The 144179-nt window shown below is 43.1% G+C and overlaps 1 protein-coding gene across 1 annotated transcript; it reads left to right on the top strand.

Annotated features, from left to right (window-relative positions):
* The first annotated feature begins 39893 nt into the window (after nucleotides 1-39893).
* On the top strand, nucleotides 39894-120713 carry LOC124777688 (ras guanine nucleotide exchange factor P). Its single transcript, XM_047253169.1, has 9 exons — nucleotides 39894-40008; nucleotides 42797-42976; nucleotides 47722-47848; nucleotides 53431-53533; nucleotides 98972-99265; nucleotides 102577-102696; nucleotides 105158-105296; nucleotides 112219-112511; nucleotides 118994-120713. The coding sequence occupies exons 1-9, from the start codon at nucleotides 39894-39896 to the stop codon at nucleotides 119771-119773; spliced, it is 2151 nt and encodes a 716-aa protein (XP_047109125.1). The 3' UTR covers nucleotides 119774-120713.
* Nucleotides 120714-144179: the final 23466 nt, after the last annotated feature.

Here is a 144179-nt window from a genome sequence, read left to right as displayed (position 1 = left end):
CCGTCGTGAAAGACTCCGGGGACACATAGTATATGCACTGCCAACACTTAGGAATTAATAAAATAATCAGAAATTTTAAGTAAAAGATAATTAATAAAACAGTTTTATTCTAACGTCTGAAACTGATGTAGATGGCACCAGACAATTATGTTGAACAATGCTTATTCAAATACATAATTCAGTTGTAAAACAGCCAGAAAGATAAACTTGTTAAAATGCATAAAAGTTACGTTAACTGCATTACAAGAATGGTAGCAGAATCCCCAAGCTAAATAGTGATCTAAGACACTCGAGAACTAAGTCCACATCGTGATTACAATAACGAAATATTCGCCATTTCAAAATAATTCAGAGTTCAGCATAAATATTTATACATCATCAAATGAGAGACAACGAGTGGGAACTCATACTCTTTTTAGAGTCAACTCCGTAAAGCAAGCGGAGAAAAAGTTCTGAACTGGAGCACAATCAGACTTCGCGAAAGTTAAAGCCCCTTCGAAAGTTAAAGTGTTCTAGCGGCCGTTCACCACGCAGAGTCTATCACCTACATGACCAGTTATCACACATTACCTCAGACACTTCTTCCACATCTCGATGTAAATATGTTCTGACCACTCACTTGAGTGCACCACTCATGAAGTGCCTGACTGCTCTTGATTCGCCACTGTCTCGTTCTCATAGCCTGAAGGCCATCCTCACCAAAAATAAATCGTTCTTGTGTTCTACAGAGATGATGTGACTCAACCTGACCACTTTCCACACTAATACATTATAACAATATTTAATTCGCCACTGTCTCGTCCTCATAGCCTGAAGGCCATCCTCACCAAAAATAAATCGTTCTTGTGTTCTACAGAGATGATGTGACTCAACCTGACCACTTTCCACACTAATACATTATAACAATATTTAATAAAAAGAATGTTATAAACATTCACTCAACCTGATACCATTTACAATAAATATAAATAATAGTTTGCTGACATATACATAAGCCATCATTCTTGTGCATGTGCACTCACATTAAATGACGTTAAAATGTTGTCAAATATTGAATAAACAATTACTTAGGCACGTTTGCCAAAAGTGTCTTTTGGCATTCTCTCCCCTGCTTGATATAAGTGTTTCTTGGTATTCTTTCCCCTGCTTGATGGAAGTTTCTCTTGGACTCTTTTCAATGGTGGTACAGCAAATGAATGCAATTAACCACTTTTAAATTAAAATGTTTTTAGTATCAACTATAATCAACATTTAAATAGAGGTACTGGGAATGGTCATAAAATTTTCGTTAGATAATTGCAGAAGTATGACAAGATATAAGGTATTCCTGCTGCATTCAATTGCTGTGTTATTGTGGAGAATATGATGTTCTGACAGACACTTGCACAACGAAAAAGATTTAAAAAACGTAAAGCATCAATGAATAAAATAGATTCAAAAGTGTAGCTTTCAGGGATGATAGTTATAGCACTCTGCTACCATTCATGATATTGTCCGTTAAAACTGCATGAAGCATTGAAATGTTGTTAATTTCAATGGTTATTGTGAAGATATTCAGTCACTGTAAATTATTAACTTTTGTAGTTTTTAAAATATTGAAGAGACTATTGTTTGGGTGCCCCTCAATTTTCTGAGATCACCGATGTATTCAGATTTGCTTTAATACGGTGCTGTGATTTATTACTGAACTTCTAAAAGTTGTAAGTAGCCCTATTTTGGACTATCTTAAAAGCTGCCATTACTGGCACGTCTTCTGCACTCTGACCTCACAAGCAACTGCTGTCCAAACTACCTGCTTTGGAATTATCCATATCTGGGCACGTGCTGACCGCCTTTGTACCTGAGCTCCCCTGGAGTACCCAAGCGGCCTACTCGTCCTGCTGACTCAGCCATAGTCATGCAAACAAATTCACTTCTCCTCAGTACGAACCCTAGATGGCTAAATATCTCGCCTAAATACGCGTAACATTACGATTTTCAACCAGGCGTTACTCCCAATTACATTTCAGCGACGACGTCAGCTCAAGATTATACCTTGCCAGAGTGTCTGTGACACTATAACGAATTGTTTTTTATGATAGGGTAGGGCATACTATTTAAAACACCTCATAATACTGCCATAGACTCGTGTGCTTGTGCGTGTGCGTGCACATACAAAAAGATAACGTTATATTGTTCACAAACACTATCCGATCTAAAATATTCGAAAACTATGCGACTAACACTGAAAAATGTGCAGAGTGGGGCGACAGCTTCTAAAACGATTTAAGTTTACTTCATTTTACTGCTCCCATTAAAATTTCACGAATTCCGTTACAGTACTACAACAGTAAGCTGTAATTTATTGATCATATCAGTATTCTGACAGGAAGTGTTACATTAAGATGTGGCCATGATAACGCTCTGCCTTCTTAGTCTATGGAACGTAATAACGAGATCAGTCTTCAGCAGCCGAAATTTCAGGCCAGGAGCAAGCATACCTTCAGATCGCTGGCGTAGTGAAAGCGTTACAGTGATTTACAAAATCTTAATATTCGCAGATGTGAATAAAAGACTTCGAGGTGCAGTGAGCACCCATTCAGATATGTTTAGAAATTATCAACCTTGATGAATCAATGGCATCTTAAATCAGGAAAAAGGCCCAGAATAATTTTCTTGTTGTGAAAATGCTGCTATATTCATGGTGTACGAGGAGGAACGGTCAATATTCAAGGGAATGACAGAAACAACCTCTTGAAAGAAAAGACTTCATGTGGACATATGACCTATTCCGAACGGTTACCGAGACAGAACACAGTTTAGGTACACTTTTTTATGGGCTGCTGGCGCCCACGTGTTTCTGTTACCCACCCAATCTCTGTGACGTTTAATTCTAGCTCAACCTACCTCTTGTTTTCAGTCTATTTGCTCGGGATGTCTTTCCCCCATTAAACTATACCGCTGAAAGCGCAGTTGTCCATGGTGTATTGTGAGAGAAGTAATGCTTGGGGACTGAGAGCAGCATGGGTTTAATGTGTCTGCACACGCGCTGGCGAAAATTCGACAAATCTACACTAACGGAGAATATACAGTTATGGTGCCTGTTTATGGCTTCTGCTGCTGTAATGTGTACGTTTGCTTTACTGGTGAATATGTTAAAAATACACATTTTTCAATTGATGCTTTGTAAAAGCGCATGTGATCATGTTTAGTTTAAGCTGCACGTGTGCAAATGCGTAAACCTGACAATATATTGAATAACATAGAAAATAAGTCAAAATGTACGATAAATGTGTTCTGTCTCGGAAACCATTCGGAACAGGGCGTATCTCCGTATGCAGTTTCTTGCTTTAAATGATTGTTTCCGTAGTATCACTGAATACTGACAATTCCTCGTTGGACAACCTGCGCGTAGCGAGTAATGTAAAGAACACACGTTTCTGCTCCCTGAACGTAAATCTTTGTAATGTATTAAGCATTACAGAAGAAGAGAACCACTGCTTTTCCACTGTACTGTTGGCGAGAAATCAATGGAAACAGTATGTATCGTAAAACACGTAATAGTACCTATCCGGAGAGACCTGAAGTGGAATGACAAGTTGAAACAAATTATAGGAAAAGCAAATGCAGGGTAAAAATCACTAGGAGAATCTAAAGGAAACGTTATTCATCCGCTAAAGAAGTGCCATACAAAAGAGGTGTTATATCAGTTCCTGAGTCTGGGACCCTTACCAGTTTGGACTAGCACGAGAGAGAGAGAGAGAGAGAGAGAGAGAGAGAGAGAGAACAGAACAGAAGAGAAGATCCAACGAATGGCCGTACGTTTCGTCACGGGATCGTTTATTCAGCGTAGAAACGTTACGGAAGTGTTAAGACTCCACTGGCATATGCCACTAGAGGGACTGTGCTTCACCGAGGGGTTTGCTGTCGAAATACCGAGAGCCTACTTTCGGGAAGAATCGGGCTCTCACGTACGTCTGGAGAAATGACCACAAAGAGAACATCACCAAAATTAGGGTTCATCCGGAGCTTTACCGTCATTCTTCCCATGTAACTTTCGTGAATGAAACGGGGAATGGGGACAAAAGATAGTTATATGAAAGACACTTTCTGCCGTAAATCGAAAGTTGGCTTCCAGAGTATTGACGTAGATGTAGACGGACAGATCTTAGTACCAGAATTAACAGGCGGGGTTCGCATTTGTGACTCGAGAAATGTCGGATTTCCGATGCCAGACAGCGTTAGCGATGGGTGGGGGTGGGCGCACGTCACGCGGAGGCGGCCACAGTAATCCCGGGCGGCGCCTTAATGAAAACGGGAAATTTTGTTTCTTAAGTCGCATTAACGGAGCCGATTATGCAGCGGTGTCGCGAGCGGCGGCCCGGGTCGGGGTCTGGCGGGGATTGTTTTCGGTTTGCTGGCTTGCTTGAAGTTGGGGGCGCCGTGTATCGGGGAACAATCGCGGCGCACGCCACAATGGCACGGCGGCTGCCGTGGGGGGCGCGGCGCCTCTGCTAATGCCCGCATAATGCTCGCCGCCGCTCGTCTCGTCTTGCGCAGCCGGAGCTCGGCCCTGCCCCCCACGCGCTCGCAGCTTCCCTTAATGCCCCCAGGTGGCACCTAAACTTGCTCGGGCGCCTCGGCAGAGCCATATGCCACCGCAAGTTGACCCCACCACTCGTGGGACGTCACCCGTCAAAGCTGGTATTCGGACTTTTGAGTCTCTGCCTGCTGTCCCGCCGGTTATAGCCCAGTAGGGTAAAGGGTCAGTCATTTCGCCTACCTATTCGGATCTACATCAACATCTACATCGATACTCTGCAAACCATTGTGAAGCGTTTGGCAGAGGGTACTTTGCATTGTACCACTTATTAGGGCTTCTTCAATTCACATATGGAACGCGGGAATAAGGACTCTTTAAATGCCTCTGTGCGCTCTGTTGTCCATCATGTCCACGCGTTCCACACTGGGACGTTAGGTAGCGGACTGTAGTTATATTCCTAGAGTCATAATTTAAAACTGGTTCTCGAAACTTTGTAAGTAAACTTTCTCGGGATAACTTGCGTCTTTATTCACCACTCTTCCCGCACAGTTTCTTCAGCATTTGCGTGGCACTCTCCCATTGGTCATTCACACTCCTCTCCTTTTCACAGCTGCCATATTCACTGTTAGTCCTATTTCGTACAGATGCAACATCCTTGAGCAATATTCTAGCTCAGGTCGCACAAGTGTCTTGTGTGCACTCTGCTTTGCAAACTGTTTCCATTTTCCTAGCGTTCTACCAATGAACCGAAGTCTGCCACTGCTTTGTCTACGACTGAGTCTATGCGATCGTTACATTTTATATTCCTACAAACTATTACATCTATATATATTGATGAGTCGACCGTTTCCAATTGTAACACAGTATTATAGTCTTAAGTACGCAGCTCCTGGGGCTCGCGGTTGCGTTCTCGCTTCCCGAGCACGGGGTCCAGGGTTCGATTCCCGGCGGGGGTCAGGGATTTTCTCCTGCCTCAAGATGACTGGGTATTGTTGTGTCGTCTTCATCACCATTACGGTCGGAGGAAGGCAATGGCAAACCTCTTCCACTAGGACCTTGCCTAGTACGCCTGGCCGGCCGCTGTGGCCGAGCGGTTCTAGGCGTTTCAGTCCGGAAGCGCGCTGCTGCAGCGGTCGCAGGTTCGAATCCTGCGTCGGGCATGGATGTGTGTGATGTCCTTAGGTTAGTTAGGTTTAAATAGTCTAGGGGACTGATGACCTAAGATGTTAAGTCCCATAGTGCTTAGAGCCACCTAGTACGCCGGTGCGGGTCTTCCGCATCGCTCCCCTACGTTCCGTCAAGGAGTATGGGACATCATCATCATCACGTTTTTTCGCTTTGTGAACTTAAAACTTGTACGTTTCTGAACATTCAAGGTAAGTTTCAATCTTCATACCACTTTGATATGTCACCTAGACTCAACTCAACATTTGTGCTTTCTGCAGAAATTTCGAGGGTAATATTGTCTTCAAGGCCATCAATAAAACAACGGTAATAGCAAGGCTCCCGACACACACTCTCCAGGTACGCACTTGAAGTTACTTCTGCATCTGTCGATGACTATCCATGGAAGTTAATATGTTGCGTCGTCTCCGCCACGAAATCCTCACTCCAGTCACAAATTTCGTTTGATACATCAGAGAGGCGTACGTCTTTTGTCCTCTTTCGTAATTTATGATTTCATGCACTGCTGATAGTTTGCTGCTTTTGCTGTCTAGTAGAGCATGTGCTGGTACATGGGAAAAGAATACGATGAAACGATACAGTTTTATTTCTTTCAAGATCAGCAGCCTTTTCCCTTGCCAGACCCTGACTGTCTGCCTGTACGAAATGGATGCCTAGAAGAGTTTTTTTTTTTTTTTTCAAATAAACCAGAGTAGATGAGAGAAATTTCTTTTCCTGAGTGGGTGGGAAAACCAATCTCCCTGTTTCCACTCCACAGATGTCCTGTAACACAGCATGCTGCAAGTCCAGAGCGTTCCCGCTTTTTTCGTGTTAGCTCTTTTGGCAAGCCGAACTATACCACCAAAGATAGGACTTCTCTATCAGATGATAACTATAGTCTTTGAACCATCTGAATGACCCGCAACTCACGTGTAGATACATAACACGAGTATGAAATACATTCTAACCGACTGCTTTGAGCTTCACTCGATTAGCTGATTCTGTGATGTGCTTTTGTCAAGTGCTAAAAGTGCTCGCTCATAAATTACAAGTCTATCTGTCCGCAGTGTCATATCAACCCATGCAGAGCAATGTTCTATGCTATGTATCAAGAGTTTTTATGTTTACATACATATGTGACTAAGACAGAAGTGTTCTTCAAATCACTGGGGAGTATGGAACACATGTTTGGAGTATGCACTTGAAAATGAAACATCGCCTATATCAACTGATCGTGTGAAGCAAATGACTGTGCTCGTAATACAGCTAAGGTGGAATGTGGAACTAGTTTTTTATAAATTTGTGGCCGTGGACCCGATATGAAAAAAGAAACATGTCATCGAGTGGGAAATTTTGTCAGTTCTAAGCATATCCTATCGGAAATTAGGTTATTCTGATTCACAAGTGCCTGGGTTTTCACCGAATTAATGTTCCAACTTTAATTATTTTGAGAAGGTGATATTTTACAGTGTGTAAAAACTGTCTGAAAACAATGATTGCACACACCAGTGGTAATCAGTTTACTATACAACCAAAGTCAGTAGTACACAGGCCATCTTCAGGTGTATTTTGACTTTGTAATTATGTGTGTGACAACCTATAACCATTGCCAACCATCACGTTACTCCTCTCCCTTTAATTATGAACCAGGTGTACATGTAGCACGGCCGGCCGTGGTGGCCGAGCGGTTCTAGGCACTACAGTCCGGAACCGCGCGACCGCTACGGTGGCAAGTTCGAATCCTGCCTTGGGCATGGATGTGTGTGATATCCTTAGGTTAGTTAGGTTTAAGTAGTTCTAAGTTATAGGGGACTGATGACCTCAGCTGTTAAGTCCCATAGTGCTCAGAGCCATTTGAACCATCTGACCATGCAGCATAAAGTATATCTGTCGCGAAGCACATCATAATATAACAGATATATTGCACGCTGTATCTGCTCCTGATTTATAGTGAAATGGAGATGTTTGATTGTGACATGATACTTGATAGTTGTTATGAGTTGTCCCACATCTGATATCGATGTTACAATACACATGAAGGTGGTCACTTTATGACAGAAACTGGTTATGTACTAAACTGATTAATACAACTGTGTGCAAGCATGATTTTTTTCAGTGGTTCTCATTTTTAAATCCACGAGATTTAGAGAGCTTCCTTAGATGAATTTCGTCAGGTGTCGAGTGCAGATTACTACCTTCGAACCTGGTACAAGGAACTACAGCGCGTTGAAATATAGTGTAAAGAAAGATGACAATATTACCAAAGCTGCAAACTTACGTATTGGAAAATCAAAAATTTCGTAGTGAAAATCTGATAGGAATCTAATAGGAATCTGATAGGGTAGTCTTCCTCGAAGAAATAGAATACGAGGTACGACAAAGTGACGTAGCCTCTGATGCTGTGTGGCTTTGCGATGTAATGCAAATTAAAAACGCCGAGGAGGCTCTTGCCCATGTTTAAAGAGAGGAGGATGCAAATCTCCCTGGTGCAGGGAACAAAGCAGAATTCGGCCCGTGGAGAAGAGTTGGTATCAGCTTCAAACTCCGTGAGGAGGCCAGCAGAGGGCTCCGAGATAATGCCTTCTGCGGCGGCCGGGGTGGCGAGTGTACCGGGCCAGGCCGGAGCGGAGCCCGGGCCACGAGAAGTGGCTACGGGCTAAGCCAGGTAACAATAGCGCTAATCCCCCCGGTCCGGTCTTAGCAGCCGGCCGCCGCAGTCTTTAATATTCCAACAATAAGTCGGGTGGCGCCGGGCCCGGGAACAATGAGCAAGGTGTTAACGGCGCCGGAATCTCAGCCGGCGTTAATCTTATTGGCGGGCGGGCGGTCTGCGAGGTCGGCGCTCCGGCGCCCCCACCCGCTGCCTCCCCCACCCCTGCTCTGACCTCGCCGCCTCTCCCCCAACCCCAAAAACTGGTCGCGCCATTGTTAACTCTAGGGATAAGACGCCCGCCGAGGTTGCGCCGTGGCCGGCGTTCTGCGCCGGGGGCGATCCTCATCGTGCTCCTTCCATTCCGCTGGCGCAAAACCCTCTGACCAATACCACGAGCGGAGGAGGAGGAGGAGGAGAAGAAGAAGACAGAGCTGTAGTATATGAATTAAAGAATACGGTGCTAATGCTGCACAGAAAGTACTTGTAGGGGGAGGGGTGGGGTATTACATCCGCAGTTTTAGGTGAGAAAGTTTTACAGCTATGAAGGATGCCGTAGGGAGGGTGCAGTGCACCATACAAACTATAAAAATGGATGTACATATGTATATATATATTCCCAACCCCCGCATAAACCAGTAGACCGATTTCAACTAAACACATACTGTCTGCGAAGAATCAGTGTGGAGACAACAACCACCAACCTACAAAAGGGGGTGGCATGAGGGTGGGGATGAAAAAACAGTGTAGCCCACGACGCGCGAATTCACAGATTTTATTCATCCATTATTTCAGAATGAGAGCCCTAAGTAGCTTGCAACGAACTTTAAACATAATTTCAAACCTTTACGAAACTTTTTCTCGCTGTCGATCCCTCCAAAATGATGAAAGGAAAAAAGTTTATCGCTTACTATATTTTCGTAGACCGGCAATGGAAAGGGAAGCGTTTCTGAAGAAGAAAAGTTTGTTAACATCGAGTATAGATTTAAGTGTCAGGAAATCGTTTCTGAAAGTATTTGTCTGGAGTGTGGCCATGTATGGAAGTGAAACATGGACGATAAATAGTTTAGACAAGAAGACAATAGAAGCTTTCGAAATGTCGTGCTACAGAATGCTGAAGATTAGATGGGTAGATCGCATAAGTAATGAGGAGGTATTGAATAGAATTGGGGAGAAATTTGTGTCACAACTTGACTAGAAGAAGGGATCGGTTGGTAGGACATGTTCTGAGGCATCAAGGGATCACCAATTTAGTAATGGAGGGCAGCGTGGAGGGTAAAAATCGTAGAGGGAGACTAAGAGATGAATACACGAAGCAGATTCAGAACGATGTAGGCTGCAGTAGTTACTGGGAGATGAAGAAGCTTGCACAGGATAGAGTACCATGGAGAGCTGCATCAAACTAGTCTCAGGACTGAAGACCACAACAACAACAGCTTTTCGCTGGTCATACAGTGAAACTGCCACATGAAGCATGACGTTTTAATTTATTACTTCTTTGCTAGCAATACATTTTGCAGATCGTGTCCAAATTTGACGCCGAATGTACGCACAAAAATATATCATTGAACGACACACAGGTCGGGAGATATGGCGTCATTAAGTCTGAGATGCGTGAGAAACTGCCGCATAATGCATGACATTTTAATTTAATACTTCTTTATTTCTAACTTTATTTACAACGCATTTCGCAGACAGTACACAAATACACCACTGGAAGTGACTACAAAATTACACCAAAGTAAAGCACATAATTCAGGGGATATGACAACAGAAATGTTGAGCTGCGTGAAAATGTGGACTGTAATACGCACGCCACCAGCGAGCTTAATAACTTTCCATTCCTCTGGCGCAAAACACTCTGACCAATACCACGAGCGGAGGAGGAGGAGGAGGAGGAGGAGAAGACAGAGCTGTAGTATATATGAATTAACGAATACGGTGCTAATGCTGCACAGAAAGTAATTCTAGGGGGAGGGGTGGGGTATTACACCCGCAATTTTGGGTGAGAGGGTTTAACAGCTACGAAGGATGCCGTAGCGAGGGTGCAATGTACCATACAAATTATAAAAATGGATGTACATATGTATATATATTCCAAATACCCGCATAAACTAGTGGACCGATTTCAACTAAATACACTCCTGGAAATGGAAAAAAGAACACATTGACACCGGTGTGTCAGACCCACCATACTTGCTCCGGACACTGCGAGAGGGCTGTACAAGCAATGATCACACGCACGGCACAGCGGACACACCAGGAACCGCGGTGTTGGCCGTCGAATGGCGCTAGCTGCGCAGCATTTGTGCACCGCCGCCGTCAGTGTCAGCCAGTTTGCCGTGGCATACGGAGCTCCATCGCAGTCTTTAACACTGGTAGCATGCCGCGACAGCGTGGACGTGAACCGTATGTGCAGTTGACGGACTTTGAGCGAGGGCGTATAGTGGGCATGCGGGAGGCCGGGTGGACGTACCGCCGAATTGCTCGACACGTGGGGCGTGAGGTCTCCACAGTACATCGATGTTGTCGCAAGTGGTCGGCGGAAGGTGCACGTGCCCGTCGACCTGGGACCGGACCGCAGCGACGCACGGATGCACGCCAAGACCGTAGGATCCTACGCAGTGCCGTAGGGGACCGCACCGCCACTTCCCAGCAAATTAGGGACACTGTTGCTCCTGGGGTATCGGCGAGGACCATTCGCAACCGTCTCCATGAAGCTGGGCTACGGTCCCGCACACCGTTAGGCCGTCTTCCCCTCACGCCCCAACATCGTGCAGCCCGCCTCCAGTGGTGTCGCGACAGGCGTGAATGGAGGGACGAATGGAGACGTGTCGTCTTCAGCGATGAGAGTCGCTTCTGCCTTGGTGCCAATGATGGTCGTATGCGTGTTTGACGCCGTGCAGGTGAGCGCCACAATCAGGACTGCATACGACCGAGGCACACAGGGCCAACACCCGGCATCATGGTGTGGGGAGCGATCTCCTACACTGGCCGTACACCACTGGTGATCGTCGAGGGGACACTGATTAGTGCACGGTACATCCAAACCGTCATCGAACCCATCGTTCTACCATTCCTAGACCGGCAAGGGAACTTGCTGTTCCAACAGGACAATGCACGTCCGCATGTATCCCGTGCCACCCAACGTGCTCTAGAAGGTGTAAGTCAACTACCCTGGCCAGCAAAATCTCCGGATCTGTCCCCCATTGAGCATGTTTGGGACTGGATGAAGCGTCGTCTCACGCGGTCTGCACGTCCAGCACGAACGCTGGTGCAACTGAGGCGCCAGGTGGAAATGGCATGGCAAGCCGTTCCACAGGACTACATCCAGCATCTCTACGATCGTCTCCATGGGAGAATAGCAGCCTGCATTGCTGCGAAAGGTGGATATACACTGTACTAGTGCCGACATTGTGCATGCTCTGTTGCCTGTGTCTATGTGCCTGTGGTTCTGTCAGTGTCATCATGTGATGTATCTGACCCCAGGAATGTGTCAATAAAGTTTCCCCTTCCTGGGACAATGAATTCACGGTGTTCTTATTTCAATTTCCAGGAATGTACATACTGCCTGGGAAGAATCAGTGTGGAGATAAGAACCACCTATCTATCAAAGGGGATGGGATGAGAGTGGGGGTGAAAAAACAGTGTAGCCCACGACGGTCATGAGCCACGCAACGATTGCCTAGTTTATTCACACATTTTACCCCGTCGCTTTTGTAGTGGGAGGTTCCAAGTGACCATATATTAGTCTTCCTTTCTTCATCTTTAGATCAATTCATACTGTTCCGAGATTATTACCTTTTCGTTGAGTTTATAGAAAACTTCGTGTATTTCCCGATTAGATGTGACATTTGAAAATGTTCATGTTTGTCGTCTTTATACATGCATTTACGTGTGTAAATATTGAATCTGTTTCTATTTTTTTTCTTAATTTGGGAACATTAAAAATTACATGCTGCACTAACTTATTTGTCTAGTATTTTTTAATGCTTACGTCAACGTGGAGAATTTGCCGATATCCTTGTATCAGAATATTTTTACATTTAAATGCTCAGCGTATTTAAATTTTTAAATACTGAAGTATTTGATAATTATGTGGCACTTGCATAACACCCAAAGAATTCATTCTGCCTCTTTTTGCAACACTTCCATCATTTTTTGTATCTCTACCTAGTCGTTTGTCTGCACCTTCGTGTTTCCATCAATGCGTCTGTGATTTATTCTGACATCCGAAAGTAACTCTTAACATAACGATAAATAGTTGCGTTGTCATCTTAAATTAGTCTTCTATAGTAGTTGTTGCTTGCATTGTGCTCTTAATTGGTTTGTAATACATATTGAGACATGAGATTTTTTGGTATATTTGGTCAGCCTGCCATTTACAACATGCTAAAACCGGGAATTTACATTAAAATAATGTTTTCCGCTTACGTCTCTCTTTGTCTCCGGAACATAAAATACGTAGCTGAACAGGTTTTTCCTGATATATATATAATCTCAATCCTTTCCTTGGGCACCCGTGTCCACCGTCTAGCCACCACTCGATGGCCTGACCTTTTATTCCGCCCCCCATGACCTCGCACACACTAGTCACCTCAATTCATGTAGACTACCATCTCTCATATCATCGATTCACCTCCCTTAGTCACGCATCCACCCTCCACAGAATGCCACCCTCATCAGCCCCACACCCTCCCCAATACCGGCCTAATCATGACAGGCTCTCCTTTTCACTTTTTTATCTGTCACTCTCACACTTCTTTCTCTTTCTTCCCACCCCACCTCACCACCTCAAGACTCTGCCACCACCATCAAAAGATGCTGCCAAGAAGAAGAAGCCAGGAAAATGGCCTTTCGTTTTCTCTCAACTTATGCTGTTCCTCCTCCTATCCTTTATCACTTAGTTATAATTCTCGGCTAGCCAATGAGCCATTCGCCTTCCACACACTTCTACTGTCCTGTCTTCTCTCAAATCGTTGGCCGGTCAATTGGGCCATTCGTTTTCCATTTTCTTCCACTATCGCTCTAACTATCCTCTCACCTTTGGAAAAAAAAAAAACCGGCGCAAACGTCAAGCTAACATCCAACCGCCATGACATCCCACACCAATCTTCAAGTAAGAAGGAGAAGCGTCTTAGTTACGCTAGAACTTCGCCAACTGCAGAGGGTACAATCCCTCAGTAATGTGCGTCTGCGTCTCTCTCTCTCTCTCTCTCTCTCTCTCTCTCTCCCTCTCTCTCTCTCTCTCTCTCTCTCTCTGAAAAGACACCAGCGATACGTAAATACACAGATAGCGGTAGTACCACTTGCATAAGGTATAAAAGGGCACTGCATTGGCGGAGCTGTTATTTGCGCTCAGGTGATCATGTGAAAAGGTGTCCAACGTGATTATGGCCGCACGACGAGAATTAACAGACCTTGAACACGAAATGGCAGCTGGATCTAAAAGCATGGGACATTCGGAAATCGTTAGGAAAGTCAATATTCCACGTTCCACAGTGTCACGTGTGTGTCGAGAATACCACATTTCAGGCATTGCCTCTCACAACAGACATCGCAATGGCCGACGGCATTCACTTAACGACAGAGAGCAGCAGCGTTCGCGAAGAGTTGTCAGTGCTAACAGACAAACAACATTGTGTGAAATAATCGAAGAAATCAATGTGGAACGTACGACGAACGTATCAGTGAGGACAGTGCAGCGAAATTTAGCGTAAATGGGCTATGGCAGCAGACGATGGACGCGAGTGCATTTGCCAGCAGCATGATATCGCTTGTAGCACCTGTCTGGGCTCTTGACCATATCAGTTGAACCCTAGACGACTGGAAAACCGTGGCGTAGTCAGATGAGTCCCGATTTCCGTCGGTAGGAGCTGATGGTAGGGTTCGAGTGTGGCGCAGACGCCACAAAGCTATGGACCCAAGTTGTCAGCAATGCAGTGTGCAAGGTACTGTCGGCTACATAATGGTGTGTGCTGTGTTTACGTGGAATGGACTGGATACTCTGGATATTCGACTATTTGAAGATCATTTGCTGTCATTCATGGACGTTGTGTACTCAAACAAGGATGGAAGTTTTGTGGACGACATTGCGTCATGTCAGTGGGACCCTGTTGTTCGGGATTGGTTTGATGAACATTCTGGGCAATTCGAGCAAATGCTTTGGTCACCCATATCGCTCCTCATGATCATCGAACATTTACCGGACATAATCGAGAGGTCAGTTCGTGCACAAAACCCTGCACGGCAACATTTTCACCATTATGGTCGGCTATTTCTGCAGGGGACTTCCAACGACTTGTCGAGTCCATGCCAGGTGGAGATGCTGCAGTACACAGGCAAAAGGATGTCCGACACCATATTAAGGGGTGTCCCATTACTTTTGTCGGCCGTTCGGGATTAGCCGAGCGGTCTGAGGCGCTGCTGTCATGGACTGTGCGGCTGGTCCCGGCGGAGGTTCGAGTCCTCCCTCGGGCATGGGTGTGTGTGATTGTTCTTAGGATAATTTAGGTTAAGTAGCGTATAAGCTTAGGCACTGATAACTTGAGCAGTTAAGCCCCATAAGATTTCACAGACATTTGAACATTTGAGCATCACTTTTGTCACCTTAGTGGACATCCATTGATTCCGTTTAGGAGGAATAATGTTGGTTCAGTTTCTTGGCTCTGAATAAATTTTGGTGACAATGTTTTTCATTTTGCACTGGAGATTAATGGATCAGTCACATCAGACTACACGCAGCTTTTCTTTGACAATTTCGTTTCTTTTGTAGAACTGGTGTACTCAGTCTTACAGATACAGTACTTCAAGAGTGATTTCGGAAGTGCTTTGCTGTGCTACAAATCTATTGTTTCCGTAGAAATTATGGCATGCAGCTATTATGGAGGCGATTAAACAAGTTACGGCGGAAGTAATGTTGACTTCGTTAGGATCACTGAAGGAATGGGATATTGAGCCAAGTGTGGTTCTGCAGGCGCAGTGGCCGCGCCCCGTATAATAAGCACAGATGGCTTGTCGCCAGGCAGGACGGAGGGACCCTCCCCTCGGCCAGAGTCCATTTAAGGGATTACCCGGCGCCTTTCATATAGAATATTATAGACCGCTCGCATTTATCCTCGTATCCCTCGCTAAAGCCGTAAGAAACTCCGGTATCAAGTTCCACCACGGTCAGGGGCTTTTGGTTTCCCTAAAAGTCCATCTAATGTGTGCCGTAAACGCTCGAGACAAATGGAGCAAGGTCGGTGACACGTCAGGGACGTTTACGGGAAGCTGGTTCCATTTCAGCTCTGCCTGCTAGGAACAAGACTATTCCACCATCTGTCGGTCTTGTGGCAAGCCTTCGATACACTTTCGTCTACAGTCTGATTACCTGATAGTTGACACCTCACGCGCTGGAGCTCGTTTCCTGAACGATGGCAACGATATGTACGTGTTTCGTACAAAGCACTAACCAAACACTACTCGATCTTTCCACAGTAGACGCGATTCAGCGTCACATATACACTTATAAATACAGAGATAGGCTTACATTAGATAAGTTTCGCATGCCAATGAAGCCGATTTTTGAAGGCTGCAATTTATCGTTGGTACGGCAAGTGCGAGAATTATTGCACAATCAGCTTAACAACTCATGCATCGAAGCTGCTTACAAGAATAATCTACAGAAGAATGGAAAAGAAAACTGAGAATGCGCTAGGTGACGATCAGTTTGGCTTTAGGAAAAGTAAAGGGACGAGAGAGGTAATTCTGACGTTACGGCTAATAATGGGAGCAAGGCTAAAGAAAAATCAAGACACTTTCATAGGATTTGTCGACCTGGAAAAAGCGTTCGACAATATAAAATGGTGCAAGCTGTTCGAGATTTTGAAAAAAGTAGGGGTAAGCTATAGGGAGAGACGGGTCATACACAATATGTACAACAACCAAGAGGGAATAATAAGAGTGGACGATCAAGAACGAACTGCTCGTATTAAGAAGAGTGTAAGACAAGGCTGTAGCCTTCCGCCCCTACTCTTCAATCTGTACATCGAGGAAGCAATGATGGAAATAAAAGAAAGGTTCAGGAGTGGAATCAATGATTCGCTGATGACATTGCTATCCTGAGTGAAAGTGAAGAAGAATTAAATGATCTGCTGAACGGAATGAACAGTCTAATGAGTACACAGTATGGTTTGAGAGTAAATCGGAGAAAGACGAAGGTAATGAGAAGCAGTAGAAATGAGAACAGCGAGAAACTTAACATCAGGATTGATGGTCACGAAGTCAATGAAGTTAAGGAATTCTGCTACCTAGGCAGTAAAATAACCAATGACGGATGGAGCAAGGAGGACATCAAAAGCAGACTCGCTATGGCAAAAAAGGCATTTCTGGCCAAGAGAAGTCTACTAATATCAAATACCAGCCTTAATTTGAGGAAGAAATTTCTGAGGATGTACGTCTGGAGTACAGCATTGTATGGTAGTGAAACATGGACTGTGGGAAAACCGGAACAGAAGAGAATCGAAGCATTTGAGATGTGGTGTTATAGACGAATGTTGAAAATTAGGTAGACTGATAAGGTAAGGAATGAGGAGATTCTATGCAGAATAGGAGAGGAAAGGAATATGTGGAAAACACTGATAAGGAGAAGGGACAGGATGATAGGACATCTGCTCAGACATGAGGGAATGACTTCCATGGTACTAGAGGGAGCTGTAGAGGGCAGAAACTGTAGAGGAAGACAGAGATTGGAGTACGTCAATCAAATAATTGAGGACGTAGGTTGCAAGTGCTACTTTGAGATGAAGAGGTTAGCACAGGAAAGGAATTCGTGGCGGCCCGCATCAAACCAGTCAGTAGACTGATGACCAAAAAAAAAACTGGGCTATCAGAGTCGTTACTGTAACAAGTTCACGTGTCATAGTGTCGTAAGGCAGTAGAAATTTTGAAATTTGTGGGAAGTTCCTATGGGGTCAAACTGCTGAGGTCATCGGTTCTAGACTTACACACTACTTAATCTAAGTTGAACTAACTTACGCTAAGGACAACACATTCACCCATGCTCGAGGGAGGACTCAAACCTCCGACGGGGGTGGGACGGGGGGGGGGGGGGGGCGTGCGAACCCTCACAAGGCGCCGCAGACCGCGCGGCTACCCCGCGCGGCAGTGCACTGGTTAGCGAATTAACCTGTCTTGTGGAATGACGTAAATTCGAATCTCATGATAAACATTCAAACTTCTTTTATAATTTTCAATTCTAATAAAAAAATTTGCATTATTATTTTTTATTCAGTTAATTAATTTAAATGTATTTAATTCTAATTTCTAGTTATTTGCGGTGTTATTTTCGTTATCGTATCGTCTTTTCAATTTGCTCCTAGTTTTCTTCTTACCTTTTTTTTCGTTTGCAATGTATCGTCTATAATCGCCTGTATCGTCTATGATCTATAGCCAAGTGCCAACCAGGTTGTTGGCAGGTTGTTGTTAACAAAATGCCGTTTTGCATGCTGCACAGGTGGGTATATGTTCCAGAGGCGTTTTGTCTTTTTGACAAGGCATCCTCTGTGTTTGTGTGAGAAAAGTGCACTCTTAAACAGTTTTCCACCTGAGGGAAACTTAAATTACACTCCTGGAAATTGAAATAAGAACACCATGAATTCATTGTCCCAGGAAGGGGAAACTTTATTGACACATTCCTGGGGTCAGATACATCACATGATCACACTGACAGAACCACAGGGACATAGACACAGGCAACAATGTCGGCACTAGTACAGTGTATATCCACCTTTCGCAGCAATGCAGGCTGCTATTCTCCCATGGAGACGATCGTAGAGATGCTGGATGTAGTCCTGTGGAACGGCTTGCCATGCCATTTCCACCTGGCGCCTCAGTTGCACCAGCGTTCGTGCTGGACGTGCAGACCGCGTGAGACGACGCTTCATCCAGTCCCAAACATGCTCAGTGGGGGACAGATCCGGAGATCTTGCTGGCCAGGGTAGTTGACTTACACCTTCTAGAGCACGTTGGGTGGCACGGGATACATGCGGACGTGCATTGTCCTGTTGGAACAGCAAGTTCCCTTGCCGGTCTAGGAATGGTAGAACGATGGGTTCGATGACGGTTTGGATGTACCGTGCACTATTCAGTGTCCCCTCGACGATCACCAGTGGTGTACGGCCAGTGTAGGAGATCGCGCCCCACACCATGATGCCGGGTGTTGGCCCTGTGTGCCTCGGTCGTATGCAGTCCTGATTGTGGCGCTCACCTGCACGGCGCCAAACACGCATACGACCTTCATTGGCACCAAGGCAGAAGCGACTCTCATCGCTGAAGACGACACGTCTCCATTCGTCCCTCCATTCACGCCGTGCGTGTGATCATTGCTTGTACAGCCCTCTCGCAGTGTCCGGAGCAAGTATGGTGGGTCTGACACACCGGTGTCAATGTGTTATTTTTTCTATTTCCCGGAGTGTATTATAAGACGTTTAACTCACACCCACTGGAGATGCTTTATTGGTGAAAGGGGAAACACGCCTGGTTCTGTAAATAAAAATTCATGTGTAGCGTGCAAAAAGGTAGTTTCCTCCTTAACCAGTACAATTTATGTACGTTACAGCTGCTCCTAAAAATGACTACCACAATAAACTTGGTACAAATGTGAATGTCGACGTGTGCCTCGACATACAACACACCCACCACCTTTCCAGAGAGGCAATGTTCTCTCCCATCCCCCATTAACAGCGATTTCAGTTTCAAAATGTGGCTCAAAATGACATTTTTAAAAATGTCGCTACTGTCCACATTGAAACAGCAGTATCCGTTAAGTACAAGGAGTGTGGTCGTTGAGCGTTTCACAGTAACATGTACACACGACTATCTGCGTACCGCGGATTTTGGCAACATTTTTAATCACCATAAATATTTTACACTACACAACGACAGTTTGTATCGCCACTGATGTCGGACTAAGCGCCCAAATACTGATGTGGCAAATAAATATATTCGAAGTGCAGCTCATGGTGTACGTAAAAAAAGTCTTATCAAATACATACAACCTGCGCAGCACGCAACATAGAAGAAACGATTGTTTGTATGTGGGGCAGGACGTGCGTTCGATTTGCGATTGTTCCTCTTTTCTACGCGGTGGGGGAGGGGCAGGGAGAGGAAGGTAGGGTTCGGAAAAATGGACCGGTTAAAATTGATATCGACTTTTTAGTTATGAATAACCGACATTTACGGTATTTGTTTGATCTCGGTTATAACAGATGTTTCTTATTTTCTTTATTTTTGTCTAGTAACCGAGTTAAAAAGAAGCGAAATATCTAGCCACAGCAGCAATGCATAACTTTCCTTTTATAAATAAACCTTCTTTTAAAAAAGAGGGGTGATTTTCATTCGTAAAATTTCCATTTGTTTGAAATATTGCGTTATTGTAGAAAATGGGAAAAGAGATCAGTGTCATTTTAATAACAATACCGACAGAAACGAGCAACAAACACACGGCATAAGAGTTTGTACAGCATTGCTGAGACAATAATATCCATGTTGCCTTCTGTCATGGCTTAAGGTATGCGTGTGTGTGCGATGTGTAAGACTTGCCCCCACCTGACGCATACGGTGGTTTCTCGCTGACGTCGCAAAACATCTGTTGTAGAATGGTACCAACCCTAGTACGCAAATACTTTTACGAGGTGGCGTAGCAATAAAGTACAATGGTTGATTTGCTTTAAAAGATCCTTGATTTGTCTGTCATTTCTGTGAAATAAAAGAGGAAGGAAATTTAGTAACAGTAATCAGTCAAAAACTTTATGATTCATATATTCATATACAATAAAAACAGAAAGTCGTGGATCTGTTGTTTGGTCTACATAATATGCTTTTTCTGCTTGTAGGCCTGGCAAACGAAGTAACACGAAACACGAAAAACAGTGTTCTTCACCCTCAGTGTTTACTCTTTACCTCTGACTATTCATAATGCCCAGGTAGTGGTATGATACGTGATTACACTTGATTATTGAGCAGAGCTGAAAAAATTAGCATCAGTAGGAGGATACTGGTGATTTTTTTTGTAGTATTCAACCATTTGTCACTTGTCGAGAAAAGCAACGAGCAGTGGACGGAATATGTTTTCTCTTATTTGCCTATTTAATTTTGTGCTTCTGCATATCTTGAAAGTGAGAGAGTGAAAATTTTTGAATCTTTGTTTGACTTCTACGTTAATGTGACTAGGGCTTCCCGTCGGGTAGACCGTTCGCCGGGAATCAATCCAGGACCCTTATGACTGACATTCTGTCACGCTGACCACTCAGCTACCGGGGAAAGACGATTTCTACGTTTATTTCACGAAATAACAGTCATAAAAAACAAAAGGTCGATTATTCAGAAACCAGTTACTTTGAGTGGTTTCACCATCCAAGTTACACTGGCACGAAAAAAAACTGAGATAATCGAAAATCGGTTGTTTCAGTGATAATCGCCATCTCAAGAGGGGGGGGGGGGCGGGGAAGCAACTAACAGCGCCTCCCCCGCCCCCCTACCCCCCCCCCCCGCCCTTATTGCTCGCGAGCGCCGTCCATAACTGCTCCAGACAGTGTATCGCTCTTTGCCAATCCTCCTGGCCCCCCTCCCCTCCCCCCCCCCCCCTCCGCCCTTATTGCTCGCGAGCGCCGTCCGTAACTGCTCCAGACAGTGTATCGCTCTTTGCCAATCCTCCTGGCCCTCTAAGTGCTGCCCTGGAATCGCACGTGTTCGTCACCGCAGCCAGCCGCGTTCCCTGCTGCCAGTGGAGGCGCCACGGCCGTGGGGAGATGAGCGACCCGGCTCGGCTCCGCCCGGCACCCCGTCTGAGATAAGCCCCGCCGGGTTTACCGCCGAGCATTCAGCGCGTGACACGCGTGATCCGCCGCGGCCTGATCGCATCTGCGGCGCCGCTCTGTGTCTGCGCGCCCGCCTGCGGCCTCACACACACACACACACACACACACACACACTGCGTGCCGCGGGCTGCTGCCGCGTCTCCACTAGGTACAGTTTTCTCTCGTGGGTCGTCTTCCCCAATGTGGGCTCTTCCCTGCAAGTTTCACTTTTGACGAGCTGAGGATGAACGTTGAAGGACGATCGAAACGCTATCTCTTATGTCATTTTAATTTATACTTCGTCAGCACCTCTTTTGGGGTATCGTGATATGCATTCGTACTTCCGAACACAAAAAACCGTCATCTGTATGGGGGAATGACGACAATCAAAATTTGTGCCGGACAGAGATTCGGATTTCCTGATTTACACGAGCGGTATCCTTAATCGCTTTTACTAGCCGTGTTCGACTCATGACCGCCTTCTTCGATATGTCATCGTTCCTGCCTCACAATCTGTAGTCGTACACATTACGTAATTCCCGTACAAGGGGGGGGGGGGGGTGGCATTATAATTGAGTCGCTGCCTAGTATCGGCTGATAAACGCGATATTGCAAATGCCTGTGTTATCAATGCCCGCATATTCTAAGGAACATTGCACCGTTCTTCTTAAAAACATAGGCACTGCAATATCGTTATTTAAATTTATAACATACTGCTGGCAGCAAGTATCATGAATACCTATAGTCATAATCGGTGAAACAGCTGTGCACCTGGAAAAACCAACTAAAATGAAACAAACCAATGGAAAATCCATGCTAAAAGAATGACGACTATATGAGAAGGATACATTGGTACTCACCACATAGAGAATGTGTTGAGTCGTACACGCACGTCAAAGAACACTGGTTCACCACGAAAAACCTAATAATATCGAACAATACAATGGGATATCCAGGATGGAATAACAACAGTATGTGGGGGGATACATTGATACTCACCACGCAAACAAAGTGTGAACAGTACTGGTCAAGTGAACCTGCTAACACAAAAAAACGTAATAAAATTGAACATTGCAATGGGATATCCAGGATGGAATAACAACAGCATGTGGGGGAGAGGGGTATATTGATACTCACCACTCAAATAAAGTGTGAGCAGTACAATTTAAATGAACCTTAAACACAATCCTGTTAAATGATGAATTATCATACCCATTAAATATATAATCAGACCAGTTACGTCTGCGAGTTTCCTAATTTTTTTTTTTTTTTTTTTCCAAGGAAGGCTCCCCGCTGCTGTTTCTTGTTGCACTCCCGCGATTCTTTTGTTCACTTCCGCTTTCAAAGTTTTTCGATGCCGGAAGATGAATGCTAACGTCACCAAATTACGTGAGGAGGCGTTAAGTGATGCTGCGAACTCTGCTTTCGCTGGTTTTGCTATACTGGCGACTCCCCTTCTTAATTATACGCGAATGTACACTAAACTTGTGGTTGACGCTTTTGGGCGATAAGTTGGCTTAAATCAATCATCTCTTCTGAAAACTACAAATAAGTTCTCAGTTATAGACGAATCCAGGTGGACCAATATTTTCAGTTTACTCACAGTCATCGAATTCTAATACTTGATTCAACCTCCAATTTGTAATTGAAGGGGCGCGATCTTTTATTAAATAGTAGCCACGTTGAACAAGTACGTGTCTATGGCAGCTCTCTCTCCACAAAAGTATTGTTTAGTAGTAAATCATTTTTCACAGAAACTAAGTAAAAAATCACGTCCTTCCATCATTTATAGATCACACATCACCTCTTCTGTGCTCATAAATCGTTCGCAGAATATCACCAACTTTACCAGGTGGGATTGACGGAGGACATCGAAAGGGTGCAAAAAAGGGCAGCTCGTTTTGTATTATCACGTAATAGGGGAGAGAGTGTGGCAGATATGATACGCGAGTTGGGGTGAAAGTCATTAATGCAAAGACGTTTTTCTTCGCGGCGAGATCTGTTTACGAAATTTCAGTCACCAACTTTCTCTTCCGAATGCGAAAATATTTTGTTGAGCCCAACCTACATAGGTAGGAATGATCATCAAAATAAAATAAGAGAAATCAGAGCTCGAACAGAATGGTTTAGGTGTTCGTTTTTCCCGCACGCTGTTCGGGAGTGGAATGGTAGAGAGATAGTATGATTGTGGTTCGATGAACCCTCTGCCAAGCACTTAAATGTGAATTGCAGAGTAATGATGTAGATGTAGAAATCACACGTTGCTCATTCGATCTTTCACACCATTTTCACTAATGGTTAGTCCTTGAGTTTTTCAGATGAAAATGAGGAAGTCGTACATTCAGTATCGAGAAAATCTCACGCTAACCGTTTTGTTCTTCCCACAACTGTTCGATTCCTCTGGTTTTGCACAGTACTTAATCTCTCTAGACCTAGCACACACACAACAGAAAATATATACGTACACAATACATATATACAAATTTTCATATTTTCATGTTTTCAAGTAACACTGATAATTTTAATTAAAGCAGAGGAAAGAAAAATGTAAATAAAGATGTCAGCAAAATGTGTCACATCACCTCTGTTATAAAATTGCCCACGCTTTCAACATTGCTTTGTCTCTGCGCGCTACGCTGACAGTAGAAAAACGTTTTCTTGCCTTGATTCGTGATATAACAACTCAATAACGGCATATATCTCCAATAGCTCATAAAATCTAGATTTGATAATGTCTTCGTTCTTCCCCTTTCTTAGGTTACCCTTTCCACTTTACATACCAGACCTAACATGGTCTATTACCGGTTTGCATTTACTAATCTTTGCGTGCTCTTGCTGTTCTTCTCCCATTACTGAGCCTTCCAACGTGAAGGTAACGATTCATGAACGTCGTACATGGAGTCACGTTCATGACTTCTCATGGTAAAGGCCTTCCGTAGACTTCTCATCTTCCCTTTATTTAGTTCTTTATATTGTACATAATTTGTAACATTCTTCAACAGCACTACCTTTAAACGCTTTCAACACTCTTTTTCCAGACTTCGGACGGTCCACCTTTCGCTGCTCTAGGCGTGTACTTTCAGGGACTTCCTCATCATTTCCATATGACTATTTGATACCAATAGCGTTTTGTTACTGAAGATTTTTTTTTCGCTTGTGCCAACCAGCTTCTGATATCTTGCTTACACCGACCATCTTGTGTAATCTTGTTCACATACAAGAGAATTTTGTCATTACTTCCACTACAGTGCCTTGGCATTATCTCATACCTATTCTATAGTTCCCATGAAGAGGGGTATCTGCGATGTGTAAAGAACTCAAGGCGGAGAAAAGCGTCATTACGTTCAAAATTAAAAAAAAGGAATTCTTTAAGAAATAAGTTTTCGCTTTCCCTACGTAGACTATGATCCAATATCAACAACAAATAAATTACGACTTTCAGACTTCATTCATTAGGACGATTGACCGACCAGTTGGAAACGCGGCTGATGTAACTTTGAAATTTAATATAAATTATCTCCAAATAGCCTCCACAATACTATTTTGTTAGGGCCTAACTAGCTTTGAGAGCTCAGTCATTCTAGAATGTCACAAATGAAACTTAGCTTTTCGACTACTCATCCTTGTGCGCCACTGTAGCGTGAAAAGTCAATTCTAGAAACTACGTATGTCCTAAGTAAATGGAGCAATCGGGTTCCTTTGCAGATATTATTTGAACTATATTTGGGGAGCAAAATAACTGATGATGGTCGAAGTAGAGGAGATATAAAATGTAGACTGGCAATGGCAAGGAAAGCGTTTCTGAAGAAGAGAAATTTGTTAACATCGAGTATAGATTTAAGTGTCAGGAAGTCATTTCATAAAGTATTTGTATGGAGTGTAGCCATGTATAGAAGTGAAACATGGACGATAAATAGTTCGGACAAGAAGAGAATAGAAGCTTTCGAAATGTGGTGCTACAGAAGAATGCTGAAGATTAGATGGGTAGATCACATAACTAATGAGGAGGTGTTGAATAGGATTGGGGAGAAGTTTATGGCACAACTTGACCAAAAGAAGGGATCGGTTGGTAGGACATGTTATGAGGCATCAAGGGATCACAAATTTAGCATTGGAGGGCAGCGTGGAGGGTAAAAATCGTAGAGGGAGACCAAGAGATGAATACATTAAGCAGATTCAGAAGGATGTAGGTTGCAGTAGGTACTGGGAGATGAAGAGACTTGCACAGGATAGAGTAGCATGGAGAGCTGCATCAAACCAGTCTCAGGACTGAAGAACACAACAACAACAATGAATACTTGGTGTCTGTTCTTTCCGCGTGTCCGAAAGAACAGGCACCACGCATTCATATAGTTGGTAAGCCTAGCTGGGAAATGGTTCCACCTTCTTCAGTGCGGATGCACAAATGTGTCATGCCTCCTGCGGGAAACTCTGAGTAGGAAACGGAAGTATAATGAACAGCGACTGCGGGCAGGTGGCGCTCGGTGGGAATGTGGATCGGCCGTGGCCTAGTAAGCAGGAGATCCCGGGTTCGAATCCCGGTCTGATACACAGTTTCACTTGTCACCGCTGATTCCACTTAATACACCACTGCAGCTGACAGCAGTGATACCCTTCAGATAAGTTTACAGATAATTTGTATATAAGGTTCCAAACAACGACAATAACAATAATTATAATGAAAGAACAACTAATTTACAGAACGCACTTGCGAAAATCTGAATGTCAAGAATAGAAGTTTTACTCGAACTTTTTCGGATACTTTACCATTGTAGACTTTAATTGTGAGTTTGAGTTGAAAGTCAGAGGCAAGTTATTTGTCTTGGCGCAACAGATGCCATTCAGCTGCAAAACTTATGCATTTATTACTCCAACAGTAACCTCAGTACACATTTACGTAATTTGAAATGGGATAGAAGTAATCATCCATCGATGTGTGAGTCCTCTCCAGTGATAGTGACAGGTAAGGACTTCATCTTTTACTTCAACAAGTTTATATAAAAATACCAGGCGAATTTCATTCAACATATGGATTTCCATCATGCTAAATTAATCGCAGGGCGGCAAATTGTGTTAACCAGTTCGATACAGAAACAGCTGAAATCCAAGATTCACTTTTTATCTAATTGATCGCTAATTTCGAGTTACCTGAACGAATTTTGAAATTATCCAGACAAACAGAACAGTATTTTCCCAAACAGCATACAAATCATGTCAAGGTCGTACATCTACGTATAACCAAGTTAATTTAAACCGTGAGTAGTGATGGAACAAACATATACGTTTGTTCTATTTCTCTTCATGGTTAAATTTCTCTTCGTTGCACGTGTTTGTATAAACGTGTCATGGCTTATGTGCTATTTCGGATTTGTGAATGGATGATTTGAAAATGGGTTCAGGTAACCCGAAATTAGACATCAGTTAAATAGAAAGTGAATCTTGCAGCTTTGGCTGTTTTTATATGAAACTAGTAAAGTGTGTGTCAAATCAATTAAAGAAGTTGTGCAACATTCAGGTTATCTTAAAAAATGCAATCATTCGACAAGGAAAGAATTTAACGTTCCATTGACACCGTACTCATAAAAAGGCAAACACTAGTTTGTATTGGATTGGCCTGGCATTGGGGAAGGGCGATCCCGTTATTTTCCAAAACTTTAATTCGTCACAATAGCGATACGTCACTTCTTTATTGCAATGCTATCATTTTCCAGAAAACAACGAACCAACCTGAGGCATGTAACAGCAAAGGACGAAGGCTATAATCAGGACCGATCAAAAATAAGCATCAAATAACTACAAAAAATGCTTCACGTAAGGCAAACTTACTAAGCACGACGAATCATAAATATTTATATCGAAATTATCGCTATCTATGTTCTGCATTACAATTATAAAATGTTGGAAAGAACGGGGTCAGTACATTGCAGGTCCGTAGGAGGACAAACTGTAGTGGCATATTAAAAAAAAAAAAGGTAAGAGTCAATCCAAAGACGATCTTCGTGGATAAATCGATACCCGTATAATATGTATCTCAGTTACTCGGCTGAAGAGATTTAGGGAGACCACTGAAAGCTTAAATTTCGGTGCCCGGACATGGATCTGAACCCGGCACAGATTACGAATCCAGCGCACTGTTTCACTCTCTGTAACCCTCCGTCGCAATGCTATGACGAAGCTGCGTTCGTCTTTGCACCGCGGACGGTATCCTTAATGCGACTACTGCATCTGGAGGAGTAAATGTCTCACGGCGCTTATCTCTCAACGAAAACTGCCAAGTACGTCTGTAAGTATGTTGCGGGAATGGAGCACCTCCGAAAGATAGAGGTAACGCCTGTGGGAGGCGCGTTTAAATGTTTTACGACTGCCGTATCTCGCAAACGAGCCGCGAGCGCAAAATAACGCGGTGGCGGCAGCGCCAGCGAGACAGGAATCATCATCAGTGCGTGGTGGCTGCGGGTGGTGGGAGGGAGGGAGAGAGAGGGAGAGAGAGAGAGAGAGAGAGAGAGAGAGAGAGAGAGAGAGAGAGAGAGAAAGAATGAATGAATGACTGCGGGCAAGGCGGAGGACAGCCGAGACCAGATGCTTGATTGGGAACAGCGCCTTATGCCTGGCCACAATAAAAAAAGATCATGATGACCTGATAAACCGTGTTCGCTTAAAACGATAAAAGGACCGGCCTTGGGGACGCCAGCGACGCTGCTACTAATCAGCACGGTGGTTCCCCGCCGCACTGCCCCGCCGGCGCGGTACTTCCCCGCCGGGCCAGGCGGCTTCGATATGATTGCACATTAACTTCTGCGGCGCCTGCGCGCGGAGAGGGGTGGCGGTGCTGCCCACACAGAGATCTCTCTGCACAGCAGCTTTTCAACGATTCCGAATTTAATGGAAAGAGTAAGGAGGAGGGTAGCGACGCGTTAAGGGAGAAGAAGTCGGCGCGGCAATCTGTGACGGGGAGCCGCGGCTCCTCGTTCTTCTTTCCTCTCGCTCTCTTCCCCCCCCCCCCCCCCCCCCGCCATCAACCCAGCGCCACCGCTGCCCCCTTCCGCTCGGCCCGCGCCTGCTTATAAACGATTCTATTTTATTTCTTCATTTCCTCCCAGATGTCAGCGGCGGCGGCGCTTCGCGGCTGTCTCCGTATCAGCCGGCGGCGGTCGTGTGGTGCTGCGCTCGCGTCAAGGCGTCGTTCCACCGCCCGCCCACTCGCTCTCCTCAAGAAACAGCGCCCCGCGCCAGATAAAGGCGGACCCTGACAGCTGTTTACCTGCGACTCAATGCCCGCCGACCGACCTGTCTCGCTCGATACTTACTTTTGCCTTAGCTGTTGGCTGCCGGCGCCGCCGAACGGACCGCCAGTTCCTGCACTTCCACCAGCAGCAGGAGTGAGGAGTAGGTGGAGGGGGAAGGGGGGGGAGGAGTTTGCTCCGGCCCCTGATAGCGGCTGGCGTCCTCTAAAGCAGCAGCAGATCGTTTGTGCTCTGCCGTCTTCTCGGTCGCTCTTCGTTACCGCGGTCTGAAGCAGAGCAGATGTTGCTCGTGGGAACTCGTCGTTGGCGTCACCTTTCACTTCTCCTGACGGGGCTATCTGGACTGGAATGAAATGTATTGACCTACTCCCGAAACTGCCTGACTCACTGACTACAGAGGTCAATACTCCTGCCACAATATTGACGCTGCCATCGGTTAAGAAGTACTGAGAATGACTAAAGCCCCGAGACATGTTTAGCCGATGAATAATACACAATGTAAAATTAAAATCTTCTGAGTTGCTAGGCGGGTCATATTTCCTTGAACAATCGAGGTTGCGACCCCTCTGCTGGGATCTTCTTCAGGATCTTGTGGTGCCCAATGTAGATTGGGCACTCAGTGTAAAGTGGACACTACAAGACCCAAAACCCCAGTAGAGGGGTTGAAACCTCGATTGTGTGGAGAAATATAATCCAGAAGATTTTAATTACAGTGAAAACGGCCACGAAAGCTTTCAGACTGACATAATATAGAAGGTGTTTAAACGTCTTTGCATGAAACATCTATGAGTGAGAAATCACTTCACGGGGAACAAGTTTTGTTAGAGGCAAAGTTTTCGGTGACGCTGCACGGCTTTGAAACATCCTGTAACTTGAGCTTTGACTGATAACTTCTGCAGTCGTATTTAATGCGCTCACTAAAGCTCTGTGCCAGCAATGCGGCAAATATGCCTTACTGTTTGTTGTGTTGCACAATTTTTGTGGTATTTTTAGTTTCGATCTGGCAAGCTCTGTTCAGTACTGTGTAGCTGCCTAAGCAAGTACCCATATTCATAATGGTGTCAAAGTATACTCGCGTCAGAACGCACATTACGACGGAGTCTACTCTGTCATCGGTATGGATTTGAATGTTTCCATAGTTACATACTGGGAGAAACCTGAAATACACCGACAAAAATTTCAGAGGTTGTTCAGGTTTATTTTCTTAGTATTTTGGTATAAAGGACCAGTCGTCTCCGATGGCTCGTTATGGAGTGATAATGTGATTATGATGTTTTAGTTTGTTACTCTAAATTAATTTTTTCTTTGGAAATACTTTTTCAACAGTGAAAAAGCCAACAGTATGCAATCATTCTGTGTATGTTATATCTACAGATACAGAACTACTGTTCAGTGGTTCCCGTCCTTGCGGGAACAGCTTAGCATAGCATCAGTTGCGTCATGTGTGGGTCCGGAGTCTCGACCTAATTTCTGAAAGCTAAAACCATTTTAAATAGTCAGCGTATGTTTTTTTTTATAAATATGAACTTAATTGCATCATGTATAATTACCGGCCAGTTTCGACCTTCTGTCATTTTCAAATGCAATTACGTGAATGAAACAGGTGTCGTATTTAGAAGGTATGAAGCACTACGTTTAACCGAGGCAACTGCATTTGAAAATAGCCACGGACCGAAAGTAACTAGTGATGTAATACGCGATGCAAAAAGGTTCGTTAATACGCTATTTAATAAAGTTCGCATCTACAAGAAAACTGACAGCCTACGGTGGAAATTAAAAATCGTTTCTGCGTAGCATCGTTGTTCCTGTCTTACATTGCATCCAGTGCGGAAAATATCCATGAACTGAATCCGAAATTTTGATGGTGATGTTCGGATTCGCTACGCTGATATCAAGATCTTCCTCTTAGACCGAAACTAGTAATCATCATAAAAATTGGGCAACTGAGACGATTTAAAATAAAGGATAATTTAAACATCGCACAGCAGTTACGGCTGTCTTCCCGAAATGTATGTCGACATAAGAGCTATCCATGATTCCTTGCAAAACGATCTTTATCACTCATAAAATCTGACTGCAGTCATGAAGCCAGTAATGTAGCAGCGACCTCTTTGTTGCAGTGTGATTTTCTAAAGATAAGATGTCCATGTATTCCGGAACAATGTAGACAGAAAACGACTTTATTAGCTGAAATAGAGTGCAAAGTAACTTTTAATACCAACTTCAAACGTAGATATTAGAGGCAGTGAAGTGAAAAGCGAACACCCGCCACAACGGGACCATGGAATGGGTCCATTCGAAAGTAATTAACACATACGTTAGGATATTTATCCCATTGGGAGATAAGGAGATCAATTCCTGTTCCCTAGAACGCGTTCGCCCGCTTGCGGAACCACAACCGCACCCACTCACTCACTTCCTCTTCCGACTGAAACTGACACTCACGCATGTCTTTCTTTAGTTGACAAAGATGTGAAAAACACACAGTGTAAGATCGGGGCTGTACGGAGGATGTGACACTGTTTCCCAGCCAAATCGCCATAGGGTAGCCTTCGTCGGATTGGCAGTGTGGGGTCGTGTATTATCGTGCTACAGGTGGATTCCGTCCGACAGCGTTCCTGATCCTTTTGATTTTATGGCGCATCGCAGTTTCTGCAAAGTGTTTCCACAGCGCTGCGCATTGGTTTTGGTTCCACGTTCGAGGAACAGGACGACCAGAGGGCTCCTGCAGTTGAAGCAGCAGGTCATCGTGATCTTACCGGAACTTGTGTGGGCAGCTTTGGATTTCTTTCGCAGGGGAGTTGTGGGCTGTGTCCACTGTTAGCTTTGCTGTTTGCCTGCAGGCTGTCGTAATGCCGTCGGACGGAATCCTCCTCTTGAACGATAACGCCGAACCCCACAATGCCTGTCGGACGAAGGGAAACACTTCAACATCCTCGGTACAGCCCGGACATTTCACCGCGTGTTACTTACATCATTGACGACCACAAGAAAGACATGCTTGGACGTGGGTTTCATCCGGGCGAGGAATTGAAGAAGAGTGTGCCTTGTCTCCCAATGGGCTAGATGTCTTAACACGTGTGGTCATCGCTGTTTAATGGAACCTTTCCATAGTCCCGTTGTGGCGGGTGTTCGGTTTTCATTTGACTGCTCCTGATATATACAATTTACCTACTCTTCCAAGCAGTTTGTACTTCGGATTTACAGCCGCAACTTTCTATTTGGCCTTTGGAAATTATTATACATCACTTGGGCGGTTTTTCACGACACGTTTTTCGTAAGAGAGATCACAGTGGAAACTGTAGTACTATTGTTTCCTTGCAGCTCCCATTGGCTAGGCTATAAATTTATTCACATAAATGTCATAACAACGGTCACTTTAGGGGAATATAAGCTTTTTGGTAGCTGGCATGTGAAGAAATGTTCACACTATCCTTCATTTGTTCTTCGAACATTTATTCCTCTTTTCGTTGTGAAGTAATTATTCCAAGAAGTCCGAATGTCAGTTGCTACAAGTTACTTTTGTATTTTAGCAATTCACATTAGATAGTGGCACAGTGGTAAATCTCTAGGGTATGCCTGCAGTATCATAAATGCGCACTTCTGTAAAGCAGTACTGGACGCTACACAAATGGAAATGCAGATTGATGTGAACCATTGCGAAAAAGTGACGATTTGTGTAATCGAAGTGAGGGTTTAGTGACGCTTGGTCTGTTTCACTCAAGTTTCCTTTTCTTAGCAGTTTTCCATTTTCATTAAGATGTAAGATACCATTGTGATGTGATGCCAAGGAGTAGGTATGGTAATAGGGAACTAAAGAAAGAAAGAAAGAGAGAGAGAGAGAGAGAGAGAGAGAGAGAGAGAGAGATGACAGTGAGTAAAATCACTGCGTGAAGTTTGACTGTGTTTTAGTAATTTTCTCTTTGCTTAGGGCTGCCTTTGAATGGTCTTCTTATTTTGTGGCAACATCTCCATTAGGCACGTAATACCGCACTATTTGTTGATTGATGGCTGTACAACTCTGCGTCTGAGTCGCCAGTACTGGAGGGGCAAAGGTTAACCCATATTCCTTCTGTCTTTGAACGTCGGATTTCGAAGTCTGAATCAGTGCTGCTGTTTCAAGAAGATCCTAAATTGTCATTATTGACGTAACTACATCCGATCCCTGTCTTCCTATTCGTGAAAAATCCGTACCAGTACAACAGCTCGAACGGAGGTCCTCGGCGCAACAGTCAGAAGTACTGTGCACTACTATGAAAAGACGGACTAAAAAGTTGCGATTATCGAAATGCAGAGTGACTGTATCAAGGATCCAGATTGTTGTTGTTGTTGTTTTTGTGGTCTTCAGTCCTAAGACTGGTTAGATGCAGCTCTCCATGCTACTGTATCCTGTGCAAGCTTCTTCATCTCCCAGTACTTGCTGCAACTTACATTCTACTGAATCTGCTTTGTGTATCCATCTCTTGGTCTCCCTCTACAATCTTTACCCTCCACGCTGCCCTCCAATGCTAAATTTGTAATCCCTTGATGCCCCCGAACATGTCCTACCAACCGGTCCCTTCTTCTTGTCAAGTTGTGCCACAAACTCCTCTTCTCTCCAATTCTATTCAATACATCCTCACTAGTTATGTGATCTACCCATCTAATCTTCAGCATTCTTCTGTAGCACCACATTTCGAAAGCTTCTATTCTCTTCTTGTCTAATCTATTTATCGGGCATGTTTCACTTCCATACATGGCTACACTCCATACAAATACTTTAAGAAACTACTTCCTTACACTTAAATCTACACTCGATGTTAACAAATTTCTCTTCTTCAGAAACGCTTTCCTTGCCATTGCCAGTCTACATTTTATATCCTCTCTACTTCGACCATCATTAGTTATTTTGCTCCCCAAATAGCGAAACTCCTTCACTACTTAAAGTGTCTCATTTCCTAATCTAATTCCCTCAGCAACACCCGACTTAATTCGACTACATTCCATTATCCTCGTCTTGCTTTTGTTGATGTTCATGTTATATCCTTCTCTCAAGACACTGTCCACTCCGTTCAGCTGCTCTTAGAGGTCCTTTGCTGTCTCTGACAGAATTACAATGTCATCGGCGAACCTCAAAGTTTTTATTTCTTCTCCATGTATTTTAATACCTACTCCGAATTTTTCTTTTGTTTCCTTTACTGCTTGCTCAATATACTGATTGATCCAGATTAGGAATGAGAAATACCGGTCGTGATTTAACAGTGTGTTTTGCCCTCGTGCTGTTGATAGTGAACAGTTGCCGATCGGAAAGGAAGATTGGAGTTGTCAGGTGTGGGTGGGCGTGGGCGCCTTTTGTGTTTGACGGGCAGCCAGTAAGGCGGGAGCGCACAGGTAGCGGAGATGCGGAAGTCCGCTGATCCAGGTCGAGCTCCGTGCGCGTAATCTTGTTAAGCTAAGAAGGCTACACATTATACAGCAGGCTTAAGGCCGGCTTAGGCCGCATAGCTTCCTTAAGGCGGCGGTTCGCGCCGGCTTGACCTACAAGGCGCCACCCACACTTGCGTAACGGCTGGCCGAGCTCTGCTCGCGCTTCTCGCAGAGATTTGCCACCGAGAGCCGCATGCTTCCTGTAATCCACTGGTTCTGCAGTACGCTCTCAGCCGTATGAAGTACTCCATCAGTGCTCACTCGCCTGATTTAGTGTCACTTGTGATGCACAGTCACTAGAGTACTCTAGTTCTAGAAGAAGAGGAATTGTTTGGTGAGTAGTGAAATACTCTGTGCTTCTAATTTAAACGTATTTGATAAATTTAGTCTAGGAGCATGTAGCAACACATTTTCGCCCTGATGAAGGTGGAGACTTATCATGGCTAGATGAGATATCCTGTCATTGACAAATCAGTTGTCGGCGACTGGTAGGAAGCTTGGTCAAAGGTTCGTACTAAAATATCCTCTTCCTCCTCGCCTCGTGACCTAGGGCATCTTAACACGGTTCGCACGGCTCCCCCTGTCGGAGGTTCGTGTCCTCCCTTGGGCATGGGTGTGTGAATTGTCCTTAGCGCAAGTTAGTTTAAGTTAGCTTAAGTAGTGTGTAAGCCTAGGGACCGATGACCTTAGGAGTTTGGTCTCATAGAACTTACCACAAATTTCCAAATTTCTTCCTGCTGGTATAGTATTTAATTGTGGACTATGTTCCAGTGAATGGATAGGCTTTAACTAAACAGAAGGCCTTAATTTGACTCTCTAGTGGATACGGAATCTGAGAACAAAATTTCAAAGCATATTAGTATTTGGTAAGATAGCCCGCTACGAATTCCTCTGCTACGCCAACGTCTTCATGTCAGAGCAGCGCTTGCACATTACGTCTTCAGTTATTTGTTGGATGCATTCCAGTTTTGCCCTATAGTTGTAGCCTCTACAGTTCCCTCTACTACCATGAAAGTTATTCATTAATGAATGCCCTACCGTATATGTTCCTTTCTTCGCCATTTCACCGGGAAACTTCCTCATGCATTATCTTAACGTTGTACCTGATTTTGAACATCCTCCTATTCTAACACATCTCAAACTCTTCGATTCTCTACTATACCTGTTTTCTCACTGTCCAACATTCACTACCAGACAATGCTGTGCTCCAAACGTACATTCTCAGAAGAGAGTTCCTACGTTTGGACTATTAAAACGAATATTTTTTCCCTTGTACATATCCTAGTCATGTTCTGACTGTAGCATACATTAAATATCCCGAAACATATAATAAGACAAAAAGGAAAAATACATATTCAAAATGGCTCTGAGCACTATGGGACTTAACATCTGTGGTCATCAGTCCCCTAGAACTTAGAACTACTTAAACCTAACTAACCTAAGGACATCACACACATCCATGCCCGAGGCAGGATTCGAACCTGCGATCGTAGCGGTCGCGCGGCTCCAGGCTGTAGCGCCTAGAACCGCTCGGCCACCACGGCCGGCTAATACATATTCAGTCAATAAGTATATCAGCTGATCAAAGTTCACGAAATCGAAAAAACTCACTCCTGACAGAGCGCGCACTTATAATTACATGACGCCAAATATTACAGAAATAATTTCTATTAATTTAATAAGTAACTCTCTCAACCTATTAACAAACGCAACAATGAAAAGAAATCCGGATACAGCGAGACGCGAAGTCGTTATCCACTGTTACGTAACGTGTTGCCCCTACCAACTACGCTACGCTGAAGTTCTGCAATGAATGAACTCGTATTTTATGTTAAGTCTTCTGAAGGCTTTAATCGCCATATTTTATTAATTGGCATTCCATTACAACAAATCCTACTAAAAATGTGAAGTTTTTGATGAATCTTCAGTGTGCCGTTACTTTAAAACAGCGCTCATTCTAACACGCAAGTTATATAACGAAACTAACTAAATACGAAAAAAATTGTAACCACAGGTATGACGTTTCCCGTCGTTTTATTACAGTACATCGTACCAGTACCTACGCTCTCTCGAAAGATTAAGTGGGCTGGTGCTTAGAGACAGCTTATATCCATAGGGTGTAAGTTGTAACACAAAATCCACCAAACACGGGCTTCAACTGAAGATAAATACATTGCGACGTCTTGCAAGTTCTGCTTGTGCCGTAGAGAGCTTTCTGGTTGTTTACAGTACTGGAATTCCTTTCCGAAGTATCGCAACTTATCGTGTGTATAACGGGGCGAAATTGCTCCTCAACGTACAACTGCAGAAAGTGATGTCACAAAACTCGTAGAGCTCCACGTCGACGTTACCTAACTCGTTCCGTGTCACGACGGCTTTGGCTAGTTCACGATTTCGCTCGTGTCACCAATTCTATTTCCTATCACCATCTGTAATTACCACCTGGTTGCTACGTGAGAACTGAATTTGACGAACGGTGGTCAGCCATTCGCAAGGCGTGTTGATATCATTGTCAGTAGTCTTATATCAGTGCTTGTGTGCAACATCCACTTCGTTGATCACGCCAGTACTACGTTCAGTGGATACAACAGGATAGGCGAAGAAATTTTCACACTGCCTGTTCTCTCCATCGTTTCCGTTGTTGTTGGTGTCCTGAGCATTTCTCGTCGCTTATCAAATACCTATAATTTACATAATACGAGGTGGCAAACGTTCACGTTTTGACTGTAGTTAAGCATAACACGAAATCTTTCCCCATCTCTCTTACTCCACTTCAGCCAAACGATTCTGCAACAGACTAACTAGTGACCTGCGGGTCAGCCTAAGCCACACTGCTTTCCAGAGGAAATTAAACCTTTACCCAATATCATCAGCGTACATACCTCTCGGCATTTCGCCGGTGCCCTCCTTAAGTCCAGCAGCGAGATAGTATTTCTCCCAAATTGTTAACACCATCCATCATCCCTATCAATTTCTGTTTTATATGTTCCATCTCATCTGCTAACGTTACAATGTTATTTATACTCTTTAGGTGTAAGTGAGGGCGTGAAGTTTCTAATATTGCAAGATGAAATAAATATATAAATAAGTGAATGTATTTCATCATTGATGATAAAATCTCCAGTTCTTCTCGATTGTGTTGTTTCCCATGCATTCTCACGCATTCATGAAGTGGAGAGCTCTGAGACATTTTGCTTCAACCATCTACTTTAGTCCTTTGGCTTTCTTACCTGCATTCAACTATCATACAAGAAGTGTGTGCATGCCCAAAATTCTGCTAAGTTTATCTATGTCTTACTAAATTTTGACTTCAGTATTCTTTTAACTGTTCTATACATTTCTGAAATTTCCTGGTGTCCTCACCGTTGCTGTGTATAACATGGCAAACAGAGTATTTAATAATGCTACTTGTTCTGCCACAATTTTGCTACAGAATACCGGCAGCTGGGTTTTGCTTCTGAGCATTTCGGAATTGTCCCTCGCGGCAACTGTAGTGAAGGGGTTAACTGAATACGGTTTGCAATTTTGAGAGGGCGGTAGTGTGATGTGATCGTCAGTGTGTAGAAGAGTGTCGACTGATGTGTACTGGAGCGGCTCTGTTTCTTCAAAAGCTTAGCTCTTCCGTTTCTTGGTAAAGAAAACGACTGAAGATCAAGTGACCTGATGGAACAGGGTTACACCCATAACTATCTGAACAAACGCATCGGAACACCCCTACGTAATGCCTAATTGACCAATAGATGCCACAGAGCCGAGGAGTGTTGTGTTGACAGTAGATAAGCAGTAAGAAGTGAATGTGTCGATCAGGACAGCTAAGTAACATGGAACGTGCACTAGTTACGTCACCCGAGCAGCAAATCCATCAAGTGCATTCCATCCCTTTTCATGATACCCAAATTGACTGTTGGTGATGTGATCGTGAAATGGAAACGCGAAGGAACAATCACAGCTAAACCAAGCCCAGGTACATCTCATGTACCGACAGACAGGAACTTTCGCCTCTCATGAAATCAATGGAAGGAATCACTCGTGATTTCCAAGGCGCTACCAGAATTCCAGCTATCACCATGATTGTCATAGAGAGTTAAAAAGAATGGGGTACGGCTCCTCGTAAGCCACATTCCTAAAGCCAGTGGCAAGCGACACCTGAGGTAGCGTAAGGTCGACGCCACTTCAAAGTGAGTGTCTGCGAACGAGTGATATGATATGATGAACCACGACACAGCCTACTCTGTGACAACCCAACTGAAACATTTGGCTTTGGTGAATGCTTGGACACGTTACTTCCCATCATGCGTAGTGCCGACTGTGAAATACAGAGGAGGCGGTATTGCGGTCTGGGGGTGTTTCTCGTCGTTAGGGCGTAGTCCACATGCTGCCCTTGATAAAAAGCTAAATGCAGGAGAATATGAACATATTTCACAGCAGTGTATACTGTATACAATGTTGTTGCTGTGGTCTTCAGTCCAGAGACTCGTTTGATGCAGCTCTCCATACTACTCTATCCTGTGCAAGATTTATCATCGCCCAGTACCTACTGCAACCTACATCCTTCTGAATCTGTTTAGTGTGTTCATTTCTTGGCCTCCCTCTACGATTTTTAGCCTCCACGCTGCCCTCCAGTACTAAATTGGTGATCCCTTGATGCCTCAGAATATGCCCAACCAACCGATGCCTTCTTCTAATCAAGTTGTGCCACAAATTTCTCTTCTCTCCGGCTCTATTCAATACCTCCTCATTAGTTATGCGATCTACCCATCTAATCTTCAGCATTCTTCTGTAGCACCACATTTCGAAAGCTTCTATTCTCTTCTTGTCCAAACTACTTATCGTCCACGTTTCACTTCCATACATGGGTACACTCCATACAAATACTTTCAGAAACGACTTCCTGACACTTAAATCTGTATTCGATGTCAACAAATTTCTCTTCTTCCGAAACGCTTTCCTTGCCATTGTCAGTCTACATTTTATATCCTCTCTTCTTCTACCATCTTCAGTTATTTTGCTCCCCAAATAGCATAACTTATTTACTACTTTAAGCATCTCATTTCCTAATCTAATTCCCGCAGCATCACCCGATTTAATTCGACTACATTCCATTATCGTCGTTTTGCTTTTGTTGATGTTCATCTTATACCCTTCTTTCAAGACACTGTCCATTCAGTTCAGCTGCTCTCCCAGGTCCTTTGCTGTCTGTGACAGAATTACAATGTCATCGGCGAACCTCAAAGTTTTTATTTCTTCTCCATGGATTTTAATCCCTACTCCAAATTTTTCTTTTGTTTCCTTTACTGCTTGCACAATATACAGATTGAATAACATCGGGGATAGGCTACAACCCTGTCTCACTCCATTCCCGACCACTGCCTCCCTTTCACGCCCCTCGGCTCTTATAACTGTCATCGCCGCGCGGGATTAGCGGAGCGGTCTAGGTCGCTGCAGTCAGGGACCGTGCAGCTGGTCCCGGCGGAGTTTCCAGTCCTCCCTCACACATGGGTGTGTGTGTTTGTCCTTAGGATAATTTAGGTTAAGTAGTGTGTAAGCTTAGGGACTGATGACCTTAGCAGTTGCGTCCCATAAGATTTCACAAACACACATAACTGCCATCTGGTTTCTATACAAATTACTGTATACAATAAAGGACCAATTCATTGTTTCTACCAGCTTCAAAAGGCACCCTCTCATAAAGCGGCATCTTTGAGGCACTAGTTGGGGATAATAACATTCCTAAAGTGTATTGGCCTGCCCAGAGTCCCGACCTGAATGCGACGGGACACCTTTGGGATGAGTTAGAACATCAATTTCGCCACAGACCCCAGCGTCCAACATCAATACATTCTCTAGTTTTCATTGATGAGTAAGAATGGGCCACCTTTCCTCCACAGACATTGACTATTCACTCTGCCCCCAGCAGAGTTCAAGCCGTCATAAAGGTGAAGTGTGGCCACATCCATGATTAATGTCCGTCAAAAGGTGTCCGCGTACTTTTCATCATATATTATACATATTAGCTAACACATTTCTCTGGCTAGATCGTGCCTTGTTAAGTAGCCTCCTCTTGAGAAATGCCTACAATGATTTATTTCACCAGCTTCCGTAATAAAAGCTCCAGAATAAATGTAACGGTGGTCAAGAACCGCGAGGGCCGAAAGGCGTCGCAGTCAGCGCGAAGCGGTGAAGGCGGGTGGGCCGACCCCCTAAACAGAGGCGGCCTCACGGCTGAGCGAGGCGTTAATACACGTGTTGTCCGGCGGGAAGCCCCTGGTCGACGGTGCCGCTTGCCGCCTTTCGCGACGTTATGCAAGGTGCGAGAGATCCGCTAAGCCGCCGCGACTCTGCCACTGTTGCGCAACCCACAGCGGGGTCACCGCCGCCGAAGTGCTAATAACCCAAAATTCTGGACACTCGCTGGGACGCCCACCCAGGCTTGCTGCCACTCACTCACTGACACCTTGCATTGTTACTCGGTCAAATGATACAAGAAATCTCTGCAGACATTCCACATGTCCTTAATATCTAGCTGTCGCTATGGTTGAAAAGACGACGCAGCCATAGTAGCAGTTCTGATTAGCATCTACACGTGTAGGCCCTTATTTCAATCCCGACGAGGTATGTGAAGTCCGAGAAGAACTAACAGACAATTGTCAGCGTTATATTACAGTAATGTGACTCTGTATCATCGAGAAAATTATGCAGCCACGATCTGTCCTGGTATCGGGTATCAAAATCTTTGACATTATAATCGGAGCTGAATAACTTCAGCATCGTCGAATTACATTCAAATTTTCCGTCACACAATAAAATATGCGACAAGACGATTTTCATTTTTCTGCAGACGTATAAAAAACGAAACACGAATAGTCACTTGAGATGTATCTTTCGATGTCTGCTGAACTCAGCAAATAAACTGTTCCAGCTGCCTCAACAATCTTCTGTCTTCGCAGTCATTGAATTGATATTTGTTAAATGCTGTAAGAAAAATTTGATCTTTACCTACTCAGTTTACGTACTGAAATCTCTTGAAATCGGAAATTGGAGGAACAGGAATACAGTTTTCGTTACAAAAATAGTAGAAGAGCTCATAGAATGTAGAAACGGCATAAAAATGATGACCAGTGGTAACGTGAAGGTTGATCATCTGGCAAAGGAAGTAAAAAAAAAGGTTATATCTCAAACTGAAGTTTCCCACAAATTATTTAATAGCTGTCTGACTTTGAGAATTCCGAATCAATAGCGAGAAGAATGGAACACCTCAGAAGTCAATAGGAGCATGCGTGACGTGCGGATGCAATCGACGATCCCGTGTAAACTTTGGTTTAAGGCCAGCTCCTTGCAAAAAACCATCACTATGATTTGCAGAATGAAATGTGGTCGGGGCTGTTTTCCCTCAGTTCTTTATAAGAATTAACATTAAGAAAACGTCATTCTGTGTTCGTAATAATGAATCGATCAGATACATCGTGTATCTCCCATAAAGACGCCAGAGAAGAATTTGTGCTTCAGTTGAGAATTTTAGGGCTGCTCTTCCGGCTTCCACAAAATGTCAGTTCAGTCTTCAACCACGACGTTCTGAAAGTGTTTACATTACTTATTTAGTTTATGTCGAGCAGCCGTCTTATACGAGGTGATGTATGCGTTAATATTTGGTTTCAGTATCTTAGGACAGAGATGTGCGCGAAATATGTGTTGTTTAATAAGTGTCACTGTTTGTTGTGCATTTTAGTTGGCCAGTTTATGACATACAATTTTTTATTTAGATCATAAGTTATTTTATGTGTTTTCTATAACTTTTATCATTTCCATGTTTCGACTATCTCTGTGTAGTACTCGGCTCTACCTTCAACTTTCTTGAATCACCGATTTAATGTAATGTCCTCCTGGTGAAAGAACATAGGCAGGGCGAAAAAGTAAAATTTGTCTTTATTATCCCACGTGTTTTATTGCTCTGTATAAGGCAGGCGCCGACTTCAGTTCCTCTTTTGATATCTCTATTATTCATCAGGTTACCCTCCATTCAAAGGCTGTTGCACGCGGCTGCCGTTATTTTGATTTGTAAATAATTGATTCCAGCTATCAGTCGTCCTTTGGAATTTTTATTGCCAGATCTAGATTTCGGCTAGCAACTAGCCATTCTCAATGTACTATCCTTTTTTGGTCTGGCTTTGTACACAGTTCATGGAATGCCGGCCGAAGTGGCCGTGCTGTTAAAGGCGCTGCAGTCTGGAACCGCAAGTCCGCTACGGCCGCAGGTTCGAATCCTGCCTCGGGCATGGATGTTTGTGATGTCCTTAGGTTAGTTAGGTTTAACTAGTTCTAAGTTCTAGGGGACTAATGACCTCAGCAGTTGAGTCCCATAGTGCTCAGAGCCATTTGAACCATTTGAACAGTTCATGTAATACTCATGTATTCCATGAAAGGGAGGGAAGCGGTTCATGATAACTTACGTTGGTGGCCGGTCGTGAAAGCAGAGCCAGAGGCTCTGCCTTCCAAAAAGACGTCTGTTCTGTTCGAGGTCTCTATTGCAAGAGAGAAAAGCAACTGTGTTCGGCACCGCAGAAGACTCCAGCGTCCACACACGTGATCCGTATTGCGTGCACGCTGTTGCCTAAAACTAATGGCGTAAATTCGCAAGCAGTTTCAGCAAAAGTCTCAGGGCGTCTCCTGTCAGCAGCTTTAACTGGACAGAACTGCCTCGGTTTTGAAAGGCAAGCGACTTGCGTCAGGTAGACACGGCGTGAATTACTCTGGGAGAAAACTTGTAAAGATTCCACTGAACCTTTGAAATAAATTTTTTAAACTAATTCCCTAAAATATTCCTTGATTGGCTGCCATCCTGTACAATTACGCCATCCCAGCGTCACAGTAACCGAAGCGCTTGAGGTGTGTGAAATGTATCAGTAGACAGCCAGTATACGACAGTGGTGGTGTGATACATGACGTCATGTGTGTGTGTGTTTGTGTTTGGCAGGCAAGTCGCTGCCGGTGCACTGCGTGGTGGAGGCGGTGTCGGCGGTCGGCTTCCGCCGGCGGCCGGTCGTCGAGACGGACAGCTACGTCATCATCCCCGTGGCGACGGCGTTCGCCGACCTGGTGGGCGCGGCGCTCGTGCGCCTCGGCTATCCCAGCGACATGGTCGCCGCCGCCAGGGGTGAGTTCACTACAGTAGGGCCACAGTGTCAGCAGGCGCGGTGCTCAGCTGTGAACGTGCTGCCTTGTGTCGTCATGGAATCAGCGAGCTCCCGTTGTACTAGCAAACTACTGTGTAGATTTAGTATTCCAAGACTTGTTGCTTCTTGCCTTTCACTGGATGAGTACCATCCAATAATACTGCGAGACTGCAGTCTGGCATTTCATGTTCCTTCATCGGCTTCAGGCCAGACTATCATATAAATAACAGTTGAGAAAAATAAAAATCTACTTCATTTGCTTTTCAGCTTACTGCTTTACCAAAAACTCAAAAAGAAAAACGTTGCAAGTGAAATAGTGCAATTGAAGAGTCTGCTTTACCACGAGAGTACACTGTGGATAAATACTTGATTCTTTTATGTTTGATAATAAAATCTATGGATGAACTCTTACGAGATGGAAACAGAACACTGACACAAAGTAATAATATCGTACTAGATTAATATTATCTTCCTGACTGGCGCCTATTCTTTCTGTTATGTAATGTCTATAAGATCGTTACAGAAAATAAATTCCAGAAGCGTATTTTTAGTCACATTCCTCTAATGTTCGTGAATACCCACATATCAAAACCTAGCCTTGTGTAGCAGAAACCATTGCTTGTTGATACGGGAAAAATAAATAAATACGAGGGCTACTCGGGAAATAAGTTCCGATCGATCGCGAAATGGAAACGACTGTGAAAATGTGATGAATCTTTGCAGAGATGTGTTGGGCAGTGCCTCTTGTATGCCCGTCGATCGCGTCGCGTAGACCTTTTTTGCAGTTCTGAGTACACAGTGAGCACGGAAAGATGCATAAAAAGTAGCGTCTCCTACCAAGTAGAGGGCCTCGTGAGATATTTCGCCTGATGTCATGCAACCCACATAACACAACGGTTACGCGGTCCCTTCTGCAGGGGCAATGAAGATACTTCCGCAGCGTTTCCGATGGGAAGCTTTTGATCAGATCAGCCACAATGCAGCCCGTAACTGGCTGCTCCTCAGTTTCATCTCTGCTCACATGAACCGCTGGCTTCGAAGGCAACATTTTGGCACTGTCAACGAGGCGGCTGCCAGCTGTGACGAGGGAACGGAAAGATGGCACAACTGTACGGCAAATGTCTTCAGTCGGAGCGGTGACTATGTAGAGAAGCGGCGGGAAGGTGTAGCTAACTGTTCCAAATACAACATTTTTGATTTTCACAGTGATTTCCATTTCGGGACCGGACGGAACTTACTTTCCGAATAGCCCTCGTAAACATAAATGTGAGAGCACTATTATAGCCCCTCACGAAACAGTGTGACCGCCGAGGGAATGCACTCACTTTCTGTTTTGACACAGGTTGAGTACTGTGTGTGTGTGTGTGTGTGTGTGTGTGTGTGTGTGTGTGTGTGTGTGTGTGTGTGTGTGTGCGTACGTGATACTGTAGTATAAGTATTTTTTAACACTATTCTCTCCAGTCAAACACTATACAAGGCTGTGCATTCTGCAGTAAAAAATTCTTCCTACTCTTTCTAGAGTTACATACCAATATATATAATAACTACAGCAGATAGAATGATCATTCATGAATAACATTTTCTACATTTTCACCTGTAAATGGATGCTGCTTCCTTCGATAATTCCATGCGTATTTTACACTAGACTGTGCATTATATTTACTGATGAAGTAAATCTTTGAAATTGATTGCAGGCATTTTCATACAGTTTAGCGATATTTACGATGGTAAGCAGAAAAAAATCTGCACAATATTATTATAATTTATTAAAACAGTACAAAAACTACGAAATAATTTTTCAACATTCACCCTGCTTTTCATTGCTTTTGGTCGTTATACAAGCTTACCAAAACTCTCAGAACGAACAGAGGGAAAAAGCGCAAATTGCAGTCTGTTTTCTGTCAAAGGGAGTCTTGTAAATGAGCACGCAGCTTTCTAAGTTGGCTATGAGAAAAGTTTTATTGAGAAAACAATATCTAGACAACGAGCTATTTTCTTCTTGTATAAATCACAAGTTTAAAAAGCGTCAACTGATAGGTGGAGACTGTCGTTCGGAATCAAATAATTATCTATGCGCCATAAATCTAAAAAGCGTCGGAATGAGGTGATGTAACTGCCACACATGCTTCAATAGCTTTACTCACACCACTATTCTTTGGATTTTTTATTAAAGTGGAAAAATAAAATTAATCTAAGTTGTTACAAGTCATTCACATGAAATGACATTAGCTCCAGAACTTAACAACACTTGAAAATGCATTTTACAGGAAACAGAAGCGAGTTCGCTTACGGTGCCTTTAGTTCAGCAAAGCTGGACGTGTTGTGGGAAGTAAGCCAAACCTCGACACCCCCTATCTTGGTGTCTTGCCAGGCAATTAGAGCAGCGGCGTAGGCAAACAAAAGCTGTCGAGGAAGCTTCGCTTGTGTCACTGATCTACGTTCCTACGCAACTTAAATCACACAAATACCGTTCATATCGAGCGTGATAAACGCCACTTCTTTGCTTCGCGACAATGAGCTGCCTCTACTTCTTCTTTTGGTCGCAGGCAACAGAACTAAACTCTGTCCGACCATGTCTCGGAAGGCCCAACGGCACCGATCGACCGCCGTGTCAACCACGGGGCGCCTACGTATGTGGAGACGGACGAGCATGCAGTTAGCACGTCGCTCTCCCATTCGCTGTCAGATTTCGTGACCGAGGCCGCTATATCTCAGTCGAGTGGCTCCTCAATTGATCTCTCAAAGACGGAGCGCCCGGTGCTGGCCAAAAGCGCCCGGCAGACCCGAACGGTCACCCATCCATGTACTAGCCGAGCCCGACAGCGCTTAACTTCGGCGGTCTCACTTTAACCGGTGTTAAAATTGCAATAAGTCCGTTGGATAATCACAGGCAATGCAGCCGATAAATGTTCACGTTCTCGTGTAAATTTTAATTATTTCTGGATGAACGGTGAGAATTCGCTCGGAACAGCAGTTCGTTATAACAGTTTTCCTTGGGGATTTGTGTTATCCATTATCCTGCCAAAAATTAATTCGAATGTACTAGTTGTTTGAAGCCACGTAAATTTAGCCGTTCCAAATGGAAGCATCTTATAGAACCAGTTTCTTCGAAATGACGAGAGTATATTCTAGCTTTTGCAACATTTACAACGTCTCTTCTGCAGCATTTGGACAATCAAATCTTTTGCAAATCTTCATCCTGGGGAAAATCATGAAGCACTGCTCTATTTCATTTTGTGTTAAGGTTGTGAGCATTACGGCCACCAATAGCACAGCTTGCCACTGCCTACACACCGTCAAAACACTCGAACGTTCAAATCATTCACTGGACAAAAGCAACTAACAAGGGAACCTCCCCATCGCACCCTCCTCAGATTTAGTTATAAGTTGGCACAGTGGATAGGCCTTGATAAACTGAACACAGATCAATTGAGAATACAGGAAGAAGTTGTGTGGAACTGTGAAAAAATAAACAAAATATAGAAACTGAGTAGTCCATGGGCTACATAAGCAACATAGTGGACTATTCGAGAATAGGAGCGCCGTGGTCCCGTAGTAGCGTGAGCAGCTGCAGAACGAGAGGTCCTTGGTTCAAGTCTCCCCTCGACTGAAAATTTTACTTTCTTTATTTTTGCATAGTTATTATCTGTCCGTTCGTTCATTGACGTCTCTGTTCACTGTAATAAGTTTAGTGTCTGTGTTTTGCGACCGCATCGCAAAACCGTGCGATTAGTAGACGAAAGGACGTGCCTCTCCAATGGAAACAAAACATTTGATCGCAAGGTCATAGGTCAACCGATTCCTCCACAGGAAAACACATCTGATATATTCTATACGACACTGGTGACGCCATGTGCGTCACATGACAGGAATAAGTTGTCGACCCACTTAACTTGTACACTTGGCGAATGGGTAAAAAGATTTTTCTACCTTTCCCGATTTAGGTTTTCTTGTGGATGTGATAATCACTCCCAAAAAAGTGATGAAAACATAAGAGTTTGTCACATAAACTGAAAATAAAAAATTAAACTTTTCATTCGATGGAAGATTTGAACCAAGGACCTTTCGTTCCGCAGCTGCTCACGTTACCACGAGACCACGGCGCTCTTGCCTTTCTCTTGTCCTTAATGTTGCCTATCTTGCCATGAACTACTCAGTTTGTATATTTTGCTTATTTTTTCACAGTTCCACACAACTTCTACCTGTTTTCTCAATTGATCTGTGCTCAGTTTTTCAAGGCCTATCCACTGTGCCAACTTATAACTAAATCTGAGGGGGGTGCGATTGGGAGGTTCCCTTGTAAGTGAAAACCATAATACTTCCGAAACGATATATTCTCCTACATACGAGCGCCAAGAGTTTCTCAGTGAGGTCATGCGCACTACACCAGAAATGCATTATCTTCTAAACACTGCTTACTGCACCCTGTTTACTGTGCCCTCCACCCACCAGCCCGCCCCCACCACCACCACCACCACCACCACCACCACCACCACTACTACTACTACTACTGCTGATACTACTACTACTACCACCACCTCGAGAAAACTGATATAATGAAGTTGAAACCTGCCAAAATCGAAGAGAACCGTGTCATCTAGCGTTTGGTGATCGCACTAAACCGTACTGCCAACCTAAAGACGATTAGAATGAAAGTGCAGATAGTAATCGATTTAAACTCATAATTTTGTAGGTACAATTTCACGTACCTTTTACCTTGTTCTAGGTTCTGTTGTGATAAAAAACTGGAAACCCCTGAGCCTGGAGAAGATAGCAGAGGGCCCACTTGCCACGGTCGGAGACATCCTGGGCGAACTCAGCACGGTCGCCACGCTACGCATAGAAGTCTACAGGTCAGTATCTCTGTCTGCCTGCCTGTCTGTGGGTGTCGTGCATGTTTCAATCGTTTCTTGATAATAATACTGCGTAAAAGAAACTATACCGCCAGTTGTCGTGTTCTTAATGGAATTCTGAGAGTTAGCAGCAGTCTCTCTCTTTTTCATTTCCGAGTTTCACGTAAAGGCACCAGGCTGTGTGATATTTCATGCAACACATAGTAGTGACAGATGACGTCCGTAGCTATCGTATAGGAAAAGCGAGATTACTTCCATCCGCTTGTGCTGTATATTCCACTTCCGTTGCCAGGTTACTGTGCCACCAAACTACATCACTTCATAATTTACGTTATGCTTAACAATCCAACAGAATTCTGTAATAAGCAGACCGCTTGATTCACCAAGAAAGCTGTTACACGCAAGGTGGTTGTCGCAGCATCTCAAGGTTGTCAGATAGAGTGCCGGTGGTAGAATGGAATTTGTGCTGCAGTATTTTTTCGGCAAAAGGGAAGAGATATGCTGGGATACAGCTACTGATCATCAGACTGTACGTCAACGTCGGCCGTCAAACCCTAAATCTCAGCGTTGTATTTTACGGAGCGATAACATTAAAACTATTTGCGGTAAGTGCGTCCTCCAGGAGGAGATGTTAAGCGCGATTTGGTACGGTTTCGGCACCAGTTTTCCGCTTCCACTTCACACAACAGTCGTCCGTTATGCCCAAACCACAACGGTGTACTGAACAGGCATTGACTTCAGTTACCGATACGAAACATGTACTTATTCGAATCATCTATGGGCTTGATGCAGCAAATTCCGAGGCGCGTCATCTAACACCTTGGTACAATAACAATGTGAAATATCCCACTGTCACTAAACTAAATATCGAATGCAGTACAATTACCAATCTGAAACATCTGTCGATGTAAGGAAGGCAAAAACAGCCATCTAGACTAGGATCTTGTCAAGAGAATAACGTTGTAACTAATAGCAACGTGTGCAGAACGGACAGAAAGCGAAAAAATTTGATGCTGGCCTCACGAAATTGTTAGTTTCGATTTTTTAACTATTTCACGGCTGTTAGGAGCCCGATATTATACAGATGTCGCACTCAATCGGGGAAAGCTGCCCAACACAGCCCGTTTTCTATGTAAGTTTCGTTTTGGAGCACGTGTAACTGGGCGATGAATAATTGTAGGCAATCAGCGGTGGTGAATTAAGGCCGTTGCGGCGTAGCGGAGGTTAGGAAGGCGTGAAAACCACACTCTGAAGACGTCGTACAGGTGGACTACATCCTTGTCATGGTGCTGATCCCGTCTTCACGCTGCGTCTTTGCAAAGACTTTTATTCCTCCTTTTTTTTACAGTCTGCTGGCGGTATCGGACAATCTGAGCCCAGTGCGGTGTGTACCATCTCGGCTATAGTTGTTGGGGAGAACTTTCTCACAGCTCTGGCTACCCGAGCTGAGCCGCTCGCTGCACGACGCAACCTCCGTCGTGAGCGGAGTATCTGCCCACCAATCCCTCATACACGCCATGCTAGTAATGAGTAACAGCTGGGTGTAATGCAACTGTTGCCTCGTATTGCATCCAGGTCGAATCTGATCTCCTTTCAAGAATGGTTGCTTCAAATGTAGCGTTAACGTAAAGACGTAAGCATTTCTAAAGATGGCCTAAATTTATTAAGACAGTTATAGAAAAAATAGCATCCAGTCTTGATTTTCATCTTTTGTGTAATATGCCAAACCTCAACTGGCATTCGCATGATTGCACCACGTAAACAACACGCAAATCGTCACGACAACTTTGGTAATAGTTCAGCCTGACACATTTAGACGAATAATTATCCGTAAACAAGTGCTTAAAATGTGGTTCAGAATGGTGCTTTGCGTTCGGATTTCTAGTCTAGAAAACGCTTCAAGATTCACGTATAATTTTACCACGACTAACCTTCTCGTCTTCCTTAGATTCTAACAGAAAACACGTCATTGCTGTCCGTATCACCTGAAGAAAACTTCCAGGTGGGTCGTAGAAATTTAACACATGAAAATGTGAAGGTCCACCCCATCCGCAAACATATCTTCAAGCATTCTCGCCTAGGAAACCTCACGAATCACTTGGATTACTATCATTGTTGTTAACTTCTTATCGTAGAAACGGGAGACTAAGAAGGAACCATGGGAAACTAGTTTGTTTACAGGACAGGCTATCTACGGAACAGTTCTACGACCTATGTTTGAATATTGATGAAGCCTATGGGACTGAAAGGAAAGATCCAGAGTATAAAAAGGGCAATTTCTAATGGTCTCAGGGTTGTGTGACTGAAAAGAGATTTAAGTACCAGAAGCCCGAAGAAATACGCCGTGCATCTCGCGTAGGACGGCTCAGCAAAGACAAAGAACCGGCTTTCAGGGAGGAAATCAGCATATTTTTCAGCCCACTACGTATGTATCCCATATGGCCGTCTAAATAACGTCGGTCAAATTACATCTGTCACTGATGCTTATACTCTTTCGTGCTTTCCACGATTCATTCGTAAATGGAACGATAACGTACCTTATAATGTGATAATCAAAAATAACCAGTTCTGCACATAGTGAAGCCTTTGGCGCAGCATTTAGATTTATATTACTACTCTGCATTTCACATGTACGCTCTCAAATCAAAACTATCCGGACATCTATTAAGGACATTAACACGGGATATGTCCACCTTTCACCTTTAAGACGCCTTGCACTCTACAAGACACACTTTCAATGAGGGTGTGAATGTCTTCCTGCAGGCCCAAAACGGGGGAGGGCAGTAATGAGGTTCACTTTGTTTAGAACGAAGTCGACAAACAATTGTGAAGAAGTTAACGTCATTGTATCTACAATCCCTATCCGTAATCTAGCAAACGTTTACGAAGATTTCAGTACGTTGCTAGGGGGCATGTCAAAATTGGCAGGGCAGCCCCCGTTGAAACCATGTTATAGCACCAGAATCGGCTCGTCGCCGGATCCGAATGAGAAGTCTCGTCCGTCCACTCGAACGGAGACTTTTTTTTTTCAACACGAACACCGGGATGTTTCTTATTAAAAGTCCACGGTGAATTGTGGACTTATATATACAACTGAGCTATTCAATCTTTAACGAAACCGATGCGGACGAAAATCTACAACCCGCTTATCTTCCGTTGAGAAACTGTGAGCATACGTATTCACACCAGTTTGCAAAGCATTCAAAATAGTCCACTGTTACATTCTTAATACAAATCACCGTAACCTGTTGAGGTGTTGAAGTGTAAACCACGTCACTGTTTAATTTAATTAAATTTACTATAATGCTCACAGCGTCTTAGTTTGCTTGACAAATTGTCCTTAACTGTAATGCTCATCTTTAGATCTTTGTGAATCGAAAAAAATAAATATTGACTTAATTACGGTGTTTTCGCAAACTCAAGCCAAATCTGTGACGATTCAATATTTTATAGGACTTGGAATTAATTCGAAGACTAGGAAAGATTTATAATTAAAGAATGTTGTTCTTCCGTTTAGCTATTAGTCTTCTCCGTGACGGCAGTTTGACAGTATTAACTCACTATAATTGTTTCCGTTATAAACTAGGGACAGAAAGGATGACCTAATTGCTGTAATTTTCATGAACCAGAGTCTATTAAATAGTTCCGAGATTACATAACTTCATATTTTCTTTGTGATTTCGAGACGATGGTTGTAGAATATGAGTAAAGTTTATCGTCATCAACATATCATCATCAACAACAAGCATCACCATCCACAAAATTAGTTTTTTTAATTCATTCACTAAAATAAATTAAGTAAATATTCCAAAATTCGAATCAGGAATAACTGCCAACATGAATAACTTAGAAGTAGATATCCTCGGTGAAGCTTGAATCACTTAATAAAGACAAGTCTTCCAGTCCTGTTAGTATATCAGATTCCTTTCAGATGATACAATACTCCCTGCGCTTATCAGTGATATACAGGACCTCGCTCAACAAAAGATCCGCACAAAAAGACCGGAAAGTTGCACAGGGCACACTAGTACTCAAGAAAGGAAATAGGAGGATTTCGATGAATGTAGACTCATATCAATGACGTCAGTTTGCAGTAGGATTATGAAATCTTTACTGTGTTCGAACATTACGAATTATCTTGAGGGGAAACTACTGACTCACAGTCAGCACGAATTCGGAAAAAATAACACAACTAGCTCTTTATTCTCACAAAGTAATTAGTAGGCCTACTATCGACACTGGATCTTAAACAGAATCCGTATTTCTAGATTCCCAGAAGGCTTTTGACACCGTTCCTAACAAGAAACTTTAAACCAAACTGCGTATCTATGAGGTATCGTTTCCGTTGTGCGACTGGATTCATGATTTCCTATCAGAAAGCTCACAGTTATAAGTAACGACGGAAAATCATCGAGTAAAACAGAAGCGATATACGGCGTTCCCCAAGAAAGTGTTACAGGCCTTCCGCTGTTTCTAATCTATATAAACAATTTAGGAGACTATCTGAGCAGTCCTCTTAGAATATTGACAGATGATGCTGTCGTTTACTGCATAATGAAGTTATCAGAAGATAAAAACCAATTGCAAAATGGTTTAGACAAAATACCTGTATGGCGAGAGAAGCGGTAATTATTTCTGAATAAGAAGAAGTGTGAGGCGGTCCGCATCAGCACGAAGAGAAATCCGTTAAATTTCGGTTACACGAATGTAAGGGCTGTCAATTCGACTAAATAACTAAGAATTACAATTATTAACAAATTGAAATGGAAATATCACACAGACAATGCCATGGGGAATGCAAACCAAAGCCTGCGTTTTATTGGCGGAACCCTTACAACAGGTCTACTAAAGAGATTGCTTGCACTATGCTTGTCTGTCGTCTCTTAGAGTATTGTTGTGTGGTATGATCTTACCTGATAGGGTTAACGGAATACGTCGAGAAAGTCCAGAGGAGGTCAGCTGGTTTCGTATTATCGAGAAATAGGGGATATAAGCGAGTTAGGGTACGAATCATTAAAACAATGGCGTTTTTCGTTGCGGCGAGATCTTTTCACGACGTGTCGGTCACCAGTTTTCTTTTCTGAAGGTGAAAATATTTTATTGTTGACAACCTAAACAGGGAGAAATTGTAATAAGAGAAATCAGAGCTCGCAGAGAAATATTTAAGTGATCATTTTTCCCACGCGCTGTTAGAGTGTGGGAGGGCAGAGATAAACACCCATGTTTTAGTCATTTACTGTTTTTAATGTAGGAAAATCCTTCCTTCGTCCATTGGTCATGCATCCGCCTCCATTAGTCGCCAATAGACTCAAAGTTACGTTGCCCCGCACGCGCCTCTCCCCCTTTCGGTCAGAGTGCAAGAGATCACAGTCGGTGCCACATCAGCGTGTCCGCGCTTAAGCTACGTACGCTACATTCCACTTATCAGCACACACCATTGCCAGCATAACTCAACAGCGAAGCTGAAGGTAGTCACATCGTTAATGTGGTGTAAACAGTCTTTCATTGCCGTCGAAACCTTTCGTCTTTAGCGACAAGGTAATTGCATTCGACGTGTGACAGCGAGCCGTGTTCTGTTCCAGGGCGCGGCCCACCGTGATGTCCGAGATAAAGGACAAGCTGTTGCGTCTGCTGCTACTCCACTCGCACACGATGCTGGCGTCCAGCGGCTGCCCGCTCGACGAGGTAAGTCTGTCGCCCTCAATGTGCGCTTAAAAGTTGTTGTGTAAAGGTGATAGAGTAACAAACGTCGAAACTTAACCCACACACCAGTTCTAAGCGCCTTAGCAGCACCAGACTTAACAGTGGTCATACATTTTTCCGTAGCCGGCCGTGGTGGTCGAGCGTTTCTAGGCGCTACAGTCTGGAACCGCGCGACCGCTACGGTCGCAGGTTCGAACCCTGCTTCGGGTATGGATGTGTGTGATGTCCTTAGGTTAGTTAGGTTTAAGTAGTTCTAAGTTCTAGGGGACTGGTGAGCTCAGAAGTTAAGTCCCGTAGTGCTAAGAGCCATTTGAACATTTTTCCGTATTTCAAGAGAGCTTCCATTCATTACGCCAAATGGAAATTTTGTCCAAGCCCATTTGCATTTTCTCATTGTTGTACAATAATATTTTCCAGTAGACTATGGCATACTCAGATAACACACTAACAGAGCTGTACTACTGATAAATCGTTTGTTTACACTGCTTGACAAAAAAAATTTAAAAAAAGTGATATTGTTTCAGTGATTATAAAATCAAGTTAAACTTTCAAAGAACTACACAGTAAGAGTCGTATTATCAGTTTATAAATACTACGTTGCTTCCAACCCCCCGCCCTCCCCCCCCCCCCCCCCCCCCCCCCCCGCTCCCACCCCTTTGGCGTGGATGATGTATGCACTCATTCGGTTCGGTTGGGAACGGTGCCATTTAGACATACCCATGACTGTTGTAAATGGTTGTTGAAGTTCTGGATACTGGCACTGCTGGTCCCAAACATATTGTATCCGGGATGTATCTGGGAATCTTGCTGGCCACGGGAGTAGCTCAGCATCGCACAGACAGTTCATAACAAGTGCCATTTGTGGACGAGCATTGCCAACTCCACGATACTATCGAATGAGAGGTAACACATGAGGGCTCTGGACTGCCTTGATGTACCGTTGTGGCGTCGAAGTTTACATGCAGCCGTGACCTGAAGTCACACCCAATGACTCCTCAAACCATAACGACAGCAAAACATAGCTGCGCGTCTCGAGCCCTCTTCTCATGTCGGCTCCATACTTGCCGACGATGTCATTCGGAATGTTGCAGAACTGCGATTTATTGCTGATCACAATCGACGTATTCATCAGTACTCCATGTGGGATCAATCCAAACAAAGCAATTTGTGTCGTGTTAGCGGCATGCCTATGCGTGGGACGGTAATTCAATGCTGCTGCTTCTGTGCAGCCAATGGTGCTGGATGACACACTTTTTCTCGAACTACAGGCGCAGTGGTGCAAGTGTCAACGATATGCTTGGTGGTCAATACGGAGGCGTTACCTTGTGGTCAGACGTGATCGACCGAAGTCTGAAGGAGGAGTCTGCCTACCGTCACGTTCCCAAGCAGTCCATCATCAGCCACTCTCACATCTGAACGCCCCACATTTCCGGATACTGCACGTGTCCAATAGCCAGCCAAATGGAGACCCACAATGACGACTTTTGAAACACTCTCAGTTACTGTTAACGTTGCGACAAGGTGCAGTTATCTGTCTACGAGGCCTCGCAACAACACTGAACGGGACACCAGTAATGCAGTCTAATGGTCGTTCCACCTTTCATAGAGAATTTCATCTCTAATCACTTACATACTCGCCGAAGGTGTGTTCATGTACGAAGTTACATTGACTTACATACTCGCCGAAGGTGTGTTCATGTACGAAGTTACATTGACATCCGACCATGTCCTCTGGATGCTTCATTATTTTTTGTGTATGGTGATGTTTACTTACACACTGTATGTTCTATTTCACTTCATTGGGGGACACCCGATGTTACTTCTGCTACTATTGAATGTTTGCCGTTCAGTATAACTTATTGAGTGCTGTTAGTCAAATATATTTTGAGCCAGTCACATATCTGCGAAGATACTCTGTATGATTCTATATTACTTAGCAGTCGACGATGTGATGCAATGTCTAGTAACTTTTAGAAATCTAGGAAGTAGGAATGTATTTGTTCGCCTGCGTTTACTGTTTACAGCATACCACGTCTGAACAGTAAGGAAGTTGTCTTTCACACGAGTGATTTTCCCGAATCAGTTGCTATCCTTTGAGAGAAATTTGTTTTCCGTCCAGGAACGTCATAATGTCAGACTTTACAGTATGGTCTAAAATAAGAAGATCCAAAGGAAAGCGAGGCGCTTCGTCTCGGAATTGCTAAGTAAGCTTGAAAACGTTACAGAGACGCTCAAGAAATTCCGAAAAGCTATAAGAGACATGGTGCCTTTCATGGACAGGTAGGCAACATTTTGCTATTTCCAACATACATGTTGCGAAATAGCCATCAACGGAATTCTGGTCCATTCGGAGGCTTATCTCCAACTGTGTTTCTCGCACTGCAATCGCTGACGCATGAGGTAATGGGGGACAGTGATTCTAGTACTCGAAGTAACCCATTCTAAACACTGTGAGATGGTCTGTGGAGTACAGATGTAGGTGGAAAGATGTAGCTCCTGCTTTTGTCAATGAACTATTTGAACATTACTCAGAAGAGGTATGGAGCAAGCATGGATAGTCTAATCTGAGTCACCAAATGTAGATTTGAACCACGCTTTTCCAATAAATAAATAAATAAATAAATAAATAAATTCCGAGTCAGAGGCTTTATTATTTATCTCCTTCCTGTATGGGTATTTGCTCCTAGAGGGCAGACTGCAACCCCATGGCTCCTCTGTGTACGGCCCTCGTCTATTAATTAAACCCCGGCAGCAGACTAATGCGCTGTAGTGTCGGCGCGGATTATCGCTCTATCTGGAATTTACTGATGCCGGATTCCGTGTGTACAGAAGAATTAAACTTCCTCCCACAGGCGCCGCCGGAAATCCCGCCTCCGTAATCCTTCGTGTGTGTGTGTGTGTGTGTGTGTGTGTGTGTGTGTGTGTGTGTGTGTGTGTGTGTTGGGATGCCGCTCAATGAGATTCACACAGCTGCATGCGTTTGTTCGAAGGATACAACTGCGCTTCGTAACCAGCCACTGTTGGGCCAAGCTTTTAATTGTAACTAGCGTCAGACTTGGTATTCGCTGAGGCCCAGATTTCGATACTGATCTTAATTCCTTCGAATCTTCACGGGGTTCCTGGAGAATATCGGTCTAATCGAGGTGTATTTGGAGAAACTGAAACAAGCTGGCATTTACGGTCGCTCCAAAATTGCCAAAAAATTATTCCAGCGTGTTGATTCAACCGATACCGAGATGGTAAAACATAATCTGTACTTCACAGACTGCTTGCTCACAGACAACTCGTCTCCATTCGTTATTGGCGGCATTGCGATGTACGTCAGCTATTGTTTCCGTTAATTATTTCAAACAAATGTGTGATAATTTTGCCAAAAGGGAATGTCCGAGACCGTGGCAATCCTATCCAACTGAGGCATTTCACCCCTAACGACCTCGCGGTTATCTGTAAAAATAATGTGTGACGGATGTCAAGTGAAGACATGCTTCATAAGTCATTAAAACATTCTTCAGAAGTTCCGTAAACGCTTGGACCTCTTTCCAAGAAAAACAAGAAGGAAGGAAGACCTCTATCAAATAGTACTAACAGGGAATATTGAACGTATACAGAGAAGGAAGGGACGAATGGTCACAGTTTGTCACTGGGACATGTGAGAGAGATGCTGAGAAAACTGAACTGGCAGACACTTGAAAATGGACGCAAATTATCCCGAGAAAGGTTACTTTCAAAGTTTAAAAGATCCGGCTTTAAATGATGACTTCAGGAGTATTCTACAAGCCCCCCCTTCCCCCCCCCCCCTTCGTATTGTGCCCGCAGGGATCGCAAGTACAATATTAGATTAATTACAGCTCGCAGAGATGCGTTTCAACACTCATTCTTCCGCTCGCCATACGTGAATGGAACGAGTAGAAGCCCTAATAACTACTTCAATGGGAAGTACCTTCTGCCATACACTTGACAGTGGTTCAGAATGTGTGGACGTGGTTGCTGATTCAAATACAGATATAGAACGACTAGACCCGTAGAGATGGTGTTCAGCGAGAATGTTACTGGAAATTAACCGTGCTGTTGACAAAGGAACGACGCAGCATTCAGGTTCGTGATTTGGGGAACCCACAGAGATCGCTTATCTATACTGCGAGACAGGAAGTTGAGCTATTCTCTTATGGAATGTAAGTTAAAGTCTTAACGAATGTACAACCTATCTCGGTGATGTCTTTTCTCTAGAAACTTCAAATGGGCTCTAGATTGCTTAGTAGTTAATTATGAATCGACTTTCATCATATTAGGTTGAGGAGGCAGTTGTTGCCGCTTAACCTTTGCCTGTTAGGCTGTGTAGACCTCAGAAACATCAGATGAGACCGACGATATCAAGAACATAAAATATGTTGTTTCCTATCCGCGTTCTGCTCAATATACACTCCTAGGAATGTCGAGCATACAGTTTTACGTATTTCTTTCCATCTGTACTATACTTTTGTTTATTGTGATATAGCCTGTCGTGTACAAGTAGAGCCGGCCGCATTTACCGAGCAGTTCTAGGCGCTTCAGTCCGGAACCGCGCCGCTGCTACGGTCGCAGGTTCGAATCCTGCCTGAGGCACGGGTGTGTGTGATGCCCTTAGGTTATTTGGGCTTAAGTATTTCTAAGTCTAGGGGACTGAGAACCTCAGATGTTAAGTCTCATAGTGCTCAGAGCCATTTGAACCATTTTGGACATGCAGAGAATTAAATGAACTGTGTTTTTTTCTGAATGTAAGTGATAAGCCTCCTACAGAGAACCAAAGAATAATGTTTCTGAATATCTCTTCTATTGTTCTATCTGTTGCGCCTCACTGCAACGATTCATTACAATCCCTGTTCATAATAAAGAGCAGAAATTCTGCTTTTTTTAGAGCAGAGTGGAAAATCACTACTACACATAAAAAGGAGGACACAATACTGAAACTTGTGGATCAGCAGTAGTAGTTTGGCCGCACCCAGAAGAAGATACACCATGAAAATGTTATAATGTTTCTAATATGACTCGTTGCTTACTATCACTTAAGCATGAAGTGAACGATTTTGTCATTGTACGCTGAAAGCCATTGTGTATGACTTCATACACAACAGCGGGCTACAGAGTGAGGTGGCAACTGTTCTCGGAGCAAACTGGACAGGAGCAGAAGTGATTAGTTAACGCAATACGCAGAGGTTTTAATTAACTGTTAATTCTCGAATCTTACGAAGACTGATTACAAATAATGCAGCAAAAGAGAGTCTAGCTCATACAATAGCAACTAGGATGAGGCTCATTCTACTAAATATGAATCATAGTGTCACTTCGCAGTGACTCCAAATGTAAGTGGGCTGAGCGGCTGCCACTGGCTATCCTGTATTGCGGCGGCAGATGGTGCTCGTAATACAGAGCTGGTGGAGGTCTGAAGGCACGCTGCATAGCGTCTTCTTGATCCCGTGCGACACTGTCAGCATCAGAAGGAAACTTGGCGTTCTGTTACAAACCTTGATATGCTGTGGCATGATACCACAGCCTTAACCATTCAGTTTCTTCAGAAGAACGTGCTTATGACTCCCCACTGACAATAATTGTCTTCCGTTGTATTAGATGCAGATGGATACTTGTCATGTGATATCTCGGCCTTAGTTTAGTGAATATCAGTCATCCTGTTCTATTACTTGCCTGGTTGAATGAGCTGAAGACACCTGATCATCGGTTTATCATGGACCGCACTCCAGATGCTGAAGCGGTATGTATGTCTCTGTGTGTTAGGCGCTCTTTGTGTTCTTACTACCCGGCTACATTAGTGGGGCACATCGCTTTCCATCGCGTTTGCAACCTCAGCCGCGCCGTCCGCTACGGTGTGATTAAAGACGGAGACCCCGGTATCGCGACATCGGCTCTCGCGCGCCACAAATACCCCTGTTTCGGCAGTATTTCGTGCTAATCCCCTTAGCTGGCGCTCTCCGTCGCGGCCTTTATTGTCGCAAAATTGAGGCGATTTGCAGCGGAGGAGGCGGCGGGCGCCTTCCGGAACGGAAACACTGTACGCCTTCGGCCGCGCTGCGAAATCAATTAACACCGCTCGCGGGCGCCACTGTTCAAGATGGTTTCCGGGAGTGCGCGTACGCTGTCTCTCTCTCTCTCTCTCTCTCTGTCTGCCTCTCTCTCGCTCTCTCTTACGCCTGCAGAAGAATCCGCGCCGACTCCCGGCTTCCGCAGACACGCATAGCTCTTTTGATCTTATTAATGCTACGAAATAATACCTCGTAATCTTATTAAAAGCGAGGTTACTCGGCAATCCCTTTTGCCGGTAATATCTGCCGTATTAGCGCTCGCCCCTCCCCCACGGCCTCCCCCTCCCGCCCCCCGCCTCCCACTCGCGGTGCTTCGCGCTCCTTCGCCCTCTCGCCGCCCTGCAGGAGACACCGGCTGTGTGCCGGGCCTCACCTCGCGGCTAAGCCGCCGTGAATGCAACGAAACCGCACTCCTACCTGTTCTTATTTCTGCTCCGCTCGCTCGTCTTATTTCGTTAATGAGCGGGCCTTGTAATGCTAATTACCGGAATCTGCGATGCGTTCAGCGCCGCGGAGCACATTAGCGGCTCCTCTCGCTTATGACGTGCCGGCGCGAGGATTATACGGCCGGGAGCCGACCTGCTAGTCTGCAGCTTAGCGCTCAGGTGACGGCAGCGGCGGCGGCAGCTGCTTGCCGCTCCCAGTACTTCCTACCCGCGTCGGTCTTTACGTCGCACAGCCGGTTGCACAAGGCGGGAAAATATTTTGTGTGCGCAGATTACAAGGTGCTCCCCTCAGCGACTGTCGATACTGCAGAATGATTAAAATAACACCAAAGACGAATTCGGATCAAGAGCTGCTGGAACACGAGTAACTTAAAAATAGATATTCTCGATGCAGCGAAGCGACTCAAATCACGAAATAAGTCTTCTGGTCCAGATTGCATATCGTTTAGGGTCCTTTCAGGGTATGTTGATATAATATTATGAAAGTTATAAATGCGAAAGTTAAGTGCGTGTGCTAATACTACCCGACCACGATATCATGGCACTTGGTCTTCCGTGGCGGTTATCGGAAACAAGTACAGTTGCGGCGAAGGAAAACGCGTCGCACTTTGAATGCTTTCAGGGCAATTGCGCATATACTCTCAAGTGGCTCAGCATGTCCTCCTGAAATATTGCGATAAAGGCTCACGATAAGCCGACCAACGCGCCGAGACTCCCAGGTGCAATAATATTGTGATCGACTAATACACTACTGGCCATTAAAATTGCTACACCACGAAGATGTCGTGCTACAGACGCGAAATTTAACCGACAGAAAGAAGATGCTGTGATATGCAAATGATAAGCTTTTCAGACCATTCGCACAAGATTGGCACAGATGGCGACACCTACAACGTGCTGACATGAGGGAAGTTTCCAACCGATTTCTCATACACATACAACAGTTGACCAGCGTTGCCCGGTGAAACATTGTTGTGATGCCTCGTGTAAGGAGAAGAAACACGTACCATCACGTTTCCGACTTTGATAAATGTTGGATTGTAGCCTATCGCGATTGTGGTTTATCGTATCGCGACATTGCTGCTCGCGTTGGTCGAGCTCCAATGACTGTTAGAAGACTATGGAATCGGTGGGTTCAGGAGGGTAATACGGAACGCCGTGCTGGATCCCAATGGCCTCGTATCTCTAGCAGTCGAGATGACAGGTATCTTATCCGCATGGCTGTAACGGATCGTGCAGTCACGTCTCGATCCCTAAGTCAACAGATGGGGATGTTTGCAAGACAACAACCATCTGCACGAACAGTTCGACCACGTTTGCAGCAGCATAGACTATCAGCTCGGAGACCATGGCTGAGGTTACCCTTGACGCTGCATCACAGACAAGAGTGCCTGCTATGGTGTACTCAAAGACGAACCTGCGTGCACAAATGGCAAAACGTCATTTTTTCGGATGAATCGAGATTCTGTTTACAGCATCGTGATGTTCGCATCCGTGTTTGGCGACATCGCGGTGAACGCACATTGGGAGCGTGTATTCGTCATCGCCAAACTGGCGTATCACCCGGCATGATGGCATGGGGTCCCATTGGTTACACGTCTCGGTCACCTCTTCGCATTGACGGCAATTTGAACAGTGGACGCTACATTTCAGATGTGTTACGATCCGTGTCTCTACCCTCCATTCGATCCCACCGAAACCCTACATTTCAACAGGATAATGCACGACCGCATGTTACAGGTCCTGTACGGTCCTTTCTAGATACAGAAAATGTTCGACTGCTGCCCTGGCAAGCACATTGTCCAGCTCTCTCACCAATTGAAAACGTCTGGTCAATGGTGGCCGAGCAACTGACTCGTCACAATAAGCCAGTCACTACTCTTGATGAACTGTGGTATCATGTTGAAGCTGCATGGGCAGCTGTACCTGTACACGCCATCCAAGCTCTGTTTGACTCAATGTCCAAGCGTATCAAAGCCTTATTACCGCCAAAGGTGGTTGTTCTGGGTACTGATTTCTCAGGATCTATGCACCCAAATTGCTTGAAAATTTAATCACATGTCAGTTCTAGTATAATATATTGGTCCAATGAATACCCGTTTATCATCTGCATATCGTCTTGGTGTAGCAATTTTAATGGCCAGATGTGTAATATTATGAAAGTTATAAATGCGCAAGTTAATAAGTGCGTGTGCTAATACTTCCGGACCACGATATTATTTCACTTGTTCTTCCGTGGCGGTTATCGGAACCAGGTGGTGACATTACTCCAACAAGTATAGTTGCAGCGAAGGAAAACGCGTCGCACTGTGAATGCTTTCAGGGCAATTCTGCATGTTCTATCAAGTGGTTCAGCATGTCCTACTGAAATATCGCGATAAAGGCTCATGATAAGCCGACCAAAGCGCCGACATTCCCAGGTGCAATAATATTGTGATCCACTAATATGTTTGTTACTGTTTCACACTGAAACACGGCTGGACGAATTTGGATGAAATCTTGAATGGAGATAGGTTATACCCTTCCTTATATTTAACTACCTATAATAGGGGAGGGGGCGGGGTAAAAAAGAAATACAGCCCACGACATGCGAATATCAATAGTTCATTCATCCAATATTTCAGAATGATGGTATTTAGTCACTTACAACAAAGTTTATACATAGTATTAAACCTTTATAAAGCTGCTTCTCGCTGACAACCCTCGCATAATTATAAGAGGAAAAAGTTTTTCGATTACTACGTTTTTGCCATTCATGCAATAAAACTACCGTATGATGGATGGCGTTTTAATTTGTTACTTCCTTACTACTTACTGTATTAGGGACACACGTTGCAGACAGTATTCACATGTACCACTGAATGCACCAGAAAAATTATATCATTGTACGACTCATAGTTCAGGTGGTATGACGTCATGAACACTGAGATGCGTAAAACACAGCCGCATCATGTAAGACGTTAAAATGTATTACTTCTTTGCTACTCACTCTGATCGCAGTACATTTCACGGACAGTATCCACATATATCACCGACGTGACTGCGTGTGAGATCGCTCTCTAAGTTTTCATCTATTTTTAGTTTTCAGATATATATTTTAACTGTTTTTGCGATAATATTTACTATGTAAGTGACTTATTAGTGGTTTCTTCATTCACCTCTGCATTTCGTGTGTTGTGGCCTGATATTTGTGAGTGTTTCGTATCGAGCAACTTAACCTCTTACCCGTGTTTACATTCCGCGCTGACCAGTTGCAGCTGTAGCGGCGCATCGAAAGCTAAGTACTAATTAATTGTTTGTGTATAGTAGTTTATTTAGGAACTTTAGTAGTTTTCAACCGGTGTTCTTGGTGTTTTCCAGTGAAATAACTTCAGAAGAAATTTTTGCGAACTGCTTTCAGTTTCGTTACTGTCATTAGGCGTTTGATTTTCTTTCTGTGTTAGTATTTTGTTATATTCTCATTTGTTGTTGATTAATACTGTCAATAATAGTAGTTACTTCCCTTGTAGAGCAAGTTTGTGATAATTGTAGTCAGTTTTTAACATCTTCTTACTGTAGTAGCGGAACTTAGATAAAGTTGTTTTCTTGTTTCAATAATTGTAAAATTTTACCATGAGTGAGAAGTGTGGGCTTTGCCGTAGGTTCGTGAGTAGTGGATTGCGGTGTGAGACTTGTTCGAAGTATTTTCACTGGGGGGAATGCAGTGGGGAAGCCAGTGGGCATTCTGGTGAGATCCTCTCCTGGAACTGCAGGTTATGTAGCAAGAGTAAGTTGATAGAGGAGCAGGAGCGTAAGATCTGTGCCCTTCAGGTGCAGTTGAAAAACGCACAGGAGGAGCTAGATAGGATGAGGAGGGAGAAGGGGGTTGGGGAATGGGAGCTGGCTGTTGGCAAGAGATCTGCTAGGAGAAGGAGATTTTCAGATAGTTTTACTATTGGTGTTTGTAATAGATATGACCAACTGTCAGAGTCTAGTGGAGAGGAATCTCTAGTAGCTGTAGATGTAGGAAGTATGCAGCAGACCTCAGCAGTTACGGTGGCTAGGACAGTTGCAAAGTCTAAGAGAAAGAAGAAGGTTCTGCTGTTAGGTAGTTCTCATGGTAGAGGTGTAGGCCAGCAGTTGCAGGAAGTTTTGGGGAGTGAGTACCAGGTCACCAGCATTGTGAAGCCTAATGCAGGATTGGCTCAGGTGACTTTTAACATAGGGGGGTTATGTAGGGATTTTACTAAAGAGGATCAGGTAGTGATTGTGGGTGGGGCTGGTAATAGTATTGATAGGGATGGGAAGTATGACATAGATGGTGACCTGGAAAAGATAGCCACTCAGACTGGCAACACGAATGTGCATTTCGTGGAACTGTTTCAGCGTCACGATCGGCCTCATCTTAATATAGCCGTCAGGCGTAATAACATGAGACTTGGGGGTGCGCTGATGACAGAAGGCATGAGTCACATTTCAGTGGTGTCGGTGGAGTCTATCAGTAGGACGGGTTTCACCAGACATGGCCTGCACCTCAACAGGTATGGGAAGGGGAGGTTGGCAAAACTTATAGGTGACAGCATAGGTGGGGGTGGTGGGATCACTCATGGGAAAATTCCGGTAGTTGTGGGTGTTAGAGCTGTACCTTTTTTAGATTGAAGTCAGCTGATAGGTATTTCTGCTTAAGGGAAGTCTCTCTAACAAAGAAACCACTTTCTACAAAGCTTGGGTATCCGATTAATGAGGGAATTAGTATATTTCATCAAAATATACAAGGTATTCGAGATAAAGTTAGTGAACTGCTTATAGATGTTGACTCTGAAATTATTGGTATATCTGAACACTTCTTAAATAAGGAGATAATTCAGAGACTTCCTTTACCAGGATACAGGTTGGCTGGCAGCTTTTCTAGGAGCTCTTTGCGGTGTGGGGGAGTAGCCATGTATGTGAAAAACGGTATCCCATTTGAGTCAATTGATGTTTCAAAGTACTGCACTGAAAAGGTGTTTGAATGTTGTGCAGGTGTGGTTAAATTTAGTGGAGCTAAACTTCTTACTGTTGTTATTTATAGATCCCCAGACTCCGATTTCACAACATTTTTGCTAAAGCTAGAGGAGGTTCTTGGTTCACTTTATAGGAAATACAAAAAGTTAGTTATATGTGGTGACTTCAATATTAATTGTATAAGTGATTGTGCAAGGAAAAGGATGCTGGTAGACCTCCTTAATTCATATAATCTTATGCAAACCGTATTCTTTCCAACGAGAGTGCAAGGGAACAGTAGAACAACCATAGACAATATTTTTGTTCATTCGTCATTATTAGAAGGGCATTCTGTTAGCAAAAAAGTGAATGGCCTTTCAGATCATGATGCACAAATTTTAAGTCTAAAAGATTTTTGTGCTTCAACACATGTTAAATATAGTTACCAACTTTTTAGGAAAGCTGATCCAGTTGCTGTACAGACTTTTGTAAACCTTATCAAGGAACAAGATTGGCAAGATGTTTATAGTGCTGATACAGTAGACGATAAATATAATGCTTTCCTCAAGACTTTTCTCGTGCTCTTTGAAAGTTGCTTTCCGTTAGAACGTTTAAAACAGGGTACTAGCACAAACAGGCAGCCTGGGTGGCTGACTAAAGGGATAAGAATATCTTGTAGAACAAAGTGGCAATTATATCAAAACGTTAGAAACAGTCAAAATCTAAATGCAGCAGCCCATTACAAACAGTATTGTAAGGTGCTTAAAAAAGTTATTAGGAAGGCAAAAAGTATGTGGTATGCAGATAGAATAGCTAAGTCTCAGGATAAAATTAAAACCATATGGTCAGTCGTAAAGGAAGTGGCTGGTCTGCAGAGACAGGTCGAGGATATAGAATCAGTGCGTAGTGGGGATGTCCGTGTTGCTGATAAGTCGCATATATGTACAGTACTTAATAATCACTTTCTGAATATAGCAGGTGAACTAAATAGAAACCTAGTCCCAACAGGGAATCATATAGCGCTCTTAGAAAAAAGTGTTCCGAGACTGTTACCTGAAATGCTCCTCCATGATACTGACAAGAGGGAGATTGAGTTAATAATTAAATCACTAAAGACCAAGAACTCTCATGGATATGACGGGGTATCTAGCAGAATACTGAAGTATTGTTCCACGTATATTAGCTCAGTACTTAGCCATATCTGTAACTTTTCCTTTAGCAGTGGTCGGTTTCCTGACCGATTAAAGTACTCGGTAGTGAAGCCACTTTATAAAAAGGGAGACAGGGATAATGTTGACAATTATAGACCTATTTCTATGCCATCGGTGTTTGCTAAAGTTATCGAGAGGCTTGTATATACAAGGTTACTGCAGCATTTAAATTCACATAATTTGCTGTCAAATGTACAGTTTGGTTTTAGAAATGGCTTAACAACTGAAAATGCTATATTCTCTTTTCTCTGTGAGGTTTTGGACGGATTAAATAAAAGGTTGAGAACGTTAGGTGTTTTCTTTGATTTAACGAAGGCTTTTGACTGTGTTGACCACAAAATATTACTGCAGAAGTTGGAACATTATGGAGTAAGGGGAGTAGCTTACAATTGGTTCGCCTCCTACTTTAAGAACAGAAAGCAGAAGGTAATCCTCCGCAATATTGAGAGTGGTAATGATGTTCAGTCCCAATGGGGCACTGTTAAATGGGGCGTTCCCCAAGGGTCGGTGCTGGGGCCACTGCTGTTCCTTATTTATGTAAATGATATGCCTTCTAGTATTACAGGTGATTCAAAAATATTTCTGTTTGCTGATGACACCACCTTGGTAGTGAAGGATCTTGTGTGTAATATTGAAACATTATCAAATAATGTAGTTCATGAAGTAAGTTCGTGGCTTGTGGAAAATAATTTGATGCTAAATCACAGTAAGACTGAGTTTTTACAGTTTCTAACCCACAATTCAACAAGAACTGACATTTTAATCAGACAGAATGGGCATGTTATAAGCGAGACGGAACAGTTCAAGTTCCTAGGCGTACAGATAGATAGTAAGCTGTTGTGGAAAGCCCATGTTCAGGATCTTGTTCAGAAACTAAATGCCGCTTTATTTACCATTAGAACAGTATCTGAAATAAGTGACATTTCAACACGAAAAGTAGTATACTTCGCATATTTTCATACGCTTATGTCATATGGTATTATTTTTTGGGGTAATTCTTCTGATTCAAAAAGGGTATTTTTGGCTCAAAAACGGGCTGTTCGAGCTATGTATGGTGTAAGTTCGAAAACCTCTTGTCGACCCCTATTCAATAGTCTGGGAATTTTGACATTGCCCTCACAGTATGTATTTTCTTTAATGTCGTTTGTTGTTAGCAATATTAGCTTATTCCCAAGAGTTAGCAGCTTTCACTCAGTTAATACTAGGCAGAAATCAAATCTGCATGTGGAATGCACTTCCTTGACTCTTGTGCAGAAAGGAGTGCAGTATTCTGCTGCATCCATTTTCAATAAGCTACCACAAGAACTCAAAAATCTTAGCAGTAGCCCAAACACTTTTAAGTCTAAACTGAAGAGTTTCCTCATGGCTCACTCCTTCTATTCTGTCGAGGAGCTCCTGGAAGAGATAAAAAATTAAGCAAATTCCAGTGTTACATTCTTGATTTTCTTTATTTAAACTAACGACTTGTTTCATTTTATCTGTTTCTACAATCGTGTTATAATTTCATGTATTGACTCGTTCCATGACCATGGAGACTTCTCCTAAATGTGGTCCCACGGAACAATAAATAAATAAATAAATAAATAAATAAATATACCTACAAAAATGTATCATTGTACGACCCATAGTTGAGGAGATTATACATCATAAACATTGAGCTGCATGAAAATGAAACTCTAGTGCGAAATTCGCTAGAGATCCACATGAAATGTGTGAACAAAAACGTGTGAAATATGTTAAATACATGTGAAATATATGTTACATGGGCCTACGCGGGAAAAGCCACGGTTAAAAAGCCCATCCTAAACCCCTGGAACGGCTTGAACCAAATTTGGTACGCGTATTAATTACGATCTGGAAACAAGTATTATAAGGATAAGAACCACAAGCATTCTATTGAGGTTGGAGTGATAAAATGTGTACGGAGGAGGAGGTGGACGAAGAGAGAGGAGGGAGAAGGGGATCACAGAGTGAGGGGGTGAAGGAGATGGACAAAAGAGAGGGGTGGAAGGAGGTGGTGGATAATAGAAGATTAGAGTATCACATACAACAGCCCTTTTGACGAAAGAGCAGTACCCACCGACGGAAAAAACGCACAAGTCACACCAATAGTCAAGAAATCAAATAGGATTAATCGCCTGAATTACAGGCCATATCACTGACATCCAGTTGCAGCAGGATTTTGGAACATACAGTGTGTCATCAGTTGCCTCGAAGACAACGATGTGTTGACACATATCAAGGATACCGAAAATTTCCTTATTGTACAGTACAGATCGCTTTTTATTCTTATGAAATAGTGAGTTTTATCGACAGAGGATCTGAAATTGATTTCTAGATTTCCAAAAGGCTTTTGACACCCTCCCTGACACGCACCTTCCGAACAAAGTGCGTGCCTAAGGAGTATCGTCTCAGTTGTGCTACTGGATTCCTGATTTCCTGTCGGAAGCGTCACAGTTAGCAGTAACTGACAGAGTCATCGAACATAACAGAAGTAATATCTGACGTTATCCTGGGACGTGTTGTAAGCCCTCTGCTGTTCCTGATCTACATAAACGATTTAGCAGGCGATCTGAGCAGTCATCTTAGATTGCTAGCAGATGACGCTTTAATTTACCGTCTGGTTCAGTCAATTTGCCTAAAAATACGCTTTGACAGGATGCACAATGCTACACTTTCGACAGAAACGTCAGTTACGGGCTGATAACTGTCAGATGCTGAAACTTGGGAATGTTGAAGTGAATAAAGCACGAAAGAACAAGAAAGATAAATAGGAGGAACGAGAAGGGAAGTTGGAGTAAGTGAATGAGTCGTACGGCACTGTTAACTATGAGGGACAGGTTCAGCCACCTTAGTTGGAAAGGAGTTGTTCCTTCCCTAATCGCGCAAAGACTCCTTTCCTGGCGGCTTTATGAAAGGTGTGGCTTACGTTTATCTGTTCAGTGTAGGTGATTGTAATGAAAATGTGTATAGTGTGGTGTAATGTCTGTGTTGTGGGATGATGAGACGACGGAGAGGATAAAACTCGGTGACGGCACATAATATACTCCTCTCGAAGAAAAATGGTTCAAACGGCTCTGAGCACTATGGGACTTAACATCTAAGATCATCAGTCCCCTAGAACTTAGAACTACTTAAACCTAACTAACCTAAGGAGGCACGATTAGAACCTGCGACCGTAGCGGTCGCACGGTTCCAGACTGAAGCGCCTAGAACAGCTCGGCCACACCGGCCGGCCCTCTCGAAGAGCGCCGAGCTTAACTTCCCCGGACGCATCTCCACCAGCAATGTCACGTGATGTCAGTTCATTAGACACTGCTATGAAGTTTGGAATTTAATCTAATACATTGGTGCAAAGACTGTTTTACGCAGGTGCTTTACGCCGCGATCCCTCCTCCCTTTGGCCACCCAAATATTGGCAGTGAAAATTTCGTCTACCACCAAGAATCGAAGCGGCGTACCTCGGAGTACAGTACCACCGCACAAGCGTGCATTAGCGACCTCTGTTACAGAGGTGGTTAAGGAAGTAGGAGAAGACAAGGGACATAAAGAGGATGAGGATGAGGATGAGGAGGAGGAGGAGGAGGAGGAGGGGGGGGGATGTTAGCATGGCAAGGGAAACCGAAAAGGAAGATATAGGAGAAAGAGTACAACGAAGAGGAAAGAGAGGAGCACAGTGAGGGGTAGTGAAGGATTAGGACGATGAAGTTGGAGAAATAGGAGAAGGGCAGCGAAGAAAAGAGGGAGAACAAGAAGAGATAGGAGGAGGAAGATAAAACAGCTCACTTGATCGTTGTTGTTGTTGTGGTCTTCAGTCCTGACTGGTTTGATGCAGCTCTCCATGCTACTCTATCCTGTGCAAGCTTCTTCAGCTCCCAGTACTGCAACCTACATCCTTCTGAATCTGCTTAGTGTATTCATCTCTTGGTCTCCCGCTACGATTTTTACTCTCCGCGCTGCCCTCCAATACTAAATTGGTGATCCCTTGATGCCTCAGAATATGTCCTACCAACCGAAGGCCTTCTTTTAATCAAGTTGTGCCACAAATTTATCTTCTCCCCAGTTCTATTCAATACCTCCTCATTATTTATGTGATCTACCAATCTAATCTTCAGCATTCTTCTGTAGCACCACATTTCGAAAGCTTCTATTCTCTTCTTGTCTAAACTATTTATTGTCGATGTTTCACTTCCATACATGGCTACACTCCATACAAATACTTTCAAAAATGACTTCCTGATACTTTATACTTGATGTTAAGAAATTTCTCTTCTTCAGAAACGCTTTCCTTGCCATTGCCAGTCTACATTTTATATCTTCTCTACTTCGACAATCATCAGCTATTTTGCTCCCCAAATAGCAAAACTCCTTTACTACTTTAAGTGTCTCATTTCCTAATCTAATTCCCTCAGCATCACTCGACTTAATTCGACTACATTCCATTCAACTGCTTATAGAAACATCTTTTAAATTGTAGGACGCTACATTCGTTTTTATTACTTCTTGCGCTACCCTGTGCTCTCCTCAATCACTCTTTTTACGACGCAAGTCTGCTTCCAGTGGTTAAACGAAGAGAAAATTTCATGCTGGTGCTGTCACGCTAAATCCAGGGCCCGATCGGCAGCAGAGTGGCTGTGTTGGACCCCAGTGCGCTGTTATGACGCGGGAGCGGGGGACGGACGGCACCAGGGCATCAGGCGGGCTCACGCTGGTGGTCCGCCAGCTCCCCGACGCCGAGTCTGCCCGACTGGCTCCCCGGGGCGCCGACTCGGAGTCTATCGTAAATTTGTTCGCTCATAAACCCCGCAGGGATTAGCGCGCCGCCGGGCCGCCGTACATCGTGTTTTCGTGGACTTAACTTTCTGTGGGAAAGAGCAACAGCGCCGGCGGCGGCGGAAGGAGGCAGGAGGGAGGGAGAGGAGCGGGCAGCGGTAAGACGGCAGCGGCAGCGGCGGCGGCGCTTTTCTTCTGAGGAACAATGCCATAAATTGCGCGCCTCGTTTGGGAAGTGCTCCGGCCGGGATTAGGCACGGGGATTAGTTGGCGGGCTATCCGCCGGTTATTACTGGGCGATCGCCCGGGGCCGGCGCGCCCAGGACGTGCGCAGAATGCTCGCCGCCCGCCGCCGCACTGGATCCTAATCAGCGGCCGCCGCCGCCACCTCCGGCCATCCTGCCGCAGTTGATGCTCGTAAAACCACTCCACACCAACTCTTTCCCGCCGCCGCTGCCGCGCTGCGCCCCTCCTATCCGCAAGGCGACGAGGCAGCAACGGGCTGCCGACACACTATACATAGGGCGTTAAATGCATAGATACACCTTGCAACAGCTGATCCCATCATTACCCTCAAAGGCCGTGTTACAGCCAACGGTTATGTGAACACCTTAGGTGATCAGGTGCGCCCCATGATTCAAATGTTGTTTCCCAAAAATGATGCCATATTTCAAGACGATAATGCACCCATTCATATAGCCAGGACAGTACAATGGTGGTATGAGGAACATGCAACGTATTCCATGGCCACAAAGTCTCTGGACTTTAACATTGTAGAACCCTTGTGGGTAGTATTGGAGCACAAACTCCAGAGCAGATTTCCACCTCCCTCGTCACAACAGTAGTTGGAAGAGGTTCTGATCGAAGAATGGCAGAACATTCCTCTGGGGACTATACAATAATTATATGCCAATGTTCTAAGAAGAAACTCATCTGTTATTATCGGCAAATGGGGGTCCAACCCCTTATTAGTAAACCATTCCCAAGTAAGTGCAGGTGTTCACATTATTTTGCCTATGCCTTAATATGTACTCATTTCAGTAAGTTAACATCGTTTCTCCGCTTGTAACAGTCGTCCCACAAGTACGTCGCATAATTTAACTAACTGATGTTTTTAGACAGTCATAACTGTGCCACGAAGTGGACTACGCCTGTCAGTATAGTCTTCCCGATTTGCCTCCATGCTTCTGCACTACAATACCTCACCTGTTGCCCAGGGGAAAATAAACTTATTAACCAAACCAAAATTATACACCTTGCAACAGTTATAATTATTAGTCAGCAATTGATGTACATACTGATATAATATTCTTCACTACACAGTCCTATTTATACATGTTGTTGTTGTTGTTGTTGTTGTCTTCAGTCCTGGGACTGGTTTGATGCAGCTCTCCATGCTACTCTATCCTGTGCAAGCTTCTTCATCTCCCACTACCTACTGCAACCTACATCCTTCTGAATCTGCTTAGTGTATTCATCTCTTAGTCTCCCTCTACGATTTTTACCCTCCACACTGCCCTCCGATGCTAAATTTGTGATCCCTTGATGCCTCAGAACATGTCCTACCAACCGGTCCCTTCTTCTTGTCAAGTTGTGCCACAAACTCCTCTTATCTCCAATTCTGTTCAATACCTCCTCATTAGTTATGTGATCTACACATTTAATCTACAGCACTCTTCTGTAGAACCACATTTCGAAAGCTTCTATTCTCTTCTTGTCCAAACTTTTTCTCGTCCATGTTTCAATTCCATACATGGCTACACTCCATACAAATACTTTCAGAAACGACTTCCTGACACTTAAATCTATACTCGATGTTAACAAATTTCTCTTCTTCAGAAACGCTTTCCTTGCCATTGCCAGTCTACATTTTATATCCTCTCTACTTCGATCATCATCAGTTATTTTGCTCCCCAAATAGCAAAACTCCTTGATCACTTTAAGTGTCTCATTTCCTAATCTAATTCCCTCAGCATCACCAGACTTAATTCGACTACATTCCATTATCCTTGTTTTGCTTTTGTTCATGTTCATCTTATACCCTCCTTTCAAGACACTGTCCATTCTGTTCAACTGCTCTTCCAAGTCCTTTTCTGTCTCTGACAGAATTACAAAGTCATCGGCGAACCTCAAAGTTTTTATTTCTTCTCCGTGGATTTTAATACCTAATCCGAATTTTTCTTTTGTTTCCTTTACTGCTTGCTCAATATACAGATTGAATAACATCGGGTACAGGCTACAACCCTCTCTCACTCCCTTCCCAACCACTGCTTCCCTTTCATGCCCCTCGACTCTTATATCTGCCATCTGGTTTCTGTACAAATTGTAAATAGCCTTTCGCTCCCTGTATTTTACCCCTGCCACCTTCAGAACTTGAAAGAGAGTATTCCAATCAACATTGTCGAAAACTTTCTCTAAGTCTGCAAATGCTAGAAACGTAGGTTTGCCTTTCCTTAATCTTTCTTCTAAGATAAGTCGTAAGGTCAGTATTGCCTCACGTGTTCCAACATTTCTGCGGAATCCAAACTGATCTTCCCCAAGGTCGGCTTCTACCAGTTTTTCCATTCGTCTGTAAAGAATTCGCGTTAGTATTTTGCAGCTGTGACTTATTAAACTGATAGTTCCGTAATTTTCACATTTGTCAACACCTGCTTTCTTTGGGATTGGAATTATTATATTCTTCTTGAAGTCTGAGGGTATTTCGCCTGTCTCATACATCTTGCTCACCAGATGGTAGAGGTTTGTCAGGACTGGCTCTCCCAAGGCCGTCAGTAGTTCTAATTTATACATAGAAGAAGTAATAATGGATAGCTAGCCGCTGTGGCCGAGCGGTTCTAGGCGCTACGGTCGCAGGTTCGAATCCTCCCTCGGGCATGGATGTGTGTGATGTCCTTAGGTTAATTAGGTTTAAGTAGTTCTAAGTTCTAGAGGACTGATGACCTCAGATGTTAAGTCCCATAGCGCTCAGAGCCATTTGACCGATTTAATAATGGAAATAAGAGAAAGGTTTAAGGGTGGGATTAAAATTCAAGGTGAAAGGATATCAGTGTTAAGATTCACTGATAATATGTTAACCTCACTGAAAGTGGAGAAGAACTACAGAATATGTAGAGTGGAATGAAATGTTTATTGAATACAGAATATGGACTGAGAGTAATTTGAAGAAAGGCGAAAGTAATGAGAAGTAGCAGAAATGGAAAGTGAGAGACTTAACATGTGGATTAGTGATCACGAAGTACAGGGGATAAATAAAACTTCTGCACAGCGACTCGATCTCACGAACTTAGCATTAACGTTCTGTACTCTTTTCATTGCGCTAACGGTTGCCTGGAAAATGCACTAAGATGAACGACTCATGCACAACCCATACCACCGCAAAATTGGTACTTTTTCTGAACGCTCGGCCATGTGAAGGTCCCATTTTTGCCACTTTTATTTCTGGCCAGCTCCTGCATACACCATAAATTTAGAGGAACTCTATGATGTCGAGTACGTGCTATCCCCTTGTAAGACCAGTGAAAGGCTGCACTCGATAAGACAAAATAAGAAATGAAGAAATAAGGAGAGAACTAGGGGTGCAGACATTAACAGAAAGAGCAAGCCAACGAAAGCAGTATCGGAAAGAGCACGTATTGCACATGTCACGTCGGAGAAACCCTCAAGCGATGGAATATAATCCTATTGGGAGGAGTAGTGAGGGAAAGACGAAGAAGAGATGGTGAGGCCAGAACGGGGTTGGCAGAAGAGGAGGGGGGAAGAAGATTAATCCTTCATTAATGTAAATGACCTTCCACTTAACATTCACCAAGCATAATTGGTGCTTTCTGCAGACGATACTACCATTATAAAAAATTCCATTAGAGAGAAGACAACAGGGGAAACTGTTAACGATGACATTCAGAGAATTTAATATTTAGTGGTTCTCTGAAAATGGGCTCAGGCTCAGTTTTGAAAAAAATACACTAATTTCAGTTCTGTACAACAAATACTCAAACCAACAATTTGTATAATTTATGAGCAGGATTAAATAAAAAGGTTAGAATTTTTCATATTTTTCGGGAAAATTTTGATGGAAAATTCAACTGGAAGAAACACATTACTTAGTTCTTCAAGGTTTAGCTACTTTTCCTACTCGTACAACTGCTTGTATTGCGAAAGAATGATTGAACTTCCTAATATACTTTGAATATTTCCACTCTGTAATGTGTTAGGGAATACTTTTCTGGGGTAATTCATCACTTATAAAGAAACTATTGGTTGCACAAAAGCGGGCAGTAAGAATAATATTTGTTCAACCGCAGCCATCCTGTTGCTAGTTCTTTAAGAATTTGGACATTTTAACTGCACCTTCACAACATATTTGTTGGTGAAATTCGTTATAAATAATCTACACAATTTGAGAAAATTAGCAGTGTCTATATCTCCAATACAAAAAGAAATTTATTAATCATCACTAAAGCTGTCAGTTGTTCAGAAAGGAGTTCGATGTGTGTCAACAAAAATTTTTGATCATTCGCTCAGCGACGAGATATCTGCTAGTGGTAGAGCAAGTTTCAAATCGAAGCTAAAATCGTTTGCTATGGACAAAATCTATCCATAGCCTATGAGAAACTAGTTTTTAAATTTAGTTCTACGCGGGAGACTGAAAAATGTTCTCATTAATGTTAAATTTAGACCAGTGTCTCATTTAGAAATTTGTAAATATCCATCTTGGGGCATCCAATGAAACTAGTAATGTATACGTATCCTATAAACTGACTCGTTCCACGTCATAATAATAATAATAATAACAATAATAATTAACATACTCCGAGTATTCTACATTTGGCGCCGCTTCTCGTTTCTCGCATTCCATTTCCTCCGATCCTGCCAGACTCCACCTTATAGTCCTCTGGCATCCGTCGGACCCGAGCCTCTTGACTGCAGCTCTTCGTAGATTGTCTACGGTTTCTTCTTTCCCCTGGGGTTCACTGCCACGCGTTCTTTTGCCCTCGGCTGTCGTCATTCCTTTCTAAGATGTCCATATCATTTTAGACGTTTAGTCTCTATGGTGTCCATTATTGTTTTATCAACACCCGTAGACTCTCCGACGTTTACAGGAACACTGTCTAGCTTGCAGCTGCCATAACTTTGCCTCCAAAAGTCTATCTCTAGAGCAAGTAACTTTTGTCTCTGACGTTTGTTCAATCCCCATGTTTCTGCTCCGTACGTAGCGATGTTTTCAACATCTTAACGTTTCTTCATCAGGTTGGCCCTTTTTAGTACTTTTTTTATTCCAAAGGACTGACTTCAGGTGTCGTAAAGCCCTCTTACCCCGCCTTACTTTATTATTTAAACCACCTTAACATTTTCCATTTGATGATTCCATGACCCTCAAATATTTATAAGACTTACTTGGTCTCACTGGCCCCAACCTCCAGATCCCCTGTGGCATTGTCGCCGACTTTACGATCTTCGTTTTTTTTTTTTTTTTCAAGCTAAGTGTAAGACCTTATTTTTCATATTCCTCTGTTGTGCGTAATTATCATACAAGTGGCTCAGATGCTGTATGGAACGTGTAACTAATTTCACACATTCTTACAAAAAACTTACAAAGGCATGATGTACTCCATAGTCTGGAAAGAATTTTCGATAGCTAAATAAATACTGGATTGCGAACGAATCGGGCAGTGACGTAGACAACAATAGCTATTGCAGTTCATTGGTCCCTATTCCTTGGCACATTCACTAAATAGAATGTGGTCGCTCATGAAAGGAGAGCGGTCTTACATACCCATAACTTCGTATGTTGCAGAACACACTTCCGTGAAATTAGTAAGAAAGTCTTAGAACCTTCTAGAAAACATGAAAATAAACAAAAAATGTTATAAATTTTCAATCTGCTGGTTCCTTGAAAAGTCGTATTTTCATAGCACGTAGATTAAAAAGCAAAAGCATCAAATACGAAAGCTTTTATCTGCCATTTTGTCGCTTCATGTTTGTTACAACAAATCGTTACAAAAGCTATACGTTTTCGAGAGATCTGTAATGGATCGCTGTTTTGAAGCAACATATAATCATAGCTCACTTCAGTAATAATACAAGAACTACCAAACATGGGCCTGAACTGCAAACGATGTAATCCAGTATGGCGTTTCCTATGTTTTGCTTGTGACGTACTGAGCGATTTTGTGTCTCATTGTCCGCAGCTCGTGGTCGTGCGGTAGCGTTCTCGCTTCCCGCGCCCGGGTTCGATTCCCGGCGGGGTCAGGGATTTTCTCTGCCTCGTGGTGACTGAGTGTTGTGTGATGTCCTTAGGTTAGTTAGGTTTAAGTAGTTCTAAGTTCTAGGGGACTGATGACCATAGATGTTAAGTCCCCTAGTGCTCAGAGCCTTTTTTTTTTTTTTTTTTGCGTCTCATTGGCCATGTTCCTCTCCACGTTAGCTTGCACGTTCCTACGTGAGGACGGCGTAACGGGCTGACTTCGTGAAGTCTGCATAGTGTTGTGAAGCACAGAAGGTGGCAGTGATAATTGTCTGATTACATGGACATTAATTTCGAATGCAGCCACTGTAGACGAGCCCCCAGTTCATGTCGATGCTTGCCGTCTGGTGGATGCCGTAATGCTGAACTGCTCGTGACTGGAAGTGGTACGAAGTCTACACTGTCTACTCGACAAATTAAGCCAAGCGCTAATGACTCTTAGCACTGAAATAACTTCGGTCGCTTCTACTATAAGTGGGTAAACTAAACATCTGCCGCGTGTGCGGAAATTTAGGGACGCCAAACATATAAAGTTTCTACAACTTGTGTTTTCCGTTTGTTTGCATTGTTTATTTTTGTTTCTTCGGATCTGCGAAATGCAAAAGAATTACTCTCGAGGCTTGGTAAGCAATGTGATCTCCCTTGCCAAAGTTTCGACAAAACATAAAAAAGTCACGTGTTTGTTAAACGTATTACAAGTTTACTAATTTTTTTTTTGGGTATCTCTCATTCCCAACCGCTAATCAAATTACAGGAAATGTGCATCTGATAAGATAAATAGATCATCAGTTACAGGTAGTAGCCGGTGTCAATGAACTGTGTGCATCGGCTTGTCGTACCCAAATTTAATTCCATATCCACGTGAAAAAGGTGATTGATTATTTTCCCCAGCCTGAAAAATCTGTCGAAAGTTATATGGTTTATTGCATCATAAAAAATAATTAAAATGAACAAACACTTGGAAAACTTCTAATTGATTTTCGGTCGAATTTTGACTGGGGGTTCTCCGCCCAAACTGTACTGATGACGTCAACATAGAAATAAAAATTCACTTGACTGCGACAATTCCATTTTCAAGCGGTAGCCTAGAGCCTGTATTACTGTAATTGTTTCTTAAGCTTCCGTAATTCGGCAGTTTGTTAATACTAAGTTGTTCTGTTATTCTTTTCCGTAATTAAATTTCAGGAAGGGGATATGTTTCAAATACAGTACATCACTCGCTTATGCTATTAAATTACCTGCAGTTAATATTTGGTATAATATCTGAAGCTCAGTCAGTTGTGGGGTGTTGATCAACTACGTGATACGCACGATTTGCCGCTGTTTACGCTGTAAACTGAGCAAAACTCGAAGGCTGTTAATTGTATCTGGCTTGGGGTAACAAAGTGTTTGACAAAAAAATTTTCACAGGACAGCTTTGATAGTGACAAGCAATCAGAGGAAGTACTTAGTATAGTGTTCAAAAAATGGTTCAAATGGCTCTGAGCACTATGGGATTTAACTTCTTAGGTCATCAGTTCCCTAGAACTTAGAACTACTTAAACCTAACTAACCTAAGGACACCACATACACCCATGCCCGAGGCAGGATTCGAACCTGCGATCGTAGCGGTCGCGCGGTTCGAAACTGTAGCGGCTAGAACCGCTCGGTCAGCCCAGCCGGCTAGTACAGTGTACTGTCTGTTCACCCACACTACATCTCTCTCTGCTACTTCAGGAGTACTCAAGGAAAGTGGCGAGACTTCTAAGACCCCGTAAATCGATCTCGATGCTGCGTATTAGCTGGGAGCGTGTGAAAGTATTCAGAACGCAGTTGCACAGTTGTTGCTGCCACAGTCGTAACACGCGTGCGTGGCTAACATCGAACCGGAATCCTCCCTCTCCGTTTTATTTCAACGTCTAACTGTCTAACACTTCTACATCCGGATTCAAATGTGATAGTGACGTCATGGGAACGTTCTTTGCATGGTTACATGTCGCTGTCCGAGGTGGTAACGTTTTTAATATCGTTGTAGGATACACGGTATATACAGGGTTATTACAAATGATTGAAGCAATTTCACAGCTCTACAATAACTTTATTATTTGAGATATTTTCACAGTGCTTTGCACACATATACAAAAACTCAAAAAGTTTTTTTAGGCATTCACAAATGTTTGATATGTGCCCCTTTAGTGATTCGGCAGACATCAAGCCGATAATCAAGTTCCTCCCACACTCGGCGCAGCATGTCCCCATCAATGAGTTCGAAAGCATCGTTGATGCGAGCTCGCAGTTCTGGCACGTTTCTTGGTAGAGGAGGTTTAAACACTGAATCTTTCACATAACCCCACAGAAAGAAATCGCAAGGGGTTAAGTCGGGAGAGCGTGGAGGCCATGACATGAATTGCTGATCATGATCTCCACCACGACCGATCCATCGGTTTTCCAATCTCCTGTTTAAGAAATGCCGAACATCATGATGGAAGTGCGGTGGAGCACCATCCTGTTGAAAGATGAAGTCGGTGCTGTCGGTCTCCAGTTGTGGCATGAGCCAATTTTCCAGCATGTCCAGATACACGTGTCCTGCAACGTTTTTTTCGCAGAAGAAAAAGGGGCCGTAAACTTTAAACCGTGAGATTGCACAAAACACGTTAACTTTTGGTGAATTGCGAATTTGCTGCACAAATGCGTGAGGATTCTCTACCGCTCAGATTCGCACATTGTGTCTGTTCACTTCACCATTAAGAAAAAATGTTGCTTCATCACTGAAAACAAGTTTCGCACTGAACACATCCTCTTCCATGAGCTGTTGCACCCGCGCCGAAAATTCAAAGCGTTTGACTTTGTCATCGGGTGTCAGGGCTTGTAGCAATTGTAAACGGTAAGGCTTCTGCTTTAGCCTTTTCCGTAAGATTTTCCAAACTGTCGGCTGTGGTACGTTTAGCTCCCTGCTCGCTTTATTCGTCGACTTCCACGGGCTACGCGTGAAACTTGCCCGCACGCGTTCACCCGTTTCTTCGCTCACTGCAGGCCGACCCGTTGATTTCCCCTTACAGAGGCATCCAGAAGCTTTAAACTGCGCATACCATCGCTGAATGGAGTTAGCAGTTGGTGGATCTTTGTTGAACTTCGTCCTGAAGGGTCGTTGCACTGTTATGACTGACTGATGTGAGTGCATTTCAAGCACGACATACGCTTTCTTGGCTCCTGTCGCCATTTTGTCTCACTGCGCTCTCGAACGCTCTGGCGGCAGAAACCTGAAGTGCGGCTTCAGCCGAACAAAACTTACGTATCTGTAGTGTGTCGTGACCATATGTCAATGAATGGAGCTACAGTGAATATATGAAATCGCTTCAATCATTTGTAATAGGCCTGTACAGGCATTTTTTAATTAGAATTCAATGCAGAACAGTGCAAACATGTTGCAATGTATTTTACAACTGAGTAAAATGTATGTTTACATCCGCAAACTAGAGACCAGATCCCTCTTGCTACCTTATTTAATAATTTTCAGGTACATCTGACATTAATCGTCAGCACGTCATTTTCTTTCTTTAAGAGCTTGTACTTTTTACTGCAACAACCCCTTTTACTTCTCAGAGGTTGTACCATTAGCTAGCTCTTACAGTGCATTTTGTTTTTCATTGGTTCTGGGTATTTCACCAAATATACGAGCACCTTTCCCATTTCAGTGAAGATTGTTCCTGTGGTTGGTGCACCTTGTTATTGAGCTACATTTATGAGAAAGTTATATCTAATTAGCACTCAACTGTGTTAAGAATAAGCTTGAGAAGAGCAGTACTAATAATAAGTTTGACGCGTTCCATTCAGTTGCCTATTTATTTGTTCAAATATTATCGATTTCAGGGGTGAATAAGGCAACTCTTAGACATCCATACGTCTGTTATCAAACAGTAAGAGTTAGTGCAGCCTTTAGTATACAGGAACACACAATTTGACGGAGCATGTTCCAGATCCCAGTCCGATGATCACGACCCATTTCCGCGGTGTGTAAGGTGCCTAAGTTCGTTTTCGACGTCAGAACAGCGCAAGTGGAGAATCTTAACAACCAGCTGGAGAATGCATCGCCAATAGAAAATAGTAAACTGTTTAGTTCTAGGGAAAGCAAAGCGTTACATATAATAAGAAGGTTTTGATTCTCTTGCTTGTAACTTTTGCTTAGAGAAGTTTCCTTTCGTAAATGTGGGTGTGTAGTGTATTAGTAGACGGCTGAGAGGAGAAAGCTGATGACGTTCTATCTGCCGTCCAATTGCCTTCCAGTTCACTGCTCAGACCTGTGGAGTACCCTCAGTGGCAATGAAAGGCGGCCGCTAAAGCGCAAATTGGTGTGTAACAATTTCAACTTTTCTCACATATCGAAGCGAGGTTGGCGACCCTCACTGGTAAATTTTTACACAAGTGCAGGAGTGTGAGAAGTTACCCAGAACCCGCCAATAATTTTTCTCGCCTAAGGCGGCGTCATTACGTTGAGTGAAATCAACCGTGCCGTGTCTTACCTGGAGATCTAAATCATCATTTACATGATTACTCTTCAATTCACAATTAAGTGCCTGGCAGAGGGTTCACTGAACCTCTTCTCTACGGTTCCACTCTTGAAGAGCGCGTTGTAAAAACGAACACTTAAATCTTCCTGTGTGAGCTCTGATTTCTCTTCTTTTATTATGATGATCATTTGTCCTTAAGCAGGTGGGCGCCAGCAAAATATTTTCACACCTAGAGGAGAAATCTGGTGATTGAAATTCCGTGACAAGGTCCTATAACAACGAAAAATGGCTTTGTTTTAACGACTGCCATCCCAATTCGTGTATCATGACCGTGGCACTCCCTTCCATATTTCGCGATAATACAAAGCGAGCTGCCCCTCTTTGAACTTTTTCGATGTCCTCCGTCGATCCTATGTGACGCGGATCCCAGACCTCGCAGCAATACTCCAGAAGAGGGCGAATAAGCGTAGTGTAAGCAGTCTCTTTAGCAGACCTGTTACATTTTCTAAGTGTTCAGTCAATAAATGGTAGTCATTGGTCTGCTTTCCCCACATTACTATTTATGTGATCGTTTCAATTTAAGTTATACGTAATTGCAATTCCCTAAATATTTAGATGAGTTTACAGTCGTTAGATTTGTGTGATTTATAGTGAACTGAAATATAACGGATTCTTCTTAGTGTTCGTGTGGATGATTCCAAACTTTTCGTGAATTAGAATTAACTGATACTTTTTGCACCATAGAGATATCTTGTCTAAACCATTTTGCTATTCAGTTTGATCATCTGATGACTTTATATGATAGTGAATGACTGAATCAACTGTAAACAACACAATACAGCTGCTTAGATTGTCTCCTAAAACGTTATACAGATCAGGGACAGCAGATGGCCTATAACACCACCTTGGTGAACGTCAGATATTACTTCTGTTTTGCTCGATGACTTTCCTTCAGTCATAACGAACTGTGATCTTTTGACAGAAAATCAAATCCAGTCACACAACTGGACGGTACTCCATAGGCGCGCAATTTAATTAGAAGTTGCTTGTGAGGAACGGTGCCGAAAGCCTTCTGGAAATCTAAAAATATGGAATGAATTTGACGTCTTCTGTCGATTGCACTCTTTACTTCTTGAGAATAAACACCTAGTTGTGTTCCACAAGAACGATATTTTCTGAATCCGTGTTGGCTATTTGTCAATAAATCGTTTACTTCCATGTGGTTCATAACGTTCGAACACAGCATATATTCCAAAAGCCTACTGCAAATCACCGAGCGAGGTGGCGCAATGGTTAGCACACTATACATGAATTCGGGAGGACGATGGTTCACTCCCGCGTCCGGCCATCCTGATTTAGGTTTTCCGTGATTTCCCTAAATCGCTTCAGGCAAATGCCGGGATGGTTCCTTTGAAAGGGAACGGACGACATCCTTCGCCATCCTTCCATAATCCGATGAGACCGATGACGTGGCAGTTTGGTCTCCTTCCTCAAATCAACCAAACCTCTACTGCAAATCGGCGTTAATGAAATGGGTCTGTAATTCCGCGGATTACTCCTATTTCATTTCTTGGGTATTGGTACGACTTGTGCAACTACACAGTCTTTGGGTACGGATGTTTCTACTAGCGAACGATTGTATATGATTACTAAGTACGCAGCTACGGTATCAACATACTCCGAAAAGAAACTGGTTGGCATGAAATCTGGGCCGGAAGTGTTGTCTTTCTTAAGTGACTTAAGTTGCTTCGCTACACCGATGATATCTGCTTCTAACTTACTAAAGTTGGCAGTTGTTCTTGATTCGAATTCTGATATATTTACTTCATCTTCTCTTCTGAAGGAATTTCGGAAAACCATATTTAGCCACTCAACTTTAGTGTCACTGTCCTGAGTAACATCACAATTGTTATCGCACAGTGAAGGTATTGACTGCTTCTTGCCACAGGTGTACTTTACATACGACGAGAATCTCTTTGGGTTTTCTGCCAGATTTCCAGACAAAGTGTCGTTGGAAACTGTTGAAAGCAAATCACATTGAAGTTCGTGCTAGATTTCAAGCGTCTGTAAAGCTTCGCCAGTCTTCCGGATCTTGCATTCTTTTAAATTTGGCGTGTTTTTATTGTTGCCTCGTGTTCTGACATGTTTTGTGCACCATGGGGGATCAGTACCGTCTCTTATTAATTTATTTGGTATATATCTTTCAACTGTCGTCGATACCAATTCTCTGAATGTAACCAACATATAGGCTACGCTTGCATAGTCAGTTTGCAAGGAGTGGAAACTGTCCTTTAGGAAGGCGTTGATCGAATTTTTGTTAGATTTTTTAAACCGATGTATTTTGCAAATAGCTTACTTCCGTGGACGCATTCGTAGCGACCACCTCAAGAAACGGATCATTTCACATTACGTCCAATTTTTTTTTGCTGCATCCTTTTCCTATTACGTTTGTAATGAGTAATCTTTCTGTAAGTGGGATGTTAGGAACATACTTTTTCCATGAAATGAATGAGCTTCTCCTAAATTGCTTATGCTGACTGGTGGTCCTAAGTGGTCCGTCCACGGCAATATCCGGTGCACGTGGCCAGATAATCGCACTAGCGCAGAGAAACCTCATCCGTTCCGTCCGTAGGTGAAGCCTTGCAGGGCTAAGTTTTACATCGTGTCAGTTTTGCAACGGAAATCCTAGCTGACCTACAGGCTGTCTCGGGAGTTCGCTGCACATTGCCGACAGTATTCCTTAACAGTTTTAAACAAGCACCAAAAAATACAGAATACACTACAAAAGTTTACAACTGAGGGACTTAGGATTCCGTAATCACTAAATTGGTTTACTGTATCTGACGAGGACCATCTATTAACAAACACTTGCTGAAATTATAACTATTCGAATGGAGTCATTCTTCCGTGCTCTATGGCAGTTTATGTTCGTTTGCACGTACGATAGCGTAATTTTAGGTTGTCCACCTTCACTCTTCAGTTTTTGGTAGCCAATATTGAAATTTATCCGTGAGAAAACATTACTATTTGTTTTTGAAATCACGATCAGCAATTATTACATATACTTTCCGCGGTACTACGAATATACATCCACACATAAACCAACTGTCGTGCAAACAAAATTTATGTGAAGCGTTCCTCGCGGCAAGTTTGCTTGCCAGATTTTCGTCATCTGGTCAAAGTCAAAGGAATGTAATTTAATAAAAAGCGCAACTGATATGGATCCGAAGAACGGAATATGAATAACTAATTTGTTGTGTGAAGAACTTCACCTTTATGACTAATTTCTCCATACTGGGTTCGGACTGTCATGTAATGCGTAAAAGCGCATTTTGATAACTGCATCTAAGTAGCTCCTCATTTCATGTATGAGTTAAAAACTACCTCCAATTGCGTAACGGTGGTTGCTAGAGAGGTGGTGTCGGCTTCATTGCTGGAGGTGGAAGAAATTTGCTCGGCCGGGGGATGAAAAATGACAGCCTGAGTTTCATGATCACCGCACTACGTGACAACATCCCAGTTACATTCCAAATCTTTCTGCGGTGTCTCACGACGTGTAATGATGTGAGAGGTTTGTAGAGCCTGAATATAGATATTCATCACTAACACTCTGCATGGTCAAGTGAATTGCTGGATATGAATTACAGGAGGTCATCGTCTTTTAATTGTAACTCTTGCTTGAAGTCATAGCAAACTACGCCGGCTAGCTCGCTGTATCCTCGTGTTGTCCACAGCTCATTACTGGCATTCACTCCATTATCGGTTGTAACATGAATCACAATTATTGTCTGCTAAATTCGCATTAGACGAACCATAATTACCCTTTTATTTTAGTCGTGCTCAATCTCGTGAACTCCGCGGCCATTAATGATTGTTGGTGAATACAGTCATAATTACCCTACAGCGACCCGTATTCATTAAGATGTATACATTAAAACATTATTTAACCACCTTCTATGAAATTAAAAATCTTCATTCAGCGTAAATGTCTGGCATAACCATCCTTTAGTAATACTGACGGGCGCTGCTACCGATTCTTTAATGAACTAACTAATGAACTTCGAAACAGTCCTATAAATTTTGGCAAAAATAGTTACAGTAAATACTCAAAAATAATAGTCGTTCAGATATGCACATAACAGTTCCTTAGCTGAAAGGCAGCAAAGTGGTATGATTTCCCTCTAGCAAGTCAGTATGGTATATATTGCCCTAACCTTTTGTGTAACGAAGTGGCTATCTGGGTATGATCACAACTGCAAATGTTCGGAATACAGCCCTTGGATAGTTCTAGGAATTTTTTCCTGTAGCTTATTGATTCTTTTACCCCTGGATATGATCACAACTGCAAATGTTCGGAATACAGCCCTTGGATAGTTCTAGGAATTTTATCCTGTAGCTTATTGCTTCTTTTACCTCTGGAAATACTCTGCATACGACAGAAAAGCAAAACTGCATGGTAATTCGGGCTCCAAGTCCGCCTGTAACAGACAAGATAACAATTCAAAGGTCAGAAGAAGACAAGGTCATGCTACCTCCAGTAGGACAATGCTTAGTGAAGCTCCGTAGTGTTCCAACCAATCTCCAGTTTAAATAATTTAACGTCTTGGCATAATGGAACAAAATGTAATTGTGACAGGGCGTTTTTTCCAGCCTAATATGATAAGTGCCTTATCGCAGGCGTTGTTCTGATGAAACACGGTGAGCGGTAGCGGCGAAGTGCTGCCAATATTTTCAAAAAAATGCAATTTTAAGTCTCATTTCTGGTCTCTTCAAATCTATTTAAGTATAGCCATGCCTCCTTTCAGTAATCACATCTTCTTGGCCACGTAGCTGAACTCTCCTTTTCCACATTTGAGAAGTGAAAATATAAAGAGACTGAAAACACGTTATTACACACAAATCCTAAATTCTGCTAAGTATCCGAGGAATCATCTGAGCAGAATGAAATGTAACGAGAATTAGGATCAGGGGTAAGTTTGGAAACAACAATGGACAGTGTGTGTAGCTCCTATATTCGGAGCAGTCATGTGAACATTCCATATATTGGAGACTCTTTAAGTTGCCTGAACTGTAGCGCATCGTAAGGGTCAGGCGGATGGGAATAATTATTGTGCCTAGTTGAAGCAATACGGCAACCTTATACTCAACTGCACGTTTCAGAAGAGGGAGATAATCGGTTTGAGTTGACTATAACATATACGTCACGACATTTCTGTTGGTGTTTGACGCAGTGCCATGACAACAATACGTGTGTAAAGGAATGAGATATAAATAAACGGATACTTTTATACTGTACACTTAAAAAGAACCGGATGAGTCGAGAAACTAGTAGAGGTGGTTTTTTGAGTTCTGCTTGATCATTTGGGTCACTTAATAAACCTGTCTGCAAAACGAGATGAAAGAATTTCACAGACGTGTTTACTATTCTTTGCAGTGCCTAAGTATGTGGAAAAAAATTTCACGTTTCGCTTCGATAGACCTACCATCATCTTCTGGTCGACGTAATGGAATGATATTGATTTGCTAGCGTCGGAAGGGCATTCGGCCAGTGCCAAATTCTAAAAATATAATTCCGACCCCATGAGGATGCGGGAAGGAGGAGGAGAAGAAGATACGACGACTAGGGTTCATTCTAACAGAAGATTGTAGTTTTTCCGAAATTAGTCGTTGATAAATGACATTATATACTGGCTTCTTGGCGGTCGTGTCACTATCTCTCTCTCTCTCTCTCTCTCTCTCTCTCTCTCTCTCTCCTCTCTCTCTTCTGTTTCCAAAGATGTAGTAACTAATTACAGCGAGTCATTGGATATTTCGCTGAAGTACAGTAAGAAAACCAAAAGATACTGGGACGCGTGCACTTCCCCTTAAATTACACGTGAATGGGACAGGAAGGCAACTGACCAACATCGTTCTGCAAATACCTTCACTATTTATTGTGTAGAGGCCTACGAAGGATAAATGTGCATTCCAATAATTTATGTCTCTTCTGAAAGACGATAATCAAAGCCCCACCTTCATGAAATTCTGCCCAAAATAAACACTGAATACAACTGCGTGAGAAAGTGCTCCAACGAGTAGATACTTCCCTTTTTTTTCTAAAAAAGTCAGTCTCCTGATTTATTTGACGTAGCGTTCCACTTATAGTGTTATTCATAGATTCGTCCTGCGGAGGACCCCCTCATTCCTGCTTTACATTACTTGAAAAGCCAGTTTTTGGTGATTGTATACTTGTTTTAGAGAGAAATGCCCTCTTTTCTTGTGCTTATCTGCTTCATTTATCCTCCTTGCTTTGTTCATCGTCCGTTATTTTGTTTCAAGGTAGCAGAAATCGTTAACTGCGTATACTACGGGATCCTCAATTTTGATAAGTTTATCGCCGATATCATTTCCGCTATTCCTCATTACTTTTGTCGTTATTTTACTCGGATAGCGATGTCATTAGCGAATGTTATCATCGATTTTCATTCACCCTGAATTTGAATCCAGCTCCTCTACCTTTCTCTTATTTCCGTGATTTCGTCTTCCATGCACAGATTGAACAATGGAGGAGAAAGACTACATCGCTCTTCTACACCCTTTTTAATCAGGTCATTGTTTTAGGTCTCTGCTATTGTTTTGTTTGTTTTTACTTTAATTCTGTTTTCTTATACAGGATGGTCATAGTCTCGGTCCATTTTTACGAAGTAATGGATACACTTACATAATACGCATGTCTGCGTATTGTCAGTCTGCGTACACATTTTCATTGGACTTCGACGTGGCCTCCGTCCATTTAGTAGCATTGCTCCCATCGGTGAAGAGCAAGTCTAAAAACATTCTAAAGCATATCTTGTGAACCAACCAACACTGTATTCCGGATTCAAACTCTTTGATCCTGGAGATCCCTCACGTTTGTTTTGGACATCTTTCAACTTCGGTACCGTCAAGGGTGTCAAATGACTTGAACGTCTTCCTACTCATCTATTGGTGAACCATCGATTCAGGTGAACCATCGATTCAGGTACCTCCTTACTCTGTGACGGGGCATTCCATCCTGTTCGAATACAACCGTGTCAACAGTGCCTTCGCAAAACTAAGGGCCATAAACTGTAGTCTCAGTTGTCTTTTTCGAATCTCAGCCTCAATTCGCTTTTGGTGTGTTCCTTTGACATGCAGTGGTAGTGTGATATGACTCGTTACCTTGTATACATCACTTGTGTTCGCTAACTTTCCACAGGTATGGAATGTGCCCTCATCTATAAACGAAATTTGCACCGTGAAATGTTCCTTGTGCACAGCTTCTACCAAATCATGCCACGCAGATTGGCGAGCTGTGTAATGTTCGTGGTGTAGTTTGTGCATAGCTCATGCTTAAACATCGAGTTGATGCATTCGGGCTTCTTCTGAATGATTTTCCGATTCGCTGAACATTCTGTTATGGTACAGGACATCTCCCGGAGTTCATAAGTAACATTCACCCTAGTTCACCGGAAATTACGGACAAGTAACAAGACGTTTGCATTTGTTTGTGCTGCTTATGAAACCCTTTTTGCACCTCCAGATAGGCGCATGAACAACATCAACGCGTTATGCAATTGTAAGCATTCTTCTTGATTAGCAGTCCACGTTGACACAGAAACTGTTTATAATTATATATTACGTAAATGTATTCATTGTTTCGTAGAGACGCATGGAGACTTTATGATCACACTGTGTTGAATACCTATGTAGTATCTTTCCTTCGTTTTGCCGTCCCAGCAAATATCCTGATCATTTTGAATCCGGAAAATCAGACGTGACTGAAAACGGTCAAGGAGCCTACAATAACATAGGCTGTTTTATGCATATACACTGACCTGACAAAAGTGATGTGATAGCGATACGCACTTATACAGATTGCGATAGTATCGCATGCACAGGGTGTGAAAGGGCAGTATATTGGCGAAGCTGTCATTTGTGCTCAGGTGATTCATGTGAAAAGGTTGTTAACGTGATTATGGCACCACGATCGGAATTAACACACTAAACGCGGAATGGTAGTTGGAGCTAAACGCATTGGACGTTCCATTTCGGAAATCGTTAGGAAATTTAATATTCGGAAATCCACGGTGTCAAGAGTATGCCGAGAATACAAAATTTCAAGCATTACCTCTCAACACGGAGAACGCTGCGGCCGACGGCCTTGACTTAACGACTGACAACAGCGGCGCTTGCGTAGAGTGGTATTGTGAACAGAGAAGCAACCCTGCGTGAAACAACCATAGAAATGAATGTGGGACGTACGACGAACGTATGTGTTAGGATAGTGGGGCGAAACTTTGCGTTAGTGGGCTATTGCAGCAGACGACAAGCGCGACCGCCTTTGCTAACAGCACGACATCGCCTGCAGCGCCTCTCCTGGTCCCCTGACTACATCGGTTGGACGCTAGATCTACCCTGGTCCTGGTCCTGGTAAGCTGAATCCAGATTTCAGTTGGTAAGGGCTGATGGGAGGGATCGAGTGTGACGCGGACCACAGAAGCCATGGACCCAATTTGTCAACAAGGCCAGCTACAGGTGGCTCCGTAATGGTGTGGACTGTGTTTACATGGAAGTGACAGGGTCTTCTGGTCCGACCGAACCGATCATTGACTTCATTTGCAGTTCTTCATGGGCTTCATGTCCCCCAAACAACGATGGAATTTTCGTGAATGATAATGCGTCATGTCACCGGGTCACAATTATTCGCTAATGGCTTGAAGAGCATTCGGCACAATTCGGGCGAATGATTCGACCACCCATCGAATATTTATGGGACGCAATCGAGAGGTCTGTTCGTGCACCGGCAACAGATGGTTCAGATGGCTCTGAGCACTATGGGACTTAACTTCTGTGGTCATCAGTCCCCTAGAACTTAGAATTACTTAAACCTAACTAACCTAAGGACATCACACACATCCATGCCCAAGGCAGGATTCGAACCTGCGGCCGTAGCAGTCACGCGGTTCCAGACTGTAGCGCCCAGAAGCGCTCGGCCACTCCGGCCGGCGCACCGGCAATACTTTCGCAGTTATGGACGACTACAGAGGCAACATGGATCACTGTTTTTTGCAGGGGCTCCCAATGACTTGTTGAGTGCACGCCACGCCTCCCATGGCTTTCATCACCATCGCCACACCAATATTGTGAACTGAAGTCGTCGAAGTGACATCGAAGTAGAAAGGCTTCCAGCAAGTTCAGAGGCTCATGACATATATTTGTTTTACGTATCGCCTAACGTCATGCACTGTCTGTTCGTAAGAAAATGAGAGTAGTTGTAGTGGCTTATTTCGCCACAGGTACATAGGAGGTGTGGCACCGCTGAGCATCTTAGTGGTTCTTCGGTCACCAGCGGACGACCTGCTCGCGCCGTATACAACAGCTAATTCCCCTCAGAGCAGCGCGTTACCTCGAGCTCGTATCTCAGAACTTAATTCTCCGTGAAATCTTAATCCAGGCTGATGCGTTTCGTAATGCTCGGACCCGTCAACACAGGCGCTGGTAAATACAATCATAATTCAAGCGCGCAGCACCTAAGGTTGTCCAGGATTACTCGCGGGCAAATCCGACGCCTTGATTCCCCATAAAATACTGCGCCACCTTATTGTCTGCCCGGGCCAGGATTTATGGAATGATTTGCTATGCGCCTCTGCGCCCCGGCTGCTACGCTGAGAAGTAGGTGCCCTTTGATTGGCTTAGGTGCGCCGGACGGAAATATGCAGCGACTCGCTCGCTGAGCCAACATCCGCGCCGCTTCTTATCTCGACCCGAAACGAATTACGTCGTGGAAAATTTGGTGCAGCCAGATGCAAACATTTCTTGGCAGCTGGTGTGGGTGGGATTTCTGCGTCACTTCTCATCGCACAGACTCTTTCTGCTTAGCCCTGGATATCACGTGATAGTTCTGGCAAACAGCAAACATTTCACCGGGTAACTCTTATGATGAATGGGTACCCCAAGATATACCTACAGAACAGAGCGTTCAAGTAAACAACACTCGACAAATAATGTAGTATGTTCACGAAATCTTGCTGAAAGCATGTAATGAAATTTCATTCAGGATTAATAGTTCGTTTCCCCTTAGAAATAACTCACCAATTCTTATTTTCAAATTAGCGCTTTTATGGGGCATCTAAAGGTACGCTAAGGGCGAGCTTAGTATGGATTTTACCTTGATTAAACTGTAATTTTTTAGAACTGTATGTTTAAAAGAATTCAGTGTGTTAATTATACATAATTTGCAGCATAGTAAGGTCAGAGAGTTGCAATACGCTTCGGTTCCCAAACTGTTCTGCAGTATTTGCGAAACAGCCTCACGACAGAAGAACGATTAACGGATGTTGCTTGGCGCCTGTATCGACTATGCGAATGAGCTGGTAAAGACAGCATTTTTCTGGGGTTACAATAGAAGTATTCCACTACCGATTTGGGCTATCGGTGGACAGCAATCCGCGGTTGTTTGCTGATGATGCTGTGGTGTACGGTAATATGTCGAACTTGAGCGACTATAGGAAGACACAAGACGACTTAGACAAAATTTCCAATTGGTGTGATGAATGGCAACTATCCCTAAATGAGGAAAAATTTAAGTTAATGCGGATGAGGAGGAAGATCAAACTTACAATTTTAGGATACTGTATTACCAGTGCCTTGCTTGGCACAGTCAAGTCGTTTAAATATCGGGGCATATTGATACGTCTCCTTAGAAAAATTAATGAATTACTGTGCTGATAAAGCCCTTACGTTATTTGTTTTTCAAACAGCTGAGCAGAACTGAACGTACTAAGACATTTCTCTCTTTACTTATTCTGATCATCACTAAACTGACACACAATATTTTTAGCGCAACGCAATCTGACTTTCAATAATCCCTACAAAAGAATGGCCCTGACTAACAATAACCTATACCTTTCATGAATCACTTACCTCACAAAAATCTTTATTACTCGAACTACTGCAATACAGCGAGCGCCAATACTGCCAGCTAAATAAAAGATTCTAACTACTGAAGTCACTAACTATTGATAGGCATAGTTAGCAAATGAAAGATTTTGATAAAGAACAAACAATGTATTTACCTGAATAGTGTTCAAAAGTCATATATCTCCAGTTCATGACATCCAGTCTTACAAATTTACTGTCTCTGATGGACACACGTCCAGATCACCCGCTGTCAAAACTCCGCCATCTCTCTCCCCACATACACCACTGCTGGCGGCTCGCCTCCAACTGCGCAACGCTACGCGCTGTTAACAGCCAACTGCCCAACACTACAATAGCAAGTTCCAACAATGCAAACCAGCCACAGACTGCACACAGCACAGTGAGTGATTTTCATACATAGCGCTACGTGGCGTTACCAACATAAAAATCTAAACGGCCTACTTACAATATGTAGCAAAGCGATATGAAATAGTACGAACATGTAAGAACTGTGGTAGGGAAGGCGAATGGTCGACTTCGGTTTATTCGGAAAATTTTAAGAGAATAGTTCACCTGTAAAGGAGACCGCATGTAGGATGCTGGTGCGACCTATTCTTGACTACTGCTCGAGTGTTTGGGATCTGTACCAGGTCGGATTAAGGGAAGATATCGAAGCAGTCCAGCGGCGTGCTGCTAGATTTGTTACCGGTAGGTTCGAACAATACGGAAGTGTTACGGAGATGCTTAGGGATCTCAAGTGGGAACCTTTGGAGGGAAGGTGACGTTCTTTTCCGGAAACACTGTTGCGAAAATTTTAGAGAACCGGCATCTCAAGTTGATTGCCGATCGATTCTACTGCTGCCAACATATATTGCACGTAAGGACCACGAAGTTAAGATCAAGAAATCAGGGCTCATACGAAGACATATAGATTGTCATTTTTCCGTCTCTCTATTTACGAGTGGAACAGGAAAGGACATGCCTAGTAATGGTACAGGGTACCCTCCACCATGCACCGTACCGTACATCTTTCTCTAGATGTAGATATGCAGATGTAGAGCGGTTATTTTCAAGTGGTTCTGTAGTAACGCTAAAGATTATTTATTTGTTTTCGTTACAGCCATCTATGGACTACGTTTACACAACTTCCTTCACTTTCTAAAGTTCTCTTCCTTTCTCTTTTGCCTGTACTCCTTCACCCGTTGGCTCACTCGTGCACGTTCTTCTGCCGAGAACACTCTGTTCTTCCTCGTTTTCTCCTCGAAGAAATCCTTCACCTCCGCAACCTTTTTCCTAAAGATCTCCCTGTTCACAATTTCTTCTGTCGTGATCCCGCATTTTTCAAGATCCCAGTGCACTTCTTTCACCCATGGAACTTGTGGCTTCCTGTTCTCCTGGAAGAGAAGAATCTTGTTGGCGAGCCTCTCTGATTCCATTCTTTTAATATGTCCATAGAAAGACAGTCTTCTTTTCTTCATTGTGATGGTGCTATTTTCAAATCGTTGATAAAGTTCTTTATTTGATCTTAGGCGGAACGTAAATTCATTAGATATTTTTCTGGGCCCAAGAATCTCTCTATGGAATTTACGTTCTTTCTTTTCCAAGTCTGAAAGTCCCCTCCTGGCTATTGTCTCAGATGCATATAAACATTCAGGTTTGACGACTGTGATGTAGTGTTGGAATTTGGCCTGGTATGAGAGTGATTTAGATTTGCGTTTGTTCTGACGCAATATGAATGCTATTTCCATTTTTCTTGCCCGTTCTTCAGTTGCCGCCTTCTCATTGTCTTTTGGAGTCAAAATCTCTACTAGGTACTTGAACTTTTGAACTATTTTGATGTCGCCATACTTGGTCCTCATTGTCCAGACTGGATCAGTGGCATTTATGTTCATATACTGTGTCTTCTCAATTAATTTTAAATCTATATGAAGCGCTTTAGCGCATCTCTCGGTAAAAACGGACCAGTAGCTGTCTCAAATATTTGGCAGCGGTAGTAATCATGGCTCTATACAGAAACCATGTAAAATATACATGCGTAACGCTAAGAATTTAACAGACTACTGAAAGGCTTAAGTCGAAACAGGGTTCTAGAGTAGAAGACATATGGTCAGTATTTCTGGTATCCTTGGCAGAACTAGCCATGACAAAACCATTCCACATGGTTAAAATATCTCTGAGACAGGCGAAATAACCTCAGACTTCAAGAAAAATGTAGTGATTCCAATTCCAAAGAAAGCAGTTGTGAATATGACGGAACTATCAGAATAATAAGTCATGGCTGCAAAATGCTAACACGAATTATTTACAAAAGAATGGAAAAATGGTAGTAATGTAGGAACACGCGATGTGATACTGACCCTTCGGATTCTCTTACAAGAGAAGTTAAGGTACGGCAAGTCTACGTTTGTAGCATTTGTAGACTTAGAGAAAGCTTTTGAGAGTGTTGACTGAAAAACACTTTTTGAAATTCTGAAGTTATCAGGGTTAGAATATGGGAAGCGAAAACTTATTTACATTTTGTACAGAAATCAGTCGGCAGTTATACGAGTCGAGGGGCATTGAAGGGACACGAATGGTTGAGATGGGACTGAGACAGAGTTATAGCTTGTCCACAGTGTTATTCAATTTGCAAATTGAGAAGGCATTAAAGAATCCAATTTGGAGTAGGAAGTTCAGGAAATAAGAACTTGAGGTTTGCCGATGACATTATAATTCTGTCAGATACAGAAAAGGACTTGAAAGAGTGTTTGAACGGAATGGACATTTTCTTGAAAGGAAGATATAAGAAGAACATCAACAAAAGCAAAACAAGGGTAATGGAATGCATTCGAGTTACGTCCCTCAGCAGCTTTAAAACTTTTCCCAAAAAGTTTGGCAGCAATTCGTTCCTACTATTCTCCATTACCTTCATCTTTGCTTTGTTTCACCTCTTACACTCCTGATTAACCTTATAGTTTTAATTAGTGCTCTGGTATGCTTCAATTACCTGAAATGAAACGGATCCCTATTACAATATTGTTCCTTTGATCATAAGTTAGTGCTTGCGGTTGACTTCACCTCTGCGGAGCTTATGAGGAGCTGCTGGACCATTATACCCCTTTTTTTTCTACTCCCCACGCACAGTCACTGTGTCAACTGAACTTCTGGTAGCACTTTGGAACTCAGCAGTAATTTGTTCAACTGATTTCATGCAATTTTGTACAGCCAACATCGGCAATGCTGGGCCGTCAGAACATGCAGTCTGCATGGTCACGGTTTAGCCACGCTTCTTCTTTCGCGTGTACACTTTATATTCAACAGCAGTAAATTCGAGCCACTTTAGAAGTACTGAAATGTCCGTGACGGATTTGTTACTCAGGTGGTGTCGTATGAAAGTTCACGTTGGAAGACGGCTATACTGACACCCGTTCTGCTGTTACTGTTTTGCTACTGACAATACTATACTCCCCGCCTCCTTTTCTTATACTGTTGGGTCCGGATTTTTTAGTCAGATGGTGTATATAAATATGGGTGGTAGAGTCCATGGACAGATATCAAGTGGGCAAGTGGCATACGACTCATTCTAGCTCTTTCACATTTGGCAGAAGTGAACATACCCTATTATCAGTAAATGTAATTGTCGAAATTTCTTGCCATTCTTTGTCTTTGCATCTACACACAGTGTGTCCCAGTTCCGTTAGGGCTGCGAGTATGAGAAATAAAATACGTGTTTTATATTCACAAAATCACAGCATTTATTCAAAATAGTCTTCCTCCTGAATAAGTACACAGCTAAAATCATTTTAAAGTGTTTTCATGCAGATACTGTAGTCTTTTTTCTTGGAATTGCATTTACTTCTGCAGTGCAGTATTCTTTGATGTTCTGAATTGCATCATAATTGTGTCCTTTCATTGCCAACTTCAATTTTGGGAACAAGGAGTCGTCTGGGGCCAAATCCGGTTAATAAGGGGGGTGACTCAGGACTGTGGTCCGTTTGCCGGCCAAAAACCCGCGCACAATCTTCACTTTGTGGATGGGTCAGTGTCGTGGGGAAGCGACCAGGAACCTGCCTCTCGATATTCGGGTCGAATTAGATGAATTCTCGCTCACAAACGATGTTGTTGTTGTTGTGGTCTTCAGTCCTGAGACTGGTTTGATGCAACTCTCCATGCTACCCTATCTTGTGCAAGCTTTTTCATCTCCCAGTACTTAATGAAACCTACATCCTTCTGAATCTGCTTAGTGTATTCATCTCTTGGTCTCCCTCTATGATTTTTACCCTTCACGCTGCCCTCCAATGCTAAATTTTTGATCCCTTGATACCTCAGACATGTCCTACCAACAGATCCCTTCTCCTACTCAAGCTGTGCCACAAACTCCTCTTCTCCCCAATTCTATTCAATACTTCATCATTAGTTATGAGAAATAAAATACGTGTTTTATATTCACAATATCACAGCATTTATTCAAAATAGTCTTCCTCCTGAATAAGTACACAGCTAAAATCATTTTAAAGTGTTTTCATACAGATACTGTAGCCTTTTTTCTTGGAATTGCATTTACTTCTGCAGTGCAGTATTCTTTGATGTTCTGAATTGCATCATAATTGTGTCCTTTCATTGCCAACTTCAATTTTGGGAACAAGGAGTCGTCTGGGGCCAAATCCTGTGAATAAGGCGGGTGACTCAGGACTGTGGTCCGTTTGCCGGCCAAAAACCCGTGCACAATCTTCACTTTGTGGACTGGGTCAGTGTCATGGGGAAGCAACCAGGAACCTGCCTCTCGATATTCGGGTCGAATTAGATGAATTCTCGCTCACAAACGATGTTGTTGTTGTTGTGGTCTTCAGTCCTGAGACTGGTTTGATGCAGCTCTCCATGCTACCCTATCTTGTGCAAGCTTTTTCATCTCCCAGTACTTAATGAAACCTACATCCTTCTGAATCTGCTTAGTGTATTCTTCTCTTGGTCTCCCTCTATGATTTTTACCCTTCACGCTGCCCTTCATTGCTAAATTTTTGATCCCTTGATGCCTCAGACATGTCCTACCAACCGATCCCTTCTCCTACTCAAGCTTTGCCACAAACTCCTCTTCTCCCCAATTCTATTCAATACTTCATCATTAGTTATGTGATCTACCCATCTAATCTTCAGCATTCTTCTATAGCACCACATTTCGAAAGCTTCTATTCTCTTCTTGTCCGAACTATCGACCATGTTTCACTTCCATACATGGCTACACTCCATACAAATACTTTCAGAAACGACTTCCTGACACTTAAATCTATACTCGATGTTAACAAATTTCTCTTCTTCAGAAACGCTTTCCTTGCCATTACCAGTCTACATTTTATAACCTCTCTACTTCGCCATCATCAGTTATATTGCTCCCCAAATAGCAAAACTCCTTTACTACTTTAAGTGTCTCATTTCCTAATCTAATTCGCTCAGCATCACCAGACTTAATTCTACTACATTCCATTATCCTCGTTTTGCTTTTGTTGATGTTCATCTTATATCCTCCTTTCAAGACACTGTCCATTCCGTTCAACTGCTCTTCCAAGTCCTTTGCTGTCTCTGATAGAATTACAATGTCATCGGCGAACGTCAAAGTTTTTATTTCTTCTCCATGGATTTTAATACCTACTCCGAATTTTTCTTTTGTTTCCTTTACTGCTTGCTCAATATACAGATTGAATAACATCGGGGAGAGGCTACAAGCCTGTCTCACTCCCTTCCCAACCACTGCTTCCCTGCCCCTCGACTCTTATAACTGCCATCTGGTTTCTGTACAAATTGTAAATAGCCTTTCGCTCCCTGTATTTTACCCCTGCCACCTTTAGAATTTGAAAGAGAGTATTCCACTCAGCATTGTCAAAAGCTTTTTCTGAGTCTCCAAATGCCAGAAACGTAGGTTTGCTTTTCCTTAATAGAAGACTCAAAAGCACTTGATGGTGCCTCGCTGCTCTACCGCAATTTTCCGACAAGTGTGAGGTCCGTACTATCACTTTTGTGGTCAGGACGCCTGCTTCAGTGAAGCTAGACTTCGACCTCCAACATGGCTATTATTGAAGCATCAAGGATCCTAATAATACAACTCGCCACGAGATAGCATTTCACACAGCAGTCCTTACTATCACTTTTGTGGTCAGGACGCCTGCTTCAGTGAAGCTAGGCTTCGACCTCCAACATGGCTATTATTGAAGCATCAAGGATCCTAATAATACAACTCGCCACGAGATAGCATTTCACACAGCAGTCCTAACGGAACTGCGACGCTCTGTGTGTACTGTCCAGTAACAAGCGGTGTGTTTGTTTTGGCAGATGGTGCTGTCCTACATGTGCCGCGGTTCGAGCCCCACTGGCGCGCCGCATCCCGAGCTGAACGAAGAGTGCCGCCGCAAGTTCGAGCAGTGGTGGAACGCGCAAGTGTCGGGCTACCACCGGCACCCGCCCCCACAGCCGCCGCCCCCGCAACCACCCCCACCGCAGTACAGCCCGCCCGTCGTCCCCAAGCCCTCAGCTGCGACCGCCGCTGCCGCCGCCGCCGCTGCAGCCGCTGCAGCTGGCGTCTCTGCGCCAGACCGCACGCCCGAGGGGCTGCACCCTGCCCTCCAGGTGAGCACGTCCTCCCGTAGCTGCAAGGGTGTTGTACAGAGCGCCTGAATGGACCGATGTCTGAATGGAAACGTTTGTTATAAATGTGTACATCCACATGTGCATGGTGTCGTATAGTGCAGCGTCATCTACGTTTCAGCAGATTTCTAGGACTCCCGCATTTAGCGTTCCGTGTGAAGTTTATTAGGTATATGTACCTATAGTCCATCCACCCTTGGATTCGAGAATCTCAACGGTTTCTGCCTGTGTTCGGTATAGATACTGACAAGATATTGGTCCCGAAAATTACGAGACCGTTTCAAAATGTATCTCTCAATGGCAAAAATGTACTTCATCAGGTTGCCCTCCATGGAGTGGGTGCACGCAACGACTGTGGTTATATTGGGTTAGATAGAGCAGCAATCAGTCGTAGAATTAATTGGCTTTAATATGACATTTATAGTCACAACGCAGATCAGATTTCGACCTGTGTCAGGTCATTATCAATGGAGTGCGGAATTGTAGCAGTTGCTCGTGCTCAAGTGAATGCTTACACAGTTCAAGTGGGCAAGTGGCATACGACTCATTCTAGCTCTTTCACATTTGGCAGAAGTGAACATACCTGTTACCAGTAAATGTAATTGTCGAACTTTCTTGCACTGAACTGTGTAAGCATTCACTTGAGCAGGAACAACTGCTACAATTCCGCACTGCATTGATAATGACCTGACACAGGTTGAAATCTGATCTGCTTCGTGACTATAAATGTCATATTAAAGCAACTTAATTCTACGACTGATTGCTGCTCTATCTAACGCAAAAAGGTATTTTTTCTCTGATATGATTACAGTTTAACAATTTGTAGATATTTTTTTTACTTTAGTAGTACATGCTTCTTGTTAAATTTCAAGATTCTACGTCAAAGGGAAGTAGCCTATAGGTTTTGATGGGTAAGTTTGCGAGTATCAAACTATGTGACATAAACGACCGAATATTTTGATATATATTTGAATTCAATATTCCAACTCGTTCATGAGAAAAAGAGGTCTTAACAGGGCAGACAGAGAGACAGACAGATAAAAAAATGACATATTTGTTCGTGTCACATAGTAACAAATTAATAATTTAGGATGTTATTCCTTTACCTGTTCTATGAAACTTTGCTTTCCGGAATTTCATGACTCTAAGTCAACGATAAGAACCCCATTGCTTTCAATGAGTGGGTTTGCGAATTTCAAAATATATGATATAAATGGCCGATCTTTTGATCTCACTGACTTAGAAGCTTAACATTTTTGCGCCGACGAGGGATCATAGACTTAAGTATGTGACAAGAATTTGATCTTGATATGCCAACCTGTTACAGAGGGAAAGGTGCCTTAATGGATGGACACACATGCATATGGATAAAAAAGGTTAAAAAAATATTTTCGTGTGATATAATTACACATTAACAATTTCGGGAATTTTTCCTTTATTTGTACTGTGAAACCTTGCTTCTGGCAAAATTTAATGATTATAGGTCAACGACAACCATGTAAGTTTTGATCACTGAGTTTTTCCGAGTATTAAAATATGTGACGTAAACGGCTGTATCTTTTCTTTGAACTGACTTAGACGCTTAAAATTTTTACACCGCCAAGGATTATAAACCTTAATATGTGGCATAAATTTGAACCTGATAAGCCTACCCGTTCCTGAGGAAAAGGGTTCTTAACAAATGGACAGAGAGAAAGACGTACCGACGAACAACAAAGTGACCTTAAAGGGTTCCGTTTTTACAGGCCGAGGCACGAAACCCCAAAAACTGAACCTCAATTTGTTTTTCAGGCCTCATTAGACGTCATACATCTGTGTCAGCGCTTTTCTCAATTTCAGAAACAATACTGGAACTCAGTGTTTGCGATGGCTTTTAATTCTCTCACCCTCGCGTTTTTAATCTCATTTATGTTTTAAAATGACTAGTGTATAACGGTTTTTTATTATTGAGCACGAAACGTCACATGAGACAATGTGTACAAATATGGAGTCTGGAGCATAATTACAGTACTGCATTAGGAAAAAATTCACCAACAAGCGCAAAGTGTGAATAGACGTATTGTCGTGGTACAAAAGCTATGAACAGTTACGCCACAGATTCAGGCATTTTTTCATAATGCTTCACGCAAATGTTACGTTTGGCGCTATTTTTGTTCTAAATTCAGCAATTTTTTAACGAATTTTGCGTTTCATACCCAAAACATAAGAAAAAATCTCATGGAGTAGGCCTGTTGATTTTCCATTATCAGCGACTTATCAGATCGTGATCCGGCGATCTACGTAACTTCTTCACAAGCTCCTTCAAAACGCTTATAGCACTCGTAAACGTTAATTTTACTCATAGCAGGCTCACCAACATCATTTTGTAATATTTCACTCACCAAAATCATTATTTAATATTCCTAAAATTATACTGCAGTATATTTCGTTCTTGTAGCAAAATTTCATACAGGTTCTCTTATTTTTGTAAATAATCTGCGATACTACCAAAACAGGTATAGCCTCATTGACAGATGATAGCACACTAAATATCCGATGTAGCTAACACACAGAGGCATGAAGACAGTCATCATTGCCTCGCTCTGGTTGCGAGCTGAACAGGAGATGAAATGACTAGTAGTGGTACAGGGTACTCTATCATACGTTGGCTAGCGATGTATACGTGTAACATCAGGCTTCCGTTCACCTGGCAATGCTTATTCATTGAGTCGCTTTCTTTCTCACAAAAGCCGGAAACCCACTTTCATTGGTCACTGAGAATCACTCACTCTCGACGTCGTAGGCCAACACATTTAAAGCCTCAGCGCCACCCCGAAGGACTGCGACTCCCGTCCTACCCTCGCGACAGTTGTCGGCCGACTCCCGATTTCGCGAACTAGAAAACCGCTCCATGAAATTATCTTAACATGCAGACCTCTCGGCCAGTCAGGCTCCAGAGCGGAATGTAGGTACTTCAGTTGGACCAGCAAGGTGCTGTTCTCTGCCGCCCATCTGAGGATATTAGAAAATTCCGGCAATCCTCTGGAAACCACTCACCTTTGGAAACAGCAATCGGGCGAGACTTCCACCATGTCGCAGGATTAAGTGAAAGCAGGCCATTTATTTCCAGGCTGCTGAACTGTTCCACCCTCCCCCCTCTCCCACCCGGAAACCGGAAAAGCTTCTCTAGCGTTCACAATAGAATTACTCCAAGCCAATGAGCGCGGACAGGAATTGGTTTGTTACTAAATGTATACAGTAGTTATTTAAAAGTAACAAATACCTAAAACTATCAATTTAAACGTGATTTTCAGACTGTGCAGAGCCAGTACCCGACGCAGAAGACGCGGATGCGTACCAGTTTCGACCCGGAGCTGGAACTACCGAGGCTGCAGCGATGGTTTGCGGAGAACCAGCACCCGAGCAGGCAGCAGGTGAGTTCCCGCGGTTGAGCTGGTTGCCGCTGTTGAAGGCGCCAGCACTAGAGTGATGAGAATTCGACAACAATTGCACACTGCACGCAATACGGTTTGCTCATCCACTCTTAAACGTCGAAGTTAATAATAACACAGTAAACAACTACAGAACATACCACTAAATGCTGTTACACAACCAAATTGACTAGATAGTGTTGTTCAGCTCCCAGAAGACCATATATACCAAGCAGCAGTAATTCACTATGTACGAGGGTTATTCCAAAAGTAAGGTCCGATCGGTCGCGAAATGGAAACGACTATGAAAATCCGATAAAGCTTTGCACAGATGTGTTGGGTAGTGTCTCTAGTATAACCCCAGTTAGCATCACGTCGCTCTTCTCATTTCTGAGCTCGCAGTGAGTGCGTAAAGATGTCTAGAAAATAGTGTCTGCCGCCAAGTACGAGGGCCTGGTGAGATATTTCGCCTGAAGCTATGCAGCCAACATTACATAACTGTCGTGCTGTTTCGTCTTCACGACAATTCTCAGCCGCATTCTGCAGGGGCAATGAAGATGCTCCTGCATCGTTTTCAAATGGAAATGTGAGATTACCCACAATACAGTCCGCAATTGTCTCCCCCTGAGTTTCATCTCTGGTCACATGAACCGCTGTCTTTGAAGACAACATTTTGGCACAGACAACGAGGTGGAGGCCAGCGTGGAGAATTGGCGGAAAGCACTGGCGGCTGCCTTCTATGATGAGGCTATTGAAAAGTTGGTACAACGCTATGACAAAAGTCTAAGTCAGAACGGCGACTACGTAGAGAAGTAGCTGAAAGGTGTAGCTAATTGTTACAAGTAAAACATTTCTGATGTTCACTGTGGTTTCAATTTGGCAATCAATCGGACCTTACTTTTGGAATAACCCTCGTATATACTGTACAAAACCGCCCTTCTTAGGCAGACTTTACCTAACACATCGACTGCCAAATGTACCATACATGAACGCAACTCCGGGCAGGACTCCAGTTGAGCAAATAAATTAGTACCAACAAATATCATAACGAGCCACACACACAGCAAAAAGTTCCACAACACCGTCCCACATCAGAAAACTTCAGAAACTGCTGCTGGAGCTTCCAGGGGAAAATCTGAAGAGCCAACCGAGCCCACGCCCTAACGTGGCAGACGACTCCAAAATTCAGCAACTAGTTGTCTCCGGGCGAGAGTATCACAGGACCCCACCGAACCTCCACATCAGACAGACAGGAAGAACAAGTACGCCGACTCAAATTAATCACCACCGCATGGCCAGCACAGCGGCGAGTCGCCTTCGCCCCAGACCGCTCTGCTCATATTGCGAGGCACAACAACCTTAGCGCTAGTCACTGGCCGGTGAGGCAGAGCAAACTTCACGTTCCGTGCACTACCCTCTCGCTTTCCCCCGGCCACCGCAAACACGCGCCAGCGACGTCATAGCAAATCGTCGCTGGAGCGCCACCCGCACCAGGACAGCGAACTATAATCGATTACAGGGCGCGCTCTGAACAAGATCACAAGTTAGCGGCGCGCGCCATATCAAGGACAATTTGAAGAGTTCGTCCACACATGGAGCACCATCTTCTTCAGCGTAAAAATGCCAGACCATGCACACGCGCTGCGACGTCTGCAACAATTCGACGCCTTGGGTTCGCTGTTATCGACTATCTCCCATACAGTCCCGACTTGGCCCCATCCGATTTTAATGTTTCCAGTCGTTAAAGAACACATTCGAAGACTTAACTCTGTTAATGCTGAAGCGGTGGAAGCAGACGTGAGGTTGTGGCTCCATCAACAAAGTAAAACATTCTACAGTGACGGTATTAACAAACTGGTCTCTCGTTCCGAGAAATATTTTCGTCGCCAGGGTTACTATGTTGAGAACTAAATATCTATACATTAAGAAGAAAGATGTAGAATGTTAATGTTTTTTTATTTAAAAAACTTTAAGAATTTTCACGTAAAAATCTCGGAGGCATTACTTTTCAGCACATTTTCGTACGTCACAGGGATACTAGTATATAATTTCCCTATTTTACTTGTAATTGCGCCAGACAGTTGAAAATCTATTAATAATTTTTAGTTATTTCTAGACTACTGCTTGCCCCGTAACAGAATATCTTATAAAACGTGAGGGCTGTTCAACAACAATTTTGAGTCCTCAGTTATGTCACGTACGTAAGGGCTGTATGAGAAACCGTTTCTCTGGAGTTATGAAAGATAGATATGATTTAGATTAGACTTCGAGAGATCATTTTGTTTTTTAAAGATCAGTGACACGTGTTTGAAGGAAGAGTCTGCCTAGAAACAATAAGTGAAAATCAAAAGTAACACACGTCTTATTCAATGGAATAAAAGAATATAAGTGACAGTAAAAAAATTATCCAACTTTGCTGTCAATAAGTAATTGCATCCACTGAAGTAACTGTGTGGTATTTCAGATCCAGCAGTACGTCAAAGAACTAAACACTTTGGAATCTCGGCGCGGGCGGAAGCAGCTGGACGTCAACAACGTGGTGTACTGGTTCAAGAATGCGCGAGCCGCGCAGAAGAGAGCAGAACTCCGCAGCATCGGCCCAGGTACGTTCGCTGTTTCATCTCTTATTTCATGTTGCAGTAGGCGCTGCAGAGCAAGCCTGAAATTCTACAATTTCTCTGTTGATTTTGTGCTGCAATTTTCTCAGTAATATGATCGTCCGATCCCTGTCATCCTGACAATTGAACTGAAAGACGTTAGGCGTTTACCTCCCATCTTGCTTAGTCTTAGATTTATGCATTACGCTTGATTGTATTTTGTTATGGTCGCTTTAACTCCTTCATTCATCGAGTGATGATTATGTTTCAGCAGGTCTCACCAGTTTATATTTAGTACGACGATGTATTTTGTATCGCAGTGCCTGGACGCTATTTTCTGCTCCGCCATAAAAGGTGTTATCACCACTTCATAACTTGTGACATTTTCTAGAGCAAAACCATTCTTTCTTTCTCTGGAGCTTTTTGGAATCTTAAGTGTACCACTCTAATCTTTTTTTTATAACATTTCCTTCATCTTACATATTGGAGCATACATTCTGAAAACATGTTTGTACAGAAACCTCTGCTGAGAGGAGGAAATCAAGACTTTTTTTTGCAAGATTCAATGGTCAGGATGTGAAATTAAAGTGGTAAGTTTCATGAAGATTGAGTTAGGATTGGTTCACGTCATTTCCAGCAGGTTTTAGGTATTTGGCTCTAATACAAAATTTTCTGTCATCTGTTGTATTTTATAAAATCGCTAACCAAATTACGCCATTTATCTGTGCTTCCAAACTATAGCAATGTCAGTGCAAAACTAGACTGCATTTGTTTTGAAATTTTGTATTCACTACAGATAAATATTTAACAGAAGTTAAAAAAGTTTGTTACACTCATAACTATCCTAATGTCTATAATATTTGCAAGCAATCGTTTAATATGGTGTAAAAATCAACAAATAATTCGCAAAACGACTCACTCCCAAGAACAGAATCACCTTCACCGTTATTGTTGCAATCATATGAAAACACTGCTGCCTTAAGCTTCTTTACATATCTGATCTCACTGTCACTGGAATCTTCCTCCGAGCCATAAAAACATTCACACAATCGTCCGGATTTTCATTCTCATTAGAAACATCTGAACAATCATTGTCAAAAATGTCCGAAAGTATTTCAGACGTATTCATTTCCTTCCGTTTCCTGAATATGGCTATTACTAAAAGCAGGTGAACCTTTAAGACGGAAACAGTAACAATTTGAAATATTTGAATGCTAAATAAGCAAAAAGTATATGAATGTGATCAAGTTTGATACACTGATTACTGGTAATAGCATCTAAATAGACGAAGCAGTTCAAATATGTCAAGCTGATGGCTCCTTCAGACAGATGATGGATGACGGATGATGGGCGAAACACGAGTAAAGACGGAATCCGTCTGCTACGTGTTAAGATCACGGCGCAGGACTTAACACCAGCCCTTAAATTATGAAATTAATATTGCTTATTGATCTGTGCAGATTTGTGTGCACGCAGCTCCTTACTAAGCTAGCACGAAATGATCCACAACCCACTTTCACGTCTTTTATATCACCAGTAACTTCCTGCTACTTTCCAAAGCTGACACAATCGCTCATGCATATATTACTGGACTAGCATTCGTAAATGAAAGTAAACCACACGGAAAAGACTTACAAGAACAACACGGGAAGTGCCACAACCCAATGTCCCAAAAAGTTCGATCTCTGGAACAGGAGTCAAAATAAGCGAACGCGTGTCTCGTCTTATCCATAGATACTCGACCATCTCTGAGAAAAAGTTTTAGATGTACTTTATATGCCTTTTAGCGTGCGGAAATAGCCGAATTGGTTGCACAGTGCAAAAGGCACAGTGCTAAAAGGCATGTGACTGACGTCGTTTTCTCTGAAACGGTCGAGAATCTACGGATAAGCAGAGCCATGTCTTCGCTTATTTTTACCCTTCTTCCACAGAGCAAAGTTTCAGGGAAATCGGGTTACGGCACTTAGTGTTTTCCTGTTTTATTATTTTTATTTACAAGTCAAGTTCCGTAGGAACAAATTGAGGAGCAAATCTCAAAAGTCATGGAACGTGTCAGTACATGAAATTACAACATAAAAGTAATAACAGATAAAAATAAATGTTTATGAACACGGAAAAGGCAGTCCATAAGTTTAAGTAAACGCAATCAACAATACAATAAGAATCAGCTTAATTTTTCAAGAAACTCCTCGACAGAATAGAAGGAGTGACCCCTGAGGAAACTCTTCAGTTTCGATTTGAAAGCGCGTGGATTACTGCTAAATATTTGAATTTGAGTGGTAGCTTACTGAAAATGGCTGCAGCAGTATACTGCACACCTTTCTGCACAAGAGTTAAGGAAGTTCGATCCAAAAGCAGGTTTGATTTCTGCCGAGAATTAACTGAGTGACAAAAGCTTCGTGAACTGACACCACTTATTTCCCGAACCTCCCGTTTCTGAGCCAAAAATATACCCCAAAATATAAAGCCTTACGACATAAGCGAATTAAAATAAGCAAAGTAGACTAATTTTCGTATAGAATGATCACTCACTTCAGATACCGTTCGAATAGTAAAAATGGCAGCATTAAGTCTTCGAACAATGTCCTGAACGTGGGCTTTCCACGACAGTTTACTACCTACCTGAACACTCAAAAATTTGAACTGTTCACCCACAGAAATTTGAACTGTTCAGATTCATTAATAATATGCCCATTCTGTGAAATTAAAACGTTAGGTTTTGTTGATTTGCGTGTTAAAAACTGTAAAAATGAAGTCTTACTGTTATTTGGCGTTAGTTTATTTTCTACAAGCCATAAACTTACGTCATGAACTGCACTTTTTGAAACGGAGCCAATGTTGCACACAATATCCTTTACTACCAAGCTAGTGTCGTCTGCAAACAAATATTTTAGAGTTACCTGTAATACTAGAGGACATATCATTTATATAAATAAGGAACAAGAGTGGCCCCAACACTTATCTCACTCAAACCTCACATCACAGCCATTCTCAGCATTGCAAATAATGACCTTTGCTGTCTGTTGCTAAAGTAAGAGGTGAAATAATTGTGAGCTGCTCCCCATATTCCGTAATGGTCCAACTTCTGGAGCAATATTTTGTGAACAACACAATCAAACGCCTTAATTGAAACAAAAAAATATGCCTAGCGTTCGAAACCTTTTGTTTAATCCATCCAGTACCTCACAGAGGAAAGAGAATATACCATTTTCAGTTGTTAAACGACTTATAAAGCCGAACTGTACATCTGATAGCAAATCGTGTGATATAAAATGATCATTTATCCATACTACACAGCCTTTTCAATAACTTTAGCAAACACTGATGGCATAGAAATAGCTCTAAAATTGTCTACATTATCCCTTTCTTCCTTTTTATAAAGCGGCTTTACTACTGAGTACTTTAATCGTTCAGGAAACTGACCATTCTTTAAGGAAAAATTACAAATATGGCTAAATACAGGGCTAATATGTGCAGCACAGTACTTTAATATTGTGCTAGGCAATCCATCATATCCATGAGAGTCCTTAATCTTCAGTGATTTAATAATTGACTCAATCTCCCAATTGTCTGTATCAAAGAGGAGTATTTCAAACGTCAATCTCGGAAAAGCATTTGCGAAGAAAGTTATATGATTCCCTGTAGAAACTAATTTTTTATTTAATTCACCAGCAGTGCTCAGAAAATAATTGTTAAATACTGTATGTATATCTGACTTACGAGTAACAAATATTTTTACTACGAACTGACTTTGTATCATCGACCTCGTGCTGTTGACCAGGCACTACCTTCACAACTGACCGTATGATTTTAATTTTATCCTGTGAATTAGCTATTCTATTTGCATACCACATACTCTTTGCCTTCCTAGTAACATTTTAACCACGTTACAGTACTGTTTGTAATGAGCTACTGTAGCTTCATTGTGACTGCTTCTAACATTCTGATGTGATTCACGTTTTGTTCTAAATGATATCCTTATCCCACTATTCAGCCATCCAGGCTACCTATTACTGGAAAGCAGCTCTCAAAGAGCATGAGAAATTTGTTAAGGAAAGCATTATGTTTGTCATTTACGAGTGTTAGAACTTTAATAGTGGCAACTATTTATTTGCAGCACGTACAAAATAGATACTTGTTTCAAAGTAGTCACCAGCATTGTGTATAACCCGTTGCCAGCGATGTGGAAGTCGTAGGATACTCATAGCAGTGCCAGTTGTGTTGACAGTTCGAGCGGGGCAGTCTATTGCTCGACGAATTTATAGCAGCTCTGAAGCGAATGCCGTGAAGTGTTTCCTTCAGTTTAGAAATCGAGTTAAACTCACGAGGGCTTAAGTCAGGGGAGTGCAGTAGGTGGTATAGCAATTAGCAGCCCCATCAGTCAAACAAATCAGTAACAACTTGCACTTGAGCATTGTCGTGCAAAATGATGGTCAGGTCCTGCAGAAAGTGTCATCGCTTCTGTCTCTAAGCTGGTCGTAGGTTGTGTTCCAAAAATGAACAGCATAGAGACAGAAGTGATGACACTTTCTGCAGGATCTGACCATTTTGCAGGACAGTGCTCAAGCACGTATAGTGCACGCTGTTACTGATTTGTTTGACTGATGGGGCTGCTAAGTGCTATACCACCTACTGCCCTGACTTAAGCCCTCGTAAGTTCAAGTCGATTTCCAAACTGAAGGAAATACTTCACGACATTCGCTTCAGAACTGCTACGAATTCGTCGAGCAACAGACCTCGCCACTCGAACTGTCAACGCAACTGGCATTGCTAAGAGTATCCTACGACTTCCACACCACTGGCAATGGGTTAGACACAATGCTGGTGACTACTTTGAAGGTCAGTAAAATTGTGAAACACGTATCTATTTTGTACGAGCTGTAAATACATAGTTGCCACTGTTTAATGTTCCAACCCTCATATGTTATCGGAATTATAAGCATCCTGCCACTCTTGTTCCTTGACAAGGTTCAAAAACTCTCTATTGGTGTTGGATTAACTTTCATACGTAGTTTGTAATTATATGTGACATTTGTACTAAAGCCTTTTAGCGTTAAAATTTGTGCATCATGGTCTGACAGGCCATTCACAGCTACAAGAGGCTCCTCTCCACTCAACTCTGACATCTGGTCACTAAAACTCTTTAATAATGATATGCAGCGCAATATATGGCCATAAACTATATCTTTGACGACTGTGGACAATACTACACTTATAAAGATTGTCATTAAAAAATGTACGATTAGTCTGCTCTGATTACAGCTACGTATCAAATTAATATTTTGTCCTTGTTTGTACAAGGGCATTTCGAAAAGTAAGGGTCCAATGGCTCGCAGTCCTTAAATAGAACATTTATTTAGAAAACGTCAGTTAGATCTTATTAACTGGATTATTTCTTATTTTTCGACATAATCACCCCCGTTATCCAAACATTTGGTAAGTCGGTGCACAAGCTTTTGTATCCCACAGACATAGAAGGTTTCCGCCTGTTGTCGGAACCACATTTCAACTTCATTTTTGATCTCTTCATCGTCATGGAATTATTTTCCACCAAGATGTGACTTCAGGTAACGGAAGACATGGAAGTCAGTTGGCGCAAGGTCCAGGCTGTATGGCGGATGATCCAATACGTCCAATTTGAATTGTTTGAGTAGTGCTTTGGTTACGAGCGCTGTGTGACGCCAAGCGTTGTCATGAAGCAAGCGGACTCCACTTGTCAGCATTCCCCTGCGTTTGTTTTGAATTGCCCTTCGAAGACGTTTAAGTCTGGCAATATGCAGCAGCATTAATTGTCGTTCCAGGAGGCATAAATTCCAAAAGAAGAATGCCTTGTTTGTCCCAGAAAACAAAGCCATGATTTTCTTCGCTGAAATGGACGTTATGCATTTCTTGGCTTTTGGTGAATTCGAATGGCGCCATTGCATTGATTGTTGCTTGGATTCAGGTGTATGGTGATAAACCCACGTCTCGTCACTTGTCACAGTGTGATCAAGGAACTCATCACCTGTTTCAGCATAGCGTGTGAGGAAGTCGAGTGCAAAGCCCATCCTTTTCTTTTTGCGTTCTTCCATTAACAGTTTTGGAACCCGGCGCGCACACAATTTCCTGTACACTAACTTGACAGTCACAACGTCATAAAGAGTTGTCATTGACACGTCCGGTATGATCTGATGCAATTCTTTCAATGTGAGACGTCTATTTGCACGAACCGCTTCCTCCGTTCTCCGAACAAGGGCATCGGAGATCACAGATGGCCGACCTGTTCTTTGTTCGTCATGAACATCGGTCCTACCTTCAGAGAAATGACGACACCATTTCGTTACATTTTGTCGGTTCATAATGTTCCCATAAACAGGAACAATTTCTTTGTGAATATCCGCTGGTCGCTGACCTTTTGCATGGAGAAAACGGAGCGCACTTTGCATTTGGCGGGCTTCTGTATCGACGCAGCCATTTTGAACACGACCTACTCCAACTAGAAGCAACGTTCAACTGCCGAACGACGGCGAGGAGAAAGCTAACGGTTCAAGTTTAACACCACTGTTGCCAACTTGCTCGCCAAAACTCTTCTGTTCCTCTGGCGTACGGTGTGTCTTTACTTTCTGAAATACCCTCGTATCTCGAAAGCCAGGTACTTAATATTAACTGAGCGAGGTGGATCAGTGACTAGCACACTGGACTCGCATTCGGGAGAACGATAGTTCAATCCCACGTCCGGCCATCCTGATTTAGGTTTTCCATGATTTCCCTAAATCGTTCCATTCAAATGCCGGGATGGTTCCTTTGAAAGGACACGGCCGACTTCCTGCCCTTCCTTCCGTAATCCGATTAGATCGATGACCTCGCTGTCTGGTCTCCTCCCACCCCCCCTCCCCCCCCCCCAAAATTTAATATTATAGAATTATAAAGAATTTTTCTTGTTGTACAGGTATTCTGTCACTGAATGGGTACAACAGCAGCAGCCACAGCCCCCCAGGACCAATGATGAGTGGAGGTGGCAGCACCATGGGCAGCACCAACAAGAGCGAGAGCCCGCCGTTGCACAGCCCTGGCGCCAGAGGCCTCCCTCCAAACGCCTACCTGTCGGACAACTCAGCAGGAGGCTCGGACGACGAGGAAGCGGGTCCCCCAGCCAGTCCCGTAGGGCCCCTCTCTCTAACCACAAATGACAGAGCTAGCAGACCCAGCTCACCTAAAGGACATACAGCCTCACCTGTGCAAGTAAGTACGTGTTCAAAATCACTAGTAATAATTCTTAATTTTTGAACTGCCGGGTTTTATAACAAATATTTTTTCTTTATTACAGAATTTCGCCAATTAAAGACCGCTTAGAACCTAATACTAAGGTACAAACTATTTTTTTTACCTTCCCCGGACTTATTTATGTGTTGGTTGACGGCATCCTCTGTTCATTTGAAACCACACCCCTAGGTTGTGGAAATTTTGCAGTATTGGTCAGTAGCCCGAAATGTTCCCTATCCTGTAAGCTGTCGTCTGTGATCTTTTTCTTCAAATCCCTTCTTGTCTCTTCCATCCATCTCGCGGTGTTTTTTAACTTTAAAGTGAAATCAAAAATTTTCTTCTTTAGCCTATTGCAGTTCATTCTAATACGACCGTAAGACTTTCATCCCTTCTTCCTTATTGTGTCTGTGATTGTATCTATGTTTCTGTATAAATCTTCGTTTCTTCTTTTCGTTTAGTTGTTATCTTCGTTCTTTTGTGCTCCTAAATTTTTGTTTTCCTTTCCTTCTTTTCCAATTCTTCTTGTTCACTTCTTTTATTCAGTGTAAGGCATTCACACTCGTAAAGTGCTTCACTTAAATTACTGTTGTGTGGTGTTTAATTTGTGCCTGGAATGGTAATGACCTTTTATTAAATCGGTTTTGCGTGAGTTTGCGTGCTAATTCAATTTCCTTTGATCTCTCTTTACTTGTGATGTAATCCATCAGATTGTATCCATTCTCCCAAATCCTTAAACTTATGAACTCTTTCGATGTTTCTGTGTTGTGTTTGTAAATGTTTTTATATGTTGTGTTTATGTTTTATGTATTTCGATTTCTCGTACGATATTGTAATTCTGTTTTACCTGCAATTTCTTGAAGTGTTCCTCTCACTAACTTTGCATCTGTTTTGTCATTACAAATTACTGCAATATGGTCAGCAAAAACGAGACATTTCACATCAAGTTTTCGTTCTCCTTGTCATAGATGGATTCTGTCGAAGTTTTCTCTCGTAGTTCTTTATCTCACTCTCTCATTTCCTTGTCTAAGACCAGATTGAATAGAATCAGTGAGAGCCCGTCGTTCTGCCGAACATCTTACCCTAAGAATTTAACTTCGTCCAGGAATTTAACTTTCGAGGTTGTTTGTTCGACTAATTTCCTAGTGGTTTTCTCGATACCTGTTTTCTCGATACAGAACAGTAGGCTTTTCTGAAATCAATGAGTGTAACCATTGTGTTAAGTTGCGTATTGTTCTGATCCTGAGAATTATCTTCAAGTTAAAAATTTGCCCTAAGCACGATCTATTTTTTTCTGATTCTCAGATGGTACTCGCATATTATGTGCTCTGCTTAGTCGTGAATGTTCTTCAGTAGAGCTTTGCATATGATTTTGTATGTGGCTGGATGTAGAGATATGCCTCAGTAATTGTTGGTGTCTGTCCTGTCACCGTTACTATGTGGCGGGTGGATGATGGCTTATTTCCAATGGTCAGGTATGCTTCCTTTCTCCCACCAGTCTTTAATAACCTCAAAAATGGTTTTAGCTGCCCACTTCCCTCCTAGTTTCCACATCTCAGCTAATATCGCGTCTTCACCTGGCACTCTATTATTTTTCAGCTGGCCATTGTATTGTTTAGTTCGATACAGTGACGGTGGTTCTGGAGGAGGATTTTCCTTTTGAGGCTGTCTGAAAGTTAGTCATGTTGGTTCCTCGCAGTTTAGAAGATTTTTGAAGTATTTTGCTAGAAACTCGAGTAACCTAGTGCTTTTCTGAGCCGTACATTCATGATTTCTCTAACGTTTTGTTTGGTTATTGCCAGATGATCCAGTTGACATGCACGTAGGTATGTATTACGAAAGAGGTGGTCTTCCTTCTCCTCGGTTATTCTCTGAAAAAGGTTGACAGTTATAAGTCGAACTGTTTGCAGAAGTTGATGATCCTTTCTCCATTTTTATTGCTGCGTTTGTATGCAGGAAAGTTTCCTTCTATTGCCTTGTATTTCTGATCTCTGCAGATTTGTGCGTTCAAGTTTCGTGAAAGTAGTTTCATGTGGTGTTTTGGTATTTTTGACGTCTGATTTTCTACTTTTCCCAAAACTGCCCGTGTTTGTTGATCTAAACGAGAGGATAGAGATTCGCTCCAAGAGGATGCAAAACTTGTTGCGGATTCTTTTAAAATCCATTGACAATGGAAGCTGTCCCGGACATAGTGACTTTGTTTATTCTATGTGACCTGTTTCCCTTTATAGATACCGTAGCCCTCTGATTCAAATGCATTCTCCTCTCCGTGTCTGGATTCCTGAAGTGCTAGTATGACTGTGTTGCGTGTGTTTCATCCACATATAAAACTATTTTAAAAATAAAGGAATAAGAAATCAGTCTGCTTGTATACTCTCCAACCATTCAAGATGATCCATTACTAAGTTGCTGAAGTTGGGGGTTATTACAAAACTTATAGTTTTGTATGTATCTTAATTGCGAATATATCATTTCTTTCAATGAGGAAGTAAATCAACTTTTGAGAAATTCATCTGACTTTTCGATTACATTACGCGCTCTGTGTGAATGCCTGAAGGGTGAAGTAACAGGGTGACAAAAATTTTAAAAAAACCTGTGACAAATACTGATATTACTGTTTAAAGCAGTCAAATTGGGGTATTCGTCACATATATTCAGACTGGTTCAATTTCTAGAACGTATTTCTTCATTATTAGCCATCATCACATTACAAGTTACATCACATGGGAAATCTCCACGGGCAGTTAAATACGCACCACGAAGGAATTATTCGAATGAGACGGAAATCAGTAGATGTGATATACCTGGCAGACAAACAGACTATTACAATGTCAGAAAAATCACATGATTTGTTCAAGAGAAAGAGCTTGACAAATTGAGCAAGTCAGCAACGCGGTGGTCCACCAGTTCACTTCTGATCCTTAAGAAAGCAGTTATCCGGCTTGGCACTGAGTGATATAGTTGTTACAGGTCCTCTTCAGGGATCTCGTGCCAAATTCTGTCCAACTGGCTCGTTAGATCGTCAAAATGCTGATATGGTTAGATGACTCTGCCCATAATGCTTCAAGCGTTCCCAGTTGGGGAGGGATTCGGCGACATTGCTGGCCAAGTATGGTTTGGAAAGCTCGAAGGCAAGCGGTAGAAACTCTCGCCGTGTGCGGGCGAGCTTTATCTTGCTGAAATGTAAGCCCACGATGGCTTGCTATGAAGGGCAACAAAACGGGGTGTTGAATATCGTCGACGTGCCGCAGTGCTGTAAGGGTACAGCGGATGACAACCGAAGGGGTCTGACTATGAACGGAAATGGCACCTCAGACATCACTCTCGGTTGTCGGGCCGTATGGCAGGCGACAGACAGGTTGGTATCCCAAGGCCATCTAGGACGTCTCCCGCCACGGCTTCGGCCTGTAATCTTATTATCTGGAGCAGCATTGTCTTCAGTGTTGAACCCGTTTCGAACTGACCAGATGACCAGAGAGAATACGTCTGGAGAAGCCACGGATAGCGATGAGATACCTAAGTAATTCGACCGCCATACTGCCCGGCATCCAGGAATGATGGTATGGGGTGCCATTTATTTTGACATCAGGACCCGTTTGGCTGTCATCCACGGCACCCTTACAGCATAGTGATAAGTCGACGATATTCTGCGCCCGTTTTTTGTTGATCTACTTGTTAAGCCATGCTGGGGCTATATTTCAGCAAGATAATGCCCGCCCTACACGGCAAGAGTTTCTACTGCTTGTCTTCGTGCTCGCCAAACCCCGCATAGGCCAGCAAGATTGCCGGACCTCTCCCCAATTGAGAACTGGAGAATTGGAGCATTATAGGCTGGGCCCTCCAGCCAGTACGGTATTTCGAAGACCTAACACGCCAGTTGCATAGAATATGACACGACATCCCTCAGGAGGACATCCAAAACCATATCAGTCAATGCCAAGCCGAATAACTGCTTGCTTAAGGCCTAGAGGTGGACCAACGCTTTACTTGCTTGCTCAGTTTGTGAAGCTCTTTCTCTTGGAATGAATCGTCCAGTTATTCTGAAATAGTAATCATTTGTTTCTCTGCACATGTTCATCATGTCTGCCGATTTCAGTTTCATTCGTGCAATGCCTTCGCAGTGCGTAATTTTTTTTGTTAGAGTGTATTTAGGTTAATGTACCCTACCATGTAAGGATACATTACCGTGTAAGATAATGGCAAACTCCTGATTTTATTTAATTATGTCAGTTTGACAGCAAAGTTGTAACCTATTTAAAAATATTGTATAAGCCACGATATAAGCTTGACTAATTGCTTGTGGTCACTCCAGTGAGCAACACTATTTCATTGCGAGTATAGTATTAATGGCGAAAAGAAAGATATTGCCTTATGTGTGTATGTGTGTGTGTGTGTGTGTGTGTGTGTGCTGTATTAGATACTTACCGCTCAACTAAAGCAGGTAACCTACATGGCAGTCATGGCAACAGATCTGCTTTTAAACTACCGAAAGAGGAATCTGCTGTGTAGGTGATGCGTATACAAAATAATTTCTGCCTCAGTTATGAGATTATACCCCTTCTCGAAGCTCACAGCAACTGATCAAGACGGTCCCTAATGGTTCCACGCTGTACATCAGAGCAAAAATCATGGTCGCGTTCTACCCCAAAGGGGTGCGATCCCGTTCAGTGGGGTTGTTAGCCTACGATGTCCTCAGGGAAGTGTTGAAGCGTCCCAGAGGTGTCAGCATTGTCAAAGAATGTTAAGAACGTCGCCCTCTTGCTCATCTTACCTCGATCTGTAGTTTCCAACCGCGAAATGTGTGGGAATCAACGCCATTGAGAAAGGAGTGGTTTCATTGATGACCTTTTTGGTATCCGCTGACACCTTCTGGTGTCGATTCTGAGCGTTGGTGTGTCTGAAATGTTACCCTCGGCCACTCACAAGCAAACCGAGTGATTTCAGTGCTAGCTGTCAAGTTCTGACCTAAGTGGCAGAGACATCAAAAGGAGTGAAATGTGGGTAAGATGGGGGCTTGAGATCTTCACAAGGGATGATACGTCCTCGGGGACTTTAGTTGGAGCTGTGGTGAAATTGGATGCCAGTGTCATACCATTAACCCACCTTACACCTCGCGTGAACTTCTGAGCTCAGGCCTTTTTTGCACGTGTGTCGACACTTTCCTGTTACAAGCGAAGATCATGTCGCAGGACACAGTATTACAGAGGAAGACTGTAGGCACCTTGGAGCCAAATTTCAAACGTTAAGCGTGCAATGGGAGACTTACGGGGTTTCGAAAACGTTTCCCCTCAATAGTGTTGCACGATGTACTTTTCCTGCCTTTATGGTTATACGTGAACCTTGACTTGGGATGCTAATTTTATTACATGTCTCATTTCGGCTAGTGGTAGTTGTTTACTTTAATACAAATTTCTCGTACTTATGGCATTATATATGAATTTTTGATTGTTTTTAAAAAGTTAATAAATGGAACTACATTTTAGCTCTCTCTCTCTCTCTCTCTCTCTCTCTCTCTCTCTCTCTCTCTCGCCCGTCCCTCCCTCCCCTATGGTTTTCACCGATTACCGATAGATCAATTCCAGTAATTGCCGAGATAACAGAAAGCATATAACGAACAATTTTTTAAAATGGTTTTGGGCCTCATCATTTGCCTTTTATGCATATACTGTCACCTGCTGAAAGTACATTTCTTCATAAATGCCATCATGCGTTAATTTTTGAATTTTGTAACTAATGTTTCATAACACGTAACGTCGTTTCATAATCTATATGTTACAGTGGAATTTATCTTGAGGGTCAGTAGGTAACCATTCATATGATTTCTTCCTTTCCTACATCACTAAGCGTTTTGGCATTGCGGTCAACACACGAAGTTCACTGTTAAGGAACAAACAGCAACCAAAAACTGAACCGAAAGATACTTATTGCCACTCAACTAAAAGTGAATATCTGAACGGCAGTAATAGTGCCGACAGGTGATTGTTTCCGCCAAAACTGAAAGTGGACTGCGTGTTTCCACTCGGTTGCCCCCACAGACTGGTCTCATTCAAAAGAAGAATGAATAACCAAACTTACACACAAACTTACAACCGACCAAAACGACTGTTTTCGTTCATTCGTTCCAATCACTAAGATAATGATCAGTGCAGAACTGTCTCCGTTTCACTGAATCATGTTGATCATTCCCAGGTTTTACATTTTTACAGTCGCACATTCAATTACAAATAACTTTTAACTACAATTTTACCCAAGTTGAACATAATAATTGACTCTTAGGTCATGAGAACACTATTAAATGGATTTCTTTTTTAAGCAGAAGTTTCTAAAGAGAAAGCTTCTAGTCTCAAATTCGTCGTAAATCTGTACAAAAGCGTCTTAAAATTACGTTGTTTCTGCTTAACATAAGCATGCTCTCTGGATACAGCCTTCAAATAATGTTATATGTTTTTTTTTTTCCCCTGTAGATGGACAACATTAAGCAAGAGCCTCCAGATGAAGTCCCATCTCCTCCCTCGGGTAACAACAATAACTGCAGCAATGACAACACTCACAATAACAACAACAATTTGAAGGAGTGTGATGACATGACAGAGGGTGATGAAGAGGATGAAGATGAAGAGATGGATGAACTAGAAGAGCGAAGGAAGGATGAACTTTGCCCCCCAGAGCATGATTTGCGACGTATTCAGCAGTTTCACAGTCCCAGTCCAACTGAGCAGATGGGGCCCCGTATTCATGGACATGGTAACCCACCACACAGCCTAGGATTTCCTTTGGTGTCTAATTCAATGTTCTCCCACAGTATCATGTACATGAGTCACTATTTACCTGGACTGTCTCAACCACATCATGGTCTTGGTCCACCAGGTACTCCACCGACATCACAGGTGTCTGCTCCTCCAGCCAGTAGCAGCAGTGGACTTAACTTGTCAGCATTATCAGCATCTGCGGATGAGAGACGTAAGCGTAATCGCACTTTCATTGACCCAGTGACGGAAGTACCACGGCTCGAGCAATGGTTTGCACTGAACACTCACCCTTCGCACAACCTCATTCTGAAGTATACTGAGGAGCTAAATCGCATGCCTTACAGGCAGAAATTTCCAAAACTAGAACCAAAAAATGTGCAGTTTTGGTTCAAGAATCGAAGGGCCAAGAACAAGAGACTCAAAATGTCATTATTTGACACTCCTCCTCCTGGAAGTCACCAGTACAGACATCAGTCACCACCTGGTCATGAATAAATTTACTCATTGTATTTATTAACTGTTGAAAATGGAACATTGTTCTCTACCAAGTGGTAAGGACCAAGTAGAGATTTATCTCATGTTAAAATATTTGTTGATTCTCATTACTATATGTGCCAGTGAGAATGGGACAGCTCCTCTATAAACTTAATGGAGAGGTGTTTTTGGTGTTAATGCCTTAAATTCAGTTTGTAATGAAATGCAAAGGAGTTTAAATGGTGTGTAAAGACTGGCAGCTAACTACCTCTGGTAAGTGAGTGACATATTTAACAAGATTTTGTGCAGTCTCCTCTGTGAATGTCTTGTAGAAAAACTGTTTCAATACTCTCATGAAATGCCATTCTCAGTATTAAAGTTTAATTATGTCACTGAGAGCAATGTACTTAGACCCACATGTTGTTAAAATTTTAAGCTTTTTATCTTTTTATGACTGCTACATTTAAATTCACGAATATTTAACTTTCTCAATGTTGTTGTTTATGTTTATCTCACTTGTGAAATTTACTTTTTATGTAGGTGTTTAGCTTTGTTAGATACTTAGTTCTTTGTTATAATTTTGAAATGTTTTAATGTGGAAATTGAATGAAATTTTCATGTGTTACTATTATCAAATACTTACATTTTACATGGATTTCATATATTATCAGTCACTGTAGACAGGCACTGAACAAGTTGAATCCTCAAATTTGTAACAATAATAAATATTCCATAGCTGCAAATAAAAGACATATGAAAAATTGTGTAATTACAGGTATGGGTTGGACTGAGTATAAAATTCTGTTGCTGTTTTCATGTGAAATGTCACCAAGATGTATTCAAACTTTTATCAGCCAACATAAATGATTTATAGTTTGACATACCAAATATACTAGAAGCAAGTTCCTTGCACCTGTTTATAACTCAGCTATCTTGTCTGAGTTATTGTAATTTAAAATTAGTTATATGCATGTTTCAAGATTATTGTGCAAATATTGAAACCAAAGATTGAGTTTTTTACAAAACCTGTATAGTGTATGTGGATTATTCTACAGGAATAAACATACTGAGAATTAAACATTGCATTCTGTCAAAGTTGCTAAGGTTTATTTCAGTAATATAGCACTGGTATTATTTTGCTTTTATAACCACAGTATTTACTTACATTAAAAAAATAAAATAACACTTTGCCACCCTCACAATGAAGCACATAAAACATTTTGGTATAGACATCCACATTGCCACTAGTAATATTGTGGTGTAACTGACAGAAATATGGCAGTTCAGTCGTTTTGTTTTTTGACCTGTGACAACTTGCAACTAGTTTATACAGCAACCTGTGAAATGTAAAGGAGATACAGACAATTGTGACCTTACCATATTATTAGTAACAAACAAATATTCATTATATTTTTCAAATGTGGGACTATACGAATGATTTTCTAGATTTATACCATTGGTTAAGAGAGGCTGTTAATCATCCCTGGAGGGAGGGGTGAAGGTAGGGGAGGGAGCAATCACAAGTGTAGTTGTTTAAAGATAAAAGTAAGTAATTTATTTTTTTATTATATGTACACACACACACACACACACACACACACACACACACACACACACACACACACTCCTTCAACAATATCATGTTTATCTCAGTAGGTGAGTCATTAAGAGTGAACAGGCATAGCTACACATTACTTACATAACCAGAACAATAATATTTTACAGTTCTTTCACTTAAAAGAAACTAACTCTGAATTATTATGGTAATTTTATTACTTGATTCTCCAAACTAAAACTTTCTTCTTTATCGCCTGTTTGTGGCTCTGATGGCATACTCTTATTATTCATTACAGTCCATACTGCTTGCTAAAATTTGTGTAGTTACCACCTTGTTTTAGTGAAGGTCTTATTTTGTTTGTGAACACTGCTCCAGTTTCCTGTTCATATACATCCTCTGCCATCTGTTTCTCCTTTGTCAACCAGCCTTTTATAGCACTTCTAATTAAGAAAAATAGTACAGTCATTAAGATGTAGGACACTAGGCTCAAACTTGTTATGTAGAGGTCAAATTCTTCATTTGATTACCCAAACTCAGCCTTTGGTATTATCTCTAGAGCATGGCATTTGTTCGCTGAGTCATGTTCGTGCTGTGTCTATAAGAATCAACAGAGAGGTTTGGCACAGGAGATGAGGCACAAAATTTACAATTATGGAAGCTCTGGAACACAGTCACCATCTAGCAACCCCCATTTTCCCTCCATATTTCCTAAAAGCACTGAATATGACTTCTTGTGCTAAACCACAGCAGAGGCCTGCCCCTGCCCGCCTGCCCCCCCCCCCCCCCCTCCCTCTTGTTTAGCTTGAGTTGCTACTTTAATCCTGTTTGTACTATGGTTAACATGGTATTTGTTATAAAACTGTTTCCTCCCTTCTTTCCAAGGACTAGATCCTTAATGAAATGTATTTGCAAAACTAGTGCCAAATAGCTTCAGCAAGTCAGATCATATTAGTATTTAGGGGTAAACTAAGAAGTGATATGAAATTGGATGATCACAAGAAACAAGCAACACGGAAGGGAAAGGGAGACATGAATTTGTTGGAAGGGTTTGGGGCAGAAAACCACATACAAGGCTGTAGTCTGCTGGTAGACATAGGAGCTGACATTGAATGAATTCAGAGGCATAATGCTAGGCTAGTATTAAGGCGGTGTAGCTAATACGAGAGAGTAACTGAAATTTTTGGCAAACTTAGATGAGAATTCTTGGAAGAAAGACAATATAGATCTCGTCAAACAATGTTGGGAATATTTAAAGAAGCTACTGAGGAAGATGTCTGTGTCAACATTATTCTGCCACCATCGTATGTCTCTCACAAGTATCATGAGAAATTAAGAGCCCATACAGATGCACCTAGATAATCATTTCTCTCTTGCTCATTAGGCAGACAGAATAGAACATACAATCGCTACATCTACATCTACATCTGTACATTACAAGCCACATTATGCTGCATGGTGGAGGGTACAACCCCATTTTTTTTCTGTTCAGTTACAAAATGCTTTGCATGAAGGATGATTGCTGGTAAGCCTCCATGTTGGCTCTAATCTCTCACTAATTTTAACTTCATTGTTTTTTTCTGAGATACACGATAATTTGGGGTGAAACTGACCAAAAACATTAGTTTTTAAGAGACATATCATCCATTTACTGTAGTCATATCACAACACAAATTCTGAGTGTTAACTGTATAACATCAATGATGATGTATTCATTTTGTTTTTTACTCATAATTGCACTTATTATTTTAATTGTTGATGAATTTCACCTTGCAAGGTGGTGTGAATCCGATAATTAATTTTGGTGTATTTATAATATATTACATTTCCTGGCCTAAACAAGTTTTCATAAGTGCATTAAGTTCAACATTACTGCAATAAAAATACTTGCATTCAGGAAATTTGACAAATATCAGTTCCATTGATTACTCAATATTATAGTCCTTATATTTACCTCGTTTTCTATTTTTTTGGAACAACTTTTTTAATGACTTGTGCTCTTATTATCCCAGCTGCGTCTTTCGTTACCGGAAACTTAAAGTAAACTTTACCATCGAGAACTTTTCTTTCAGAAACATAATTGTAACTGTCATTACATTGATCGATTAGTCCACGGGTGTACTGCCGGTTCATAATGTACAACGAGTAAAATATTTCGACTGCCAGATGTATCGCCATTGTCAATTACGCTGACGAACTTATTTTTGTTTTTTTTCCATCCCGGAACTGACCTTTCGAGGGCTCGCTGATGACCTATCTCCCCTACCAAATAGAGCCGTTCACTCTGCGGACCGTGCCGGAGGGGGCTAATCGGCAGTCGTGGAGGCGATTTCTTCGCCGTCTGTGGTAACGTCGTTGTAGTTGCTGTGTCCACTCTGACCGCCAGAGCGTTGTGTTTTTGCTGAGTGTGTTCTTAATTAGTCCCAGTGCATCACCGCGCGCAATGAGGAGACCAGTTATTCAGCGTACCTGGCGATGGCGACATGAGTAATCTCCGAAATATTGTGCCCGTTGGACACTACGAAACGGCAGTAAACACGTGGATTTTTCGATCAACACACACAAACTAGGAGAAACTGAAGCATCACATTAGATATTATCAACTTTACCAGCAAAAGACTTGAAACTTCTTTTCGCAGGACATTTGACTAGGACGAAATCGTTATTTAGAATTATTATCCAAGATAGACACGAAGCCCACACCTACCACAGTAGTACAAGTTTATGTGCCAACTAATTCCGCAGTTAATGAGATATTATAGAAATATAGTTAAAGGGAATGAAGATTTGTGATGGGGGGCCGCAATTCGGTAGAAGGAAAAGAAAGAGACGGAAAACTAGTTGGTGAATATGGTCTGGGGGAAGGAATGAAAGAGGAAGCCGTCTAGTAGAATTTTGCACAAAGCATAATTGAATCATCCGTAAGAACCGTGAAAGAAGACTGTATACGTGAGACCTGGAGAAACTGGAAGGTTTCAGACTCTTTGTATAATTGCAAGAAAGAGATTACAGGACCAGATTTTAAACTGTAAGACATTTCCAGGGACAGATGTGGACTCGGATTACAATTTATCGGTTAGAGCTCTAGATTAAAGCTGAAGAAATTGCAAGAAAGTAGGAAATTAAAGAGATGGGACCGACAAAGGTTGAAACGACCAGAGGGTATTGAGAGTTTGAGGAAGCATTAGGCTACAGTTGACTAGGACAGGGGAAAGGAATACAATAGAAGACGGAGGGGTTACTTTAAGAGATGAAATAGTGAAGGCAGCAGAGGATCAAATTGGGTAAGTCAAGGCATCGTAAAAATCCTTGGATAACACAGGTATACTGAATTTAATTGATGAAAGGAGAAAATACAAAAATGCCGCAAATGAAGCAGGCGAAAGGGAATACAAACGTTTAAAAAAATGATATTGACAGGAAATACAAAATGGCTAAGCAGGAATGGCTAGAGGACAAATGTAAGGATTCACAAGCATATTTCACGAGGGGAAAGAGGCATACCACCTACAGGAAAATTAAAGAGGCCGTTGGAGTAACGAGAAGTACATGAATGAATATCAAGAGCTCAGATGGAAAACCAGTCGTAAGGAAAGAAGGAGTGGAAGGAGTATATAGAAAGGCTATACAGGGGAGATGAACTTGAAGGCAGTGCTGTAGAAACGGAAGAGGATGTAGATGAAGAGTAGGTGGGAGATAGATACTGCAAGAAGAATTTAACAGAGGGCTGAAAGATCTATGTTATAACAAGGGCCTGGGAGTAGACGACATTACGTCAGAACTACTGGGAGCCTTAGGAAAGCCAGTCACGACAGAACTCTTCCATCTGGTGTCCCAGACGTAGAGACAGCCGAAATGCCCTCAGACTTCAAGAAGAATGTAATAATTCCAATTCCAAAGATAGCAGTTCATGACACGTGTGAAAATTACCGAACTATCAGTTTCTCAAGTCATTATCGAGAAATGCTAAAACGATTGTTTACACAAGAACGGAAAAATGGGTAGAAGCCGACTTCTGAGAAGATGAGTTTGTATTTCGAAGCAATCTAGGAACTCGCGAGGCAATACTGACCTTACGACGTATCCTAGAAGATATGATAATGAAAGGCAAAGACACGTTTTTAGCATTTGGAGACTCAGAGAAAACTTTTGACAATGTTGAATGTAATGCTGTCTTTGAAATTCTGAAGGTAGCGGTGTTACGCTGTAGGGAGCGAAAGGGTATTACAACTTGTAGGGAAGCCAAACGGCAATTGTAAGAGTCGAGGGTATGAAAAGGAAGCAGTAACTGAGAAGAGAGTGAGAGAGGGTTGTAGCCTATCCCAATGTTATTCGATCTCTACATTCACCAAGTAGTAAAGGAAACCAAAAGAAAAATTTGGAGTAGGATGTAAAGTTCAGGGGGAAGAAAAAAAAAAAAACTTCAGGGTTTGCCAGTGACATCGTAATTCTGTCAGAGATAGCAAAGCACTTGGAGAAGCAGTTGGAATGAATGGATAGTGTCTTGAAAGAAGAATATAAGATGAACATCGACAAAAGCAAATGAGGATATGGGATGTAGTCTAATTAAATCAGGTGATGCTGAGGGAACTAGATTAGGAAATGAGAAACTTAAAGTAGTCGATGAGTTTAGCTATTCCGGCAGCAAAATAACTGATGATGGCCGAAGTAGGGAGGAGATAAAATATAGACTGGCAATGGCAAGAAACGCGTTTCTGGAGAAAGGAAATTTGGCAACTTCGAATATAGATTTCAGTATTAGGAAGTCTTTTCTGAAAGTATTTGTATGGTTTGTAGTCATATATCGAAGTGAAAGATGGACCATAAAATGTTTAGACAAGAAGAGAACAGAAGCTTTTGACACATGGTGCGACAGAACAATGCTAAAGATTGGATTGGTAGATCACGTAAGTAATGAGGAGCTACTGAATGGAATTGGAGAGACAAGAAATCTGTGGCACATCTTGACTAAAAGAAGGGATCGGTTGATATGACATATTCCGAGATGAGAGATCACCAATTTGGTATTGGAGGGAAGTATGGATGGTAAAAATCGTAGAGGGGGAGTAATAGATAAATACAATAAGCAGGTTCAGAAGTATGTAGGTTGCAGTAGTTATTCGGGAATGAAGGATTCTTGCTCAGGATAGAGTAGCATGGAGAACTGCATCAAACCAGTCTTTGGGCTGAAGACCACAACAACCACCATCATGTAAGCGTAGGCTTCCGCGGCCGTTGTCTTCTTCAATAAAATTCTTCAGGGTATCAGACCGCATCGTCATAATTTAAAATGCGCCAACGTTTCGGCCAGCGTTGCAGCTAGCCTTCATCAGGGCCTTACGTTAACTGCTAAATGCACACACTTGGTTCCTTAAATAGCTGCACGAGAAAACCGTGTCGTTACTTGATTGGCTGTAAAAGGAGGAGGAGGAGGGGTGAAAGGTATGCTTTATTGGTGTTTCCTTTGTTATCTGTCATTGGCTGAAATAGCTGTTTTCTATTGGTCTTTATATTAATCCACCCCATTGGAGGAGACGGACGAATAGCGAACAGGTGATGGCTGTGACGTCACACTGTTTCCATGCTGTCCAGAAGCGGGCTGCGGCGTGCCATTGCTTTGTGTGCTCGCGACCACTACTGCGGCTCTCCACGTGTCTGCATGGGCCGCCACGGCTCTGCCGCCGCTCCGTAGCCCTGCTATTGCAGGCAGCCAAGACCTCGGAAGCTTGTACCCGTCCTCTCTATTCATGTTGGCGGGTCTTTTGGCTATTTCTATCGCCTCTCAAATCTTTCTTTTGAAAGTGAGAGGCTGTTTCGCCAGGACGCGGGCTTCTTGAAAAAGTATTGGTTTCCCGCACTCGTCTCGGTGTTCCGCCACTGCTGACTTAGTGTGTTGTTTCAGGCGGATATATCTTTCATGTTCCGAGAGCCTTGTGCTAATCGGACGTCCCGTCTCACCTATGTAGACTAATGCACAAGCACAACCAATTTCATACACGCCAGCTGTGTGTAGTTTGTCAACTGCATCCTTGGTAGAACCGAGCATGTCTGATATTTTGTTTCTGCTTCGGAAAATTGGTTTGATGTCGGCTTTTCGTAGAATTTTGCCAATACGTTCGGTGACCCCTTGTACATATGGTAACACAGCAATGCTCTGTGCCTCCTTCTCCTCTTCCCTATTAGTCTTCTCCCTTGTCGAGATGGTGCTGTCTATCATCTGCTTTATCCCAGTCTTCCATCTGAAGTTTTCCGGCCAGATGGAAGACTGGGATAAAGTCGACAGGTTAACCTTTCAGCAAGCATCAAGGACCAGCAGTAGAATTACTAACCGCCAGATGAGAAAGTACGACAAACTACAACAGAAAGCCACGGACGAAACATTGACGCTGGACAGGCGACGGACAGTGGTCAACCTCTCCAGCCACACCTTGAGCGAAGCAACCACAGCAGTTCTGGCCAAGGGGATGAATTTCGCAGTCGCACCTAAGCGAGTTCCAAAAGAAGATATCATAGAATCCGTAGAGGCTTCGGTACGTCATCTGCCACAGACCGAGGCGGAGAAGATCCGGCAGGAAACGGTCAGAGTCCTGAATAAAGCAAAGCCACCAAAGCAAAACATCAACGCTGAGGAATACCATGCCATCAAGGAACTCAGGGACAACCCCCACTTAGTAGTGGTACAGGCAGATAAGGGCAACGCCACTGTAGTCTTGGACACAACTGGTTACAACAAACGAATGGAAGATATTCTCGCAGAACCTATCTACAAGAAACTTCAGGGAGATCCGACGGCCAAGGTAATCAAAACGACGCAGGCACTGCTCAAGCACTCTAGAATCAACTTCGACAAGGCCAGAAGATTCATCCCGCAAGTGACACAGGCACCAAGGATACTTCCCCTTAAGGCCCATAGTAAACAGTATAAATTCGCCGACCTACTACCTAGCGAAAGAACTGGCACCTAGGCTCCGACACCTAGTGCATCAAACCGAGTCCTACGTTAAGGATTCCACTCACTTCGTGTCTCTCCTAAAGGAAATGCGTGTTACGGACCAAGATCTGATGGTTAGTTTCGACGTCAAATCCCTATTCACGAATGTCCCAGTGTCAGATACTGTGAACATCCTAGAAGAACGCGTGGCACCTGATATATGTGAGCTTGTGCGCCACTGTCTGACGACCACCTATTTCAAGTGGAGAGGTCAATTTTATGAACAAACTGACGGTGTAGCTATGGGCTCACCCCTATCGCCTAACGCAGCAGAAATTTTCATGGAGGCATTTGAGGAAACAGCCCTCCAGTCCGCACCATTACGTCCAAATTGTTGGCTTCGCTATGTCGATGATACTTTCGTCATCTGGCCCCACGGAGGAGTTACAGAACTTCCACAAGCACCTTAACCAACAGCATAGGAAAATTCAGTTTACACTGGAAACAGAGAAGAATGGGGTGCTGCCTTTTCTCGACGTGGAAGTTTATCGAAAACCTGATGGTAAACTTGGCCACAAAGTGTACAGGAAACCAACCAATACGGACAGGTACCTTCACGCCTCCTCCCACCATCACCCCACGCAGAAGAAGTCCGCCCTGCACACGCTAATGAAGAGAGCGTACAGGATAAGCGACGAAGAACATCTGAAGACAGAACTTGAACGCCTCAGGTCCATCTTCGGAACTAATGGCTATGGGAAGCAGATGATAGACAGCACCATCTCGACAAGGGAGAAGACTAATAGGGAAGAGGAGAAGGAGGCACAGAGCATTGCTGTGTTACCATATGTACAAGGGGTCACCGAACGTATTGGCAAAATTCTACGAAAAGCCGACATCAAACCAATTTTCCGAAGCAGAAACAAAATATCAGACATGCTCGGTTCTACCAAGGATGCAGTTGACAAACTACACACGGCTGGCGTGTATGAAATTGGTTGTGCTTGTGCATTAGTCTACATAGGTGAGACGGGACGTCCGATTAGCACAAAGCTCTCGGAACATGAAAGATATATCCGCCTGAAACAACACACTAAGTCAGCAGTGGCGGAACACCGAGACGAGTGCGGGAAACCAATACTTTTTCAAGAAGCCCGCGTCCTGGCGAAACAGCCTCTCACTTTCAAAAGAAAGATTAGAGAGGCGATAGAAATAGCCAAAAGACCCGCCAACATGAATAGAGAGGACGGGTACAAGCTTCCGAGGTCTTGGCTGCCTGCAATAGCAGGGCTACGGAGCGGCGGCAGAGCCGTGGCGGCCCATGCAGACACGCGGAGAGCCGCAGTAGTGGTCGCGAGCACACAAAGCAATGGCACGCCGCAGCCCGCTTCTGGACAGCATGGAAACAGTGTGACGTCACAGCCATCACCTGTTCGCTATTCGTCCGTCTCCTCCAATGGGGTGGATTAATATAAAGACCAATAGAAAACAGCTATTTCAGCCAATGACAGATAATAAAGGAAACACCAATAAAGCATACCTTTCACCCCTCCTCCTCCTCCTTTTACAGCCAATCAAGTAGCGACACGGTTTTCTCGTGCAGCTATTTAAGGAACCAAGTGTGTGCATTTAGCAGAAGAATTTTATTGAAGAACCACCATCATCTTTATTCTTTTCTATGTCCATCCTTGATTTGTGCTGTTACACTTCACTGTTAGATGCTCTGAAGATAGAAACAGGATCACTGTCAGTTTCATTGAAGTCCCTGACAGCAAGACCTTTTCCTGAAGATAACGCTAAGCACCCGGCTCGGCGTAGCATTCTTTTGCTTCATTAGAGGGATCTCGTTTCAATTGCATTTCGGCGGCTGTTGTCCAAGAAAATTCTGGTGAATCGGTGTCATGTGTGTGTTTCTTCTGGACTCTGTGAAACGAATTTCTCGGGGCAGAAAGGAAAATTTCCTGAGTCTCCGAAGGCAGATAGATAATTAGATTTAGAAGTCATGGTTACCTTTTCAAAAGCTCCTTTCAACACCATAGGATATTCGGATTTTGCTACCAACTTCCTATTCTTCATTTTCCAGTTTTCTCTAGGCAAGTTGTAGAGGACTGAAAACGGCCATATCAGGTGGCTGGCACAAATCAGTATATTTAGGCGGTAGAATCGCAAACTGAATGTCTAGTACCTGGTGCAGTTTAATCACGTTAAGTGACAGATGACTCGAGAGATTGCGCCTATAATCACTTTATGTCTCTCTAAATGCTGGACATCAGGCAAGACCATTTGAACAAACCACAATTCAAACACTGCTAGGTCAAATCCTCGTGCAACTGTTAACCTTCCTGCAGTCAAAGTGTGGTAGAGATGTTTTGCTCCATAGACTGCCCCCTCTGCAGCCACAGCTATAATTGTCCTGACACTTGACTCAGAACTATCCACACTCCTTTCAGTATTTCTGATACCTCGCTTCAGTATTACTTTAAATTTTCCAGTATCACCACAAAAGTTGATCTCGTTACTGTTTATAATGTTGAGGGGAGGAACACCACTCAACGACCTTTAAAGGATCTTAAAATAATGACTCATTTTTTCTCGGGTAACTGCTACCCTTGCTCTCTTTTCGCTTTCACTCACATTGCAGAAAGCGGTTTACCCACTCGCTACCAGGTCCATTGTCATGAAATCTTTTTCCAGTTCGCTCTAATCAATTAGGAGATGTCTATACAACGTCCATAACATCACAATTCCTGAAAGGAAACCCCCATTTCAGATTCAGCACAATACAATGCTCCTTCAGTCAATTTTCTTTTGCTTACTATTGGTTACCGCTGGTTGGCCGCCTATTTTGTATTTTATATCTGTGCTTGAGATCGTCATTTACTGCTGTGTAAGGAACGCCGTATTGTTCTGAAGCTTTACGAATGCTTAATTTTCCCGATTTGGCAGCCTTCACAGCATTTAGGAGAAATTCTGGGTGTAGCTGAATTGCCGGATTGGTCCTGGGACCTTGTTATACACTCACATGATTTTATTCAACTTATCAAAATGCAATTTCATAATGAGGCGTGGATAGTGTCGAAGCGGTATTAACAATGAAAAAAAAATGAAACAGTAGCGCTTGAGATGATCATTTACAAGCAGAAACATTACAGCTTACTAATTGCACACCGGAAGCACCTGATGCCCGCAGAAGTTTTCGCACTGACGTACATACTTACTTCACGAGTGCAGCTTGATGAATTACGCACCCACTGACAGTGCCTTAAGTTGGTACCGCGTATTGCAACACACCATTATTATAGAAAAATCAGTCAAAAATTCACAACAGTTGTCAGATGCGCTGATCGCGTTTAGATGCCGCGCTAAGATATTGATGTGTTGAAAAATTAGATAAATGATCGGATTCACCTCATTTTACGGTACGTGGGGGGAAGCAGTACATTGGTTGACTCTTCTAGGAACGAGTTCCCATCGAGGTATATCAACAACACTTCTCGGCAGCTGAGGGTTTCAATTAATTGTCACTTATTTTAGAGAAGCTGCATGGTCATCAATGGTATCTGTTCTTTCGAGAACAGTTACTATCTTCATATGCCCCGTTAAAGGCTACTCAGCCGTTGACCTTCGTCTGTGCGAATGCGCGAGGGTTGCCCGAACTCTTACGGGAATTGTCACCTTAGTGGACGCGAGTAATGAGTGGATGGGCAAATGCCTATTAGGTACATCATGTATGTAGATTGTGGACATCTGGGAATGTGAGTCTCACGGGAAGCGTGCAAGGGGTAAGTCCCTACAGTCGCGCGGTTCATCAGTGTCCTCGGTGGCTCAGATGGATAGAGCGTCTGCCATGTAAGCAGGAGATCCTGGGCTCGAGCCCCGGTCGGGGCACACATTTTCAGCTGTCCCCATCGAGGCATATCAACAACACCCGTCGGCAGCTGAGGGTTTCAATTAATTATCAATAATTGGAATGTAAAGTGCAAGTGCTAGGGTAGCGAAGGAGAGGAATTTGTGGCGGGCTGCATAAAACCAATCAGAAGACTGATGTCTTAAAAAGAAAAAAAAAAACTTGTCTGTCGAACACATTCCTCAGAAATGTAATAAACTGTGGAACAAAAAACTTGTCGTCCAATATTTAGCACAATGACGATCCTTCGATGTCGTAAACAACATCTACATTAGTACTTCGAAGGCTCTGTTTTGAGGAGATTTTCTTCAATATGTTGCGTAGTTCTTCTCAGAAATATAAAACTTACAAAAAGGGTTGCTGTCTTGGTGAGAAACCGACTGCAAATTCAATGGTTGGGAGCTCGATTTCCGGCACCAAACGTTATTTCTTTGAGTAATGTCAAGTTGAGCAGTGCTTCGCGTTAATCGAAGTTTTACTTCACCCCTTTTGCATGATTTTTTTAAATTACACTCCCAGAAAAAAAAGAGCAACACCCTCAAGGACTAGGTCATTTCGTTGACAAGTAAGGTGACAGATAGTTCACCACTGTAGGAGTATGTGAAACAAAAATTCAGGCCAAATGAAACACACACACACACACACACACACACACACACACAAATGATAACAAAACAGTCGCATCAGTACACAGTATACCCCCTCTGGCAGCAACCCAGGCGTGTATTCTCGCATTCGAACGATAATGAATATGCCGAGTAGCATTATTTGACAGCTTACTTCAAGCGTTTTCCGACTTTCGTTGCAATTCGTCAATACTTCTTACGGGATCTGGTGAACGAGTAAGTTCCCGCTTCATCATGTTCGATACTTGTTTGATTGGCGAGCTATATGAGTAATCTTGCTGGCTAGGGCTGTTGTTGTACACCACTTTGCATCACAGCAGCTGTATGTGGACGTGCGTTGTCCTACTGAAAAGCACATCTTCCTGTGTAAGAAATGTCCTGTGGAATGTTGCGGACACCCTGTAGATACACCAAATGCGACCGCAAGTTGAAAATCGTGGCCCCAACACCATGAATCCTGGGATAGGACCTGTCTGCCGTGGGCGAATACATTCTGGAACAGACAGCTCACTAGGTCTACACCATACAATTGAAAGTCCATCAGTGGCATACGGGTAGAACCTACGGTCATCACTGAAGACAAAAGAGGGCCAATCCGCGCCCAAGTCGACTCTTTCACGACGCCAGAGTAGCCACGCCTGGCGGTGTTCAAATGGCTCTAAGCACTATGGGACTTGACATCTGAGGTCACCAGTCCCCTAGACTAAGAAATACTTAAACCTAACTAACCTAAGGACATCACACACATCCATTCCCGAGGCAGGATTCGAACCTGCGACCGCAGCAGTGGCGCGGTTCCGGACTGAAGCGCCAAGAACCGCTCGGCCACAGCGGCCGGCTTTGCCGGTGTCATGATGACAGCGATAGCCTGGCCAGAGCGACACCTGATCTTAATCCTGCTACAGGCCGACGGTTCGCAAAGGCCCCTGATGACACAGCAGGTGCCACAAGAGCCCAAATATCATCCCTAGATGATGTCCGGTCTGCCACAGCTGCTCTCACAATGTGTCGATCTTGACATGCGTCTTTATACGGAGGACGTCCAGAAACTGGTCATAGGTGTGGGGATGTTCGACAATCCACAGCTGAAAACAGCGATACACCACCGATTTGTTGTGCCCAACATGTACAATAGTCCGTCGATACATCCACCCAGCTTCCCACATACCAACAGTGTGACCCAGTTCTAAGGGCTGAAGCTGTTTAACAGGAGGTTGAGCGTGGTTGTACGCTAGAATGAATGTTGCAAACATTGTTCACCTTTAAACCTAGCACAATTACGGCTTTAAAGACAATACAGAGGGCTCTCAGGAAGGCTTCCTGAGGGCCATCTAATTGCCGAGCACAGTGACATCCCCTCAGTACGCACACACTATACAGTGGTGCCAATTAACCCAGTACTTGAAGGTGTTTCATTTTTTTTTTCCGGCAGTGTATTTCATTAGAAACCTCTTTCGACAACATGGAATTGTTACGCACGACGCCTGGTTAATGGAGGTAAAAGTAAATCTGCATTATCAGGGGATTTCATACGGGAGTACCGTGTCTCCAATCATGAACAGAAGAATGTGGCTTGTGCACACGCTTCAATCAAGGAACACGGGTGGAAAATCTTTTCAAGCTACACTGTGAGAGCTCATCGACATCGTAAAATCGTGCATCAACACGGGAAGTTGCCCGGCGAATTGGTGTACAGCCGCAGCGATGTCGTTTGAGCATTCAGTCGTTATGTCAGGCAAGAAGCACTGAATATTTGCTTCTTAATGGTGACCTACTATCAGCAACACCGGCGTGAACACTGCCAGCAAACTCTGGCAACGAGCAGCTGCACTTAGCGTTTTTGTAGTGAACTGGGAAGGCAGTTTCAACCCAGTGAGTACGGACTAACTGGAACTTGAACAGTGTGGCCTCTATGCGTTCATTATTAACAGTCTTACAAACTCGCTGCATCGCGGTGTGAGAAGAAAGTGGGAAACGAAAGAAGTGAACCTGAAATAGGATCAATCCTTGTTGAGCAGGGCAGGATTTGCCTGATGCCTGATGATGGTCATGGAAGGGAATGGATAACCAGACAAGCAGTACTACGAGCACAACAGGGAGCTGGGTTCATCCACATTTTGAGCTGGCATCAGAAAATGTTGTCGAATGTCCCTAGTTGCTATTGAGGGTAATTTGTGGGGTTCCAATATTGGGACAAGATCCTCAAACACGTTGTCAAGTCTTACAGTCAACTTTTAGGCGATGGGTTCATCTACTAAGAGAATAATGATCGGCTGCACTGTATCTCTTTGCGAACACCATCCTTCGGGAGGCAGTAATCAACCGAATGGACTGACAGCAAAGCCAGTCTCACAGGGAGTATGATACACCATGACTTCGCTATGTGTTACAGTTGATTCGTGGTTATCAGGGACTGGAGGCGGCTGGCACGCGTCCCGAGACGTCACACGGTGTAAGGTCGTCAGCAAGTTGTATCACGGCAAAAATGTCCACTCCAAGTATAAATGTTGCTTTTAGAATAAATGAGAGTTTTCTCAGCAAATAAGACCACCTCTTTCCTACATGCATCAATTAAAGTAATAACGCTTTCTTTCTGTGGAGGCATCTACGCTAACCACAGGGCACTCTGAGGTTATGTTGCAGCAGAATGCATCCCTTGCGTGGTTGCGCTTCCGGTGAGCCCCCTCTCTCAGGCTGTGATGTCAGCTGTTGCATACAGGACTCCTGGTTAGCTGGTGCTGGTGGCATTCAAAGGGAAGGGAATAGCACCGTTTCAATCACGCGGAAACACGTTCAGCAAAATATTCTAGCAGTCGATGGAAGCCAGCAAGTAAGCTTACAATGAATCTCACTCAGTCTGAGACTGCGATAAGGCCACTCAGCATGCTTGCGACCAGTTGGCACTTGCAGTGCGACGTTGCTGGAGCCCTTGTCACACGTGTGACCTGAGAAAGGCCACCGTCGATAATTGTAGTCGTCACCGCTGGGATAGGTTTGAGGAGCATCTCATTCAACTTGCGAACAGCATAGCATGAATGACACAAGCCTGTTAAATTGTACAGAATGGAGTAACACAGTGCTGAATGTTATCCAGCAGTAAATTTTTATTTCACATTGGTGCATACATGTGCGCTTTCTAAAAGACTGGTTTTATTAAGATTATTGCTTTGTTCTTACTTCAGAACAATATTTTTTTCTCTTTTTTAGTTTCATAATGCTACCTGTACACTGACAAGCAGTTAAGGAAACCAAAGAAAATTTGAAGATGGTCTTAAAGTTCAGGGAGAAGAAATACAAACTTTGCGATTTGCCGATGACATTGTAAAGACCCGGAAGAGCAGTTGAACGAAATGGATACTGTCTTGATAGGAGGATTTAAGACGAACATTAATAAAAGCAAAATAAGGCTAAAGGAAGGTAATCGAATTAAATCACGCGATGCTGAGGAGACGAGGAAACGAGACACTGAAAGAAGTAGATGAGTTTTGATATTTGGACAGCAAAATATACTGACAAACAGAAATCGTAAAACCAAGAAGGAGCTGTGCGACATAAACGAAAGTTCGTAGCCGTGTTTCTACGTCTGAAGGACGATTTCTATTAAATTTTCGCACCAGTCGCATAAGAGTGGCTGCAGTGGTAGACCCGCTATGAGGGTGCATATCAGGTTAGCTTTAAATACATACCGTAATTGTCATGAGCGTTGGTACGTTTGAGATTGGACGTGTTGAATTGATGTTAGTCGAGAATGCCTTTAAAGTGGTAAAGACATCAGTATCAATATCTAACGGAGGTTGCACGTGTTCGTGTTATAGAGCCACGAGAAACTGTGAAACTGGATGTTCCTTCTGAAATACTGCAGAAAGACTTGGCAGGGATGTAGTCACTGCACATGACTGCTGGCAATAGTGGTCACGTGAATAATCTACAGTCACAAGAAGAATGGGCTACGGACGGCTACGTGGCATTACCGAGAGGCAAGACCATCGTGTTCGGTGTATGTCTCTGGCGCATCGTACTGCATTTGCAGCAGCAATTTGAGAAGCAGTTGGTACCACCGTGACACAACAAAGTCTCTCAAATTGGTTACTCCAAGGACTCGTCCGAGCCAGACGCCCTGTATCATGCATCCCATTGGCTCCAAACCACCATCATTTGCAACTTCATTGGGGCAAACAAGAGCTCAATTGGAGGGCGGGGTGGAGGTCTGTTGTGTTTTCTGATGAAAGCTGAGTCTGCCTCGGTGCCAGTGACTGCCGTGTGTTGGTTAGCAGGAAGCCAGTTGAGGACCTGCAACCAACCTGTCTGTGTGCTACACCTACACTGGACCTACTCCTCGAGTTCTTGTCTGGGGTGCAGTTTCGTATGACAGCGACAGCACCCACGTGGTTATGCCACACACCCACACTGCAAGTCTGTACATCAGTCTGGTGGTGCGCCCTATTGTGCTGCCTTTCATGAGCAGCGTTCCAGGAGGTGTTTCCTAACTAGATAACGCTCGCCCGCATACAGCTGTTGTAACCCAACATGCCCTACAGAGTGTCAACACGTTCCCTTGGCCTACTTCGGTCACCAGATCTGTCTCCAGTCGAGCACACATGGAACATCATTGGACGACAACTCCAGCGTCATCTACAAATAGCAGTAACTGTCCCTGTAGCGATCGGCGAATTGCAACAGACACGGAACTACATACCACAAACTGACATCCGGCACCTGTAAAACAAAATTCATGCACGTTTGCATGCTTGCATTCAACATTCTGGCGGCTACACCGGTTATTAATGTACTAGCATTTCACATTTGCAATGGCTTATCAAATGGTTCAAATGGCTCTGAACACTATGGGACTTAAAATCTGAGGTCATCAGTCCCCTAGAACTTAGAACCACTTAAACCTAACTAACCTAAGGACATCACACACATCCATGCCCGAGACAGGATTCGAACCTGCGGCCGTAGCGGTCGCGCGGTTCCAGACTGAAGCGTCTAGAACCGCTCGACCACTGCGGCCGGCAATGGCTTATCTCGCACTTACATTGACCTGTTATCTTGCAATGTTAATCACTTAAATATGTTACGTAGACATACAGTTTCCTGAAATTTCTTTACTGCACAGTAATTTTTTTCTTTTTTTTGTGCTGCGATTTTTTTCTTCAATGTAATTGATGATGGGCGAAGTAGACTGGTAACTGCAAGAAAGAACTTCTGAAGGTGAGAAATTTGTTAACATCGAATACAGATTTAACTACTAGGAAGTCTTTTCTGAAGGTATTTGTCTGGAGTGTAACCTTGTATGAAAATGAAACCTGGGCGATAAACAGTTCATTCAAGAAGAGGATAGAAGCATTTCAAATGTGATGCTACGGACGAGCGTTGAAGATTCGGTGCGTAGATCCTGTAACCAATGAGGGGTACTATATCTAACAGGAGAGGAAAGAAAAGATATGACCGGACAGAAAGAAGGCATAGGTTGGCAGAACATATTCTGCGACATCAAAGGGATCAACAGTTTAGTATCAGAGGGAAGTGCGAAGGTTAAAAATTGTGAAGGGATACCAAGAGATGAATACAGTAAGCAGGTTCAAAAGAATGTGGACTGCAGTAGTTATTCGAAGATGAAGAGGCTTGTGCAGGATAGAGTAGCGTGGAGAGTTGCATCAGACCAGTCTTCGAACTGAAGGCCACAACAACTACAACAATAAAGCTTATTGTTTCAGTCCCTGTTCTTGAATAGTAAGTCCACACTCGTTTGCCGATATGCTGATAGTGTACAGCTTTTTTTAGCAATTTCTTTGATATTTTCGCATCACTAGTTTTAGAAATTGTATTTAAGAGTACGTACACATTCATGCTATATTGAATCACAAGAGTCCTGATGATATGTGTATCAGTAAATTACAAATGTATATATCAGTACTTTACAAATCGAAAATCCATATACCTAAGGAACACTGCCCCCAGTATGCAAGCACACAGACTTCAAAACCCAGAGCTATTTCTACAGAACACCATCAATATTTTTTTTCACGTTCATGTACAAATATTCAAAATGGTTCAAATGGCTCTGAGCACTATGGGACTTAATTTCTGAGGTCATCAGTCCCCTAGAATACTTAGAACTACTTAAACCTAACTTACCAAAGAACATCACACACACCCATGCCCGAGGCAGGATTCGAACATGCGACCGTAGCGGTCGCGCGGTTCCAGACTGTAGCGCTTAGAACCGCTCGGCTACACCGGCCGGCTACAAATATTCCTTTTATTACGCATCACAACAGTTTTTCACAGTTTTTTCAATGCCATTTCCAACACAAGAGCGTGTTGCTACGCAAAAAGATCAACATCTGATGGAAGACGTCTGTATTGTAAAAACAGACAAAGATTATAGCTACGGGAGATGCCTGAGAAGATTGTCTGCTAAGGGTGAGACGGGAAGCGGGAAACAGACTTTTCCCTCGCCTCGAGCGCCGCGGGCTGCCCGGGTTCTCCCTGTATCTTTTTGGCCGTCCGATATACTGTACGCTTTCAGTAGACATTATTGTCAGCATTGTTGTGTAATCTGCTATCCATACACGACCTTTATATCGAAACAAAACGTCTTCCCGATGTAGAGGTAAGTTTGGTGCCACCCCGACGGGAAGACCACGCTCTTTTCAGATATTGGAGACCAAAACATTTGACGGCGGCTGCGGGCACTGAACCCCACATAGGCTCCAAATGTAGTCCCTAGGATAGACAGTTCCTGGGCTCACCTGCACTCTTCTGATCGTGACACGGAATGTGATACCTCGCAACTACAATGTTGAATACATCTTCTATCAATTTCCGTCACACTGTCTTCACTGACACTATGACACAGAGCTGAGAAAAGTCATGGGATACCTCCCGATATCGTGTCGGACCTCCTTTTGGCAAACGTAGTCCACCAACTTGACGTGGCATGGGCTCAGGAAGCCGCTGGAAGTCCCGTGCAAAAATATTGATCCATGCTGCCTCTGTAGCCCTCCGTAATCGCGGAAGCGTTGCCGGCGCAGGACTTTGTGAACGAACTTACATCTCGGCTATGTCTCATAAAGGTTCAAAATGGTTCAAATGACTCTGAGCACTATGGGATTCGAAATGGTTCAAATGGCTCTGAGCACTATGGGACTTAACTTCTGAGGTCATCAGTCCCCTAGAACTTAGAACTACTTAAACCTAACTAACTTGAGGACATCACACACACCCATGCCCGAGGCAGGATTCGAACCTGCGACCGTAGCGGTCGCGCGGTTCCAGACTGTAGCACTATGGGACTTAACTTCTGAGGTCATCAGTCCCCTAGAGCTTAGAACTACTTAAACCTATCTAACCTAAGGACATCACACACAGCCATGCCCGAGGCAGGATTCGAACCTGCGGCCGTAGAAGTCGCGCGGTTCCAGACTGTAGCGCCTAGAACCGCTCGGCCACCCCAGCCGGCTCTCACAAATGTCCGATGGAATTCTTGGCGGGAGATCTGGGTGGCCAGATCATTCACTCGAACTGTCCTGAATGTTCTACAAACCCTCGCGGACAACTGCGTCCGATGACATGGCACACTATCATCCACAAACCTTCCATAGTTGTTTGGGAACATGAAGTTCATGAAGGTGTGCAAATGGTCTCCAGATAGCCGAACACAGGCATTTCCAGTCAACTATCGGTTCAGTTGGACCAGAGGACCCAGTTAATTCCATGAAAACACAGCCCACACCATTATGGAGCAACAACCAGCTTGCGCGGCGCCTTGTTGACAACTTGGGTCCATGGTTTCGTGGGGTGTGCGTCACACTCGAACCCTGCCATCAGCTCTCAACTACAGAAATCGGAACTCATCTGACCAGGCCATGGTTTTCCAACCGGTATGGTCACAAGCTCAGGTGATGTTGTGCTCTTGGCAAAGGCAGTTGCGTCTGTCGTCAGCTGTCATAGCCCAATATCGCCCCATTTCGCCGCACTGTACTAACGGATAATTTCGTTGTATGTCGCAAATTATTTTCAAGCCCTAATTCACGCAGTGTTGTTTGGCTGTCAGCACTGACAACTCTGCACAAGCGCTACTGCTCTCGGTTAAGTGAATGCCGTCGACCACTACGTTGTCCATGGTGAGAGATAATACCTGACACACTCTTGATGCTTTGTATCTTAGAATACTGAATTCCCCAACGACTTCCGAAATGGAATGCCCCATACCTCCAGCTCCGACTTGCATGCTGCGTTCAAAGCCTGTTCATCCCCGTTGTGCAGCTATAATCACATCGGAAACCTTTTCAGAGGGCTCACCTGAGTACAAAGGACAGCTCCGCCAGTGCACTGTCCTGTCATACCTCGTGTACGCGATACTATCGACACATGAATATGGGCATGGTTTTTGTCACCTCAGTTGTATAGCCGTACGGGCTGTAGATAGCCTTTCGCTGCCTGTATTTTACCCCTGCTACCTTCAGAATTTAAAGAGAGTATTACAGTCAACATTGTCAAGTTGATAACACTTAACGATGCCATTTTGCATTTCCTTTTCTTCTCTTCCGGTCAGTTCGTGCACGAGGCAGGCTGTCATGATTCCTGGAATGGCCTTGGAGATAAGGGAGTGCTGATGCTGCGGTCAGCAAAATATAATAGCGTAAAAGTTGTCTCAGTTGTAAAGTGACACCACTGATATAAAAGTGGTGACAGATAATGAATAAGCGTTTTCTGCCAGAACCGGCAGTGCCGTACTACTTACAGTTTGTAGAGGAACCAGAAATCAATTAAAAGAGTCGAAGGGCACGAAAGGAAAGCAGTAGTTGACAATGGAGTAAAGAGACGTTCTTCAATCTGTACAATGAACAAGCAGTAAAGGAAATCAAAGAGGGATTTTGAAAGCGAATTGAACTTTAAGGTGAAGGAATAAAAACTATGCAGTTTCAGAATGGTTCAAATGGCACTAAGCACTAGAGAACTTTACATCTGAGGCCATCCGTCCCCTAGACGTAGTACTACATAAATCTAAGGACGTCACACACATCCATGCCCGAGGCAGGATTGGAACCTGCGACCGTAGCAGCAGCGCGGTTCCGGACTGACGGGCCTAGAACAGCTCTCCCACAGCGGCCGGCCTATGCAGCTTACCGATGGCATTTTAATTCTGTCAGGGACGACAAAGGACTTGAAAGAGTGGTTGAACGGAATGGATAGTGTCATGAAAAGTTGTTACAAAATGAATATCTATAACGGTATTTGAATTTAGTCGAACTAAATCAGGTGAAGCTGACAGATCAGATTAGGAAATGAGATACTAGAAGTAGCCGATGAGTTTAGCTATTTGGCACCAAAATTAGTGACGATGATCGAAGAAGAGAGTAAACAAAACTCAGACTGTCTATAAGTAAGAAAAGCATTCCTGAAAAAGAGAAGTTTCTTAACATGGACTAAAAGTCTTTATCTGAAAGTGTCTGTCTGGAGAGTAGAAGAATGTTGAAGATTAGATGGGTTGATCGAAAAATAAGAGGTAGTGAATCGAACTGAGGAGAAAAGAATTTTGTAATACAACTTCACTGATAGGAGGTATCGGTGGATTTGACGCTTTATAAGGAATCGTCAATTTGAAGAAAGTGTGTGGGGTGGCAGATGTGGGTGGGATGGGGGGAGAGGAGGTGTTGAGGGAAACCAAGGCTTGGACACAGTAAGCAGATTCACGTGGATATAAGTTGCAAGAGCTAAGCAGATGTGAAGAGACTATAATCCGTTTAAAATTACTTGATTGTTGGCTTCTGTCACTTGGCGTTATCGTGATGTCACAAACGCTGCCGGAAATACAGGGTGCGGCAGAACCGACTAAGCAGTTGCTATGGAATACCGCTGGAGCTGTTGTGGAGGTAGGCAGTTGCATGTGGTCTGCCTTTGTTCAGTCGTTGACCCCATTTCAGTAGCCAATATGGTCTGGACCGGTGCACATTTTGTTTTTGCAGTTGGCGCTTATTATAAAAACAACAGATCTGCGATCGCTACACAACGAGCTTTTCGGCGACAGTTCAACATTCCACGCAACATTGTCGTTCGTAATGCAAACACAATTCGGTCCTTGGTTCGGCAATTGGAGGGAACTGGTAGCACACTAAGAATAGATACACATGGCCAACACAGATCTATCAGAAGGCAGAAAATGTGTAGCGGGTGAGAACAGCAGTTTAACAATCGCCGTAACGTTCTGCTCGACGACATGCTGTTGCATTGGGGATTTCAGACCGCAGTTTGAGAAGGATTCTGCAATGCGATTTGAAGTTCCATCCTTTCAAAATTATGATTGGTCAAGAATTACACCCAGCAGACTACGCCAACTGTCAAAATCGGTGTGAGCGAATGGTTGCACAGACCCCTCCGAATGCAGCTTTCTTCAGTTGTGAAATGGCAAATTTTCAACATAGTGGGTGTGTGAATATGCAAAATGTTCACTAATGGGCTGAAAATAACCCCCGAATTATTCATGAAAGAGAGCAACATTCTCCTAAAGTGACAGTGTGGTGCGCCATATCACAGTTTGGCGTGGTAGGCCCTTACTTTTTTGAAGAGGAAGGAGTGACCGTGACAGTGAATTCCACGCGTTATGTTTCAAAGCTGCAAAATTTTATGCGACTCAGAATGGATGAGATTGTTGAAGAACATGGACTGGGGGCTTGTGGTTCCCACAGGATGGAGCTACTGCTCACACATCTCGAATTTCACTTGATGTTCTGAGAGAAATGTTTCCGGGATGTCTCGTCTCTTTGAGCGGTGATGTCGGGTAGCTTGCGCTGTCACCCATTTTGAGCATTTGTGAGTACTTTCTGTGGGGATATCTGAAGGAAAAGGTTTTCATAAGCCGCCGTCACACCCTCCCAGAGTTAAAAGAGCGGATTATTGACGAAGTGAATGCCATACTCCGCGATATGTGTGCAAGAGCTGCTCTAAACTTCGGGGGTCGTCTACAACAATGTATTGGTTCTAACAGCCGCCATCTTGAGGATATTATTTTCAAAACTAAATGAATGTAAAACTGTATATTGTAGTAATTTAGAAAATAAAACCTTTTTTCTCTATACAGCCAGATTTACTTTTTATTGCTTCGTAAAACTGCTTAGTCGGGTTCAGCGCAAAAAGCAATCTGTAATTTCTCGCTGTCATTGGTTACGTTAAACTAACGGCACATAAGCTGCACGTGCTGCCACGTTACCAACCGACTAGCAGTCCTGGTTGACACTTGTCTACGGTTTTTAGGAGACACAAAACGACTCCAAACGAAAAACGGATGATAGGAATTAAAACAGGAACAAATAAAAAGGTAAATACGATTCTGCAATTGAGTTTTCTGATCAGATTTAAAAATTAAAAACATTTCGCTGCATTTGACGTGATTCAAGCTT

This window comes from Schistocerca piceifrons, chromosome 1 (assembly GCF_021461385.2).
Source record: "Schistocerca piceifrons isolate TAMUIC-IGC-003096 chromosome 1, iqSchPice1.1, whole genome shotgun sequence".
In the NCBI taxonomy this organism is placed as follows: domain Eukaryota; kingdom Metazoa; phylum Arthropoda; class Insecta; order Orthoptera; family Acrididae; genus Schistocerca; species Schistocerca piceifrons.
This window is presented reverse-complemented; position numbering and strand designations above follow the sequence as displayed.

Coding starts and splice junctions, on each gene's coding strand:
- LOC124777688 (XM_047253169.1), top strand. CDS start 39,894: ATGCCTACAATGATTTATTTCACCAGCTTCCGTAATAAAAGCTCCAGA. Junction 42,977..47,721: donor CATGGTCGCCGCCGCCAGGG/GTGAGTTCACTA, acceptor ACCTTGTTCTAG/GTTCTGTTGTGATAAAAAAC. Junction 99,266..102,576: donor GGCTGCACCCTGCCCTCCAG/GTGAGCACGTCC, acceptor CGTGATTTTCAG/ACTGTGCAGAGCCAGTACCC.